Raw genomic sequence first — 144,179 nt, 5'->3', positions numbered from 1 at the left:
TTTCAGCCAAAAGATTCCACCCTTCCTCTTCGAAGATACACCTTTGAAGGACTCCGGTTGTGCTTTTCTTGTAAAGCTCTCCCTCATGGACCTTATAGGCTTTAGATCGCCGCACTATGCAGCGGGCCTCGTTTTGGTCCTCGGGAAGTTCCTGCCTGGTTAGGTAGGCTAGGAATGGTTCTGTCCACGGGGCAATGACTGCCATTATTACGTGGGCTAAAGATGTTACTTCGTTGGAAGAGTCACCAATTTTGTCAGAATGTTCGGTGTCGGGCAGTGCGGTTGGGTCCGGATTGTTATTTCCAGATTCCCCCTCCCATACTACGGATGGCTTGAACAGCCTCTCTAGGAAGATGTTGGGAGGGACGGCATCGCGCTTTGCGCCCATGCGCGCCAATACATCTGCTGCCTGGTTGTTATCCCGGGCTATATGGTGAAATTCGAGCCCTTCAAACTGAGCTGACATTTTTAGGACGGCGTTGCGATAAGCTGCCATTTTCGGATCCTTGGCATCGAAGTCTCCATTTTTTTGGGATACCGTGAGGTTCGAATCCCCGCGCACCTCTAGGTGTTGAATGCCCATGGAGACTGCCATCCGGAGGCCGTGTAGAAGGGCCTCGTATTCGGCTGCATTGTTGGAGTCCGTATACATTATCCGGAGTACATATTGAACCATATCTTCGGTTGGGGACGTCAAAATGACGCCCGCCCCTAGACCGGCCAACATTTTGGAGCCGTCAAAGTGCATTATCCAGTTGGAATATGCGTCGTACTCTTTACGGAGTTCGGCTTCAGTCCATTCGGCGATGAAGTCGGCCAAAACTTGCGACTTAATAGTTGTTCGCCTCATGGCAGTCCTTTATCATGTTCATAACTAGGAGGAATCTGGCCCAGTAATGGTGTACTGTTTCTGCAGGCTCTTGCCGGATTTGGGATAGATCGCTTAAGTTTGGGTGGGCGGGTGGAATTAAATCCGAAACCCCGTCCACTCTAAGACTCAGGGGCCAAGAAGTTTCCGAACTTGGAAGCTTGGGTTCTTGGATGTTGTCCAATGCGTCTAGCCCGCTGCCTGACTTTAGGTTCAGGGCTTGAGTCACGTCCTCCCCTCCGCGGGAATCCGGCATGGAGGGATCGGGAATCCAGACATAGCTAGTCCTTAAAATAGAGGAAGGGTCATCGTATTGTTCCTCAACCACGGCAACATGGTGGGTAACCTGGGGAGAGTTGATCTCTCTCAGATCGGGTTTAGGTCCAATCTGATCGTAGTCTGTGGCGACTCCTAGGACGGCGATGCGATCCAAGAGATCGTTCAAGGAAGAGAGCTCCATCGGATCTAACTGCTCGGCGAGTTCCGAGCTAATATGAAGATTGCTTTCGATGACCCGAGAAGTCATCGTCGGCGCGGTGGCCGGACAGGCGGTCATAAGGAAACCGCCTAGCCGGAGAGTTTGGCCAATAGCCAAAGCTCCTTTAGCAACAATGCCGTCTTTAAAGACGGGATGAGGAATCCTTCCTGATGGCGACGGCACAGAGGAACTCTCAATGAAAGCACCAATGTCGGTGTCAAAACCGGCGGATCTCGGGTAGGGGGTCCCGAACTGTGCGTCTAGGCGGATGGTAACAGGAGACAAGGGACACGATGTTTTTACCCAGGTTTGGGCCCTCTCGATGGAGGTAAAACCCTACTCCTGCTTGATTGATATTGATGATATGGGTAGTACATGAGTAGATCTACCACGAGATCAGAGAGGCTAAACCCTAGAAGCTAGCCTATGGTATGATTGTTGTTTTTCCTATGGACTAAAACCCTCCGGTTTATATAGGCACCGAAGAGGGTTAGGGTTACACAGAGTCGGTTACAATGGTAGGAGATCTACATATCCGTATCGCCAAGCTTGCCTTCCACGCCAAGGAAAGTCCCATCCGGACACGGGACGAAGTCTTCAATCTTGTATCTTCATAGTCCAGGAGTCCGGCCAACGGTGATAGTTCGGCTATCCGGACACCCCCTAATCCAGGACTCCCTCACCTGTCCTTCTTCAGCTCCTCCAGCTCCAGCTCTAGCTTCTCCACCTTGCCAGCCAACTCAACCTTGGCGGCCTCTGTAGCCTCAGCGCGGTCAACGGCCTCCTTCAGCTTGCCTGCGTGGTCCAGGGTCAGAGCGTCAAGTGCTTCTTTGTGCTCCTGCTTCAGATCCTGGCTCCGCTGCATGACAAGCCTTTCAACTTCTTCATCCTTGGCGTGAAGCTTGGCGGCAAGCATTGCTTCATGGGAGACCAAGTCCTCGTCTTGGGCATCCAGTAGGATGCGGTGCTGCGTCTGGTCAGACTCGTCCTTGGCGGCCTTTGCTTTCACCACCTCTTGTGCCTTGTCAAAGTCGGCCTGCTTCAGAAGGAGCTCCCGTTGGCACTCGTCCAGCTGGATCTGAGTGGCCTTTAGATCTTCTCGGGCCTTGGCAAACCAGACTTGCATTTGAGCAATGCGCTCTTTGAAGTCTGCCTCTGCCTTGTCCATAGCAGCCATCCTGGAATCCACCCTATTCTGGCGGGCGCGGTAGAGTGCCTGGAGCTTATGGAAGTTGGCGCTCATGGCCTGGAGGAGCTGATCTTCCTTGGTGCTACTGTTGGTGGTGCTCGGTTCATCGACGACCTGGGGCCCAGCAGTGGTGAGCACTAAGGGAGTCTAGGATTAGGGGGTCCTTGGACAGCCGGATTATATGCTTATGCCGGACTGTTGGACTATGAAGATACAAGACTGAAGACTTCATCCCGTGTCTGGGTGGGACTCTCCTTTGCGTGGAAGGCAAGATTGACAATTCGGATATGTAGATTTCCTTCTCTGTAACCGACTCTGTGTAACCCTAGCCCCCTCCGGTGTCTATATAAACCGGAGGGTTTAGTCCGTAGGACAACAACAATCATAATCATAGGCTAGCTTCTAGGGTTTAGCCTCTACGATCTCGTGGTAGATCAACTCTTGTAATACTCATATCATCAAGATCAATCCGGAAGGAAGCAGGGTATTACCTCCATAGAGAGGGCTTGAACCTGAGTAAACATCGTGTCCCCCGCCTCCTATTACCATTAGCCTTAGACGCACAGTTCGGGACCCCCTACCCGAGATCCGCTGTCGGTGGGAAACGACACCTATGGGATCACTGGAATCCCTTCTACGGTTGCAGGGCGCGGGGATCATGAGAAGAGGAGGACTAACAGGTGACACAAGGGGAATTTACCCAGGTTCGGGCCGCAAAGATGCGTAAAACCCTACGATCCTGCTTTGGTGGATCTATTAGTGTTCTTGAGTTCTTGAACTAGCTCTGGGTGCTGAGGGATTCCAAAAGCCAAATCCCTTCTCTGTGTGCCATGGGCCTGCTTTTATAGGCGAAAGGGGCTGCCACAGTGGCAAACAAGAGGTGGAAAGTGCTACAGCGTTGCGAGGTTATCGCTAGTATTACAGGACAAGACACATTTAATGCGAGGCTTAGGTGTGCCTTCGCTTTATCGGGGACGGGAGCGAGGCCCGTCCCGTCCGTCACTGCTCCTTCATTCTTCGACACTCGCCCTGGCCAGTGATGCATGTGGCGCCATGTAGGCAGGCAGGCAGCTGAGGTGGCGCGGTGGTGGAGCCTCCACGAAGGATTGCATGCTGCCACGTAGGTGCCTGCCCAGCTGGTTAGGTTGGCAGCTGCATGCGAACGGCGGTGAAGACTTGGTCGGCGCGGGCCTGGTGGTGGCCCTACCGGTGCGCTTTGGCGAGGGCCTTGTCAGGTGACCCGACAAGGGTCTTGCCGGGTAGCCCGGCAAGGGTCTTTCCATGGCGCCCTGGTTTCCCCGGCAAGGGACCTTGCCGGGGGTCTCGTGGGCTTCTTCACTGAGGATGGTTGCCTTCCTATCCTCCTTTGATCTTGTCTCTTCTTCGTCTTCACAAAGATCTGCATGCCACCATAGAGGTGCCTTCCGAACCTCATCCCAACGCGTTTGTCGAACGTTGGTGGGCTCAAGGGTGGCTCACTTTGGCTGGCGCAGGCGAGCTGCCTCGGCAAGGGTCTTGCCGGGGTTGCTGAGGCTGCTCCGGCAAGGGTCCTTGCTGGGGGAACCTGCTACGCCTATCTGATCTTTGTGGCCTTGGTCCTTGTTGTTGCCTTGTTTCCCTTGTGGCCTCGGCTTCTCTCCGGCTTCCCTTCCCGCCGTGTCTGTGCATGGCCGTGGCAGGAGGCTCTGACTGCCTGTGCACAAGTAAAGGGGTCAAAAGGAGAACCCCTACTTTTGTAAACCGACAGGAGCCCCCAGGCATGGGCCATACATAAGCGCAACACGTTGTTGGGTCAGGCCCGAAATGGTGCGCGGGCACTTGGGGCGGATTTTTACCGCGGCCACTGCCCCGTCCGCTGCGCTTCCCATGACCCGCGTTGAACGCTTGACATGGGGGTCGTGCGCGTGCATGACGTGGGCATGCTGGCGTCACCTCATGGTGGATAGTAAAGAGGCGGCTTGCGCCTCTCTTTGAGACCGCAGGGCCGCCTCCCATTTACTGCCCTCGCTTGGGAACCGTCGTTCCACGCGTCCCATTGCGCCCACCCCTTGCGCCACGTTCGCTGCATGCAGAGCGAATGACAGGCGCAGGGGTCATGGTTGGTCGCGTGCGTGCGGGTTGATTCCCACGCGCCTTCAATGGAGCGGGGAGGGCGGTCGATGGCCCCGCTCGCTATCACTTCAAGAGGCCGGATTGGCCGAGAGGGGGAGGCCGAGCCTCGCCCCCTCCCCTTTATAAGGAGGGGAGCGAGAGGGACGGTGCCTCTCAACCTTTCGCCATCTGCCTCTCCCCATCCCTGCTTCCTTTCTTCTTTTGCCATGGCGAGGAGGCACGACGACGCTTCATCGGTGGCGGCGAGGGTCTCGGCCCGACAGCGCATCACTCCTCCCCAAGAGCTCGTAGCGGCGGAGCCGGCCGCTAGAGGAAGGGGGAGGGGGCGAGGTCGAGGCCGCCGTGGTGCCCAAGGGAGAGGAGGATGGGGCGGCAGATCTGCCTCGCCCCCTCCAGCAGCCCTCCCTCTGATGGAGGGCCACACTGGGGACAACCCCTGCGAATTCTTCATCAGGTTGCGCCATCCGCCGCGCTGTCACCTTCGCCTTCCGACCCCGTTTGCGGGGGAGATGGAGTTGGATCCGCCGCATGCACTGCGGCTGCACATGAGGGGTTGTGGGAACAGTGGCACGTGGGTCGACGTCGAGTTCCCCGTCCCTCACGTCATGTACCTTCATCGAGGGTGGAAGACCTTCGCTTGCCTCCACAGCTTGACGGATGGGCTTGCTCTCCATTTCAAACTGACGGAGGATGGCCTCATCTCTGTCAAGATCTTCGGGCACTTCAGGACCCGCGTGAGGTGCTGTGTAGAGAGCTCCCCCGACGATGAAGACTCCTCCTCAAGCGAAAGTGGCGAGGAAGACAACGACAACAACGACGAGGGCAGCGGGCGGCAGGATGACGGGTCTGACTAGGTGTCGGGCGCCGCTCTGAGCGGCACCGGCGACCCCATCATCCGTGTCGCCGGCTCCTTGAACTTCTCGGGGTCGTCTCCCTGGGCGGCTGGCGTAGGGAGGCCGTGGAAGAGGAAGAGGACGAGCGGCAAGGCCGTCAAGTCGGAGTACGCGGGCACCGACGCCTTCGTCGCGTGTTGGCATCCTGCTGCCTCGTCTTCGAGCTCTGCCTCCGGCGCCGCCATCACCATCCAGCCCTTGGACGGCCACCGAGATGTTCTCTTGGTGTCTTCTACCACTCGTAGCTTGCCTAGGCGCCCCTTTTTCCCTTCTGCTTTCTTGTTCCATTTCCTGAGGAGAGGGACAAGAAAGGGATTACAGGCATCTTATATCTTTTTAGTCTTGTAAGCCTTCGGGCCTTTATTAGCTTTAGAACTTGTAGTCCCCTTGTTCATGTTTTTTATTTCGTATGAACGGTACCTGTACGGGATGTTTTTTAATAAAAAGGGATGTTTGCCGGGATTTTCATTCGCGGGAGGAACCCACGACATGGGGTGAACCCTTGTCATCTTTAAGACAAACGTTTTTTTCCCGCCCGGCAACAGGCCTTGCCGTCTCCCCACCTCGATCAACCTTTCTCACGTTCTTGGCGGAGGCAGGGAAGGTGGGCTTAGGCCCCTAGTTCCCCTTCTTTGTTGCCGCAGCTACGACCAGATCCGGACCCAAGAGATAATCCTTGGGTGCCGAAAAGAGGGAGCATGGTAGCTTAGAGATAGAACGGGCTTTCACATATCCTAGTCCATAATGAAATGCATGATAGAGGATAAAAGAATTATCTGGATCTGCTGCCCCCGGCAATTTTGGCTTGCCGCGGAAGGATCCTTGTTCTTGCAGCCTCCGGCAACTCTGGCTTGCCGGGGCCTGGGCACCAGTCCGTTCCTTTTCTTCCAAAACAACTCGGCAAGAATACTTACGTGCCCTGCAAACCAAAGAAAGATAGAAAGGAACAGAGAGACGCACACTCGACCTCTAAGCTAGGGGTTAGCCGCAGCTAAGCACTATCAACCCTAACCAAGGAAGAGACTCAACCTAGCATGCATGCTATAACTTAGGGCGCCAGTGCTTCGTATTTATGCTCAGGGTCTGTGCCTGTCTTTGTACCAAGGGTTACATGCCTTGCCTGCAAGGCTTGTACAAAAAGGTGGCTTGCAGGGAGGCCCGGCAGCTACGCCTTATGGGTAAAACTTGCGAAGATGCTCGATGTTCCAGGAGTTGCTCACTGGAATGACGTCTTTGGTCTCCAGCCGGACTGCGCCGGGCCTGGTGACTCATGTTACTCGATAAGGGCCTTCCCACTTCGGCGTCAACTTGTTGGAATTCTTGGCCGACTGAACACGCCGAAGAACAAGGTCGCCTTCCTCAAGGCTCCGGGCATGAACCTTGCGACTATGGTAGCGGTGCAAGGCTTGCTGGTAGCGTGCTGCTCTCACAGCCGCCCGGAGACGATCTTCCTCAAGGAGCGTCGCGTCATCTTGGCACAACTACTCTTTCTCAAGCTCATCATAAGCGAGCACTCGAGGTGACCCGTATATGAGTTCCGTGGGGAGAACTGCTTCTGCCCCGTAAACCAGGGCAAAGGGTGTCTGGCCGGTAGCTTGATTTGGCATCGTTCTGAGTGACCAAAGAACCGTCGGCAACTCATCAATCCAGCGCCTTCCACTCTTGTGCATCCTGTCAAAAGTCTTCGTCCTTAAGCCTCGTAGGACTTCGACATTTGCTCTCTCCGCTTGGCCGTTGCTCCATGGGTCTTCCACGGAAGCGAAACAGGCCCTGTTGCCGAGATCTTCAACATATTGCATGAAGGCATGGCTTGTGAACTGTGTGCCATTGTCGGTGATGATCCTGTTGGGCACCCTGAAATGGCACACTAGTCCCTTGAAGAACTTGATGGCTGACTGCGCTATCACCTTCCTCACTGCTTCCACCTCTGGCCACTTTGTGAACTTGTCGATTGCTATGTACAAGTACTTAAAGCCCCCGACAACACGGGGGAAAGAGCCCAGTATGTCGAGCCCCCAGACCGAGAAGGGCCAGGAGAGAGGGATAGTTTGAAGGGCTTGAGCCGGTTGATGGAGCTTCTTTGAATGGAACTGGCACGCTTCACACTTGGTTATCAGCGCCGTTGCATCCAAGAGGGCGGTGGGCCAGAAGAAACCTTGCCGGAAAGCCTTGCCGGCAAGGGCTCTCGACCCTATGTGGGAGCCACATATGCCTTCATGTATCTCTGCCAACAGCGTTAGTCCTTCTTCCCGGGAGATGCACATCAATTTCACCCCATTCGGTCTTCTTCTGTACAATACTTTATCAACGAATTGGTACAGAGCAGACCGGCGGGCTACTTTTTCTGCTTCTTCCTGCTCCTCAGGAAGCTCTCCTTTCTGAAGGAATTGGACGGTGTGCTGTGCCCATGCCGGAGCCTGTGGCTCGACGGCAAGGACCAAAGGCATCTCTTCTGCCACGGGAGCGGCCGCCTCCACGGCCATGACCTAAGGTCCCGCCGGAGTTGGTCGCCCCGTGGCAGGATCGACATCCATGGCAACATCTTCGTCGTCGGCTCCGGGGAGCTCGATGGGGAAGTACTTGCCGGGGCCTAGCTTCCTCCGCTTGCCCTGCCCGGTTGACGACTCAATGGATGGTTGGGTTAACTGAAGCACAAAAGTACCTGGTTCCACAGGTAGCTTGAGGGCAGCACGCTTCGACAGGTAGTCGGCGATGTCGTTCTCCGCCCGAGGGGCATGCTCCGCTTGTATACCGTCAAAGCACTCCTCCAGTTTCCTCACCTCGTCCACGTAAGCTTCCATCAACGGGCTTTGATAGTATTTGTTGACCTACCTGACAACGAGCTGTGAGTCGCCCGTGACGATGAGCTTCTTAACTCTGAGATCTTCCGCGATCCTGAGATCGGCAAGCAAGCCCTCGTATTCGGCGGTGTTGTTGGTTGACATCTCCCGAGGAAAGTGCATCTAGATGACGTAGTTGAGGTGCTCTCTGTTGGGTGCGACAAGCAGCACACCAGCACCGGCGCCTTGCAGCGAGAAGGCACCATCAAAGTACATGATCCAATTGTAGCTCGTTTCCTTGCCGGGGACAATGGTCTCCTGTACCTCTTCGTCAGGCGTCGAGGTCCATTCCGCAATGAACTCCGCCAAGACTCTGCTCTGAATCGTCGAGGTACTTTCAAACTTTAGACCGAAACTTGACAGCTCCAGGGCCCATTCCACGATCCCCCCGTTGCATCTGGGTTGTGCAGTATCCGTTGCAATGGGAGGCGGGTGACCATCATGATCTCGTGCGCTTGGAAATAGTGGCACAGCTTCCTCGAGGCCATGAGGAGGCCGAAGAGCAGCTTTTGCACACCTGAGTACCTCGACCTAGCCCCCTGCAAGAGGGAGCTGACGAAGTACACTGGGTGCTGCACCATTTTCTTTGTCTGCGCCTCTCCACCCGGTTGCGTGGGTCCTGTCATGCTGCCACCGGCCCCTGCCGGGGACTCGATCTTGCCGGGATCGAGCCCTGCCGGAGAGGGTTTCGGCCTGCCATCTGTCGGCTCTGTCGCTGTCGCTGCCTTTTCGTTGGCCTCCCTCTACGCCACTAGTGCGGCGCTAACCACCTGATTCATTGCCACTAGATAGAGAAGCAACGGTTATTGTGGTTTGGGCGCAACCAGCACTGCGGTAGAGGAGAGGTATCTCTTCAAATCCTGCAGTGCTGCCTCGGCTTCTGGGGTCCACTCCACTGGCCCTGCTTTCTTCAAGATCTTGAAAATAGGGAGGGCACACTCTGTGGATTTGGAGATGAACTGACTCATGGCAGCAACACAGCCAGTGAGCCGACGCACGTCCTTGATCCACTTGGGTGCCTCAATCTGCTCGATGGCCTTTATCTTATCGGGGTTTGCTTCAATCCCGCGCTGGGACACAAAGAACCCGAGAAGCTTGTCGGACGGGACGCCGAAGACACACTTCTCAGGGTTCAATTTGAGGTTGATCTTGCGCAGGTTCCCGAACGTTTCTTTCAGATCTTGTACAAGGGTTGCCTTGTCCTTGGTTTTGACCACTATGTCATCCATATAAGCTTCCATATTTCTATGTAGGTGGGGCTCAAAACCAATTTGTACCGCCCTTGCAAAGGTTGAGCCAGCACTCTTCAACCCGAAAGGCATTCGTAAAAAGCAATACGTACCACATGGGGTGATGAATGCTGTCTTTTCTTCGTCTTCCTTTGTCATGAAGATCTGGTGGTATCCCGAGTAGGCGTCAAGGAACGATAAGAGGTCACACCCAGCCGTGGAGTCAACAATCTGGTTAATGCGTGGTAACGGGAAAGGGTCCTTTGGACAGGCCTTATTGATGTCTGTGTAGTCAATACAGAGCCTCCATTTCCCGTTTGTGTTGCGCACCACTACCGGATTGGCCAACCACGTCGGATGGAGTACTCCCCTCACCAGGCCTGCCGCCTCTAGCTTTCTGATTTCCTCTATGATGAACACTTGCCTCTCCAGAGCTTGCTTCTTGACCTTCTGCTTGACGGTCCGTGCATGAGGACAGACAGCAAGGTGGTGCTCAATCACCTCCCTGGGAATGCCAGGGATGTCGGAGGCTTGCCATGCAAACACATCGACATTTGCCCGCAAGAAGGTGACGAGCTCGCTTTCCTATTTGCCATCGAGGGTGGAGCTTATGGTAAAAGCTCCTCCCGTGCCCTCCTCCTTGACGGGCACCTTCTTGGTCTCTGGCGGTGTAGCCATGGACTTCTTGCTCTCGCCAGCGGAGCTCTTTGGCATGTTCTCAACGGAAGCGCAACACCCAAAGAGGTGCGCTTGCCGGAGTGGGTGCGAAGGGTCTCGCCGGTCTTCTTCTGCTCCGTGGCTCCGTCGGCAGGAGCAGGTGCCTTAGCGGCAGCTGCTGCAACTGCTTCCCGGTAGAGTTGGTCGGCGCAGATCAGCGCATCTTTCTTGTCAGAGGGGGCGGTGATGATGTTCATCGGCCCGGGCATCTTCAGCATGTTGTAGGCGTAGTGGAAAGCCATCATGAACTTGGCTAGCGCCGGGCGGCCGTGGATCCCGTTGTAAGGCAAGGGGATCTAGGCCACATCGAAAACAATCCTCTCTGTCCTATGGTTCAGCTCGCCTCCGAATGTCACGGGCAGCATGATCTTTCCCTTTGCCTGACTCCTCCCCGGGTTGACCCCTTGGAACGTACCCGTCTGCTCGAGGTCTCCATCAGGAATCTGCAGCCTTCTGACCACAACGGGCGAGATCAAGTTCAGGTCAGCTCCGCCGTCAACCAACATCTTTGTCACCATGAGGTTGCGGATTGTTGGTGAAACCAACAACGACAAGCACCCGACCGCAGTGGTGCGGTCAGGGTGATCCTCAGTGTCAAAGATGATGGGCGTGCCGGACCATTTCAGAGGCTTCCATGCGTCAAACGATGGTTCCACCGATGTGACCTCGCATGCCCACTGCTTGAGTTGGCGGTGAGATGTATGCAGCGAGGCACCACCATCGACGCACATGGCCTCTGTGGCTTTCTGAAACTCGTGGTCGCCGGACTCGTCGTCCTCGTCATGATCGTCTTCTTGCTTCTTGTCGCGGCCCCGGGCGGGCCTCTCTTGCTGATTATCCTTGCCGCGACGGCCTCCTTGGCCGCCATGTTTCTTGCCGGATCCTTCGGCACCATCTGGGCCTTTCTCCTTGTCCCGCCGCTCATACTCAGCTTTCTGCTTCTCAGCGAGCTGCTCTACCTGCCGGCAGTTTTGGAGATCGTGGCCCTTGGTGCGGTGGATCTTGCAGTACTGCTTGTCAGAGCCTCCTGGCTTGTCGGCAGCCGCCAAAGCCCGGCAAGCATCACACCCGGCAACCTCCTTGCCGGGGTCGCTCGCCTTGGTCTTCTTGGTGGTACCGGTGTCGTTGGATCCCTCAACGGCAAGCACGGCCTTGCCCTTGCGCTTCCTATTACGACGTCGGCCCTTCTGTGCTGGGGTGGCGGTATCGCCAGTGGAGTCGGTTTCCGCACCGGCATCTTCGCCGGGGTACTTCCTTCCCTCCTCGGCATGAGCGCACCGATCGGCCAGAACATAGAGCTTGGCCACATCCTTAACCTTGTTCATCGCCAGCTCTTCACGCATCTTGAGATTGTGCATGTTTTGATGGAACACATTGATCACGGTGGCGGGATGAACATCGGGGATGTTGTACTGCACCCGGCTGAATCTTTGGATGTACTGGCGCAGGTTTTCTCCTTCCTTCTGGGGGATGATATGCAAATCACTCGCCTGGCCATGAGCTTGGTGACCTCCGGTAAAGGTGCCAACAAACTCATGGCACAGATCCGCCCAAGAAGAGATGGAATCCACTGGCAAGTGCATTAACCATGACCTAACATTAGGCTTGAGTGCCAACGGGAAGTAGTTGTCAAGCACCTTATCGTCGCGGCCCCAGCAGCTTGCATCGCGATGGTGTAGATGCTGAGGAACTCTGACGGGTGAGTCTTGCCGTTGTACTTCTCGCCAACATCGGGTTTGAACGTACGGTGGGAGGGCCACTGGAACTGCCGCAGCTCACGGGTGAAGGCCGGACAACCCACCTCATAAGGTAGGCCACCGTAGCCTCCCGGCGCTAGGTGGTCCATGGCGGGCCCTGCCCGCCTGTCCGACTGGTGGCGCGCGTCACGTCGGCGCTCGATCGTAGTTCGAGCGTCCTCATGAGCCTGCTCCCAAAGGACTTGGCTCTGATCGCGGTTGGTCCGTGGGTCGGACGATGAGATGGATATATCATCACGAGCGTCGCCATGACAGGCCGACACCCGGGGCGGTCGGGATGGAGGTGGGGAGTACACCGTGGCCGCGTCGCCTCCGGCGTGGCCTCCGCTTGCACGTGGCAGCCCGGCGGAGAGACGGCCGACGGGTTCCGTCGGCCGCAGCCCGTCATTGTTGGCGATGCCGATGAGGCTCCGGACGGTGGCCCTCCATTTTCCGAGCTTCTCCGCGGTGGGAGGAAAATCGAGGAGCAGCTGCGCACGCCAGGGCTTCCGCCGGCGTGGGTGGCGGCAAAAGCTGGGTGGACCGCGATGCGCCTTGACTCCTAACCACGTTAGAAGGAGCTGCGTCGCGCCTCCGCGGCCGTTTGCCACCTCCATCAGCACCTCGGCGTGCATGCTGGCAATCTCCTTCATGTTATGGACGCAAGGGACTCTTCCCAGGGCGGCGCGCAAGGTCACCGGCAGGGTGACGCTGCTTGTCGCGCACAACCTGAGAGGAGCGTGCCGTGAGCGCCGGTGTTGGCGTCTTGGAGACTGCCGTGCCGCCGCCTGGCAGGACGGCGGCACCCCTGGAGGGCCCCCCGCCGCCTGCGGGGGGCCCAACTCCGTCTCTGGAGCCTGCGACTGGTGGCTCATCGCCCGGCGTGCGAACGACGCCGCTCGCCAGGCCCGGACCATCAGGGCTATGTGGATATTCGCGGGCCGTGCCACGGGTCATCTCCACGACTGGCCCGCTGCCGGTCCGTGCTGGTACGAACCCGGTTCCGGACGAACCGATCACCATGGTCGCCTTCTTCTTAGGAGCCATGGTGATGAAGAACAACTAGGCCAACTGCTGTACCAGATTCTCACAATAGCGCCCCCTACCTGGCGCACCAAAGATGTCGGTGGGAAACGACACCTATGGGATCACTGGAATCCCTTCTACAATTGCAGGGCGCGGGGATCATGAGAAGAGCGGGACTAACAGGTGACACAAGGGGGATTTACCCAGGTTCGGGCCGCAAAGTTGCGTAAAACCCTACGATCCTGCTTTGGTGGATGTATTAGTGTTCTTGAGTTCTTGAACTAGCTCTGGGTGCTGAGGGGTTCCAACAGCCGAATCCCTTCTCTGTGTGCCATGGGCCTCCTTTTATAGGCGAAAGGGGCTGCCACAGTGGCACACAGGAGGTGGAAAGTGCTACAGCATTGCGAGGTTATCGCTAGTATTACATGACAAGACGCATTTAATGCGAGGCTTAGGTGTCCCTTCGCTTTATCGGGGACAGGAGCGAGGCCCGTCCCGTCCGTCGCCACTCCTTCATGCTTCGACACACACCTTGGCCAGCGATACATGTGGCGCCATGTAGGCAGGCAAGCAGCTGAGGTGGCGTGGTGGTGCAGCCTCCACGAAGGATTGCATGCTGCCATGCAGGTGCCTGCCCAGCTGGTTGGGTTGGCAGCTGCATGCGAACGGCGGTGAAAACTTGGTCGGCACGGGCCTGGTGGTGGACCTGCCGATGCGCTTGGCGAGGGCCTTGTCAGGTGGCCCAACAAGGGTCTTGCCGGGTAGCCCAGCAAGGGTCTTGCCATGGCGCACTGGTTTCCCCAGCAAGGGACCTTGCCGGGGTCTCGTGGGTTTCTTCGATGAGGATGGTTGCCTTCCTATCCTCATTTGATCTTGTCTCTTCTTCGTCTTCACAAAGATCTACATGCCACCACAGAGGTGCCTCCCAAACCTCGTCCCAGCGCGTTTGTCGAATGTTGGTGGGCTCAAGGGTGGCTCACTTTCGCTGGAGCGGGCGAGCTGCCCCAGCAACGGTCTTGCCGGGGTTGCTGAGACTGCCCCGGCAAGGGTCCTTGCCGGGGGAACCCGCTACACCTATCTGATCTTTGTGGCCTTGGTCCTTGTTGTTGCTTTGTTTCCCTTGTGGCCTCAGCTTCTCTCCGGCTTCCCCTTCCTGCCATGTCTATGCGTGGCCATGGCGGGAGGCCCTGACTGCCCGTGCACAAGTAAAGGGGTAAAAAGGAGAACCCCTACTTTTGTACACCGACATCCGCGGTTTGACACCGACATTGGTGCTTTCATTGAGAGTTCCACTGTGTCGTCACCATAAGGCTTGATGGCTCCTTCAATCATCCACAACAATGCGGTCTAGGGCAAGGTTTTCCTCCCCGGACAGATCTTCGTATTAGGTGGCTTCGCACTGCGATCCAATTTGCTTGGCCATCTGGAGCAGATCGATAGCTACGCCCCTGGCCGTCAGGTCAGGTTTGGAAGCCTGAATTACACTACCGACATCCGCGGAGACTTGATCTTCGACGGATTCGAGCCCATGACAGGCGCATCTTACAGTCGCGACGAGCATGACCTAGACCTGTCGTCGGACGATGTTCAAGAGATCGCACCTGCAGCTGCTCTGGCTTTAAATCTAGTGCAGATGGTGCCATCCGAGGAAAGGAGGATGAACCCCGCCACGGAAGCCACACACTCAACAGCGATGGAGCCGAACACAGATTCCACTTCCAATGAGGTCTGTGTCACTGGACCTTCAGACTCGTCTCCGGCCATAGGCTCCGAACCGCATGTATCCGTGCCCATCGGATCTAACTGGGCACTGCTCATGGAGTTTAGCTCCATGGATATCTTTCAACACTCACCCTTGGGCGATGTGCTAAATTCATTAAAATTTCTCTCCCTGTCAGGAGACTCTTGGCCGAACTATGTCCGGCTCGAGGGGGAAGCGGACGATGAAGGAATTCGTTACCCACCCACCACCCACTTAATAGCCACTGTCGATGACCTAACCGACATGCTTGATTTCAACTCCGAAGACATCGACGGTATAGACGACAATGCCGGAGAAGAACAGGAACCACCACCCACGGGGCGCTGGACAGCCACCTCGTCATACGACATATATATGGTGGACACACCCAAAGAAAAGAATGGCGAGTATCAAAAGGATGCAACGGAGGGTGACCCTCTTGAGAAGCAACCAAAGCGCCGACGTCAGCGACGCCGCTCTAAACCCCGCCATAGCAAAAACAGAGATAATGACGACCCTGAGGACCCAGCGATGGAGCAGGCCGAGCAAGGGGACGCCGAACACAGTCCGGGGCCGCTGCTCGATCACAGCGATTCCAAAGACAAAACTTATAAACCTGTCTTCGGAGAGGAGAACAGTCCGGATGACAATGCACACATCATCCCGGAAAAGCATTTGGAATAAGAGAACCTCCACAAAAGGCTTATTGCTACCGCGAGGAGCTTGAAGAAGTAGAAGCAACGGCTTAAAGCCGCGCAGGATACGCTCAACCACAGATGGAACAAAGTGCTCGGCACTAACGAAATATACGGCGGTGATCGCCACACAAAGAGCTACCCAAAACGCAAGCTGCTGCCCGAATTCGACGACGAGGCTATCGTGCCCATTCCGCCGAAGAACAACACGACCGATCTGCCGGACCGACCACCCGGTGGCTGAGACAGAGCGGCTAATGATGCCGCACACAAGTCAGCTCACGATCTACGCGAGCACCTGGACTAAAAAGCTGGTATGGCCAGGTCCACCTATGGATCTAGGAAGCATGCTCCTACGCAGGATCACGGCCACCAAACCGACTATACTAATTGACTACCAGCTCGGAATCAACACCGAACACTACAGCCGTCGGACGCACGCCACGACACATCCAAATACAGGGGTGCCACATAGCCCCTGTGCTTCATCGATGAGGTGCTGGATCGGGAATTTCTAGAGGGGTTTAAACCCGTAAACATCGAGGCATACGACGAAACGATAGACCCTGCAGTCTGGATTGAGGACTTTATTCTTCACATTCATATGGCTCGCGGAGATGATCTCCACGCCATCAAATACCTCCCCCTCAAGTTGAAAGGACCAGCTCGGCACTGGTTCAAAAGCCTCCCCGAAAATTCAATTGGAAGTTGGGAGGAACTCCAGGACACTTTCAGGGCTAATTTCAAGGGACCTATGTCCGACCTCCAGATGCAGATGATTTAAGCCACATAATCCAACAACCCGGAGAGTCAGCATGTAAGCTTTGGAACAGATTTCTCACCAAGAAGAACCAAATTGTCGACTGTCCGGATGCTGAAGCCCTAGCAGCTTTCAAACACAGTGTCCGGGACGAATGGCTTGCCAGACACCTCGGCTAGGAAAAGCCAAGGACAATGGCAGCCCTAACAACTCTTATGACCCGCTTTTGCACGGGCGAAGACAGTTGGTTGGCCCGCAGCGGCACCAACGTCCCAGGCACATTCGAAATCAGGGATGGCAATGGGAAGCCGCGACGTAGTAAAAACAAGTGTCGAAATAATGAAGACAGCCCAGACAACACAACGGTAAACGCCGGATTCAGGGGCTCCCGACCCGGTCAACCAAAAAAGCCATTTAATGGCAGCAGAGATGTACCGTCCAGCCTAAATAAAATTCTAGACAGATCCTGTCAGATTCATGGCACCCCTGAGAAACCTGCGAATCACACCAACAGAGAATGTTGGTTCTTCAAGTAGGCTGGCAAGCAAAACGTCGAACCCAAGGGGAGGGAGCCGCCAAGTGAAGATGAGTGTCGGTGTCAAAAACGCCGGATCTCGGGTAGGGGGTCCCGATCTGTGCGTCTAAGGCTAATGGTAACAGGAGGCAAGGTACACGATGTTTTACCCAGGTTCGGGCCCTCTCGATGGAGGTAAAACCCTACTTCCTCCTTGATTTATCTTGATGATATGATTATTACAAGAGTTGATCTACCACGAGATCGTAGAGGCTAAACCCTAAAAGCTAGCCTATGATGATTATGATTGTTCTTGTCCTACGGACTAAACCCTCCGGTTTATATAGACACCAGAGGAGGCTAGGGTTACACAAAGTTAGTTACAAAGAAGGAGATCTAATATCCGGATCGCCAAGCTTGTCTTCCATGCAAAGGAGGGTCCCATCCGGACACGGGACGAAGTCCTGAGTCTTGTATCTTCATGGTCCAATAGTCCGGCCAAAGTATATAGTCCGGCTGTCCGGATACCCCCTAATCCAAGACTCCCTCAGTATCCCCTGAACCAGGCTTCAATGATGATGAGTCCGGCGCGCAGATTGTCTTCAGCATTGCAAGGCGGGTTCCATCTCCGAATACTCCAATGTAGATTGAGGATCGTGTCCGGCTCTGTGAGATAATTTACATATTCCACCGCAGGGAGAACGATATTCCACAAATATAATCTACTGACAACTTTAGACAACGCGGTATCACACCATGGTCTAGTCATTATTCGAACCATTTTCACACAACCAACCACCGCACATATCGCGAGGCGGTTTCCTCGGCACGTCTTGTCGAAGCAGAGATCATGTCCCCTTATCACGGGATCCTCATCAATACGGGTATGGGTACCCCAACCGTGGCGCTTGGAAAATAAGAGATTTCCTCAGGCAAGCGGGGAGGCGCACCATTTTTTCCACCTCTATAAAGGGATAAGGATCTCCCATTTTTACCCACGCCTTCTTCATCCTTCGTTCATCCATTCTCGCACCCTAGAGCTCCAGCACCCTAGTTTTCGCCTTCTCTGCACAACCAAACATGTCCGGAGCGGGAGGCAAGTGGGTGGCTTCCTCCGTCAAGGGGATCACATTATGAAGCTCCAGGCGACCGGATACTTGGCCGCAGATATTGCGCACCGGCTTCCGGACGCAGGGCAGATCATTCCGACTCCGGGTCCCCACGAGAGGGTCATGTTCCTCTCCCACTTCGTCCGTGGATTGGGATTCCCCCTCCACCCATTCGTCTGCGAGCTTCAGTTCTACTATGGGCTGGATTTTCATGATCTGGGCCCAAACTTTATCCTCAACATCTCGGTGTTTTTCGTCGTGTGCGAGGCTTTTCTCCGCATCAGGCCTCACTTTGGCCTGTGGCTAAAGATCTTCAACATGAAGCCAAGATAGTGGTCGGCCAGCAGGCGGAGTGCGGAGGTGCCATGGTGGGCAAGATGCCCAACGTCACCTGGCTTTAAGGCTCCTTTGCAGAGACCGTGAAGGGGTGGCAATCGGGGTGGTTCTATATCACCGAGCCGCGTGACACCAACTAGGTGGCAGCCCACGAATTCCGATCCGGTGTCCTAGTGCGGCTCCCTTCCTGGAAGAGGAAGGGCCTAGCCCGGGGCTCGTCCGTGGAGCTGACCGGACTCCAAAACTGCATCACAAACATGATAACCAAGAGTATCAAGCTGGTCAATGTGGTCCAGGTCATGCTGTTTCGCCGGATTCTCCCGTGTCAGACACGGGCATTCAACCTGTGGGAGTTCGACGCGGCCCAACACCAAACACTGCAAGAGCTCTTTGATATGACACAAAAAGACGCCCGAAAGGTGTTGTTCAAGGCCAGCGAAGTTCCTCCCCCACCTCTGAGGACCGCGGACTCAGCGCCAGGCGCCAGGCCAATGCGGTAAGCATTCGGCATTTCAAGATGTGCCTTTCCCCAGTATATCTATGTGAGAAACTTAGGCCACTGTCCTGATTTTAACAGGAATATGTGGCGACGGCGGAGCGGGTCGACTGACCGGCTCCATTGCCTGAGGATCCAGCAGACGAACTCTTGACGGAGATGCTGGCTCCGGCACCCTATGAGGTGCCAGAGAAGAAGGCCAAGAAAAAGGCCACGGGGACCAGAAGAAGTTCCCGGCGCAACATGGTGGCCGACTCATCGTCCAAAGACACCAGGGCACACTCCTCCAACGACAATGAGGAGGAGGAGGAGGAAAACCCTCTCTCCAAAAACGAAGGGGGGAAGAAGAGGAAGGCCACCCTTTCTGGGGAGGCCGAAGGGTCCAAGAGGGGATGGACCCTCCCTCCGGACCACTCCACAACCGCCGCCTATAGCGAGGAGGAGTGGCTACCCAGGGGAAAGCCCTTGGTGAGATCATAAGTATCCGCACCCTGTAATACTTTCAGTGCGACTTAACTTCATTGTTTGTTATAACACCGAACACGCATATGCAGTCCGACCAGGTCCCATCCCGAGGTATCTTCTTCGGATGGGTCTCTAAGCGATTCAGCAATGAATTCGCTCCCGACGGTCACCTCCCCTTGGCCTGCGGATGACACGGAGGTGCGCTCCTAAAGGGTACCAGATCAGGGGAAGGCGACTCTGGGACGCCCCAAGGCGAAATGCCAGATGTTGGGCACATGGGGAGTAAGATCCCCATGGATTATGCTGACGAGAGCCGCAGCAAGTTGGGCTCACAATCGGACACTGCACCGAAACCTCCAAAGGTTCTGGATTCAGGTGTGCAGCCCCTCGCCAGGGAGGGCGAGCCGGCCACGCCGATGACCTCCATTGCACCAGAGGCGTCGGATAATTTTCTGGAAGTGCTTCACGGCGCTTCCGTGGGCGAAGAGCGCCGTACTCTTATGAGTGCGGTGATTCAGAAGGTTCGGTCCGCCAAAAGCGGATTGACCAAAGCCTGCACCAGCCTCATGACAGGCTTTGAGGTAAGCAAAAAGTGTGAGAAATTATCACCCAATAGACAGTAGCCCCTGATACTCTGTTTGGTGTTCGGAAAGAAAAGCCAAACGGAGGGTCAACTTTAAACCACAGGAATCTAACAGTATGTGTCTATGTTGTGAATAAACAGGCGGTACTACTTGCCGCTACTGCCCGTACAGCAGAGGTCGCCAGACTCGAACGGGACCTGAAGCAGGCCGAAGAGGAGCTCGACCTTACGAAGAGGCAGCTCGAAGAGAACAAGGGTGAGTGATACCCCGTTCACGTGTCATATAGAGGAGAAAAAATTATTGCGCTAACAAAAAGCGTCACGACTTTTTAATAGGGGCCACAACCGAAGTGGCGGCCCTGAAGAAAGCGCTATCCAAGGCCCAAGACAAGGCGGTCACGAAGCATATTGAGCGTGAAAAGCAAGATGCTAGGGTGGGCGAGGTACAACAAGAGCTCCAGGAGTTCGGCAAGAAGTTCGAGTCCTTGGAGCGTGAATTCAAGACGAAAGAGTCTGAGCTTGTGAAGGCCCTTCAGAGCGTGAAAGACGCCAGGGCCAAAGCCCAAAAGGCCCAACAGGGAATCCAGGCGGCCAAGAAGATAGCGGCGGGTAAGGCATTCATTATGCAAAGCAAGCATGTGGAGGAGACATTTCTTTTACTTACCCGAATTAGGAGCTCTCCAGGGGCATTCGCAGATCTGCCACGCAACATATCGGATGCCACGGAGTTCTACCATGCCGAAGAGGGGAGCTCGATGGAGAAGTTGTTCTGGTCCCAATATGCTGGAGCCGAACACCCAATGCCTCTGTGTGACCAACTGAAGCAGTTGGTTGAACTCCACAGGGCGGCCGAAGTGGCCATGATGGACTTCATTGTCCGGATGTGGCCTAGTGAGCCCCTGCCCGGCAGCTACTTCGGCCTTGTAAAGCGGATGGTAAATGCATGTCTGCGGCTCGAAGTTATCAAGAAATCCGTTTGTATTGAGGGTTCCCGCCGGGCTTTTTCCCGTGCGAAGATGAATTGGGCCAAGCTGGATGCAGAGAAGCTGGTGAAGGATGGACCGCCGGAGGGCAAGGCGCATCGCTACCCCGAGAAATATTAGGATGGAATTATGAAAGGCGCTCGCCTCGTGGCCGATGAATGTACCAAGGACGTAATCGTTGAGTGAATATACTCATGTCGTCTTTTGTATTACGAAAACTAGTTCGTTTGCACTATATGGCGCTTTTGTTGATTTAAAATATTACCTTCTGTGCGGCTGTTTATAAATTTCTGAAAGTAGGCCAGTCATCGGCTTCTGCCCCCACATAACTAGTACTGGGGTGTTCTTGGAAAACCCAAACACTCTTTATCCAAATTTTTGGTCCTTGAAGGAGGTGTTCGGCACAGCGAACAAGGCAATCGAACTATGCCGCTTTATAACTCTCGCTTAGCCATAGAAGTCTACAATTTTAAATTTCGGCAAAGGCCCTAGAATTCGAAAAACCGAATTGGGGCGCTAAACACGCCTAAATCGGACAAGGCCGATTACTCAGCAGAAGCAGAGAAAATCTTTAAGGATTCAAGACCTCTGGAACAGCGACTAGCTCTCGCCGCATCATGATAGTCAGTTTTCGACTTTTTCTACTGAGGTGCTCGTCCGGAAGAACCGGGACACAATCGCAGTAGTTCTCCCTGCGTTACCTTAGCCGATATAATGGAACGTAAGGTACCAAAACAAGGGAGCCGGGCAAACCCAACTATTGACCCAAGACATGATTCGGAGCTCATGCATATAATGCTATAAGTTCGGGGTGCCGCACTGTCAAAAGTGTTCGGACTTATGTCGCCGTATTATGGGGCACCATAAGAAGCCCCTGGCAAACTGAACGTACCAAAGTGTACAGATTCAATATTAAATAAACATTTATAGGAAAAATGTGAAGATAGGAATAATAAGCAGAAGCAAATATATTGTTTCCCATTGTGAAATAATACGTTCGAGCGTATGTGTACAATTAATGCGTTAAGCAGAAGCAAATAGGACTATTTGACATGTCCTATCCAAGGGCGGGCCGCATGCGGGTATGCAAACCAGGTATGATGATCATTAACAGATACCACCTGGGTATTCCCTTTGTGTGCAAAGCCTTTTGCCTCGTTGGTTTTCCCTCCTATGATAAGTCCGATGATCCGGAAAGAGGCTGCCTGAAATTAGGGTCCTGAAAGAGAAAGAAGGTTAGTAAAATATGTTGCGGCTGAACCGCACTGTTGACCGGATCACCATTGCGCCTCCGCCTATGCCCATGGTATTTTGAGTCCGTAATTGTGTACGCGCGACACAAATGCTGCCTGAATGGGGCAAGGGTGGAGGCCGAACTGCTAGTCACGCTTTTGGCGTGCCTGGCGATCCTGCTGCAGGGTACTCCGGACTCGCTTGTCGGTGTTCAGGGTTGTTGTCGTCGGATTGGTGGTTTGCGAGAGAAGGCTGCTTTGTACTTCTACCGCGAGGGCCGCCGTGTGCTCTTCTATACGGAGAGAGTGGTCTGTGTTTTCATTGACTGTGATAACCCCACAAGGTCCTGGCATCTTGAGCTTGAGGTATGCATAGTGTGGTACCGCATTGAATCGAGCAAATGCGGTTTGTCCGAGCAGTGCATGATAGCCACTATGGAAAGGGACGATATCAAAGATTAACTCCTCGCTTCGGAAGTTATCCGGGGATCCAAAGACCACTTCCAGTGTGATGGATCCCGTACAACAGGCCTCTACTCCTAGAATTGCACCTTTGAAGGTGGTTTTTGTGGGCTTGATCCTCGAAGGATCAATGCCCATTTTGCGCACTGTGTCCTGGTAAAGCAGGTTCAGGCTACTGCCACCGTCCATAAGGACTCGCGTAAGGTGGAATCCGTTGATGATTGGGTCGAGGACCAATGCGGCTGAACCACCGTGATGGACGCTGGTGGGGTGGTCCCTGTTGGAAATATGCCCTAGAGGCAATAATAAAAGTATTATTATTATATTTCCTTGTTCATGATAATTGTCTTTTATTCATGCTATAACTGTATTATCCGGAAATCGTAATACACGTGTGAATACATAGACCACAATATGTCCCTAGTGAGCCTCTAGTTGACTAGCTCGTTGTGATCAACAGATAGTCATGGTTTCCTGGCTATGGACATTGGATGTTGTTGATAACGGGATCAAATCATTAGGAGAATGATGTGATGGACAAGACCCAATCCTAAGACTAGCACAAAAGATCGTGTAGTTCATTTGCTAGAGCTTTGCCAATGTCAAGTATCTCTTCCTTTGGCCATGAGATCATGTAACTCCTGGATACCGTAGGAGTGCTTTGGGTGTATCAAACGTCACAACGTAACTGGGTGACTATAAAGGTGCACTACAGGTATCTCCGAAAGTATCTATTGTTTTATGCGGATCGAGACTGAGATTTGTCACTCCGTGTAAACGGAGAGGTATCTCTGGGCCCACTCGGTAGGACATCATCAAATGCGCAATGTGACCAAGGAGTTGATCACGGGATGATGTGTTACAGAACGAGTAAAGTGACTTGCCGGTAACGAGATTGAACAAGGTATTGGATACCGACGATCGAATCTCGGGCAAGTAAAATACCGCTAGACAAAGGGAATTGTATACGGGATCGATTGAGTCCTTGACATCGTGGTTCATCCGATGAGATCATCGTGGAACATGTGGGAGCCAACATGGGTATCCAGATCCCGCTGTTGGTTATTGACCGGAGAACGTCTCGGTCATGTCTGGATGTCTCCCGAACCCGTAGTGTCTACACACTTAAGGTTCGATGACGCTAGGGTTATAAAGGAAGCTTGTATGTGGTTACCGAATGTTGTTCGGAGTCCCGGATGAGATCCTGGATGTCACGAGGAGTTCCGGAATGGTCCGGAGGTAAAGATTTATATATAGGAAGTCCTGTTTCGGCCATCGGGACAAGTTTCGGGGTCATCGGTATTGTACCGGGACCACCAGAAGGGTCCCGGGGGCCCACCGGGTGGGGCCACCTGCCCCGGGGGGGCACATGGGCTGTGGGGGGTGCGCCTTGGCCTACATGGGCCAAGGGCACCAGCCCCAAGAGGCCCATGCGCCTAGGGAAACCCTAAAGGAAGAGTCCCAGCAGGGGAAGGCACCTCCTAGGTGCCTTGGGGGGGAGGACTCCTACCCTGGCCGCCGCCCCCTTGGAGATTGGATCTCCTAGGGGCTGGCGCACCCCCCCTTGGGATCCCTATATATAGTGGGGTAGGAGGGCCTCCCAAACACACCTTATGCCTTTGGTGCAGCCCCTCCCTCTCTCCCAAGTTCTTCTCCTCTCCCGTGGTGCTTGGCGAAGCCCTGCGGGATTGCCACGCTCCTCCACCACCACCACGCCGTTGTGCTGCTGTTGGATGGAGTCTTCGTCAACCTCTCCCTCTCTCCTTGCTGGATCAAGGCATGGGAGACGTCACCGGGCTGTACGTGTGTTGAACGCGGAGGTGCCGTCCGTTCGGCACTTGATCATCGGTGATTTGAATCACGACGAGTACGACTCCATCAACCCCGTTCACTTGAACGCTTCCGCTTAGCGATCTACAAGGGTATGTAGATGCACTCTCCTTTCTACTCGTTGCTGGTCTCTCCATAGATAGATCTTGGTGATACGTAGGAAAATTTTGAATTTCTGCTACGTTCCCCAACAGTGGCATCATGAGCTAGGTCTATTGCGTAGATTCTTTGCACGAGTAGAACACAAAGTAGTTGTGGGCGTTGATGTTGTTCAATATGCTTACCGTTACTAGTCCAATCTTGTTTCGACGGTATTGTGGGATGAAGCGGCCCAGACCGACCTTGCACGTACTCATACGGGAGACAGGTTCCACCGATTGACATGCACTTGGTGCATAAGGTGGCTAGCGGGTGCCAGTCTCTCCCACTTTAGTCGGAACGGATTCGATGAAAAGGGTCCTTATGAAGGGTAAATAGCAATTGGCATATCACGTTGTGGTCTTGCGTAGGTAAGAAACGTTCTTGCTAGAAACCCATAGCAGCCACGTAAAACATGCAACAACAATTAGAGGACGTCTAACTTGTTTTTGCAGGGTATGCTATGTGATGTGATATGTCCAAGAAGAATGTGATGAATGATATGTGATGTATGAGATCGATCATGTTCTTGTAATAGGATTCACGACTTGCATGTCGATGAGTATGACAACCGGCAGGAGCCATAGGAGTTGTCTTTATTTATTGTATGACCTGCGTGTCATTGAAGAACGCCATGTAAACTACTTTACTTTATTGCTAAACGCGTTAGTCATAGAAGTAGAAGTAGTCGTTGGCGTGACAACTTCATGAAGACATGATGATGGAGATCATGATGATGGAGATCATGGTGTCGTGCCGGTGATGATGATGATCATGGAGCCCCGAAGATGAAGATCAAAAGGAGCAAAATGATATTGGCCATATCATGTCACTATTTGATTGCATGTGATGTTTATCATGTTTATGCATCTTGTTTGCTTAGGATGACGGTAGTAAATAAGATGATCCCTTACAAAATTTCAAGAAGTGTTCTCCCCTAACTGTGCACCGTTGCTACAGTTCGTCGCTTCTAAGCACCACGTGATGATCGGGTGTGATGGATTCTTACGTTCACATACAACGGGTGTAAGACAGTTTTACACAGCGAAAACTCTTAGGGTTAACTTGACGAGCCTAGCATGTGGAGACATGGCCTCGGAACACGGAGACCGAAAGGTCGAGCATGAGTCGTATGGTAGATACGATCAACATGAAGATGTTCACCGATGATGACTAGTCCGTCTCACGTGATGATCGGACACGGCCTAGTTGACTCGGATCATGTGATCACTTAGATGACCAGAGGGATGTCTATCTAAGTGGGAGTTCATAAGATGAACTTAATTATCCTGAACATAGTCAAAAGACCTTTTGCAAATTATGTCGTAGCTCGCGCTTTAGTTCTACTGTTTTAGATATGTTCCTAGAGAAAATATAGTTGAAAGTTGATAGTAGCGATTATGCGAACAGTAGAAAGCTTATGTCCTTAATGCACTGCTCAGTGTGCTGAACCCCAAACATCGTTTGTGGATGTTTCGAACATCGAACATACACGTTTTGATAACTACGTGATAGTTCAGTTAAACGGTTTAGAATTGAGGCACCAAAGATGTTTTGGAAACATCGCGAAACATATGAGATGTTTTGAGGGCTGAAATTGGGATTTCAGGCTCGTGCCCATGTCAAGAGGTATAAGACCTCCGATGATTTTCTTAGCCTACAAACTAAGGGAGAAAAGCTCAATCGTTGAGCTTGTGCTCAGATTGTCTGAGTGCGATAATCACTTGAATCGAGTGGGAGTTGATCTTCCAAATGAGATAGTGATGTTTCTCCAAAGTCATTGCCACCAAGCTGCTAGAGCTTCGTGATGAACTATAACATATCAGGGATAGATATGATGATCCTTGAGGTATTCGCGATGTTTGACACCGCGAAAGTAGAAATCAAGAAGGAGCATCAATTGTTGATGGTTGGTGAAACCACTAGTTTCAAGAAGGGCAAGGGCAAGAAGGGATACTTCATGAAACGGCAAATCAGCTGCTGCACCAGTGAAGAAACCCGAGGTTGAACCCAAACCCGAGACTAAGTGCTTCTGTAATAAAGGGAACAACCACTGGAGCAGAATTACCCTAGATACTTGGTAGATAAGAAGGCTGGCAAGGTCGATAGAAGTATATTGGATATACATTATGTTAATGTGTACTTTACTAGTACTCCTAGTAGCACCAGGGTATTAGATACCGGTTCGGTTGCTAAGTGTTAGTAACTCGAAATAAAAGCTATGGAATAAAACGGAGACTGGCTAAAGGTGAGCTGACGATATGTGTTGGAAGTGTTTCCAAGTTTGATGTGATCTAACATCGCACGCTCCCTCTACCATCAAGATTAGTATTAAACCTGAATAAGTGCTCTTGCACCTAAAGGAATGGTTTATTGAATCTCGATCGTAGTGATACACATTTTCATGCCAAAAGATATAAGATAGTAATGATAGTACCACTTACTTGTGGCACTGCCATGTAAGTCATAATGGTATAAAACGCATGAAGAAGCTCCATGTTGATGGATCTTTGGACTCACTCGTTTTTGAAAAGTTTGAGACATGCGAACCATGTCTATTGGTGTATATGCATGAAGAAACTCCATGCAGATGGATCGTTTGGACTCACTTGATTTAGGATCACTTGAGATATGCAAATCATACCACATAGGCAAGATGACTGAAAAGCCTCGGTTTCAGTAAAATGGAACAAGATAGCAACTTGTTGGAAGCAACACATTTTGATGTGTGCAGTCCAATGAGTGCTGAGGCATGCAGTGAATATCGTTATGTTCTTACTTCACAGATGATTCGAGTAGATGTTGAGAATATTTACTTGATGAAACACAAGTCTGAATTATTGAATGGTTCAAATAATTTCAGAGTGAAGTAGAAGATCATTGTGACAAGAGGATAAAATGTCTATGATATGATCATAGAGATGAATATCTGAGTTACGAGTTTTGGCACACAATTAAGACATTGTGGAAATTGTTTCGCAATTAATACCGCCTGGAACACCATAGTGTGATGGTGTGTCCGAACATCATAGTTGCACCCTATTGGATATGGTGCGTACCATGATGTCTCTTATCGAATTACCACTATTGTCCATGGGTTAGGCATTAGAGACAACCACATTCACTTTAAATAGGGCACCACGTAATTCCGTTGAGATGACACCGTATGAATTATGGTTTAGAGAAATCTAAGTTGTCGTTTCTTAAAAGTTTGGGGCTGCGACGCTTATATGAAAAAGTTTCAGGTTGATAAGCTCGAACCCAAAGCGGATAAAATGCATCTTCATAGGAAACCCAAAACAGTTGGGTATACCTCCTAATTCAGATCCGAAAGCAATATGGATTGTTTCTAGAATCGGGTCCTTTCTCGAGGAAAAGTTTCTTTCGAAAGAATTGAGTGGGAGGATGGTGGAGACTTGATGAGGTTATTGAACCGTCTCTTCAACTAGTGTGTGACAGGGCACAGGGAGTTGTTCCTGTGGCACCTACAATTGAAGTGGAAGCTTATGATATTGATCATGAAACTTCGGATCAAGTCACTCCCAAACCTCGTAGGACGACAAGGACACGTACTACTTCAGAGTGGTAAGGTGATCCTGTCTAAAGGTCATGTTGCTAGACAACAATGAACCTACGAGCTATGGAGAAGCGATGGTGGGCCCAAATTCGGACAAATGGTTAGAAGCCATGAAATCCGAGATAGGATCCATGTATAAAACAAAGTATAGACTTTGGAAGAACTACTTGATGGTCATAAGGCTGTTGAGTACAGATGGATTTTAAAGGAAGACGGACGATGATGGTAAATATCACCATTAAGAAAGCTCGACTTGTCGTTAAGATGTTTTCCGACAAGTTCAAGGAGTTGACTACGATGGGAATTTCTCACTCGTAGTGATGCTAAGAGTCTGTTAGAATTATGTTAGCAATCACTGCATTATTTATGAAATCTTGCAGATAGGATGTCAAAACATTGTTTCCTCGACGATTTTGAGGAAAGGTTGTATGTGATACAACCGGAAGGTTTTGTCAATCCTGAAAGATGCTAATAAGTATGCAAAGCTCCAGCAATCCTTCTGAGGACTGGAGTAAGCATCTCGGAGTTGGAATGTGCGCTTTGAAGAGATGATCAAAGATTTTGGTGTATACAAAGTTTATGAGAAACTTGTATTTCCAAAGAAGTGAGTGGGAGCACTATAGAATTTCTGATGAGTATATGTTGTTGACATATTGATGATTAGAAATGATGTAGAATTTCTAGAAAGCATATAGGGTTATTTTGAAAGCATTTTTCAATAGAAAACCTGGATTAAGCTACTTGAGCATTAAGCATCAAGATCTATAAGGATAGATCAAAACACTTAATGGTACTTTCAAATGAGCACATACCTTGACATGATCTTGAAGGTGTTCAAGATGAACCAGTCAAAGAAGGAGTTCTTGCCTGAGTTGTAAGGTATGAAGTTAAGACTTAAAGCTCGACCACGGCAAAATAGAGAGAAAGGACGAAGGTCGTCCCCTATGCTTAAGACGTAGGCTCTTCAGTATGCTATGCTGTGTACCGCACCTGAAGTGTGCCTTGCCATGAGTCAGTCAAGGGGTACAAGAGTGATCCAAGAATGGATCACAGGACAGCGGTCAAAGTTATCCTTAGAAATTAGTGGACTAAGGAATTTTTCTCGATTATGGAGGTGGTAAAAGAGTTCGTCGTAAAGGGTTACGTCGATGCAAGCTTGACACCTATCCAGATAGCTCTGAGTAGAGATACCGGATACATATAATGGAGCAACAATTTAGAATAGCTCCAAGTAGAACAGTTATTTGGATTAGCTCCAAATAAAGCGTGGTAGCTGCATCTAGGAGATGACATAGAGATTTGTAAAACACACACGGATCTGAAAGGTTCAGACCTGTTGACTAAAACCTCTCTCACAAGCAACATGATCAAACATAAAACTCATTGAGTGTTAATCACATAGTGATGTGAACTAGACTACTGACTCTAGTAAACTCTTGGGTATTAGTCACATGGCGATGTGACCTGTGAGTGTTAATCACATGGCGATGTGAACTAGATTATTGACTCTAGTGCAAGTGGGAGACTGTTGGAAATATGCCCTAGAGGCAATAATAAAAGTATTATTATTATATTTCCTTGTTCATGATAATTGTCTTTTATTCATGCTATAACTGTATTATCCGGAAATCGTAATACACGTGTGAATACATAGACCACAATATGTCCCTAGTGAGCCTCTAGTTGACTAGCTCGTTGTGATCAACAGATAGTCATGGTTTCCTGGCTATGGACATTGGATGTCGTTGATAACAGGATCACATCATTAGGAGAATGATGTGATGGACAAGACCCAATCCTTAGACTAGCACAAAAGATCGTGTAGTTCATTTGCTAGAGCTTTGCCAATGTCAAGTATCTCTTCCTTTGACCATGAGATCGTGTAACTCCTGGATACCGTAGGAGTGCTTTGGGTGTATCAAACGTCACAACGTAACTGGGTGACTATAAAGGTGCACTACAGGTATCTCCGAAAGTATCTATTGTTTTATGCGGATCGAGACTGGGATTTGTCACTCCGTGTAAACGGAGAGGTATCTCTGGGCCCACTCGGTAGGACATCATCAAATGCGCAATGTGACCAAGGAGTTGATCACGGGATGATGTGTTATGGAACGAGTAAAGTGACTTGCCGGTAACGAGATTGAACAAGGTATTGGATACCGACGATCGAATCTCGGGCAAGTAAAATACCGCTAGACAAAGGGAATTGTATACGGGATCGATTGAGTCCTTGACATCGTGGTTCATCCGATGAGATCATCGTGGAACATGTGGGAGCCAACATGGGTATCCAGATCCCGCTGTTGGTTATTGACCGGAGAACGTCTCGGTCATGTCTGCATGTCTCCCGAACCCGTAGGGTCTACACACTTAAGGTTCGATGACGCCAGGGTTATAAAGGAAGCTTGTATGTGGTTACCGAATGTTGTTCGGAGTCCCGGATGAGATCCCGGACGTCACGAGGAGTTCCGGAATGGTCCGGAGGTAAAGATTTATATATAGGAAGTCCTGTTTCAGCCATCGGGACAAGTTTCGGGGTCATCAGTATTGTACCGGGACCACCGGAAGGGTCCCGGGGGCCCACCGGGTGGGGCCACCTGCCCCGGGGGGCCACATGGGCTGTGGGGGGTGCGCCTTGGCCTACATGGGCCAAGGGCACCAGCCCCAAGAGGCCCATGCGCCTGGGGAAACCCTAAAGGAAGAGTCCCAGCAGGGGAAGGCACCTCCTAGGTGCCTTGGGGGGGGAGGACTCCTACCCTGGCCGCCGCCCCCTTGGAGATTGGATCTCCTAGGGGCTGGCGCACCCCCCCCCCCTTGGTATCCCTATATATAGTGGGGTAGGAGGGCCTCCCAAACACACCTTATGCCTTTGGTGCAGCCCCTCCCTCTCTCCCAAGTTCTTCTCCTCTCCCGTGGTGCTTGGCGAAGCCCTGCGGGATTGCCACGCTCCTCCACCACCACCACGCCGTTGTGCTGCTGTTGGATGGAGTCTTCCTCAACCTCTCCCTCTCTCCTTGCTGGATCAAGGCATGGGAGACGTCACCGGGCTGTACGTGTGTTGAACGCGGAGGTGCCGTCCGTTCGGCACTTGATCATCGGTGATTTGAATCACGACGAGTACGACTCCATCAACCCCGTTCACTTGAACGCTTCCGCTTAGCGATCTACAAGGGTATGTAGATGCACTCTCCTTTCTACTCGTTGCTGGTCTCTCCATAGATAGATCTTGGTGATACGTAGGAAAATAATTTCTGCTACGTTCCCCAACAGTCCCTTCGATCAAAAGTGATCGGACAGGCTGACCATGGGTTGAACTTTGGGGCGACTGGCTCCATCGCATAGACGTCCCTTAGTGCTCGCTTTCGTTCCCGTTTGGGAATGTGGGTGGCATAGATCATGTTTACCGTTTTCACCAGAGGAGGAAATTTCTTCTGTCCCCCAGTGTTCGGACGCCGGGGCTCCTCGTCATCGTTGCTGTGCAGCCCCTCGTCCTTGTTTTCGACATTTATCTTGCCGGCCTGTTTGAACACCCAACAATCTCTCTTAGTGTGGCTGGCTGGCTTATCAGGGGTGCCATGAATTTGGCACGAGCGATCAAGTATGCGGTCCAGACTGGACGATCCCTGATTGTTTGTTTTGAATGGCTTTTTCCGCTGACCGGATTTTGAGCCACTGAATCCGGTGTTGACTGTCGTGTCTTCAGTGTTGTCTCCATTGTTCCGACGCTTATGTCTGTTGCGCCGTGGCTTGCCGTTATTGTCACGGACATCCGAAGTGTTGGAGTTTATTGGCGTGGTGCTACTGCGAGCCAACCAGCTGTCCTCGCCCGCGTAAAAGCGGGTCATGAGTATCGTGAGGGCCGCCATGGACTTCGGTTTTTCCTGGCCGTGGTGTCGGGCAAGCCACTCATCGCGGGTATTATGCTTAAAAGCCGCCAAGGGTTCGGCGTCCGGACAGTCGACAATTTGGTTCTTTTTATATAGGAACCGAGTCCAGAATTTCCTGGCTGATTCTTCGGGCTGTTGGGTAATGTGACTCAAGTTATCAGCATCCGGTGGTCGCACGTAAGTGTCCTGGAAGTTGTCGAGGAACGTGTCCTCCAGGTTTTCCCAACTGCCGATGGAATTTGCCGGCATGCTATTTAGCCAGTGTCGGGTCGGTCCTTTGAGTTTAAGGGGAAGATACTTATTGGCATGTAGATCGTCACCACGGGCCATGTGAATGTGGAGAAGAAAATCTTCGCTCCATACCGCGGGGTCTGTTGTGCCATCATATGATTTGATGTTTACGTGTTTAAACCCTTCTGGGAGTTCGTGATCCATTACTTTGTCAGTGAAGCAGAGGGGGTGTGCGGCGCCTCTATGCTGGGCTATGTTGCTATGCAGTTCGAATAAGTCTGGTTGGCTATGTTCGGCCCGGCCGGACTTGTTGATAGTGTATCCGGCATGACGATCATTGTCACGTGTTGGGGCACGCCCCGCCGATCTGTAGATCGATCTTGGCTGTCCTACCTTATTTTCCAGTATGTCTCGCAGGTCCTGCCTATTTCCCCGGGCCGTAGTGCAGGCTGGTATTCGGGCTGATACGCCATTTTATCCCGTTCACGAGGTGGCCGGTCAGCCTCGTCTTGTGTGGGCCTTAGGGCCTCCTCCTCAATTTGAGGTAGCAACTTGTGTTTTTTTTAACCTTTGGGGTGGCGCTCGAGTCCATATTCCTCGGCTGCCAGGACCTTGGTCCATCTGTCTGTGAGCAGATCTTGATCAGCTTGGAGCTGCTGCTGCTTCTTTTCCAGGCTTCTTGTAGTGGCCATAAGCCTGCGCTTAAAGCGCTCCTGCACTACGGGATCCTCAGGCACGCCGAATTCATCATCGCCGAGGCTCACCTCGTCTTCGGAGGGGGGCATGTAGTTATCCTCCTCCAAGTATCCATCCGTCGCATGTTCGTCTGGGCTAACCTGCCTGTCTTCCTGTTCGGCCTGCTCGAAGGCAGGCTGATCGGGATTGTATTCATCTTCGGCACCATCCGGATTGTTTTCGTCTCCTATGCCGGTATTGCTGTGGGGGGCTTGGAGCGACGCCGATGAAGCCCATGCTTTGATTTCTTCCTTGAGGGGTTTTCCTCCATTGCCTGATTGCCGTTGGTTTCTTTGGGAGAGTCCACCATATATATATCATACGAGGAGGTGGCCGTCCAGCGCCCCGTGGGCGGTGGTTCCTGTTCTTCTCTTGCATCGTCGTCCACACCGTCGATGCCTTTGGAGTCGAAGTCAAGCACGTCGGTCAAATCATGGACAGTGGCAATGAAGTGGGTGGTGGGTGGGTAACGAATTTCTTCGCTGCCTACTTCCCACTCGAGCCGGACATAATTCGGCCAAGAGTCTCCTGACAAAGAGAGAGACTTTAATGAATTCAGCATGTCGCCAAAGGGCGAGTGCTGGAAGATATCCGCAGAGGTAAACTCCATTACCGGAGCCCAACCGGATTCGGCGGGCCCGGGGGCGCGCGGTCTGGAACCTGCAACCGGACACAAGTCCGGGGGTGCGCTGACACAGACTTCCTTGGGGGTGGATTCTGTGTTCGGCTCTACCGCCGATGAGTGTGCGGCCTCCAGGGTGGGGTCCATCCACCCATCCTCGGACGACGAGATCTGCCCCGGATGTAGGTCTGGAGCTATTGCAGGTGCGATATCCCGAGTATTGTCTGACAGCAGGTCTAGGCCGTGCTCGTCGTGACTGTTCGGTGCTCCTGGCGTAGGCCCAAATCCATCGAAGATCAAGTCTCCGCGGATATCGTCCGTGGAGTTCAAGTTTCCGAACCTGACCTGATGGCCAGGGGCGTAGCTGTCGATCTGCTCCAGATGGCCAAGCGAATTGGCCCGCAGTGCGAAGCCGCCGAACACGAAGATCTGTCCGGGGAGAAAAGTCTCACCCTGGACCGCATTGTTGTTGATGATTGAAGGAGCCATCGAGCCTTGCAGCAACGACACAGAGGAACTCTCAATGAAAGCACCAGTGTCGGTGTCAAAACCGGCGGATCTCGGGTAGGGGGTCCCGATCTGTGCGTATAAGGCTAATGGTAACAGGAGCAGGGAACATGATGTTTTACCCAGGTTCGGGCCCTCTCGATGTAGGTAAAACCCTACTTCCTGCTTGATTGATCTTGATGATATGAGTATTACAAGAGTTGATCTACCACGAGATCGTAGAGTCTAAACCCTAGAAGCTAGCCTATGATGATTATGATTGTTCTTGTCCTACGGACTAAACCCTCTGGTTTATATAGACACCCGAGGAGGCTAGGGTTACACAGAGTCGGTTACAAAGAAGGAGATCTAATATCCGGATCGCCAAGCTTGTATTCCACGCAAAGGAGAGTCCCATCCCGACACGGGATGAAGTCTTGAGTCTTGTATCTTCATGGTCCAACAGTCCGGCCAAAGTATATAGTCCGGCTGTCCGGATACCCCCTAATCCAGGACTCCCTCAATGAGGACGAACCTCGCCAGCCGAACACTGGGAGACAGAATTTTTTTCCACCGGAGGTCAAAATAGTGAACATGATCTATGTCACCCACATACCAAAGAAGAAGCACAAATGTGCACTCCGAGACGTATACGCTGTAGAGCCTGTCGCCCCTGAATTCAACCAATGGTCGGGCTGCCCGATCACTTAGGATCGCAGGGATCATCCGACTAGTATCCTACATGGAGGTTCGGTTGCCTTGGTACTCGACCCAATAATTCATGGATAACATCTCACCCGAGTCCTCATGGACGGCGGCAGTAGTCTTATTCTGATATATCAGGACACTGTCCACAAGATGGGGATAGAACCGTAAAGAATTAGCCAAAGCAGTACTACCTTTAAAGGAGTAATACCAGGCGTAGAGGCCCGCTGTACGGGCTCTTTAACATTAGAGGTTGTAGTCGGTTCTCCCGACAACTTTCGAAGCGAAGAACTAATCTTCGACATCGCTCTGTTCCGAAGCGGCTGTCATGCACTACTTGGAAGAACGGCCTTCGCTCGTTTCAATGCAGTACCGCATAAGGCTTATCTCAAACTAAAGATGCCCCGTCCACGCGGCGTCATCACTATCAGCGGCAACATAGAGCGCTCTCTTCGTGCGGAAGACTATGTGGCAGCTCTAGTAGCCGAACCACCGAATGGCCTCTCCAACCCGAGTAACTGATCGGTCTTCAAGACCACGGACATGGCTAGACGTGTCCGGTGCCCCACTAGTTGTAGCAGTCCAGATAAACCTGAGCTTGATTAATGGCTATGCCCCCATACGAGATGCTGGGGGCTGCCCGCATATAAAGGGTCCATAGTTTGGCTTGATCCCATTTACACTCAAAAATTGAATTTTCATGGTTCATTAAGATTAACCAACTTTACGCATGGTCACACTAGAATCTTTCGCCTGGGTTTTTCTTCCTTTTTTTCTCTCTCAACAGGTGATCATCGTGCTACACCCTTCAAAGATACGGCACAACGGAGATAAAGGTGCAGACGTGCAGCAGGGCCCCGTCCAAAGGTTTCCTTTTAGATTAACACCCTGTGTAAACCTTTATTATTGTCTCTTGTTGGCTCACCCCCTCTTGGCACTTAAAATGACCAAGAGGAATACCGGTGTTACCGTCGAGCTTATGATTCACCATTCTAAAATAGACGTTACAGAAGCAGCAACCAGTGTGTTTTTGAGATCTATGCTCTCACCACGGGCGCTATTTCGTAGCGCCGGATTGATGCATGTACTTTGAAATTCTGGGTTCATCATCGAGGGTGTTACTCAGCCCAATATATGTTTTAAAGTCCGAATACCTTCGGGAGTGTTCGGCGTCGCGAGTTTGGCCTTATATGCATCAGCTCTGAATCAAGTCTTTGGTCAATAGTTGGGTTTGCGGCTCCCATGTTTTGCTGCCATATGTTCCGCTATATCGGCTAAGGTGGCATAGGGAGAACTACTGCGACTGTGCACTGGTTCATCTTGATGAGCACCTCAGTAGAGAAAGTCGAAAACTGACTGTCATGATAAAGTGAGAGACTGGTCAACGACTCGATGATTCATCGGAATCTTCGCGATTCCTCCGCATTAATGAAGGACCGGTTTCCCGGTCACGTATGTAAACACACCGTATTCGAATAAACATGGACATACCAGGGGCTATATAGTAGTCCCACTGTCAAACTCCTATGGCTAAGTGGAAGTGTTAAAGCTATATAGTACGATTGCCTCGTTCGGCGTGCTACCACCTCCTTAACGGACCAAGACGTTGGATCAAGTGTGATTACGCGCTTTGCCGAACACCCCCACATTATATGCGAGGGGGCTGAAGCCAACGACTGCAAACTTTCAGGTTATACACATATATACATAAGCGGCCGCACAGGAGGCACTACAATACTTTACGGGCAAAAGTATAAATATAGCCTTTATTACCAAAAGCATTGTTTTTACAATCAAGATACATGTCATTGGAACATGGTATTCTTTGAGCACTGAGCCTCTATTAAACGGGCACCTTCTAAGACTTCTTCAAAATAGTGCTCGGGCGAGTCCTGGCCCCTGGGCGGACCCCTAGTTGCGATATCGGTGGCCTCCATCTTCGCCCAATATGTCTTAACACGGGCAAGGGCCATCCAGCACCCTCTATGCACGCCGACCTCTTGACAACATCGATATGCGGCACAACACGAATAAATCTTTGCACCAAACCAAAATAACTATCCGGACTTGGTTCCTTTGGCCACAGGTGGTCTACGACGGCCTTCATGGAAAGCCCGGATAACCTCTGGGCATACTTCGGATCGCCGAACTTCATTCGCAATAAAAAGGGCTTCTCAGTCGCGATATCACCGGCTTGCCAAAGCTCCTCCCATGCCGCTCTGATTTCAGAGCGAGTTTCCTTTGCTGCTTGTAAGGCCTTCTTTAGGTTAGCCGTTTTCGTTCGGTTCTCCCTTTCGAGAAGCTCATATCGGCTGGCGGCATTTTGTAGCTCAAGAGCCATGTTGGCTGTTTTATCCTCACTTTGGTGATGAGCAGCCTGTTCGGCTTTTAATTCTTCGGTTGCCTTCATGGCGGCCACATCACTTCTCCTGGCTTGCTCCTTGGCCCGGGCAAGCTCTGCATGAAGGGTCTCAACGGCGGCAGCTCCATCTGCAATCAAAGCATATTATAAATCCTAGCATCATGCTCTTATTAATATTTGCTGACCACTGAAATATACATACCCTATGCCTCGTCAAGCCGCTTGTTCACAAGCGTGATGTCCGCATCGGCCACGTCAAGTTGCCGCCTCAGTTCGGCAAATTCAGCAGTCCGATCAGCCGTTGGATCTGCAACCACCTGTGTACAAAATCGGCGCTATCATTACCTGGGACTATGATCCTTTGCTTGCCTCGTCCGGATGGCAACCAGAGTCTCAGGGGCTACTATCTATACAAAGTACACCTTGTGTGTACGGTACAGTCAAATATATATATATATATATATATATATATATATATATATATATATATATCACTTTGCGTACCTCAAAGCCTCTTAGCAGGCTTGTAAAAGCCCCATTCAACTCGCTTTTTGCTGATGATATCTTCTCAACCACCGTACCCATTAAAGTACGATGTGCCTCTGAGATAGCCGCTTGCTGCAGAAGACCCGTCAATGTGTCCGGTTGTATATCGGACAGTTTGGGGCTTTTTCTTTTGGTCTCTCTAGGAGCCGAAAACCCCGGACTTCGGGCGGCCGAAGATTTACCTTCCGGCCATTGCGGATCGGGAGAGATCCTCCAGTACGACACCTCAGGATCGTCCGCCTCATGAGGTGGAGAAGTACAAGGAGGCGTTTCACTCTCCATCATCTCCAGAAGAAGATCCCTTGAGGACAAACATTGTGGAGGGAGGCTATGAGCCTAACTGCAAAACATATGTCTCGGTCATTATTCTCAAGAAAAGAACGGGGTATGCTTATTAAGTACCTTTGTTCACTTACGACTCGGTTAATGGATGGTCCCCCTGTGGGCATTGTGCAGCAATGTTGCCCTTCGGGGCAGGGCCCCCTGATGAAGGTTTCTTCCCTCGTTTGGAGACCTCTGCTTCCAAGTCTTTAGGAGCGGTCCTTTTCTTCCCGTGGGGAGAGGGGACGCTAGATTCTCCTCTCCGTTCATCCTCCGACACGGGGTATTAATTTCCCTGGTCGGGATGCGTGACGTACCTCCAGCATGAAGTCCGCCTTTGGCTTCTCCTTTCCTCTCCTTGTCCTCACCTGATGGCACTTGATAAGGTGCGTGAGCCAGCATCCTGGCTAGTACAGGATTCGGCGAATCTTCGGGAAGAGGGGCCGAACACCTTATCCTCTCTGCCTTTCTTATCCAGTTTTGGTCGAGGGTGGTTTTTTAGGGTAATGTTGTGACAAGTATAATGACAACATGTTCGGTCACAGAATTACTTACCTGGGTATCTGGACTGTTGCAGTCGAGGCCCGCATCCTCTGTGGTGACCGGACACTTTATTCGTGATCTGAAAAATAACTGATACATTCCTTCGGGCGCCCTGCCGAAGAAGTGCCGAATAGTACATGGCCCTTCCGGGTTGAATTCCCACATACGGGGAGATCGACATTGACACGGCAAGACCCGACGAACTAGCATTACTTGAATTACATTGACAAAACTAATATCCTTCTTGAGGAGATCCCGAATGCGACTTTGCAATATTGGCAGGTCATTAACCGATCCCTAATACAGCCCCTTGTTGACCCATGATTCAAGCTATGGCAGAGGGGCAGAGCGGAAGGCCGGGGCGGCCGCCCACTTCCTTCCTCAAGGCGCGGTGATGTAAAACCACTCTCGTTGCCATAGGTCAGAAACTTCCGGGAAAGAGCCCTTTGGCCATAAAGAATCGACACCTTTGCTTATTATAGCGCCTCCGCACTCCGCGTGTCGCCCGTCGATCATCTTCGGCTTCACATTGAAGGTCTTGAGACATAAGCCGAAGTGCGGGGTAAAGCGAAGGAAGGCCTCACACACAACGATGAACGTCGAGATGTGAAGGAAGGAATCTGGAGATATATCGTGAAAATCTAGCCCGTAATAGAACATGAGCCCTCTAACGAAGGGATGAAGACCAAAGCCTAGCCCTCGGAGGAAGTGGGAGATGAATACGACACTCTCATTGGGTTCGGGGGTAGGGATAACCTGCCCTTGAGCGGGAAGCCTGTGAAGGGAAGGGTAAGGGAAGGATCGGGCATGGAAAGAAAAGGACAGGTCTTGACCTCTTTATATAGAGGAAGAATATCAAGCGTCCTCCGTGCGGCTGTTTGGAACTTGCTTGAACCAAGGAGTCGTACTAATGGCGCGGTTGGGTTACCCACGCCCGTATTGATGAGAATCCTGTAATAAGAGGGACACGATCTCTGCTTTGACAAGACGTGCTAATAAAACCGCCTCGCAAAACATGTAGTGGCAGGTTGGGCAAACGGTTTGAATAATAACCGGGCGGCGTCGTGATGTCATGCTAGGTAAAAGTTATCAGCATATTAGACTCGTGGAATATTGTGCTCTCTACGGTGGTACGTGGAATTTGTTTTGCAGAGTCGGACACGATTAATATGTTCAAAATCTACCTCGGAGTATTTGGAGAAGGAACCCGCCTTGCAATGCCGAAGACAATGTGCGCACCGGACTCATCATCATTGAAGCGTGGTTAAGGGGCTACTAAGGGAGTCCTGGATTAGGGGGTCCTCGGACAGCCAGACTATATTCTTATGTCGGACTGTTGGACTATGAAGATACAAGATTGATAACTTTGTCCCGTGTCTGGGTGGGACTCTCCTTTGCGTGGAAGGCAAGCTTGGCAATTCGGGTATGTAGATTTCCTTCTCTATAACCGACTCGGTGTAACCCTAGCCCCCTCTGGTGTCTATATAAACCGGAGGGTTTAGTCCGTAGGACAACAACAATCAGAATCATAGGCTAGCTTCTAGGGTTTAGCCTCTACGATCTCGTGGTAGATCAACTCTTGTAATACTCATATCATCAAGATCAATCAAGAAGGAAGTAGGGTATTACCTCCATAGAGAGGGCCCGAACATGGGTAAACATCGTGTCCCCCGCCTCCTGTTACCATTAGCCTTAGACGCATAGTTGGGGACCCGCTACCCGATATCCGCCGGTTTTGACACTACCACACACCAACAGAGAATGCTGGGTCTTCAAGCAGGCCGACAAGCTAAACGCCGAACACAAGGGGAGGGAGCCGCCAAGTGAAGATGAGGACGAACCTCGCCAGCAGAACACTGGGGGACAGAAAAAATTTCCACTGGAGGTCAAAATAGTGAACATGATCTACGTCACCCACATAGCAAAGAGGAAGCGCAAACGCGCACTCCGAGACGTATACGCTGTAGAGCCCGTCGCCCCCAAATTCAACCCATGGTGGACATGCCCGATCACTTTTGATCGCAGGAATCATCCGACTAGTACCCGACATGGAGGTTCGGCTGCCTTGGTATGAGGGAGTCCTGGATTAATGGGTATCCGGACAGCCGGACTATGTACAACGTACGGACTATTGAAGTGTGAAGATACAAGACTCAAGACTTCGGCCCGTGTTCGGATGGGTCTCTCCTTTGCGTGGAAGACAAGCTTGGCGATCCGGATATTGTGTTTCCTTCTAATCGACTCCATGTAAACCCTAGCCCTCTCCGGTGTCTATATAAACCGGAGAGGTTGGTCCTTAGAAGGCCGATAACAATTACAATCATACCATCATAGGCTAGCTTCTAGGGTTTAGCCTCTACGATCTCGTGGTAGATCTACTCTTGTACTACCCATATCTTCAATATTAATCAAGCAGGAAGTAGGGTTTTACCTCCACCGAGAGGGCCCAAACCTGGGTAAACATCTGTGTCCCTTGCTTCCTGTTGCCATCAACCTTGACACACAGATCGGGACCCCCTACCCAAGATCCGCCGGTTTTGACACCGAGATTGGTGCTTTCATTGAGAGTTCCTCTGTGTCATCGCTGTGGGGCTTGATGGCGCCTTCGATCATCAACAACATGGTCTAGGGGGAGACTTTTCTCCCCGGACAGATCTTCTTGTTCAGCGGCTTCGCACTGCGGGCCAATTATCTTGGCCATCTGGAGCAGATCGACAGCTACGCCCCTGGCCACCAGGTCGGGTTCGGAAATTTGAACTACACGACGGATATTTGTGGAGACTTGATCTTCGACGGATTTGGGCCCGCGCCAGGAGCACCGAACAGTTACGACGGGCACGGCTTAGACCTGCCGCCGGATGATGCACGGGATATCACCCCTGCAGTAGCCCCGGACCTAAATCCGGAGCAGGTTGCGTTGCCTGAGGATGGAGGGGTGGATCCCCGCCTCACAGGCCACACACTCATCGGCGGTGGAGCCGAACACAGGCCTCACTTCTGAGGAAGCCTGTGACTCCGTACCCCTGGATTCATATTCGGTTGTAGGTTCTAGTCCGCGCGTTCCCGAGCTCGCCTTGCCCGGTTGGGCTCCGGTAATGAAGTTCACCGCTGCGGACATCTTTCAGCACTCGCCCTTTGGCGATATGCTGAACTCACTAAAGTCTCTCTCTTTGTCAGGAGGCTCTGGGCCGAATTATGTCCGGCTTGAGTGGGAAGCAGACAACGAAGGAATTCGTTGCCCACCCACCAGCCACTTCATTGCCACAGTCGATGATTTAACCGACGTGCTTGACTTCGACTCCGAAGACATCGACGGTATGGACGACGATGCAGGAGAATTACAGGAGCCACCGCTCACAGGGTGGTGGACGGCCAGCTCCTCATACGATATATATATGGTGGTGTCGGGTGGTGGGTGCGACATATGCCAACGGGTGGCTTATCATTGTGGGAGCCAATAAGACGTCGCCGGTGCCTGGAATTGGGATAAGGCGAAGACATGCACGCTGGCGAATCTTACCCAGGTTCGGGGCTCTCCGTGGAGATAACACCCCTAGTCCTGCTCTGCGGGGTCTCCGCATGATCACTAGATCAACAAGTAGCTACAAGAGGCTCCTTGAGCTGTTTTGCTGAGAGGAGGAAGACGAGACAAGGCTAGCTCTCTTCTCCTCTCAGGGTGGTGTCTAAATCTATCAAGGTCCAACCCTTTGCATGGGTGCCCCGGGGGGTTTATATAGGCCTACCCCCTGGGGGTACAATGGTAATCCGGCTGGGCCTGGGCCTGGGCCCAGCCGTCAGTGTCTACGCTGGCCGGCTTCTCTGCCGGCAGCTGGGGCCCACCGATTGGTGGGTCCCGCCGGCGGCCGGCTCCTTGGTAGACAGGTAGGACCCACCGCTTGGGGGTCTTGTCGGGGGCTGGTTACTATCGCCTCACCTTTGATGACGAGGGCTTGGTCGAGATAAGCGTGGCTACAGTGCTGCCGCCTTGCGGGCGCTCACTGTAGCCTTACCTCGTCTTGTCCCCTTAATGAGGCTCATTCTTCGAGGGAGGGATCAAGCCGGCTGGGGAGAGCCGGCTTCACCCCTGGCCGACTAGGGGGCGCGCGGCTGCCTTCGGATGTCCCTCTGGCCGAGGGGCCCGCCGCCTGCGGGCTGTACCGTTAGTTTATCATGGGTGATGTCATGGTCAGCATGGCAACAGTGCCACGCCAGACGGGGCATGGCCACCCCGTATGGCGTACTGTAACCATGCGAGCCCCGGGATTCGGTGGCGGCGTATCTCACTGTTGCCACGTCCTGTCTCGTCGTCATTACGCTGGAACAAACTCCGAGTGCTTGATCTGGGCCGTCTATTAGGGGCCGGCTTCCTGGAGTCGGCCGTGTGATGGCCGACTTTTTGGAGTCGGCCAAGCGGCGGCCGGTTTTCTTTGGGAGGGCTTCTCGGCCAGGCCGCCCCAGTAGCCGGCCAGAGGGGTAGCCGGCCGGAGGAAGGCGGCCCTGCATCTTGGAGGCTTGACGGTTCGATCAGCCTTATTATTTTTTCAAGAACCAAGGGGAGCCGGCTAGGCTACCCGTGGTCATTTACTCTGACAGTAGTCCCCGAAGCTGGTTGTGCTTCATGGCTGTGAAGGGAACCAGAAGCTCAAACAGCTTCCTATCCTGAAGAGTCGGCAGCTAGGAGCCGGCATCACTTTATGCTTGCCTTCTCGGTGAAGTCTCCTTCAAAATCCGAAGGCGGGAACGAGTTGGCGCGCGAGCCAAGATGCGGGCTGACCGCCCGCCGCCCATGCGCCACGTGTCGTCTTCTGACCAGAGGGGCCTGCCAGCCCACGCGCCTGACGGGACGCCGCTTTAGACCGGGGCCCACCACTACCACACCTCGGCCCAAGCGAGGATCCTGTGTGGCCCGATCTGGCCGCTCGCCTTCCAGCGACAGTTTCTGCACGCCGTTATGACGCGGTAATCGCGGGACGTGGGGGAGTGGGCGCAGTTAATCCCACGTCGCCCACGCGTCGCCTCCTCGGCTTCGCCGCGCGAGGCTATAAGTAGGGGGAGGGGGAGGGTGGCTGACGCACGTGCGCTCGCCCCAGTCCCATCTCTCTCTCCTTCTCCTTCTTCTTCGCCGCTGCAGCGGCAACGCTTCGCCGCGCCTCCGCCCAGCCATTTTCCTCAGCACGTCGCTACCTCGCCGCTGCCGACCCGGGCGTCCTCCACCGCCACGTGTCGCGAGGAGCCCTCCCGTCCTCATGGCTCCTACGCCGAGCAACTGGGACAGCTCCAACGTTCATGAAGACCACATCGATTTTCTTCACAAGATGCGGAGGTTGCCGGGCAAGGAGCTCGTTCAGGTCCGGCTTGCGCCAGAGGGGGAGTTTCGCCGGCGCCGGAGGAGGGCGAGCGGGTGATCTTCCGCTCGCACTGCCTGTGCAGCGTCGGCCTTCCCGCGAGCGGCTTCTTCCGCTCGTTCCTCGAGTTCTATCATCTACAGCCGCACCACCTCACTCCAAACACGGTGGTGCTGCTGTCGGCCTTCATCACTGTGCGAAGGCTTCCTCGGCGTTCTCCCCACCCTCGAGCTATGGGGGGAGTTCTTCCAGTCCAAGCTCGGCACCGTCACCGCGGGCGTGCCGGCTCCGTGTGGCGCCTTCATCACCGTGCGGCGGACGACGGCCGACAACCCGTTCCCGGCCATTGCGCTGATCCAGTCGGTGAAGCTTTGGCAGAAGTCTTATTTTTACGTGAAGAATGTCGCCCCGCAAGGCGACTATGTCAACCTGCCGGCTTACATAGCCGGCCCGCCGGCTGGAAGGCCGTCCTTGTGGTCCTATCGGGCCAGGTCGGTGATGCCGGCTGGGGGAGGCGCCGTTGCCCGGCTTCGGGTGCTGATCCAGTTGGAAGGCCTGACCGGGCCTGATCTAATCGCCGCCTTCGTGGAGCGCCGGCAGCTCCCTCTTCAAGGCCGCCTGAGGGAGTCCTGGACTAGGGGGTATCATCATCGGCCAGACTCCAAGACTATGAAGATACAAGATTGAAGACTTCGTCCCATGTCCAGATGGGACTTTCCTTGGCGTGGAAGGCAAGCTTGGCGATACGGATATGTAGATCTCCTACCATTGTAACCGACTCTGTGTAACCCTAGCCCTCTCCGGTGTCTATATAAACCGGATGGTTTTAGTCTGTAGGACATAACAACAATCATACCATAGGCTAGCTTCTAGGGTTTAGCCTCCTTGATCTCGTGGTAGATCTACTCTTGTAATACCCACATCATCAATATCAATCAAGCAGGACATAGGGTTTTACCTCCATCAAGAGGGCCTGAACCTGGGTAAAACATCGTGTACCTTGTCTCCTGTTACCATCCGCCTAGATGCACAGTTCGAGACCCCCTACCCAAGATCCGCCGGTTTTGACACTAACATTGGTGCTTTCATTAAGAGGTCCTCTGTACCGTCACCGATAGGCTCAATGGCTCCTTCGATCATCAACAACGACGCAGTCCAGGGTGAGACTTTTCTCCCCTGACAGATCTTCGTATTCGGCGGCTTTGCACTGCGGGCCAATTTGTTTGGCCATCTGGAGCAGATCAAAAGCTACGCCCCTGGCCGTTAGGTCAGATTTGGAAGTCTGAACTTCACGGCTGATATCCGCGAAGACTTGATCTTTAATGGATTCGAGCCACAACCGAGCGCGCTGCACTGTCACGATGGGCATGATTTAGCTCTGCTGCCGGACAGTGCCCTGGAGGCCGCACACGAGTCCGCTCCGACCCTCGATTCGGAGCCGGCTATGCAGATCGAGGACGGGTGGCTAGACATCGCCTCGGGGGCTGCAACCTCTACGGCGATAGAACCGAATACTGACCTTGTCCCTTGTAAAGCTCGTGACTCCGAGGTGCCGGACTCCTTGCCAAACTCCGAACCTCCCACGCCCCCTTCAATCAAATCCGATTGGGCCCCGATCATGGACTTCACCGCTGCGGACATCTTTCAACACTCACCTTTTGGCGACATCCTGAGTTCGCTAAAGTATCTCTCATTATCAGGAGAGCCTTGGCCGGACTATGGTCAGGACGGTCGGGATGCGGACGACAAAGAAATTCAAGGTCCACCCACCACCCACTTAGTAGCCACTGTCGATGATTTAACCGACATGCCAGACTTTGACTCCGAAGACATCGACGGTATGGACGACGATGCCTGGGACGACCAAAAACAAGCGCCTACTGGGCACTAGAAAGCCATCTCAACTCACGCTGTATACATGGTGGACACACCAAAAGGAAGCGATAACGAGGAACAACGGGACGCGGCGAAGGATAATTCCCCCGAAAAACAACAAAAACGGCGACGCAAGCGCCACCCGAAGTCCCGCCTCGATAACAATGGCACCCATACTGACCCAGCCGTAGAGCAGGGCGAACCAGTGGACGAGCAACCCATTCCCGGCGAAAACAATAGTCCAGACGATCTCACGCCAGACACATCACAGGAGCATAAGAACCTTCACAGAAGGCTCGTCGCCACTGCAAGGAGTTTGAAGAAGCAAAAGAGGAAGCTCAAAACGGCGGAAGACGTACTCAGAATGAGATGGAGCAAATACTCAAGACCGCAGATAAATATGGCGATAGTCACCAAGCAAAGAGCTACCCGAAGCGCAAGCTGTTGCCCGAATTTGACGACGAGGCCGTAGAGCCCCCACAGTCAAAAAAGAAAGAGGCCGCCCGGCCAGATAGACGACCAGATAATAGTCTAAAAGCGGCAAGCGGCGCCGCACATAATCCGGCACACGATCCAAATAAGGATCCTCGCATAAAGGATGGCCCGGTCAGGTCCATCTATGGACCAAAAAAGAAGGCTCCAGGAAGCAACACAACCCGCCGAGTGTCCTAAGACAACAGCACACCTAAATACAGGGGCACCGCACACCCACTATGTTTCACCGACGAGGTACTGGATCATGAATTTCCAGCGGGATTCCAGCCCGTAAACATAGAGGCATATGACGGAACAACAGACCCCGGAGTCTGGATTGAGGATTATATCCCACACATACATATGGCTAGAGGAGACGATCTCCACGCCATAAAATACCTACCCCTCAAGCTCAAAGGGCCAGCTCGGCATTGGCTCAAAAGCCTCCCAGAAAATACCATCGGAAGTTGGGAAGAGCTTGAGGATGCGTTTCAAGCAAATTTTCAGGGAACTTATGTCTGCCCTCCGGATGCAGACGATTTAAGTCACATAACTCAACAGCCCGGGGAGTCAGCACACAAATTTTGGAACAGGTTCCTCACCAAAAAGAACCAAATAGTCGACTGTCTGGACGCTGAAGCTTTAGCAGCATTTAAACATAACGTCCGAGACGAATGGCTCGCCAGACACCTCGTCCAAGAAAAACAAAGAACAATGGCCGCGCTAACAAGCCTCATGACCCGCTTTTGCGCAGGGGAAGATAGCTGGCTAGCAAGATGCAGCACCAGCGACCCAAGTACATCTGAGGTTAGGGATGGAAATGGGAAATCACGACGCAGAAAAGATCAGCGCCGGAATAAGGAAAACGACCCAAATAGCATGGCGGTCAACACCGGATTCAAAAGCTCTCGGCCGAATAACAAAACACTGCCCCTTAAGGACAACAGTGATGAACTATCCAACCTAAACAAAATCTTGGATAGGATATGTCAAATCCACAGTACCCCCGGGAAGCCTGCAAACCATACCCACAGTGATTGTTGGGTCTTCAAGCAGTCCGGCCGACTTAACGCCGAACACAAGGGGCTCGACACACCAAGCGAAGACGATGCCGAATCCCACAAGCAGCAGGCCGGAAAACAGAAGACTTTCCCACTAGAAGTCAAAACAGTGAACTCACTTCATGTGATAAATAGTGCGGCAACTACTAAAACACGCGCCGCACGATCCACCCAAGCGGAGCCCCGAAATTGGATGTCAAACCCAATTACTTTCGACCATCAGGATTACTCCAGAGGTATTCGCAATGCAGGAGGGACTGCTTTGATATTGGATCCCATAATAGACGGACTACAATTCAGACAAGTCCTAATGGATGGCGGAAGTGATATAAACCTGCTATACCAGGACACCATCCGCAGAATGGGGATAGACCCTACCAAAATTCACCATAGCAACACTTCCTTCAAAGGAGTGACGCCAGGCCCTTATGCCAAATGTACAGGCTCTGTACTACTAAAAGTTGTGTTCGGTCCACCCGACAACTTCCGTCGCAAAAAGCTAATCTTCCATATCGCCCCATTCAAAAGTGGCCATCAAGCACTACTGGGACGCGAAGCTTTCGCCCTCTTTAACACAATACTGCATTACGCGTCTCGTACACTCAAAATGCCCGGTCCGCATGGCATAATCTCATTAAAAGGAAACTCCGAGTGTTCCTCGACCACGGAAAACGTGAGACTGCCTTGACAGCCGCACATTAATCCAACCTTGCTGATCAAAGCCCCTAAAAACAGGTCATTTAGACCTCGGACAAGGTTAGGCAAGTCCGGCATAAATAAACAAGGGGCTTACCAGCCGCATACCTCTTTACAAGGGGCTGCACGTATAAACAATGAGATCCAATAAAGCTCAATTTTATTCATCTTCCAAATCATACTCTATTTTAAATACATCTTTTGCACGATATTTTTTCCAAATTAGGTCCTTCTCTTTTACAGATGAACCACATGCTACACCCATCCAGGATACAGCACAATGGAGACACAGGCGCAGACGTGCAACAGGGACCCCTTGCAAGGATTCTTTTCAGATTAAGACCCTGCGTAAACCTTTCTTACAATCTCTTTTTGATACTCATCCCCCGGTATCCTACCATAACCGAGGAGGAGGCTGGCGTTTTGGCATCGGCCGCGTCAGAAGTTCTCGCCTGTACCTGGACACTAGGGGCTTAGGGCATTGTTCTGCCCATTATCATAAAGTCCGAATACCTTAGGGAGTGTTCGGCGTCTCGAGTTAGGCCTTATATGCATCTGCTCTGAATCATGTCTTTGGTCAAATGTTGGGTTTCCCGGCTCCTTGTTTTGCTGCCTTACGTTCCGTTCCATCGGCTAACGCGGCACCAGGAGAACTACTGTGATTGTGCCCCGGTTCGGCTGGGCGAGCACTCAGTAGAGAAAGCCGAAAACTGACTGTCATGATATAGCGAGAGACTGGTCAACCACTCGATCGACTATTGGAATGTTTAGAATTCCTCCGCTTTGACGAAGGACAGCTTCCCGATCAGGCACACACGCACCCCGAGTTCGGAGAGCGCGGTGCCTCTAGGGGCTATATCGCAGCCCCACCATCGAGCTCCTATGGCTAAGTGAAAGTGATAAAGCATTATAGTCCGGTTTCCTTGTTTTCTATGCTATCACCTCCTTCAAAGGACCAAGACGTTGGATTAAGTGTGAAAACACGCTTTTTTTGCAAACACCCCCGCACTATGTGCGTGGGTGCTGAAGCCAAATACTACCATCTTTCGGGTTATAAATACATATACATTAATGGCCACACAGGAGATATTTCAATACTTGAACGCACAAGTATAAAAAGTCGTTACATTATAAATATGATCTCACAAATCATACATGTCATTTGAACATGACATTTTTCGAGCACTGCGACTCTATTAAACGAGTGCCCTGCAGGACTTCCTCAAAATAGTGCTCGGTGGGTAATCGGCTCTCGTCCGAACCCCAGGACGCAACATCGGTGGCATTCATCTCTGCCCAGTATGTCTTTACATGGGCAAGAGCCATCCGTGCAACCTCTATGCAGGCCGACTGCTTCATCGCCTTGATATGCGGCACCGCCCCAAGGAATTGTTGCAATAAACCAAAATAACTCGTCGGCTTGGGCCTTTCCGGCCACAGATGAGCCACCACATCCGTCATGGCTAGTCCGGACAATCTATTCAGCTCAGCCCACTCAGCCAACTAATCAGTCAACGGCAGTGGACGCTCCGGACTATGGAATTGAGACCAAAAAAGCTCTTCCATTTCATGATCCTTCTGACATCAGAAATGCACAACTGCGTCCGCCGCACTTACCGCCAAATCGAGATAAGGATCCTCCGCACTCCACAACTGGCCCAACCGAGCATACTTCGGATCCGTGAACTTCCTCCGCAACAGAAAGGGCTTTCCAGCTGCAATGTCTCCGGCCTGACGCAGTTCCTCCTTTATAGCCCGCATTGCAGAATGAGCATCCTTGGCTTCGGCGGTGGCCTTCTTCAGCCCTCCTGCTCCGCTTGGCACTCTCTTTCAATCACCTCATAGCGGTCGGTAGCATCTTTTAATTTCACGGCCATTACGGCCATTTCCTCCCTGCTTCGGAAGTGAGCAGCCTTTTTGGCTTTTAGCTCCTCCGCTGCCTTCAAGGCAGCCGCATCAATTCTTCTGGCTTGGTCCTTGGCTCGAGCAAGCTCTGCCCGAAGGTCTTCCACAGCAGCGGCACCATCTGCATCAAGCATACATGTTGTAAGGAGTGGGCGTCAGCTCCCTTACCAGGTGACCGCGGAAACACCACCTACCTTGCGACTCGTCAAGTCGTTTATTGACCAACGCGATGTCCGCATCCGCAACGTCGAGTTGTCGCTTCAGTTCGGCAACTCTATCAGTTCAGCTGGCCACCGAACGTTCCGCCACCTACATAGGAAAGGCGGCATTTCGTAACTGAGATTATGATCCTCGGCACGCTGTCGCTTTCGACAACATACCGAGTCTCAGGGGCTACTATCTATACAGGGCGCACTCTATGTGCAAAACTGTCAAAAGGTATGTCATTTCTTGCGTACCTCAAACCCCGTCAGTAAACTTCCGACGGCCTCATGCAACCCGCTCTCGGCGGATTAGATCCTTTCAATCACCGCACTCATTAATGCGCTGTGATCTTCTGAGAGAGACGCCCTCTCGAGCAAACCCTGCAGCTCCACCGGCCGTACTCCAGTGGGTGCCGAACTCCCAGGCCCCGCCGGACTCGGGGAGACCCTCCGTGACGACACCTCAGGGTCGTCCGCCCCGCCTGACGGGGCCGCAAATGGAGGCGTTTCGCTCTCCATCATCTCCGGACGAACGTCCCCCGAGAGTGAGCTCTGCTGAGAAGGGCCGAGATTCGAACTACAAGGTAAAAACTTCGGTTATCCTCAGAAATAAAATAGGGATGTCCCTTATTATAAAACTCCCCTTTTTCTACTTACAACTTGCTGGAGGGCTGATTCCTTTGGGGAGACTGTGCGGCCGGGACTCCTCCCGACACAGGACCTTCCGGTGCAGATTCCTTTCCCCGCTTCGAGGCTTTGGCCTACGGGTTTTTGGAAGCGGTCCTCTTCTCCCCCTGGAGGGAGGGATTCTTGATTCCCCCCTTACTGAGAGCCTCCTTAGTAGAGGTGGTAGTTTCCCTGTTCCCCCCTTCGCCCTCCTCCGAAGGCGCTACCTCCAACATTTTGATTAACACGGGATCCGGCGTGGTCTCAGGGAGGGGGCCCGGACACCGTATCAGTTTTGCTTGCGCTATCCACTCCTGTTCAAGGGATAGCCGGTCAAAAGGCAAACCCATGATAAATAAATGGATGATATGTCCGGTTACGGGGCTACTTACTTGAGTATCCGGGCGATTGCAGCTTAGGCCAGCGTCCTCGGTCAAGTCCGGACACACTTCTTGTGATCTGAAGAACAGTTTGTACATCTCCATGGGTTTTGTACCCATAAAGTGTTGGAGAGCTCGTGGTCCCTCCGGATTGAATTCCCATAGGCGGAGGGGGCGACGTTTGCAGGGCAGAACACGCCGAATTAGCATAACCTGCGTCACTACGACCAGATTGATCTCCCTCTCTTGGAGGTCTCAAATCCGGCCCTGCAATATGGGTACGTCCTTGGACGGCCCCCAGTCGAACCCTTTGTTGACCCACGATGTCAGCCGTGGTGGAGGGCCCGGGCGAAAAGCGGGCGGCGGCCTCTGCCTGCTGCCCCTGGGAGCGGTGATATAGAACCACTCCTGTTGCCACAAACCGAGCTCCTCCTGAAAACAGCCCTCGGGCCATGGAGCATCGGCCCGCTTGCTTATAACCGCCCCTCCGCACTCTGCCTGACGCCCCTCAATCATCTTCGGCTCCATATTGAAGGTTTTGAGCCACAAACCAAAGTGAGGGGTAGTGCGGAGGAAGGCTTCGCAGACAACAATAAATGATGAGGTATGGAGGATAGACTCCGGAGCCAGGTCGTGGAATTCCAGCCCATAGTAAAACAGGAGCCCCCTCACGAAGGGATCCATCGGGAAGCCTAAACCCCAACGGAGGTGAGGCACAAACACGACACTCTCGCCAGGCTCGGGGGTAGGAATGACTTGCCCTTGGGCAAGCAACCTATGCGAAATCTCGTAGGTTAAGTACCTGGCATCTCTCAGCTTCAACACGTCCTCTTCCGTGACAGAGGAGGGCATCCACCGGCCCTGTAGGTCGGAGCCGGACATTGTCGAAGGTCCGAAGTGCATGAATCTGGAGCCCTGGGTGTTGGAACTCGGGGCGAGGGGCGGATTCGATTGAGGATTGAAGAAAAGGAACGGGCCTTGGTCTCATTATAAAGGGGGGGAATACCAAGAGCCGTCCCCGTGACCGTTTGGAACTTGCCTTCGATGGAGGGGGCGTGGCAACGGGCGCGGTTGGGTTACCCACTTCCTTATTAATGAGAATCCCGGAATAAGGGGAACACGATCTCTGCTTCGACAAGACGTGCCAAGGAAACCGCTTCGCTAAACGCACTGAGGTGGTATAATAAAAACGATTCAAGTAAAGGCTTGGTTGTGGTGTGACGTCACGCCACGAAATACGTCAGCAGATTGAACTTGTGTTAATATTATTCTCTCTACGGTGGAATGTGGAATTTATTTTGCAGAGCCGGACACTATCCTGGTGTTCACAATCTTCTATAAATTATTCGGAGGAGGAACCCTCCTTGCAATGCCGAAGACAATATGCGCGCCGGACTCGTCGTCATTGAAGCCTGGTTCAGGGGCTACTGGGGAGTCCTGGAGTAGGGGGTGTCCGGATAGCCGAACTATCATCATCGGCCGGACTCCAAGACTATGAATATACAAGATTGAAGACTTCGTCCCGTGTCCGGATGGGACTTTCCTTGGCGTGGAAGGCAAGCTTGGTGATACGGATATGTAGATCTCCTATCATCGTAACTGACTCTGTGTAACCCTAGCCCTCTCCGGTGTCTATATAAACCGGATGGTTTTAGTCCGTAGGACATAACAACAATCATACCATAGGCTAGCTTCTAGGGCTTAGCCTCCTTGATCTCGTGGTAGATCTACTCTTGTAATACCCACATCATCAATATCAATCAGGTAGGACGTAGGGTTTTACCTCCATCAAGAGGGCCCGAACCTGGGTAAAACATCATGTCCCTTGTCTCCTGTTACCATCCGCCTATACGCACAGCTCGGGACCCCCTACCCGAGATCCGCTGGTTTTGACACCGACACCGCCCTCATCTGATAAGCCAGATGAGCGGCCGCTTCGACCCATGCCGACTCAGCACCAGGGAGATGCCTCACGACGAGGTATCTTACATGGTGAACTACATCGCCAACTGCAAGATCACTGAAGACTGGCAGTATGGCAAGGCGCCGTATTCTCGCGCCGCTCCACCACCCATGGTAATCTCTTCTCTCCCCCTCTTTTTCTTCTTTTGTTGCCGAGTCTTCCTTTCTGACCGACTTACGACCAGTCGGCTCTCTTTTTCTTTTGATCAGAAGCCCCTCCTTCACCAGCCAACCGGGACCGCTAGGGCGGAACGCGAGTTCGCCCCTGATCGCGCGGCGGACGACTTTGACGACCCCAACTTGGGGGCGGCCGCCTTGGAAGATGATGCCGTGGGGGGAGGAGGCGAGCCAGGCGGCTCTGGGCTCTCCGCTACCTTCAAGGACTGGCCGGACAATGACGAGGCCGAGCCGTTTCCACTCCGACAGCCAGCGTCCGATCATCAAGGCGCAGGCTCATCCACCGGGCCGGCTGCCCGAGGCGGCATACAGAAATGCCGGGCGGCGCCGTCTCTCTTTGGTAGTCGACCGAAGAAGCCCAAGGGTACCGCAGCGGCGACCAACCGAGACGAGGCGGCCGCAAAGGTGGCCCGGTTCCGCAAGGTGGTGAAGCAGCCGCCTGCGGTTTCAGCATAAGTTTTAACTCTTGTATACCTTTCCTTTTTCTTTTCTTCAGCCGGCACCCTCTGAGCCTTTCTTAATTTACTGATCAGAGCCCCGCTCACTCTTGAGCGGACCTCGGCCGCCTCCATAGTCGGAGGGGCGGGGGGATCCCTAAGCTCCCGCCGTGTGGACCCCCGTGCCGAGCTCCTAGCAGTGATGGAGCGGAACGTGCGGGAGGCGCGAGAGGAGCGGGAGGCGGAGGAGCAGAGGGAGGCAGCTGCCAGGGCGGCCCAGGGGACAACGGCGGAGTCGGCAGAGATGCAGGCCGACGCGGCAGCCAAGGCCCAAGTGGAGGCCGTGGCTGAGGAGAGGGCGGCGGAGGCCCTGCGTAATCAGCCTCCGCAACTCATCATCCCCCTCCGTGCCGTGGCCCCCGAAATCTCGATGCCCCCGCCAGAGGAAGCCGGCCGTGACCAGCCGCTAATGGAGAGGGAGGGGGCGAAGCGGTCGCCCCGGAGGGCGAAGTGGTGCCGCTGCCGCTGGCCGGGCCGCCTCACTAAAGCAGTGCACCCAAGAGTTCCTTGCAACGTGGTCGGCCATTCCGGTAAGTTTTCTTGATTTCTTCTTTGGGGTCGCTTCAGCGCACCCACTGGGTCTAGTCCTCGAGTTCCGAGCCGGCTGCTGAGCAGGCGGCTTGGAACTTCTCAAGAGACTTTGGTTTTGACGGCCTGTTCTTGTTTGCACCCTCGTTTTATTCGCAGGACTACCACAACCTCCATGCTGCTACCTTCAACTCCCAGGCCCGGTAGATGGGTCAGAAGGCCCCCAATCTGACAGAGAGCCAGAGTAACTATTTTTATCTTTCTATCTCATGTGGGGGCGCATCAGCGCACCCACTGGGTGTAGTCCCCGAGATGCAGGCCGACTGCCGAGCAGTCGGGCCGGATCTTTCTTGACGAATTCTTCCTCATCATCTTCTTCTAATGTCTGCAGGGGCTAATGCCGACTTGAAGGAGCAGCTTGGAATAGCCCAGACCGCCCTTCGTGCCAAGGAGACGGAGTGCGGCGCCTTGGCCCAGGAGCGGGATTGCCTGGCCAAGAGGCTGGCCGACCAGAAGGAGAACCACGAGGCGTCCTTGAAGGCGGCGCAGGACAGCGAGGCCGCCCTCAAAGCTGAGTACGAGACGTAGGCAACAAGCTGGGCCGAGGCGAGGCAAGTGCTAAGCGAGGGTTACGGCCGGGTTGAGGATCTGATCGACGGTAGGCCGCCTTCCTCTTCATCCCTTTGCTCATCCCCGTCCTCTGATCGGTCTTCTGACTTGCTTTATTTCTTTCTTCTTTGTGCAGAGTACTTTCCCGGCTACTCTGTTGCCGCCAACCAGGCCGTCGAGGCTCACTGCAAGGCCCGATGCCAGACTGGGGCCAAGATTCCACCGGGTGCCAACCGGACGCTTGAAGAACAGCTTCTGGCGATTCAAGCCTAGCTTCAGCCGGTCTACCGCATGCTCCGCCGCATTCAGCATGCCGGAGCACAAGTGCTGACCGCCCTCTGGCCCGGCGAGGTGATTCCCCGCACCCCCAATCGTACGGCCGACTGGCTGGAGGTGGCAGTCGGCCGCTTCGAGACCTGGAAGGCTTCTGCAACTCGGTGCGGGGCTCGGCAGGCGCTGGAGTTCGTCCGGGCCTGGTATCCTGGGCTGAACTTGGACCAGCTACGCACTTGGCGGCAGGCTATTATCCAGCGTGCCTCGGCGATCGCCGACTTCACCGACACCAGCGCCTTTTCTCCTGAGGTGAACGAAGACGGCGTCGCTCAGCCGGAGGAGTGGTTCGGGCTGAACCTGGCGGAGGGAGAGGACTTGGTGGAGGAGATCGACTCCAGCTATGAGGGCAGAGAGGAGGAGGATGGTGAAGATGCCATGCCGGACGGCGGAGCGACCGACCCGCCTCAGCTTGATCGTGCCTCCAGCAACGAGGCATGTATGGGAACGCCGCCTGCCGCAGGTGGCGACCAAGCGGAGACTCGCCAGCCGGCCACTCCCCCGGCACTTCCGTTTCCACCATCCTTCCCGACACACAGGTTGCTCCCCTGGCCTGACTTGCCGCTTTTATCTTCCTGCTAGTTACTTTGAACAACTTTTTATTAAGTTTGCGCAGTTCCACCCACTGGGGGTGTATTCAAACTATGTTGAATGCCGGCCTTTCGAAGGCCTTTGTGTAAATATAATTATGCATATCTTGGCTTTCATTCCTAGTTGCTCTTTATCTTTGGTTGCTTTCCTTTGCCGCCCTCCCCTGGCCGCCGCCTTCCCGGTCGGACAGCTGCTCCGCAGTCTGTGGCCGGGTAAAGGACTTGGCCGTCTGGGAGGGCAAGTACTTGAGCTTTTATATTGTGGCAAGGCAAGAATGGAAGCCGGCAGTCCGGCTGTTCTGACAGCCGGTTGGCGGGGGGAAAGCCGGCTTGAGTTATGTAAGTTCGTCGGTCCTTAGCCATTTTTTCGTGTGGGCGTCCTTTCCTGCCTTTAAATCTTCTTAGTCGGACAGCCGATTCTTCGGGCTACAACTTTCAACAAGAGAGGGCTTTGGATGCCGGCCGGCACACTACTTGTCTGACTGCAGGTAGAACTTAAATATAACCCAAGGCGGCAAGTCCCCGGGCCGACTGATCGGGCCCGGTGCCGGACGAAAAAATGGGTGTGATAACATGAACATGGGCATGATACTCCTGATTCATAGATAAAATAGGGTAGTCCCCGAGTATTCCTTGGGGAGCCCGTTGTCTCATACTTAGTACAAAAGGTAGCGTGGTACATACTGAATTTTAACTGTAAAATCTTCGGAGGAGATTGGCGTTCCATGGTCGTTCGGACTCCTTGCCGGAATCATTCCTTTTACGTGCCTTCGGCTTCTGTGCGTCGATCAAGTAGTAGGAGTCGTTGCCTAAGGCTGGGCTGATGACGAATGGGCCTTCCCAAGGGGCCGAGAGCTTGTGCTGGCCGGCTGTTCGCTGGATCAGCCGGAGCACAAGGTCGCCCTCTTGAAAGGATCTCGGCTTGACTTTCCGGCTGTGGTAAGGGCGTAGACCTTGCTGGTAGATGGCGGACCGGCTAAGGGCTAACAGCCGGCTTTCTTCCAGCAGGTCGACGTCGTCTTCTCGTGCCTCCTTCGCCTCCGCTTTCGTGTACATGGTGATGCGAGGTGAGTCGAACTCAATGTCAGTCGGGATGACAACCTCGGCACCATATACAAGGAAGAAAGGAGTAAAGCCGGTTGACTTGTTTGGGGTAGTGCGCAAGCTCCAGAGGACGGCCGGCAGCTCGTCGAGCCAATAGCCGGCCGAACGCTCCAGCGGCACGACCAGTCGAGGCTTGATGCCGGAGAGGATGAGGCCGTTTGCTCGCTCGACTTGGCCGTTAGACTGCGGGTGGGCGACGGATGCTAAGTCTAGTCGGATGCCGTGAGTTGCGCAGAAACGGGCCAATGCTCCCTTGGTGAAGTTCGTGTCATTGTTGGTGATGATGCTATGCGGTACGCCATACCGGGTTGTGATATCTGCGATGAATGTTACGGCAGTCGGCCCATTCAGCTTCTTGATCGGCTTTGCTTCAATCCACTTGGTAAATTTGTCCATGGCGACAAGCAGATGTGTCATGCCACCGCGTGCCGTTTTGAATGGGCCTACCATATCCAACCCCCAAACAGCAAAGGGCCAAGTGAGGGGAATGGTATTGAGTGCAGAAGCCGGCAGGTGTTGCTTGGAGCTGAAGACTTGGCACCCTTTGCAATGTTTGACTATTTCCTTGGCGTCGTCCAAAGCAGTCGGCCAAAAGAAACCATGGCAGAAATCTTTGGCGATGAGTGATCTTGAGGCTGCGTGGTGGCCGCATTCGCCTTGGTGTATATCTTCGAGGATTGCTATGCCCTTCTCTGGTTCGACGCAGCGCTGGAAAACCCCAGTTACACTGCGCCTAATAAGCTCTCTATTCATTATTGTGTAAGCTCCGGCTCGGTGTTGGACTTGTCTTGCCGAGATCTCGCCAGTCGGCAGCTCCCTATTGATCAGGAATTTGAGGATGGGCTGGGCCCATGATGGAGCTGTGACTTCTTCTACTGTCAAGGTGGCTACCACAACCAGGGCGGGTGGGCTGGGTAGTGAAGAGTTGGAGTCGGCCACCATCTGTGATGTTGATGCAGTCCCTGAGCCGACTGTAGTAGTCACCGAGCCGTGTTCTGAAGTCCCTGGGCCGGGTATGACTACAGCAGTCCCCGAGCCGCATGTCGAAGTCCCCGAGCTGCCTGCTTGGTTCCCCAAGCCGGCTCCGACAGCGTTGGGTTCAGGCGGCACGAAGATGGAATCGGACTCCGGAGCCGGCTTGACAGACGGCTTAAGGAGGCGTTGGAGGGAGACGCCGGTTGGTATAGCTTGCCGGGTGGAGCCTATTCGTGCCAGGGCATCTGCCTGCTCGTTGTCGGCTCGTGGCACATGGAGGAACTCGCACCCTTCAAAGTATCCGCTGAGTTGCTGAACGAGGAAGCGGTAGCTCGCCATGTTTGCGTCCTTGGCGTCCCAGTTGCCGGATGATTGTTGGACTACCAAGTCCGAGTCGCCATAACACAGGATCCGACGGATGCCGAGTTCTTTGGCTAGCCGGAGTCCGTGTATGAGCGCCTCGTACTCGGCCACATTGTTGGAGGCGGAAAAATGAATTTGCAATGTGTATCTGAGCTTGTCGCCCTTGGGAGAGGTGAGGATGATGCCGGCTCCCAAGCCGGTGTGCATCTTGGATCCATCGAAGTGCATTCGCTAATGGGTGGAGTCGGGCGCAGGCGGCAGGTACTGGGTCTCGGCCCAATCAACGAGAAAGTCAGCCAATGCTTGGGACTTGATGGCGGTGCGGGGCTGGTAGAAGATCGCATATGGGGACAACGCGATGGCCCATTTGGCCACCCGGTCGGATGCATCTCGGCTGCCTATGATCTCGGCCAGCGGGGCAGTGCATACAACCGTGACGAGGTGCTCTTGGAAGTAGGGCTTGAGCTTCTTGGCTGCGAAGTACACGCCATAGCACATCTTCTGATAGTGCGGATAGCTCTGCTTTGATGTGGATAGTACTTCACTCAGGTAATAGACCGGCCTCTGGACTAGCAGAACTCAGCCCTCTTCTGGACGTTCAATCACGATGACAGTGTTGACCACTCTGCTGGTGGCGGCAATGTATAGGAGCATGGGCTCTTTCTCGGTTGGTGCCGTCAGGACGGGCGGTGTGGACACCGTCTTTTTAACTCGTGGAAGGCTTGATCTGCTTGGTCGTTCCACTCGAAGTGAGTGGACTTCTTCATGAGTTGGTAGAGAGGGAGGGCCTTCTCCCCGAGCCGGCTGATGAAGCGGTTGAGGGAGGCCAAGCATCCGGTAAACTTCTGGACATATCTCAGATTGGCAGGAATCTCCATTCTCTCTATAGCCTTGATCTTCACCGGGTTGCATTCGATGCCGCGTTCGGAGACCAGGAAACCTAGGAGCTGGCCGGCTGGCACTCCGAACACACATTTTTCCGGATTGATCTTGATCTGAAACCGGAGCAAGTTCTCGAACGTCCCTTTAAGGTCTTCCAGCAGGGTGCCTCGCCTCTCCGTCTTCACCACAATATCATCTACATAGACGTGGGCATTTCTGTCGAGTTGCTTGAGGAGGCATTTCTGCATGCAACTCTGAAAAGTGGCACCGGCGTTTCTCAAGCCGAATGTCATAGTCAGGTAGCAGAAGGCTCCGAATGGTGTGATGAAGGCGGTCTTCAGGCGGTCAGCTGGGTTCAATTTTATCTGGTGGTAGCCTGAGTAAGCGTCCAAAAAACTCAACAGCTCGCATCCCGCTGTGGAGTCTATTACTTGATCAAACCTTGGTAGGGCAAAAGGATCCTTGGGGCAGGCTTTGTTGAGGCTGGTGTAGTCAATACACATGCGCCATTGTTTGTTCTTCTTCAGTACTACGACCGGGTTGGCAAGCCATTCGGGGAAGAAAACCTCCATGATGAAGCCGGCGGCCAGAAGCCGGGCTATTTCTTCTCCGACTACTCTTCTCTTTTCCTCCGACAGGCGGCACAAAGGCTGTTTGACCGGCTTGGCGTCCTTCCGGACGTGTAGCTTGTGCTCGGCGAAATCCGTCGGGACACCCGGCATGTCTTTGGGAGACCATGCAAAGATGTCCCGATTCTCACGGAGGAAATCGACGAGCTCGCTTTCCTATTTGCTGTCGAGGCCTGTGCCTATGACAGCGTACCTCTCCAGGTGCTCCGGGTCCAGAGGTATCTTCTTGGTTTCTTTGGCCGGCTGGAAAGAGCACTGAGCCTCACATTCCTTTGAATTGGGGGACAGGGCCGGCTGCTTGCTGGCCAGGGCCACGACTCGGTCCAGCATCTTCTTTTCTTCAGCAATCACAAGGGACTCGGCCAGCCGGCTGCTGGCAGCCGCACACTCGGCGGATTTCCTGTAGTCTCCGGATATGGTGATGACGCCCTTGGAACTCGACATCTTCATCTTGAGGTAAGCATAGTGGGGTACAGCCATGAACTTGGCCAAGGCGGGTCGGCCAAGCAGCACGTGGTAAGGGCTCTCCAGATCGACTACCTCAAACCATACTGCTTCTCGGCGGAAATGATATTTGTCTCCGAAGAGGACGTCTATCTTGATCTTGCCGATTGGAGCACAGGACAGGCCGGGTACAATGCCATGAAACACAGTCCGACTTGGCATGAGCTGCTTTGTCTTGACGTTCAGCTTCTCCATGGTATCACGGTACAGTATGTTGATGCTGCTTCCGCCATCTGTCAGCACGCGGGAGAACCGGGCAGCCCGCCGATCTGTTGTGAGGGTGGCATCCAAAACCAATGCATAAGAGCCGGGCGATGGCATCACCTCTGGGTGATCGGCCCGGCTCCAACTGATAGGTTTCTCCGACCAGTGCATGAACTCGGGGTTATTGGATGCGACTGCATTGACTTCTTGGTATTGCCGGCGTCGACTCCGCCGATCTTCTGGTTGGCTCGTAAATACGACGTAGGCGGCATGCTTGTCAGGGAACTCATCGTGGACGGCTCCGACCACTGGCCGAGCGGCCGGTTATTGAGGAGCCCGCGACGGCTGACCAACAGACGGAGGCGGCACCAGTCCCTCGCCTTTGGAGATTCGTGTGAGCCAATGGCACTTTCAAGTGGTGTGGTTGGAGGCCTTCGTGCCGCTGTGAAACTTGCAGGGGGCATCGAGTGCTTGTTCATAGGAGAAAGCCGGCTGCCAAGCCGGCCTGCCGCCCTTCTGCTTCTTGGGTGCGGGCCGCCCCTCAGGTTGTTCGTCTTCGACCGTGGCTACTTGCCGACTGGCGGAAGCCGGCATCGGAGCCTTGCGCTTGTTGTCGTTCTGGTGTGGGCGCCAAGTGGATTCTCCAGCTGGCGTCTTGGGAGCCGGCAACAACACCTTCCCAAAAGCGTCGACTCGAAGCTCGGTCTTCATGGAGGAGTCGGCCGTGGCGTATTTGTCCGCAATGATCAGCAGCTCGTCGAGGGTAGTCGGCTCGTCACAGAGGAGTCGGTGCTTGAGGAGAGTGCCCTCGCGGCACCCGGCGGTGAAGTACTCTATGACCTGAACCTCGTGCACCCCTTCGCAGGAGTTGCGGAGCTCGGCCCAACGCGTAAGGTAGTCGCGTGTCGACTCGTTGGGTCCTTTTACGCACAAGGAGAGCTGTTGGGGCTTGGGGGCCCGTTTGTAGGTGCTGGTGAAGTTGCGGATGAAGGCTTCCGTGAAGGCGAGCCAGTTGTTGACGCTGTAGGGCTTGAGGCTATTGAGCCAGGTGCACGCCGTGCCCTGGAGCATCAGGGGGCGTATTTTACGGCAACACGCCAGTTGCCGTTGGCTATGCGAACCGCGGTGGAGTAGTCGATCAACCAGTCCTCTGGCTTCACGGAGCCGTTGTACTTGGGCGTGTCTCTTGGGAGCGAGAACCCTTTGGGAAAGGGCTCGTCGTGGATGCGGGGGCCGAAACAAGGCGGGCCGACATCGTCTTCTTCTTCCAGGGCCAGGGATCGCGCAAGGCGGTTGATCCGATGGCGGGAATCATTCTCGTCGACTCCTTCGCGGCGACCAAGTCGGCCGCTGAGAGTCGGATGCGTGATAGGCTGCGGGGTGGGATATCTCTCCCCACGAGGCGGAGGAAGAGGCGGATCGCCTCGTCGCTCCACGGCTCGAGGGCGGCCTTCTGCTTCGCGCTCGATAGTGACTCGAGTCCGGCTGCGACTGGCAGCCGGCTCCTTTTCCTGCCTTGTGCGGGCTCCGCCCGTAGTTGGCGTACGCGATGTCGCGCCGTGCTCTCGGCGCGGGGGAGGGCTTTTGGCGTGGACGCCGGCTGCATGCCGCTTTGCGGCCGCGTTGATCAGCTACTGGATTCGCCTGGTCATGTAGGGGAGCTCGTCGGCCCCTACTCCATTCAGCTCGTCTACGATCGACTGGGCGGCGTGTAGGATCTCGAGAGGCGTGGCGTAGACTGGGCGTTCTGCCCCCAGCATATCAGCGATGGCCGCGCCGCGTTTCTGGACAATGCCGGCCCGGCTCGGTCCGTCGGGAGGCGGTGTTCCAAAGGCGGCGCGGTCTACCTCACGCTGGTGGGCCTCAGTGAGGCGTCTCATGGTGGCTAGCTTCCGGCCCTCCGCGACGAGGGCAATGCGGTGAGCCTCCAGCGCCTCGGCGTCAACGTCGGCCGAGATGGGGACGGACAAGTCCTGCAACGCCGCTTGCAGGGCGTCGTGGGTGTTCTTGCCGGAGGCGACTCTGTGGCTGATGATCAGCACCTCGGTAACGGTGCTGCGGCCACTGTCGGCTCGCGGGAGAGGATCATCGAAGACCACCACATTGGTGGGGAAAGCGTCGAGTGATGCGGTGTCGGAGTCGACAAGAATCGGGTCGGTGGAACCGACCGACTCCAAATCCACAACAGACTCGCTGGAGACGTGGAGTTGGTCGAGGAGGCTGACGAGGCGGCCCTCGAGGCAGCCGGTGCCCGCATCAGATGCGGCTCATCGGAGATGCGATCCTCGCCAAGGAGATCGGCGAGGCAGCTCGCCACGCAGGCGCTATCGACACCTCGCAGCGCGTCGAGGCAAGCGCCATCGGGTGTGTCGGGCTGGCTACGCTCGCTGGGGAGGAAAAGGGTTCCGTCTAGAGCAGGTCTCCGTACGACGATGCACCTGGCCCCATGGTGGGTGCCAAATGTCGGGTGGTTGGTGCGACATATGCCAATGAGTGGCTTATCATTGTGGGAGCCAATAAGACGTCGCCGGTGCCTGGACACGGGATAAGGCAAAGACATGCACGCCAGCGAATCTTACCCAGGTTCGGGGCTCTCCGTGGAGATAACACCCCTAGTCCTGCTCTACGGGGTCTCCGCATGATCACTAGATCAACAAGTAGCTACAAGAGGCTCCTTGAGCTGTTTTGGTGAGAGGAGGAAGAAGAGACAAGGCTAGCTCTCTTCTCCTCTCAGGGTGGTGTCTAAATCTATCAAGGTCCAACCCTTTGCATGGGTGCCCCGGAAGGTTTATATAGGCCTACCCCCCGGGGGTACAATGGTAATCCGGCTGGGCCTGGGCCCAGCCGTCAGTGTCTATGCTGGCCGGCTTCTCTGCCGGCAGCTGGGGCCCACCGACTGGTGGGTCCCGCCGGCGGCCGGCTTCTTGGTAGACAGGTACGCCCCACCGCTTGGGGGTCTTGTCGGGGGCTGGTTACTGTCGCCTCACCTTTGATGACAAGGGCTTGGTCGAGGTAAGCGTGGCTACAGTGCCGCCGCCTTGCGGGCGCTCATTGTAGCCTTCCCTCGTCTTTTCCCCTTAATGAGGCTCATTCTTCGAGGGAGGGATCAAGCCAGCTGGGGAGAGCCGGCTTCACCCCTGGCCGACTAGGGGGCGCGCGGCAGCCTTCGGATGTCCCTCTGGCAGAAGGAGCCCGCCGCCTGCAGGCCATACCGTTAGTTTATCATGGTGATGTCATAGTCAGCATGGCAACAGTGCCACGCCTGACGGGTCGTGGCCACCCCGTACGGCGTACTGTAGCCATGCGAGCCCCGGGATTCGGGGGCGGCATATCTCATTGTTGCCACGTCCTGTCTCGTCGTCATTACGCTGGAACAAACTCCGAGTGCTTGATCTGGGCCGTCTATTAGGGGTCGGCTTCCTGGAGTCGGCCATGTGATGGCCGGCTTTATGGAGTCAGCCAAGCGGCGGCCGGTTTTCTTTGGGAGGGCTTCTCGACCAGGACGCCCCGGTAGCCGGCCAGAGGGGTAGCCGGCTGGTGGAAGGCGGCCCTGCGTCTTGGAGGCTTGACGGTTCGATCACCCTAATTATTTTTTCAAGAACCAGGGGGAGCCAGCTAGGCTACCCATGGTCATTTACTCCGACAGGTGGACACTCCGAAGGAAACAAATGGCGACGAGGCAACGGAGGCTAACCCATCAGCAAGGAAAGCAAAGCATGGGCGTCATCGGCGCCGCTCCAAGCCCAGCCACAGAAATACCAGCCCCGGAGATGAAAGCAACCCGGATGGCGCCGAAGAGGAATATAACCCTGACCAGCCCGCCTTCGAGCAGGCCGAACAGGAAGATGAGCAGGTCAGCCCAGAAGAACAGGCGACGAACGGATACCCGGATGGGGACAACTATATGCCCTCCTTCGAAGACGAGATTAGCCTCGACGACGATGAGTTCGGCGTGCCTGAGGATCCCGTGGAGCAGGAGCGCTTCAAGCATCGGCTTATAGCCACTGCGAGGAGCCTGAAGAAGAAGCAGCAGCAACTCCAAGCTGATCAAGACCTGCTCACAGACAGATGGAATGAAGTCCTGGTTGCCGAGGAACACGGACTCGAGCGCCAAACGGCTGACCGACCACCCCGTGGCTGGGATAAAACGGGATATCAGCCCGAATACCAGCCCGCACCCCCACGCCGATACACTATGGCTCGGGGCAACAGGCAAGACCTGCAAGATATTTTGTAAAACAAAGCAAGAGAGCCAAGATCGATCTACGGATCATGGGGGCGTGCCCCAGCGCGCGACGATGACCGTCACGCCGGATACATCATCAACAAGCCCGGCCGGGCCGAACACAGCAACCCAGAGCAATTCGAACTGTGTAGCCACAGAGCCGGGCACAGAGACGCCGCACACCCCCTCTGCTTCACTGACGAAGTGATGGATCATGAATTCCCATAAGGGTTCAAACCCGTAAACATCGAATCATACGATGGCACAACAGACCCCGCAGTATGGATCGAAGATTTCCCTCTCCACATTCACATGGCCCGCGAAGATGATCTACACGCCATCAAATACCTTCCCCTTAAGCTCAAAGGACCAGCCCGGCACTAGCTAAACAGCCTGCCAGCAAATTCCATTGGCAGTTGGGAAAACCTGGAAGACGCATTCCTCGACAACTTCCAGGGCACATATGTGCGACCACCGGACGCTGATGACCTGAGCCACATTACTCAACAGCCCGGAGAGTCAGCCAGGAAATTCTGGACTCGGTTCCTAACTAAAAAGAACCAAATAGTCGACTGTCCGGACGCCGAAGCCCTGGCGGCTTTTAAGCATAATATCCGTGACGAGTGGCTCGCTCGACACCTCGGCCAGGAAAAACCCAAGTCCATGGCAGCTCTCACAACACTAATGACCCACTTTTGCGCGGGTGAGGACAGCTGGTTGGCTCGCAGCGGCACCACGCCACATTCCGGCACCTCGGACGGCCACGATACTAACGGCAAGCCACGGCGTAACAGACATAAGCGACGGAACAACGGCGACAGCACAGAAGACACGGCAGTCAATGCCAGATTCAACGGATCCAAGTCCGGTCAGCGGAAGAAGCCGTTCAAAATAAATAATCAGGGACCGTCCAATCTGGACCGCATACTGGAGCGCTCATGCCAAATTCATGGCACCCCGGAAAAGCCAGCCAACTACACCAATAGAGACTGCTGGGTGTTCAAACAGGCCGGCAAAATAAATGCCGAAAACAAGGACAAGGGGCTGCACAGTGACAATGACGAAGAGCCCCGGCGTCCGAACACGGGGGGACAAAAGAAATCCCCCCCTAGGTGAAAACGGTCAACATGATCTACGCCACTCACATCCCCAAGCGGGAACGGAAGCGGGCACTATGGGACGTCTACGCGATGGAGCCAGTCGCCCCCAAGTTCAACCCCTGGTCAGCTTGTCCGATCACCTTTGATCGTAGGGATCATCCTACTAGCATCCGTCACGGCGGCTCAACCGCATTGGTCTTAGACCCAGTTATAGACGGATTTCACCTCACGCGAGTCCTCATGGACGATGGCAGCAGCCTGAACCTGGTTTATCAGGACACAGTGCACAAAATGGGCATTGACCCTTCAAGGATCAAGCCCACCAAAACCACCTTTAAAGGCGTGATTCCTGGAGTAGAGGCCCGTTGTACGGGCTCTATAACATTGGAAGTGGTCTTCGGATCACCGAATAACTTCAGAAGCGAAGAGTTAATCTTTGGTATCGTCCCTTTCCGCAGTGGTTACCACACACTGCTCGGATGAACCGTATTTGCTAGATTCAATGCGATACCACACTACGCATACCTCAAGCTCAAGATGCCAAGACCACGCCGGGTCATAACAGTCAACGGAAACATGGACCACTCTCTCCGTACAGAAGAGCATACTGCAGCCCTCGCGGCAGAAGTATAATGCGGCCTCCTCCGACAAACCACCAATCCGGTGACGACAACCTCAAGCACCGTCAAGCGAGTCCAAAGCACCCGACAACAGGATCATCAGGCACGCCAAGTGCGTGATTAGCAGTCCGGCCTCCGCTCAAGCCCCATTAAAGCAGCATTCGTGCCACGCGTACACAATTACGCACTCAAGATACCATGGGCGTATGCGGAGGCGTAACAACGACTCAGTCAATAGTGCGGGTAACCGCTACATACCTTCATAATCTTTCCTTTTTATCTTTCAGGACATTGCTTTAGTGCAGCCTCTTCGGAAGAGCCGGATTGACGGACTCACATAGGAGAGGAAACCAAGGAGGCAACAGGCGTTGCACACAGAAGGAAATGCCCAGGTGGAATCTATTAACGATCGTTATACCTGTGGTATCTATCTGTCCGCGGCCGCCCCTAGATAGGACATGTCAAATAGTCATATTTATCTCCGCTTAACGCACCCATTGTAAACATACGCTTAAACGTATTATTCATCAATGGGAGATTACATATAGCGTCATCTCATTATTCTTCTTTGAGCATTTTTTTCATATAAATGTTTATTAGATATTGCACCCGTACACCTTGGTACGGTCAGTTTGCCAGGGGCTTCTCATGGTGCGCCCCGTAATATGGCAAGTAAAGTCCGAACACTTTCAACAGTGCGGCACCCCGAACTTATAGCACTATATCACTACTAAGGAAAAGCCTATACACAGAATCTTACCAGCAGCGCGCTCCAAAATAACTCGCTGCTCCTAACTAGCAGTAGCGCGGACAGACGAAACCCGCTGCTGAGACAAATATAGCAGTAGCGCGTCACCCCAAAGACGCGCTGCTGCTATAATTCCTACGAGGCCGCCGCGAGGGTAGTTATGGCAACAACGCGTTAAGGTGATGCGCGCTACTGCTACGTGGCATTGTAGCAGCGCATTTCTCTGATAAGCGCTACTGCTAAGTTTCCTACAAAAATTTAGTCCCACCTCGCTCCGTGAAGAGAGTTTCTACCACCTTAAATATGTTACTTCTCACACTTTGACAAGCACTTGATCTTCATTGAACTCTATGTGTAGAATTTGTGGCTGCAATATGAGTCTTCACCTGTTCCTAAACCGGTGAGGACTCATATTGTCAAATCAGATTGTACACAAAAAGATCGTTGATGATCAATGTGTTTTTGATATATTGAACAAAGTCTATTTTTACATGCTGACACATAGCAGTAGCGCTTTACTGTGAAAGGCGTTGTTGCTAGGTAGCTTAGCAGTAGCGTCTTTTCCTGATGAGCGCTACTGCTAAGCCATTCATCTCCCTCATCTCCTCCATTCGGATCCACTCACACACACAGCCACTCAATCCTCTCCGATCCGTCTGCGTCACGCGCCCCCGTCGCCCCTCCTCCGTCTGCGCCACGCGCCGTCACCTCCTCCTCCTTGCTGGACTCGGTACTGGCCTCCTCCTCCGTCCTCCCTCTCCACTCGCCGCTGGCCGGCCCCTCCTCGCTCCGCCTTCCTCTTCCGTCCTCCCTCAACTGGCCGCACCGGCCGGCCCCTCCTCGCTCCGCCTTCCTCCTCCGTCCTCCCTCAACTGGCCGTGCCGGCCGGACCCTCCTCGCTCCGCCTTCCTCCTCCATCCTAGTAGGCTAGTTGATTTAGTTGACTTAGAACATTTTGATTTAGTTGATTTAGTAGGCTAGTTGATTTAGTTGACTTAGAACATTTTGATTTAGTTGATTTAGTAGGCTAGTTGATTTAGTTGACTTAGAACATTTTGATTTGGTTGATTTAGTAGGCTAGTTGATTTAGTTGACTTGGAACATTTTGATTTAGTTGATTTAGTAGGCTAGTTGATTTAGTTCACTTAGAACATTTTGATTTAGTTGATCGTTAATCCTTTGCTCATATTGCTTTAGGAAGAATGGCACCACCACCACCACCACTATGTCAACTGTGCAAGTCAAGATGCGCCAGCAGCCTTGCAACTGGCAAGCTGTTCGGCATCTACTTCCAGCCGAGTTTTCGTCATGCGGCGGTAAGAAATTAGATGAAATGTAATAAATATTTTATTTTTAGTGTTGGCATTACTGCATTGTGTCATTTTTCTTATTTTACACAGATCGTCCCATGCAATGTGAGGTTGAAATTCAACAAGCTGACAGGAGACACTGTGACATTTGAGGCTCCTGGGGGGCCGTACACTATGGAGGTCGAGAAAGGACGCAATATGTTGCAGATTGGAGGAGATGGATGGGCCCGTTTCGTCGCTCGCATGCATCTTACTGGTGGTGAGTTGATCAGCGTCAACTTCCGAGCAGAAAGACCCAAGCTAGCTGTCATTTATCTCAACCTGGTGGAAGATGATGAAGATGACGAAGATGACGAAGATGATGAATATAATGAGGACCCACTCGATGAAGATGATGAGGACCCACTTCATGAAGCCATCGTAGCTCAAAGAACAAGGCTGAGTGAGGAGGACGTGTGCAACCTGTGGGACATTATTCCGCCACGTGCTGACTTTGTCGGGGTGCCATTCATGACCCGCTTGCCAAATACCATGGTTGATCGACATGATATGGTATGTTATACTTACAAATGCAAATTAATAGTGTGAATTACTTAGTGTACAGTCCAATGATATGGTATGTTGTGTGGAATCTAGTCGATGATATATATGTTTTAGTGTAGAGTTCGATCACATGCTTATTAATTGATATGTTTTTCTTATTCAGAAATTGGCAAAGAGCATATCTGTGAGTTATGGTATCGAGCCTGATGAAGAAGGCTCAGCTAGACTACGCCTTACTGCAAGGGGCTCCATCACAACCTGTACTTACCGTGTGGACACGGACGGTCGCACACACTTAAACTCGGTTGGGTGGAAGAAATTCCTCGATGGCAAGAATCTTCCTGTTGGACAGGCCATCCTAATTACTATCAGGAACACCAACCGCCCAGGCTTGAGGATGATGATTGTCTTCGATATCATCTAGAACTACATATGTGTGTGTGGCTATATCATCTAGAACTACATATGTGTGTGTGGCTATATCAGCTAGAACTACATATGTGTGTGTGGCTATATCATCTAGAACTACATATGATGATCATCGTCGATATCATCTAGAACTACATATGATGATGGCCGTTGATATGACCTTCTACTGCTTGAGGATGCATGTTGGCTATGCATGAAATTGTTATCTACTACTCCCTTCGTTCCAAATTACTCGTCGTGGTTTGAAAACCACGACGAGTAATTTGGAACGAAGGGAGTACTACCGTACCTAGTAATGGTTTATGAATTTGATATCTACTAGTAGTACCTAGTATCTAGTATCTGAAAGGAGAACTGAAATGGGAAAATGATGAAAGATATAGCAGTAGCGAGGGATGGCGAAATTGCTACAGCTAGTTAATAGTAGCGCGTTCCCAAAAAGCTCTGCTGATATCGTCAACAGTAGTAGCGCGGGTTAGGACCGCACTACTACTATGAGTTAGCTGTAGCGCCTTATTAGTAGCGCGGCCACCCGCGCTGCTGCTAGCCTAAAAACCCGTGCTGCTGCTAGCCTTTTCCCTAGTAGTGTATGCATCAGCTCCGAATCCTGTCTTGGGTCTACAGTTGGGTTAGCCCGGCTCCCTTGTTTTGGTACCTTATGTTCCGTTATATCGGCTAAGGTAGCGCAGGGAGAACTACTGCGATTATGTCATGGTTCTTCCGGACGAGCACCTCAATAGAGAAAGCCGAAAACTAGCTGACATGATGTGGCGAGAACTGGTCGTTGTTCCAGAGGTCTTAAAATCCGTAAAGATTTTACGCTTTAGGCGATAAATCGGCTTCGTCCGATCTAGGCGTGTATAGCGCCCCAATTCGGCCTTCCGGATTCTAGGGGCTTCACCGAAATTTAAAATTGTAGACTTCTATGGCTAAGTGAAAGTTATAAAGCCGCATAGTCCGATTGCCTTCACCGAAATTTAAAATTGTAGACTTCTATGACACCTCCTTAAGGGACCAAACAGTTGGATAAAGAGTGTCCGGGTTTTCCACGAACACCCCAGTACTAGGTACGTGGGGGCGAAAGCCGACGACTGGCCTACTTTAAGAATTTTATAAACAGCCGAACAGAAGGTAATATTTTAGATCAAATAGTGCTACATAGCACAAGTAATTTTGTCTTTAAATTACAACAGCGGCAGAGGTACATTTAATCAAAGATCTTGTCCTTGGTACACTCATCAGCCACGAGACGGGCACCCTTCATAACACCATCATAGTACTTCTCGGGATGGTGATGCTCCTTGCCCTCTGGCGGACCGTCCTTCACCAGCTTCTCAGCATCCAGCTTGCCCCAATGCACCTTTGCGTGGGCAAAGGCCTGGCGGGCACCCTCAATACAAATAGATCGCTTGATGACTTCAAGCCGCGGACAGGCATTCACCATCCGCTTGATAAAGCCGAAGTAGCTAGTGGGCAAAGGCTCATCAGGCCACAGCCGGACTATGAAATCCTTCATAGCCACTTCGGCCGCCCTGTGGAGTTCGACCAATTGCTTCAGTTGGTCACACAGAGGCACTGGATGTTCGGCCCCAGCATACTAGGACCAGAACAACTTCTCCGTTGATCTCCCCTCCTGGGCATGGTAGAACTCCGCAGCGTCGGATATGCTGCGTGGCAGACCTGCGAATGCCCCTGGAGAGCTCCTAATTCGAGTAAGTAAAAGAAACGCCTCCTCCACATGTTTGCTTTGCATAAAGAATTTCTTACCCACTGCTATCTTTTTGGCATCCTGGATTTCCTGTTGTGCCTTCTCGGCTTCGGCCTTGGCATCTTTCATACTCACCAAGGCCTTCGCAAGCTCGGCCACTTTCGTCTTCAGATCATGCTCCACGGACTCGTACTTCTTGCCAAGGTCCTAGGGCTCTTGCTGTACCTCGCCCACTCTAGCACTTTGCTTTTCGCACTCCTTGCACTCCACGGCCGTCTTGTCTTCGGCCTAGGACAGCGCTTTCTTCAGGGACGCCACTTCGGCGATGGCCCCTGTTACGCAGTCACGACACTTAGGCGTTAGACTAAGCAATTTTGTCTATCCTTAAATACATAAGAGAGGGGAATCAATTACCCTTGTTCTCTTCGAGCTGCCTCTTCATGAGGTCGAGCTCTCCCTGCACCTGCTCCAGGTCCCGCTTTAGTTCGGCAACCTCGGCCGTGCGAGCAGCAGCGGCAAGCAGCACAGCCTGCCCACGCACACGAATATTTATTTTTAGACTCCTGCGGATTATTATTGACCCCCCGTTTGGTTTTTATTTCCGAACACAAAACAGAGTATCAGGGGCTACTACCTATCGGGTGGTAATTTTACACACATTTATTGCTTACCTCAAAACCTGTTAGGAGGCTGGTGCAGGCTTCGGTTAGTCCGCTCTTGGTGGACAAAACCTTCTGAATCACCGCACTCATAAGAGTGTGGTGCTCTTCATCCATGGAAGCGCCGCGAAGCGCTTCCGGCAGACAATCCGGCGCCTCGGGCGCAACGGAAGTCCTCGATGCAGACGGCTCGCCCTCCCTAACGAGGAGCTGTCCACCTGAGTTCGGAACCATTGAAGGTTCCGGGACAGTGTTCGGCTGAGAGCCCGTCCTATTGTAGCTCTCATCGACAAGATCCGCGGGGATCTTGAACCCCGCGTGTACGAAATCTGGAATCCCGCCTTGGGGCATCTCCAGAGTCACCCCCTGCTCTGGGAGCCTTCGGGACAACACCTGCGTGTCATCCGCGGGCTGAGGAGTAGTGGCTGTCGGAAGTGAATTCATCTCCGAATCTCTCAGGGACCCGGAAGAAGATATCTCGGGGTGAGCCCTGGCTGGACTGCATATATGTTTGGCGTTATAAAAAGCTATGGAGTAAAGTCATGATAAGGTGCGGACACTTACGATCGCTCTGGGGGCTTCCCCCTGGGAAGCCACCCCTCCTCGCTGTGAGCGGCCGTGGCGGAGTAGTCCGGAAGGGACACCTTTCCCTTCTTGGACGCCCCAGCCTCCCCCTCCGGGGCGGCTTTTCTCTTTTTCTCCTCCCCAGTGCGGGGAGGTAGAGTTTCTTCTTGCTTCCACCCTCCTCCGCGGCAGGAATCTGTCTCGTCGTCATCAGACGACGTGGGTATGATGGCCTTACGCCGAGGGCCTTTTCCAGCCCCCTGGTCCGCCTCCCCAGGCCCCTCATCCTTTCCAGATGGGGCGTCTTCTTCTTCTTCTTCCTCCCCTTCGTGGGAGGAGTGTGCCTCGTCGTCTTTGGACGAGGCTTCTGGCACAACCTTACGCCGGAGACCTTTTTGGATCCCCAGGGCCTTCTTTTCGGCCTTCTTCTCCGGCACCTTGTACGGTGCCAGGACCAGCATCTCCGTCAGGAGAGCATCAGCTAGGCCTTCTGACAGCGGAGCTGGACAGTAAACCTGCTCCGCTGTCTCCACATAATCCTGAACAAATACACATGACTACTTAAGCCTTCCCCATGAATATATTGGGAAGAACTGAATCCGGTGGTAGTTTGAGAACTCACTTGACTAGGAGGCCACGCGGCGTGAAGCCCGCGGTCCTCGGATGTGGGAGGGGGTACTTCGGAGGCCTTGAACAACACCTTCCATGTGCCTTTGTGCGTCATGTCATAGAGCTTCCTAAGCGTCTGGTGTTCGGCCGGGACGAACTCCCATAGATTGAATGCCCGCCTTTGGCATGGCAAAATCCGGCGAACAAGCATGACCTCGATCACGTTTAGAAGCTTGATGTTTTTGTCCTTCATCCTTTTGATGCAGGTCTGGAGTCCGATCAGCTACGTAGATTCGCCCCAGGATAGTCCCTTCTTTTCCCAGGAGGTGACCCGCATGGGGCTCCGAATCAGAACTCGGGGGCCGCCGCCCAGTTGGCGCTGCGTGGCTCGGTGATGTAGAACCACCCCGATTGCCACCCTTTTACGGTCTCCCCAAAGGAACCGTCCAGCCAGGTGACGTTAGGCATCCTGCCCACCATGGCCCCTCCGCACTCCTCTTGCTGGCCACTTACAATCTTCGGCTTCACGCAGAAGGTTTGCAACCACAGGCCAAAGTGAGGCCAGATGCAGAGGAAGGCCTCGCATACAACGATGAACACCGAGATGTTGAGGACAAAATTTGGGGCTAGATCATGGAAATCTAGCCCGTAGTAGAACATGAGCCCGTGGACGAAGGGATGAAGTGGAAATCCCAGTCCACGGACGAAGTGGGCAACAAACACGACCCTTTCGTGGGGTCTTGGGATCGGAATGACCCGCCCGGCGTCCGGTAGCCGGTGCGCTATGTCTGCGGCCAAGTATCCGGCCGCCCGAAGGTTTGTGATGTGCTTCTCCTTGACGGTGGAAGCCACCCACTTGCCTCCTGCTCCGGACATGTTTAGCTATGCGGAGAGGGCTTGGTCTTGGGTGCTGGAGCTCGAGGGGGCAAGAGTGGGCAAGGGAGAAAGAAGGCATGGGTAAAAATGTGGAAATCTTATCCCTTTATAGAGGCGACGAAAGCGGTGCGCCTCCCCACTTGCCCGTTGGGAATCGCTTGCTTCCCAAGCGCCACGGTTGATGGCGTGGTGGGATTACCCGTACCCGTATTGATGAGAATCCCGTGATAAGGGGACACGATCTCTGCTTTGACAAGACGTGTCGAAGGAACCGCCTCGCAATATGCGTTGTGGCTGGTTGTGGGAAAACGGTTCGAATAATGATCCGACCATAATGACATGCCACGTCGTCTGAAAAAGTTGTCAGCAGATTGCATTTGTGAAATATCATTCTCTCGACAGCGGTATGTAAAGATCATTTTGTGGATCCGGACACGATTCATGTGTTCGATAACTACTTTGGAGTACTCGGAGAAGGAACCCGCCTTGCAATGACAATACTGCACGCCGGACTCATCATCATTGAATCCTGGTTCAGGGGCTACTGAGGGAGTCCTGGATTAAGGGGTATCCGGACAACCGGACTGTGTACAACGTCCGGACTATTGAAGCGTGAATATACAAGACTCAAGATGGGAGTCTCCTTTGCGTGGAAGACAAGCTTGGCAATCCGGATATTGTGTTTTCTTCCTTGTAACCGACTCCATGTAAACCCTAGCCCTCTCCGGTGTCTATATAAACCGGAGAGGTTGGTCACAATTACAATCATACTATCATAGGCTAGCTTCTAGGGTTTAGCCTCTATGATCTCGTGGTAGATCTACTCTTGTACTACCCGTATCTTCAATATTAATCAAGCAGGAAGTAGGGTTTTACCTCCACCGAGAGGGCCCGAACCTGGGTAAACATATGTGTCCCTTGCTTCCTGTTACCACCAGCCTTGACGCACAGATCGGGACCCCCTACCCGAGATCCGCCGGTTTTGACACCGACATGGTACTCGACCCAATAATTGACGGATACCATCTCACCCGAGTCCTCATGGACGACGACAGTAGTCTTAATCTGATATATCAGGACATTGTCCGCGAGATGGGGATAGACCCGTGATGCTCCTCCAACGTATCTATAATTTTTGATTGTTCCATGCTATTATATTAGCCGTTTTGGATGTCTATGGGCTTTACTTTACACATTTATATCATTTTTGGGACTAACCTACTGACCGGAGGCCCTACCCGTATTGTTGTTTTTTTGCCTATTTCAGTGTTTCGAAGAAAAGGAATATCAAACGGAGTCCAACCGGAGTGAAACCTTCGGGAGCGTGATTTTTGGAACAAACGTGATCTAGAGGACTTGGAGTGCAAGTCAAGAAGCAGCCGAGGAGCCACGAGGGTGGAGGGCACGCCCCCTATCTCGTGGGCCCCTCGGGCGGCCACTGACCTACTTCCCTCCTCCTTTATATACCCACGTACCCCAAAAACATCAGGGGAGCCCACGAAAAACTATTTCCACCGACGTAACCTTCTGTATCCACGAGATCCCATCTTGGAGCCTTCGTCGGTGCTCCGTCGGAGGGGGAATCGACCATGGAGGGCTTCTACATCAACACCATAGCCCCTCCGATGAGTTCTAAGTAGTTTACCACAGACCTTCGGGTCCATAGTTATTAGCTATATGGCTTCTTCTCTCTTTTTGGATCTTAATACCATGTTCTCCTCGATCTTCCTGGAGACCTATTCGATGTAACTCTTTTTGCGGTGTGTTTGTCGAGATCCGATGAATTGTGGGTTTATGATCAAGTTTATCTATGAGAAATATTTGAATCTCCTCTGAATTCTTTTATGTATGATTGAGTTATATTTGCAAGTCTCTTCGAACTATCAGTTTGGTTTGGCCTACTAGATTGATCTTTCTTGCAATGGGAGAAGTGCTTAGCTTTGGGTTCAATCTTGCGGTGTCCTTTCCCAGTGACAGCAGGGGCAGCAAGGCACGTATTGTATTGTTGCCATCGAGGATAAAAAGATGGGGTTTATATCATATTGCATGAGTTTATCCCTCTACATCATGTCATCTTTCTTAATGCGTTACTCTGTTCTTTATGAACTTAATACGCGAGATGCATGCTGGATAGAGGTTGATGTGTGGAGTAATAGTAGTAGATGCAGGTAGGAGTCGGTCTACTTGTCGCGGACGTGATGCCTATATACATGATCATGCCTAGATAATGTCATAATTATTCGCTTTTCTATCAATTGCTCGACAGTAATTTGTTCACCCACCATAATACTTATGCTATCTTGAGAAAGCCACTAGTGAAACCTATGGCCTTGGGGTCTATCTTTTATCATATAAGCTTTCAATCTACTTTTATTTGCATCTTTACTTTTTCCAATCTATATCATAAAATACCAAAAATATATTTATCTTATCATACTATCTCTATCAGATCTCACTTTCGCAAGTGGCTGTGAATGGATTGACAACCTCTTTATTGTGTTGGTTGCGAGTTCTTTGTTTGTTTGTGTAGGTGCGTGGGACTTTTGAGGAGCCTCCTACTGGATTGATACCTTGGTTCTCAAAAACTGAGGGAAATACTTACGCTACTATTGCTGCATCACCCTTTCCTCTTCAAGGAAAACCAACGCAAGCTCAAGACGTAGCAAGAAGGATTTCTGGCGCCGTTGCCGGGGAGGTCTTTGCTAAAGTCAAGACATACCAAGTACCCATCACAAACTCATCTCCCTCACATTTACATTATTTTCCATTTGCCTCTCATTTTCCTCTCCCCCACTTCACCCTTGCCATTTTATTCGCCCTGTCTTTCCCAATCTCCTCTCTCTTTCGTTTGCCTTTTTCTGTTTGCTTGTGTGTTAGATTACTTGTCGCGATGGCGCAAGATAATACCAAATTGTGTGATTTCTCCAATACCAATAATAATGATTTCCTTAGTACTCTGATTGCTCCTCTTAATTATGTTGAATCTTGTGAAATATCAATACTGCTTTGCTGAATCTTGTTATGAAAGATCAATTCGCTGGCCTTCCCAGTGAAGATGCTTCTACCCATCTAAACAACTTTGTTGATTTGTGTGATATGCAAAAGAAGAAAGATACGGATAATGATATTGTTAAATTGAAGTTATTTCCGTTTTCACTTAGAGATCGTGCTAAAGTTTGGTTTTCGTCTTTGCCTAAAAATAGTATTGATTGTTGGAACAAGTGCAAAGATGATTTTATCTCTAAGTATTTTCCTCCCGCTAAGATCATCACTCTTAGGAACGATATTATGAATTTTAAACAACTTGATCATGAGCATGTTGCCCAATCTTGGGAAAGAATGAAATTGATGATTCGCAATTGCCCTACTCATGGTTTGAATTTATGGATGATCATACAAAAAATTTATGCCGGATTGAATTTTGCTTCTAGAAATCTTTTAGATTCGGCCGCAGGAGGCATGTTTATGAAAATCACTTTGGGAGATTCTACAAAACTCCTTGATAATATTATGGCTAATTATTCTCAATGGCACATCGAAAGACCTAGTAGTAAAAAAGTGCATGCTATAGAAGAAATTAATGTTTTGAGTGGAAAGATGGATGAACTTATGAGATTTTTTGCTACTAAGAGTGCTCCTATTGATCCCAATGATATGCCTTTATCTGCTTTGATTGAGAATAATAATGAATCTATGGATGTGAATTTTGTTGGTAGGAATAGTTTCGGAAACAATGCTTCTAGAGGAAACTTTAATCCTAGACCGTTCCCTAGTAATTCCTCCAATAATTATGAAAATTCCTACAATAATTCTTATGGTAATTTTAATAAGATGCACTCTGATTTTGATAATAGTGTGAAAGAATTTATGATCTCTCAAAAGAATTTTAATGCCTTGCTTGAAGAAAAATTGCTCAAAGTTGATGATTTGGCTAGGAACGTTGATAGACTCTCACTTGATGTTGATTCTTTGAAACTTAGATATACTTCTCCTAAGCATGATATCAATGAGTCTCTCAAATCAATGAGAGTGTCCATTGATGAGTGCAAAGAAAGAACTGCTAGATTGCGTGCTAAGAAAGATTGCTTTGTAAAGGCGTGTTCTTCTAGTTTCCATGAAAATAATGATGAAGATCTTAAAGTTATTGATGTGTCCCCTATTAGATCTTTGTTTTCCAAAATGAATCTTCATAATAATGGGACTGGAGATGAGTCAACTTTAGTTAAAAGGCATCGCAATGATTCGGAGTTTTTAGATCTTGATGCTAAATTTGGTAAAATGGGATTGGAGAGGTCAAGACTTTAAATAGCATTGAACCCACTATCTTGGATTTCAAGGAATTTGATTATGATAATTGTTCTTTATAAGGTTGTATTTCCTTGTTGCAATCTGTTGTGAATTCTCCTCATGCTTATAGTCAAAATAAAGCTTTTACCAAACATATTGTTGATACCTTGATGCAATCTTTTGATGAAAAACTTAATTTGGAAGTTTATATACCTAGAAAACTTAATGATGAGTGGGAACCTACTATAAAGATTAAAATTAAATATCATGAGTGTTATGCTTTATATGATTTGGGTGCTAGTGTTTCCACGATTCCGAGAACTTTATGTGATATTCTAGGTTTCCATGATCTTGATGATTGCTCTTTAAATTTGCACCTTGCGGATTCCACCATTAAAAAGCCAATGGGAAGGATCAATGATGTTCTCATTGTTGCAAATATAAATTTGGTGCCCGTAGATTTTATCGTTCTTGATATAGATTGCAATCTTTCTTGCCCTATTATTCTTGGTAGACCTTTCCTTAGAACGATTGGCGCGATTATTGATATGAAGGAAGGGAATATTAGATTCCAATTTCCATTAAGGAAAGGCATGGAGCACTTTCCAAGAAATAAAATTAAATTACCTTATGAATCTATCATGTGAGCTACTTATGAATTGAGTGCCAAAGATGGCACTACTTAGATCTATCCTCGCTTTTATGCCTAGCTAGGGCGTTAAATGATAGCGCTAGTTGGGAGGCAACCTAATTTTATTTGTGTTTTTTGTTTTTGTTTTTGTTTAGTAATAAATTTTGCATCTACCTTATGTTTAGATGTGTTTTTATGTTTTAATTAGTGTTTGTGCCAAATAGAACCTATAGGATAACCTATGGTGATAGTTAATTTGATTCTGCTGAAAAATAGAAACTTTGCACGCATGAAATTAGTTTTGTTAAATCACAGAAACGTGATTTTGCGTTGATTCTTTTTGCTGTAGATCAATAGAAAAATTTTCCAGGACTTCCTATTTTGGTAGGATTTTTAGTGTTCCATAATTATTCGTGGGTTACATATTGCTACAGACTATTCTGTTTTTGACAGATTCTGTTTTTCGTGTGTTGTTTGCTTATTTTGATGCATCTATGGCTAGTATTATGTGGTATGAACCATAGAGAAATTGGAATGCAGTAGGTTTAACACCAATATAAATAAAGAATGAGTTCATTACAGTACCTTATGTGGTGGTTTTGCTTTCTTTCACTAACGGAGCTTATGAGATTTCCTGTTGAGTTTTGTGTTGTGAAGTTTTCAAGTTTTGGGTAAAGATTTGATGGACTATGGAATAAGGATTGGCAAAATCCTAAGCTTGGGGATGCCCATGGAACCCCAAGATATTCAAGAATATCCAAAAGCCTATTCTTGGGGATGCCCCTGGAAGGCATCCCCTCTTTCGTCTTTGTTCATTGGTAACTTTACTTGGAGCTATATTTTTATTCGCCACATGATATGTGTTTTGCTTGGAGCGTCTTGTATGATATTAGTCTTTCCTTTTTAGTTTAACACAATAATACTTTCTGTACACACCTTTTGGGATAAGCCCACTTGATTAGAATTTATTAGAATACTCTATGTGCTTCAGTTATATCTTTTGAGCTAGATAGTATTTGCTCTAGTGCTTCGCTCATATCTTTTAGAGCACGAAGGTGGCTTAATTTTGTAGAAATTGTTAGTCTCTCATGATTCACTTATATTATTTTGAGAGTCTCTTAGAACAGCATGTTATTTGCTATGGTTATGAATTTGGTCCTAGAATGATGAGCATCCAAGTTGGGTATAATAAAAACTATCATAGAAAGTGCATTAAACACTATATTCAATTTGATGCTTGATAATTGTTTTGAGATATAAAGGTAGTAATATTAGAGTCATGCTAGTGGATAATTATGAAATTGAGAAATACTTGTGTTGAAGTTGGCAAGTCCCGTAGCATGCACGTATGGTAAAAGTTGTGTGACAAATTTGTTGCATGAGGTGCTCTTTTGATTGCCTTCCTTATGAGTGGAGGTCGGAACCGCGCGATGGTTAACTCCTAACAACCCTTCCCCTAGGAGCATGCGTAGTAGTACTTTGCTTCGAGGGCAAGTAAACTTTTGCAATAAGTATATGAGTTCTTTATGACTAATGTGAGTCCATGGATATACGCACACTCACCCTTCCATTTTGCTAGCCTCTATTATACCGCGCAACTTTCGCCGGTATCATGCACCCATTATTTACCTTCCTCAAAACAGCCACCATACCTACCTATTATGGCATTTCCATAGCCATTCCAAGATATATTGCCATGCAACTTTCCACCGTTCCGTTTATATGACACGCATCATCATTGTCATATTGCTCTTTGCATGATCATGTAGTTGACATCGTATTTGTGGCAAAGCCACCTTCATAATTTTCATACATGTCGCTCTTGATTCATTGCATATCCCGGTACACCGTCGGAGGCATTGATATAGAGTCATATATTGTTCTAATTTTGAGTTTTAATTCTTGAGTTGTAAATCAATAAAAGTGTTACGATCTTCATTATTAGAGCATTGTCCCAGTGAGGAAAGGATGATGAAGACTATGATTCCCCCACAAGTCGGGATGAGACTTCGGACATCAAAAAAAACAGAGAAAGACGAAAAAAAGAGAAAGTCCAAAGAAAAAAAGAAAAGAAAAAAAGGAAGAAAGAAAAAAAAGAAAAAAGAAAATAATAATAATGAGAGAAAAAGAGAGTAGGGACAATGCTACTATTCTTTTTACCACACTTGTGCTTCCAAGTAGCACCATGATCTTCATGATAGAGAGTCTCCTATGTTGTCACTTTCATATACTAAGTGGTAATTTTTCATTATTGAACTTGGCTTGTATATTCCAATGATGGGCTTCCTCAAAACGCCCTAGGTCTTCGTGAGCAAGCAAGTTGGATGCACACCCACTTAATTTCTTTTGTTGAGCTTTCATATATTTATAGCTCTAGCGCATCCGTTGCGTGGCAATCCCTACTCACTCACATAGATATCTATAGATGGGCATCTCCATAGCCCGTTGATACGCCTAGTTGATGTGAGACTATCTTCTCCCTTTTTGTCCTCACAACCACCACCATATACCACCATAGTGCTATGTCCATGGCTTGCGCTCATGTATTGCGTAAGAGTTGAAAAAGCTGAAGCGCGTTAAAAAGTATGAACCAATTGCTTGGCTGAAACCGGGGTTGTGCATGATGGGAGTATTTTGTGTAATAAAAATGAAGCATGGCCTAACTATATGATTTTGTAGGGATAAGCTTTCTTTGGCTATGCTATTTTGATAGGATATGATTATTAGTTAGTATGTTTGAAGTATTATTATTTTTATGTTTTATAAGCTTTTATCTTGAATCATTTGGATCTGAACAATCATGCCACAATAAAGAAAATTACATTGAGAATTATGCTAGGTAACATTCCACATCAAAAATTCTATTTTTTATCATTTACCTACTCGAGGACGAGCATGAATTAAGCTTGGGGATGCTTGATACGTCTCCAATGTATCTATAATTTTTTATTGTTCCATGCTATTATATTACCCATTTTGGATGTTTATGGGCTTTACTTTACACATATATATCAGTTTTGGGACTAACCTACTAACCAGAGGCCCAACCCGTATTGTTGCTTTTTTGCCTATTTCGGTGTTTCGAAGAAAAGGAATATCAAACGGAGTCCAAACGGAATGAAACCTTTGGGAGCGTGATTTTTGGAACAAACGTGATCCAGAGGACTTGGAGTGCAAGTCAAGAAGCAGCCGAGGCGGCCACGAGGGTGGAGGGCGCCCCCACCCCTACAGGACGCACCCCCTATCTCGTGGGCCCCTTGGGCGGCGACCGACCTACTTCTTCCTCCTATATATACCCATGTATCCCGAAAACATCAGGGGAGCCGACGAAAAACTATTTCCACTGTCGTAACCTTCTATATCCGCGAGATCCCATCTTGGAGCCTTCGCTGGCGCTCCGTCGGAGGGGGAATCGACCATGGAGGGCTTCTACATCAACACCATAGCCCCTCCGATGAGTTGTGAGTAGTTTACCACAGACCTTCGGTTCCATAGTTATTAGCTAGATGGCTTCTTCTCTCTTTTTGGATCTCAATACCATGTTCTCCTCGATCTTCTTGGATATCTATTCGATGTAACTCTTTTTGTGGTGTGTTTGTCGAGATCCGATGAATTGTGGGTTTATGATCAAGTTTATCTATGAGAAATATTTGAATCTCCTCTGGAATTCTTTTATGTATGATTGAGTTATCTTTGCAAGTCTCTTCGAATTATCAGTTTGGTTTGGCCTACTAGATTGATCTTTCTTGCAATGGGAGAAGTGCTTAGCTTTGGTTTCAATCTTGCGGTGTCATTTCCCAGTGACAGCAGGGGCAGCAAGGCACGCATTGTATTGTTGCCATCGAGGATAAAAAGATGGGGTTTATATCATATTGCATGAGTTTATCCCTCTACATCATGTCATCTTTCTTAATGTGTTACTCTGTTCTTTATGAACTTAATACTCGAGATGCATGCTGGATAGAGGTCGATGTGTGCAGTAATAGTAGTAGATGCAGGTAGGAGTCGGTCTACTTGTCGCGGACGTGATGCCTATATACATGATCATGCCTAGATAATCTCATAATTATTCGCTTTTCTATCAATTGCTCGACAGTAATTTGTTCACCCACCATAATACTTATGCTATCTTGAGAGAAGCCACTAGTGAAACCTATGGCCCCGGGGTCTATCTTTTATCATATAAGCTTTCAATCTACTTTTATTTGCATCTTTACTTTTTCCAATCTATATCATAAAATACCAAAAATATATTTGTCTTATCATACTATCTCTATCAGATCTCACTTTCGCAAGTGGCCGTGAAGGGATTGACAACCCCTTTATTGCGTTGGTTGTGAGTTCTTTGTTTGTTTGTGTAGGTGCGTGGGACTTTGAGGAGCCTCCTACTGGATTGATACCTTGGTTCTCAAAAACTAAGGGAAATACTTATGTTACTATTACTGCATCACCCTTTCCTCTTCATGGAAGACCAACGCAAGCTCGAGACGTAGCAACCCGTCAAGAATCAGCCAAAGCAGTACTACCTTTAAAGTAGTAATACCAGGCATAGAGGCCCGTTGTGCGGGCTCTTTAACGTTAGAGGTTGTATTTGGTCTCCCAACAACTTTCGAAGCGCAGAACTAATCTTCGATATCGCTCCGTTCCGAAGCGGCTATCATGCACTACTCGGAAGAATGGCCTTCGCTCGTTTCAATGCAGTACCGCATTACGCTCATCTCAAACTAAAGATGCTCGGTCCACGCTGTGTCATCACTATCAGTGGCAACATATAGCACTCTCTTCACGCGGAAGACTACCTGGCGGCTCTAGCAGCCGAACCACTGAATGGCCTCTCCAACCCGAGTAACTGATCGGTCGTCAAGACCACGGACACGGCTAGACGTGTTTGGCGCACCACTAGTTGTAGTAACCTAGATAAACCTGAGCTTGATTAATGGCTATACCCCCATACGAGATGCTGGGGGGTGCCCGCATGTAAAGGGTCCATATATCGGCTTGATCCCATTTACACTCAAAAAATTGAATCTTCATGGTTCATTAAGATTAACCAACTTTATGCACGGTCACACTAGAATCTTTCGCCTGGGCTTTTCTTCCTTTTTTCTCTCAACAGGTGATCATCATGCTACACCCTTCAAAGATACGGCACAACGGAGACAAAGGCGCAGACGTGCAACAGGGCCCCGTCCAAAGGTTTCTTTTTAGATTAAGACCATGTGTAAACCTTTTTTATTGTCTCCTGTTGTCTCACCCCCTCTTGGCACTTAAAATTACCAAGAGGAATACCGACGTTACAGGCAAGCTTATGATTCGCCGTTCTAAAATAGACGTTATAGAAGCAGCAACTAGTGTGTTTTTGAGATCTATGCTCTCACCATGGGCTCTTTTTCGTCGCGCCGGATTGATGCACGTACTTTGAAATTCTAGGTTCATCATCGAGGGCGTTACTCAGCCCAGTATATGTTTTAAAGTCCGAATACCTTCGGGAGTGTTCGGCGTCGCGAGTTTGTCCTTACATGCATCATCTCTGAATCATGTCTTTGGTCAATAGTTCGGTTTGCCGGGCTCCCATGTTTTCCTGCCTTACGTTCCGCTATATCAGCTAAGGTGGCACAGGGAGAACTACTGCAATTGTGCCCTGGTTCATCTGGATGAGCACCTCAGGAGAGAAAGCCGAAAACCGATTGTCATGATAAAGAGAGAGACTGGTCAACCACTCGATGGCTCAGCGGAATCTTCGCGATTCCTCCGCATTAACGAAGGACCGGTTTCCCAGTCACGTATGTAAACGCACCGTATTCGGATAAACACGGACATATCAGGGGCTATATAGTAGTCCCACCGTCAAACTCCTATGGCTAAGTGCAAGTGTTAAAGCTATATAGTCTGATTGCCTCGTTCGGCGCGCTACCACCTCCTTAACGGACAAAGACATTGGATCAAGTGTGATTACGCGCTTTGTCAAACACCCCCGCATTATATGCGAGGGGGGCTGAAGCCGACGACTGCAAACTTTCAGGTTATATACATATATACATAAGCGGCCGCACAGGAGGCACCACAATACTTTACGGGCAAAAGTATAAATATAGCCTTTATTACCAAAAGCATTATTTTTGCAATCAAGATACATGTCACTGGAACATGGTATTATTTGAGCACTGGGCCTCTATTAAACGGGCACCTTCTAAAGCTTCTTCAAAATAGTGCTCGGGCGAGTCCTGGCCCTCGAGCGGACCCCTGGTTGCGATATCGGTGGCCTCCATCTTCCCCCAATATGTCTTAACATGGGCAAGGGCCATCCGTGCACCCTCTATGCACGCCGACCTCTTGACAACGTCGATATCGGCACAACACAAATAGATCATTGCACCAAACCAAATAACTATCCGGACTTGGTTCCTTTGGCCACAGGTAGTCTACGACGGCCTTCATGGCAAGTCCGGATAACCTATGGAGCTCGGCCCATTCGGCCATTTTCTCATTCAATAGCAGCGGACGCCTTGGACTACTGAACTGCGACCAGGACAATCTTTCCACCTCATGATCTTCTCGATCTTTGAAACACTGCGTCCCATCAGCAGCACTCTTTGCTAAATCCATGTATGCGTCTGAAGAACTCCACAATTGATCAAGAGGGGCATACTTCGGATCGTCGAACTTCGTTCGCAATAAAAAAGGCTTCCTAGCCGTGATATCACCGACTTGCCAAAGCTCCTCCCATGCCGCTCTGATTTCAGAGCAAGTTCCCTTTTCTGCTTGTAAGGTCTTCTTTAGGTCATCCGTTTTCGTTCGGTTCTCCCTTTTGAGAAGCTCATATCGGCTAGCGGCATTTTGTAGCTCAAGAGCCATGTTGGCTATTTTATCCTCACTTTGGCGATGAGCAGCCTGTTCGGCTTTTAATTCTTCGGTTGCCTTCATGGCAGCTGCATCACTTCTCCTGGCTTGCTCCTTGGCCCAGGCAAGCTCTGCCCGAAGGGTGTCCACGGCGGCAGCTCCATCTGCAGTCAAAGCATATTATAAATCCTACCATCATACTCTTATTAATATTTGCTGACCACTCAAATATACATACCCCGTGCCTCGTCAAGCCGCTTGTTCACAAGCTGATGTCCGCATCCTCCACGTCAAGTTGCCGCCTCAGTTCGGCAAATTCAGCAGTTCTGTCGGCCGGTGGATCTGCAGCCACCTGCGTACAAAATCAGCGCTATCATTACCTGAGACTATGATCCTCTGCTCGCCTCGTCCAGATGGCAACCAGAGTCTCAGAGGCTACTATCTATACAAAGTACACCTTGCGTGTACGATATAGTCAAATATATATATATATATATATATATATATATATATCACTTTGCGTACCTCAAAGCCTCTTAGCAGGCTTGTAAAAGCCTCATTCAACCCGCTTTTTGTAGATGATATCTTCTCAACCACCGTACCCATTAAAGTATGATGTGCCTCTAAGATAGCCGCTTGCTGCAGAAGACCCGTCAATGTGTCCGGTTGTATATCAGACAGTTCGGGGCTTTTTCCTACGGTCTCTCTAGAAGCCGAAAACCCCGGACTTCGGGCGGCCAAAGAGTTACCTTCCAGCCTTTGCGGATGAGGAGAGATCCTCCAGGACGACACCTCAGGATCGTCCACCTCATGAGGTGGAGAATTACGAGGAGGCGTTTCGCTCTCCATCATCTCCAGAAGAAGATCCCCCAAGGACGAACATTGTGGAGGGAGGCTATGTGCCGAACTGCAAAACATATATGTCTTGGTCGTTATTCTCAAGAAAAGAACGGGGTATGCTTATTAAGTACCCTTGTTCACTTACGGCTCGGTTAACGGCTGGCCCCCTGTGTGTATTGTGCAGCAATGTTGCCCTCCGGGGCAGGCCCCCCTGATGAAGGTTTCTTCCCTCATTTGGAGACCTCTGCTTCCAAGTCTTCAGGAGCGGTCCTTTTCCTCCCGTGTGGAGAGGGGACGCTAGATTCTCCTCTCCATTCATCCTCCGACATGGGGGTATTAATTGCCCCGGTTGGGATGCGTGACGTACCTCCAGCATGAAGTCCGCCTTTGGCTTCTCCTTTCCTAGCCTTGTCCTCCCCTGATGGCACTTGATAAGGTGCGTGAGCCAGCATCCTGACTATTCCAGGATCTGGCGAATCTTCGGGAAGAGGGGGAGAACACCTGATCCTCTCTACCTTTCTTATCCAGTCCTGGTCGAGGGTGGTTTTTCATGGTAATGTTGTGACAAGTATAATGACAACATGTTCGGTCACGGAATTACTTACCTAGGTATCTGGACGGTTGTAGTCGAGGCCCACATCCTCTATGGTGATCGGACACTTTATTCCTGATTCGAAGAATAACTGATACATTCCTTCGGGCATCCTGCCAAAGAAGTCCTGAATAGCACGCGACCCTTCCAGGTTGAACTCCCACATACGGAGAGATCGACGTTGACATAGAAAGACCCAGCGAACTAGCATTACTTGAATTACTTTGACAAGAATAAGATCCTTCTTGAGTAGATCCCGAATGCGGTTTCGCAATATCGGCATGTCATTAACCGATCCCCAGTCCAGTCCCTTGTTGACGGCGGAGGAGCAGAGCGGAAGGGCGGGGCAGCCACCCACTTCCTCTCTCGAGGTGCGGTGATGTAAAACCACTCCCGTTGCCATAGGTCAGAAACTTCCGGGAAAGAGCCCGTTGGCCATAAAGAATCGACACCTTTGCTTATTATAGCGCCCCGCACTCTACTTGTCGCCAGTCAATCATCTTCGGCTTCACATTGAAGGTCTTGATCCATAAGCCGAAGTACGGGGTAATGCGTAGGAAGGCCTCACAAACAACGATGAACATTGAGATGTGAAGGAAGGAATCTGGAGCTAGATCGTGAAAATCAAGCCCGTAATAGAACATGAGCCCTCTAACGAAGGGATGAAGACCAAAGCCTAGCCCTCGGAGGAAGTGGGAGATGAATACGACACTCTCGTTGTGTTCGGGGGTAGGTATAACCTGCCCTTGAGCGGGAAGCATGTGAAGGATTTCGGCGGTCAGATACCTAGCCTCCATAAGCTTCTTGATATCCTCCTATGTGATGGAAGAGGCCATCCACCGGCCTTGAAGGTTGGATCCGGACATGGTTGAAGGTCTGGAGCGCTTGGACTGGACCTTGGGTGTTGGAACTAGAGGTAGGGGAAGGGAAGGATCGGGCGTGGAAAGAAAAGGACAGGTCTTGACCTCTTTATATAGAGGAAGAATAGCAAGCGTCCTCCGTGCAGCCGTTTGGAACTTGCCTGAACCAAGGAGTCGTACTAATGGTGCGGTTGGGTTACCCACGCCCATATTGATGAGAATCCCGTGATAAGGGGGACACAATCTCTGCTTAGACAAGACATGGCAACAAAACCGCCTCACAAGACGTGTATTGCCAGGTTGGGAAAAACTGTTTGAATAATAACCGGGCCGCAGTGTGATGTCAGGCTATGGAAAAGTTGTTAGCAGTTTAGATTCGTGGAATATTGTGCTCTCTACGGTGGTATGTGGAAATTGTTTTGCAGAGCCGGACACGATTCTTGTGTTCAAGATCTTCTTTGGGGTATTCGGAGAAGGAACCCGCATTGCAATGCCGAAGACAATCTGCACGCCGTGCTCATTGTCATTGAAGCCTGGTTCAGGGGATATTGAGGGAGTCCAGGATTAGGGGGTCCTCGAACAGCCAGACTACATGCTTATGCCGGATTGTTGGCTATGAAGATACAATATTGAAGACTTTGTCCCATGTTCGGGTGGGACTCTCCATTGCGTGGAAGGCAAGATTGGCAATTCGGATATGTAGATTTCCTTCTCTGTAGCAGACTCTGTGTAACCCTAGCCCCCTCCCGTGTCTACATAAACCGGAGGGTTTAGTCCGTAGGACAACAAACAATCATAATCATAGGCTAGCTTCTAGGGTTTAGCCTCTACGATCTCGTGGTAGATTAACTCTTGTAATACTCGTATCATCAAGATCTATCAAGCAGGAAGTAGGGTATTACCTCCATAGAGAGGGCCCGAACCTGGATAAACATCGTGTCCCCCGCCTCCTGTTACCATTAGCCTTAGACGCACAGTTTGGGACCCCCTACCCGGGATCCGCCAGTTTTGACACCGACAAGCATCTCGTCGTCAAACACCTCCCCTTCGGCTGGCGCTCCGGTGCTCGCCGTCCCTGGGAGGCTGACGAACAGGTCATCGCCCACCTTCAAGTTCCTGCTCGGGGCAGGGGCTGAGGAGCAAGAAGGCTGGTCATCGACCACCTCCTCCCCGACAGGCTCCTTGGCGGCCTCCCTAGTGGCGGCCTTGCCAGTCTCCCTGGCAGACCCCGTGGAGGCCTCCCTAGTCGCGGCCTTGCCGGTCTCCCAGGCAGACCCCGTGGCGGCCTCCCTAGTCGCGGCCTTGCCGGTCTCCCAGGCAGACCCCGTGGCGGCCTCCTCAGCAGCGGCCTTGCCGGTCTCCCTGGAAGACCCCATGGCGGCCTCCTCGGCAGCACCCTTGCTGGCCTCCCCGGCAGGCCCCTTGGCGGCCTCGTCAGTGGCGGCCTTGCCAGCCTCTGAGGGAGTCCTAGATTAGGGGGTCCTCGGACAGCCGGACTATATGCTTATGCCGGTCTATTGGACTATGAAGATACAAGATTGAAGACTTCGTCCCGTGTCCGGGTGGGACTCTCCTTTGCGTGGAAGGCAAGCTTGGCAATTCGGATGTGTAGATTTCCTTCTCTATAACCGACTCTGTGTAACCCTAGCCCCCTCTAGTGTCTATATAAACCGGAGTGTTTAGTCTGTAGGACAACAACAATCATAATCATAGGCTAGCTTCTAGGGTTAGCCTCTACGATGTCGTGGTAGATCAACTCTTGTAATACTCATATCATCAAGATCAATCAAGCATGAAGTAGGGTATTATCTCCATAGAGAGGGCCCGAACCTCGGTAAACATTGTGTCCCCCGCCTCGTGTTACCATTAGCCTTAGACGCACAGTTCGGGACCCCCTACCTGAGATCCGCCGGTTTTGACACCGACATTGGTGCTTTCATTGAGACTTCCACTATGACGTCGAAAAAAGGTTTGATGGCTCGCCTTGTTATCAAGGAAAACATCACCTCTGGGGAGCCCTGGCTTTAGGCCAAACCCTCTGACTGGGCGGCTTCGTCATGACCGCCTGTTCGGCCACCGTGCCGATGATGACTTCTCGGGTTATCAAAAACAGCCTCTACGTCCGCTTAGAATACGCCGAGCAAATGGATCTAATGGAACTTTCATCCTTGAACGAGCTCTTGGATCGCATCGCGGCCCTGGGAGTCGCTTCGAACTATGATCAAATTGGGCTTAAACCCGATCAAAGAGAGATTAATTCTCCGCCGGTCACCCATCAAATAGCGGCGGTGGAGGAAAAATGATGCGATTCTTCCTCTATTTTGAGGACGAACTATGTCCGGATTCTCGAGCTCTCCGAGCCAGATACCCGTTCGCGGGAGGACATGACCCAAACTCTGAACTTAGAATCAGACAGCGGTCCAGAAAAATTGGGCAACATCTCGGAACCCGAACTGTCAAGTTCGGAAGTTCCTCGACCCCTGGGTCTCAGATTGGCTCAGGGTTCGGACTTAAATCCACCCACCCACCTAGATACAAGCGATCTTTCCCACATTAGACAACAATCCCAAGAGACAGTACATCACTTTTGGGCCAGATTCCTCCTTGTAATGAGCAAGGTCAAGGATTGTCGTGAGGAAGATGCAATCTCATTCTTTTGCAAAAATTGCACAGACAAGGGAATCCTCAATGCCATAAGTCGCCGTGACATATTGAAAGGATCGATATAGTTGACTAGAGTGGGGGTGAATAGGCAACTAACATTTTTTAGCTTTTCTTTACCAAATTAAACTTTGCATCAAAGTAGGTTGTCTAGATATGCAACTAGGTGAACAACCTATATGATGCAAGAACAACAAGCACACAAGAAAGCAAGGGATGTAACACAAGTAAGCTTGCAAAAGTAAAGGCACGAGATAACCAAGAGTGGACCCGGTGAAGACGAGGATGTGTTACCGAAGTTCCTTCCTTTTGAGGGGAAGTACGTCTCTGTTAGAGTGGTGTGGAGGCACAATGCTCCCCAAGAAGCCACTAGGGCCACCGTATTCTCCTCACGCCCTCACACAATGCGAGATGCCATGATTCCACTGTTGGCGCCCTTGAAGGCGGCGACCGAACCTTTACGAACAAGGTTGGGGAAATCTCCACAACTTAATTGGAGGCTCCCAACGACACCATGAAGCTTCACCACAATGGACTATGGCTCCGAGGTGACCTCAACTGTCTAGGGTGCTCAAACACCGAAGAGTAACAAGATCTGCCAGGGATTAGTGGGGCGAATCAAATTTCTCTTCGTGGAAGTGTAGATCGGGGCCTTCTTAACCAATCCCGAGCAAATCAACAAGTTTGATTGGCTAGGGAGAGATATCGGGTGAAAATGGAGCTTGGAGCAACAATGGGGCTTAGGGATGGAAGAGGTGGTCAACTAGAGGAAGAAGACACCCCTTATATAGTGGAGAGACAAATCCAACCGTTATCCACTTACTCAGCCCGCGATCTGCGGTACTACCGCTCCAGACAAGCGGTACTACCACAGGGACTCATGGTAAAACCGCGGTGGACCGCGGTACTACCGCTGTAACGATAGGAGCTAGTCCGGGACAGAGCCGCCAAGGCTGAGAGCGGTACTGCCGCTGACGCGGTACTACCGCTCCCCCTTGCGGTACTACCGCAAGGCCAGAATGGACTAGACCGGGAAGGGCATGGATGAATAAAAATGCATCCGTGCCTACTTCCGCTGAAAATCGAACAGTGCAAAAATCCGACGCGGTACTACTGCGCTTGGCATGCGGTACAACCGCGCAGGGAGCGGATGTAAAAAAATTCATCTGCCCCTACTTTCGCTCGTGCTACTGAGCCATACCAGGACTCACTGTACTACCGCGCGCATGGGGCGGTACTACCGCGTAGGGCGCGGACGTAAAAAATTACATCCGCCCCTACAGCCGCATGAGAGGCTGAGTCTGCTCTGAGGCCACGGTACTACAGCTCCATAGGAGCGGTACTACCATGTGCGCCTACGGTACTATCGCAAGGGCTTGCGGTACTACCGTAGGGGCCTGCGGTACTACCGCTCCTAGGAGCAGTACTACTGCATGCCTCAGAATAGCAACACTAGGAATCCTTCTTTTTGCATAACAATGAAGATAACGGAGGATGCTCCAAAGCGCAAAGGGAAAGGCGGTGCAAAGGGAGAAAACGTGTACGTGATGATTCCACCCGAACCTTTCCACTGTGGACCCCCTCTTAATAGTACGGCTATCCTACGACTCAGATCCACCAAAAGAGACGTAGAACACCGCCGTCTTCAATAGTCTTCAAGGGGTACCAAACCGTCATGTGCCTAGCGATGAAGCGACTGAAATACTCAAGGCACACGATTAGTCCGCAAAAGCATTGTCATCAATCACCAAAACACCTTAGAGATAAAAATGCCCTTACAATCTCCCCCTTTTTGGTGGATTTATGACAATACGGGATTTGCACAAAGGGAAAGAATATAGCACATAAGCAAACCCCACATCTCTAAAATATAGACGAGCTCCCACTAGATGCGTGCTAGAGAGTAAAGTGCTTTGGACTGCACGGCACGTATACTAGGATCAACACTCCCCCTATATTTTATAGACAAAGCATATCTTGCACCAAGAAGGCTAACACTAAACAAGATAGTAAATATGAGCATAACATAAATAGTACAATATAATATAAGCTCAATAAGGTAATAAGGTACGATAGAGTGCATATGACTTACACCATATGATAGACCAAGTCTCACGAGCAAACTAAACCAAAACAAGCAAGGTTCAACGGAACAAACACGAGCAAAGCAAACACGCAAATCCCTACACTCTCTCCCCTTTGGCATCGAGACGCAAAAAAGGCAGAGAGGACACCTACAACACAAGCCAGAAGTGGTGTTAGCCCACTGAGTCTTGACACGGAGCCGGATGGAATCATGTCAAATCCAATCAGGGGCCTCAAAGTCATCCTAAGGGTAGAGCTTCTCCCAAGTTGCTGAGATCAACTGAAACAGATACGGTCCATAGATGGGGACCTTGCGGTTGAAGATGGCAAACCGAAGCACACACCACATGATATGTGAGACATCAAGAGGTAGCGTCTGAGAGTTGCGCGCTACTTCACACAGGAGCAGCATGTCCACAAGATAAGCATGCACCTTGTCCTTGTCCCCAATGCGTGGGAAGAGAGAGTTGCGGAAGATCTGGTACATGATGTCAAGGAAGGAGTTGAGAACCCAAGAAGACTTGCCACTGGAGAGCTTCTTCTCAACAAGGAAGGGTTGAAGCTTGTTCTTGTTGGCTGACTCAGGATTGGCATGAGGACGAACACCTTGGGGGTGTGGCGAGCCCCTCATCCGAAACACCAAGCAAAGTAATGAACTCCTTCCATGTAGCCGTCAGCTGCCGACCATTGGTCATCCAAGTCATCGTCCGGTCCTCATTAGGATGAAAGTACACCGAGGCGAAGAACTGAGCCACAATCTCCGGATCATAGTCTTTGTGAAAAGAAATGATATGCTCAATGCCAAACTGCTCCACTAGATCCAGAGCCTCACCAAATTATGCCTGGTGCTTCTCTTCCCTCATATGATGCATGTCGATCCAGTGCACATCCACATAGATATTCCGCTTGGCCTTGATCACATCCAGATAAATGAGATTCTGCTGCTTGGTCCAAAACAACTCATTCTCTCGAAGGTTGGCACGAGGATTCACATAGGGATTGATCTTCCTTCGAGAGATGAAATCAGCAAGCGGTATCTCATCCATACCCATGACAGGTTCCTTGTCCTTTGTGGCGGTGGTCTTCGTCCTATGTGGGGGGCACTGGAGCCCTCAGGAGCTTCATCTTGATTGCACAGACGCTTGGAGCCCGTGTCACGGCTTGGATTGGAACGGCAAGCAGGAGCACCTGAGCCACACACCACAAAACAAACACGCAAGAAACGCGAGAAGGATCAGTGCAAAGAACACAGCAAAACAGTGAAACAAGTAGAACTCAGACTTGATAATTGCCACATGATAGATTTGACAATAACGGTAGCACTGCTTGGTCGCACAGTACTAAAAAATTAGTTCCGCTCCAAGTCATGGTAGTACCGTGCGCGCGGTAGTACCGCGCCGGAGGTGCAGTAGTATCGCGCAGTTTCAGATCCGAAACAGCAAGTGGATCTGGGAACAACCGTGACGACAAAGAGGTACTACGGTCGATCAAATTGACCACGGGGCAACATATCATGTACTATCACTACGCATTACTACTCTCCTCCATCCAACTCTTGCAAAGATTTAGCCTAAAATCTCAAGAACAACTAGCATCTCCCCAAAAAACCTAGAAGCAAAGGAACAAACCAAAAAGAGAGGGATTTGGACCTTGTTGCATGGCAAGAGGAGGTGGTGGGGAACGATCCCACCGGTCGGAATCCGAGGAGAGCAGCCGGGGAGGGAGATCCGACGAGGGTCTCTGGCGCCGTTCGTGGGCAGGAGAGAGAGAGAGAGGCGGCGTCAGAAGAAGGAGTGAATGGGTATAGGGGAGTTAAAACTCCCCCTGCCCGCTCTTAACCCCCACACGCTCGCTACTCCACGGTAGTACCGCGCATCATTGCGGTAGTACCGCCCGGGCGGAAGTACCGCGCCGTGGGCGGTAGTAAAAAATTACTGTTGTGCTGGTTGCGGTAGTACCTTGTCCTTGCGGTAGTACCATGGCAGACCATGGTAGTACCGTGAACCCAAGAAAATGCAGTTTCAAGCACAGGAGAAAACGACTTTGCACAGAACCTTCAAGAGAACACACACCAGCGAGCTAACAAGCGAGACACCGCAACCAAACAAGAGGCAACAAGTACCAAAAAAGAGACACAACCTCTCCAAGGAGGGGCGGTGGCCAGAGCCACCTATGTTTGAGTTGATTGGTATGGCACCGCGAAGAATTATCCTTGGGCCCATGACCAAGACTCGTCTTTGAAGCACATGTACCATCAAAAATGGCTAATGTGAAAGATTTGATCAATTTATGCATAATCGAGGGAGGGAGAGTTCATTGAGAGAACAACACTCCCCCTATGTCCATGCCTACACCTAAACTAGACAACAAGTTGAGTGTGGTGGTGTGTGCAAGGGTTCAAGTCACATTGCTCGAATCAATGATATTTAGCTCGTGCCTTAACCCGCGAAATCTTGCTTCATCCAAGGGATTCGTGAAAATATCTGCAAGGTTATCATGAGTGTTGACATACTTGAGCTCGATGTCCCCTCGCCTAATATGATCCCGGATGAAGTGATACCGAATCTGAATATGCTTCGTCTTGAAGGGTTGCACCGGGTTGAGAGAAATCTTGATGGCACTTTCATTGTCACACCAAAGAGGCACTTTGTCACAAATGACACCATAATCCTTTAAAGTTTGCCTCATCCATAAGAGTTGTGCACAACAACTACCGTCCGCCACATACTCCGCTTCGGTGGACAAGAGAGACACACAACTTTGCTTCTTGGAAGACCAACTCACCAAAGAGCAATCAAGAAATTGGCACCCTCCGGAAGTCGACTTCCTATCCACTTTGTCTCCCTCCCAGTCGGAATCCGTATATCCTTCAAGCTTGAAGTTTGCTCCTCTTGGGTACCATAAGCCAAAGTTTGGGGTATGAGCCAAATATCAGAAGATTCGCTTGACCTCCACAAAGTGGCTTTCCTTCGGTGCGGCTTGAAACCATGAACACATTCCCACACCCAACATGATATCATGTCTAGATGCACAAAGGTAAAGCAAGGAGCCAATCATGGAGTGATATACCTTTTGATCCACTGCTTTAACATTGGGATCAATGTCAAGTTGGCACTTGGTGGGCATTGGAGTAGTAGCCGGCTTGACATCACTTAGCTTGAATTTTTTTAGCATGTCTTGAGTGTATTTGTCTTGGTTGATGAAGGTACCTTCTCTTCTTTGCTTGATATCGAAACCAAGGAAGAACTTCAACTCTCCATTGAATGCATCTTGAACTTAGAGGTCATGAGAGCGGAAATTCCTCATTGAAAGTTTTGTTAGGGGAACCAAATATAATATCATCAACATATAGTTGGCACACAAACAACTCCCCTTTGACCTTCTTAGTAAAAAGAGTGGGATCGATTTTCCCAACTTCAAATCCACAATCTGGCAACAACTCGGTAAGGTGGTCATACCACGCACGTGGGGCTTGCTTAAGGCCATAGAGTGCCTTATCGAGTTGATACACATGATCGAGGAAGTAGGGATCCTCGAACCCGGGGGGTTGCTTGACATAGACCAATTCATTAATAGGACCATTAAGAAAAGCACTCTTCACATCCATTTGTTGTAACTTAAAGTTGTGATGGGAAGCATAAGTAATCAACAAACGAATGGATTCAAGGCGTGCAACGGGAGCAAAGGTTTCACCATAGTCGATACCCTCTACTTGGGAGTAGCCTTGTGCTACCAATCTTGCCTTGTTGCAAACTATGGTCCCATGAGCATCTTGCTTGTTCTTGAATATCCACTTGGTTCCAATGACATTGTGGTTCCCCGATGGCCTTGGCACCAATCTCCACACCTTGTTGTATTCGAAGTTGTTGAGTTCTTCATGCATGGCATTGAGCCAATTCGGGTCTTCTAGCGCCTCATAGACCTTTTGGGGTTCAACACAAGAGAAAAACGCGTGATGTTCACAATAGTTTGCTAATTGTCTACGAGTGCTTACCCCCTTTCTTAGGCTTCCAACCACATTTTCCATGAGATGACCTTTGGTGGTGAGCTTGGAAGCAATCTTCATGGCACGATGCTCTAACTCCTCCTCGGATGTGGAAGGAGGGGTAACTTGATCTTCTTTAGCGCCGTCTTGAGCTTGTTCTTGGTCTTGAGCTTGCTCTTGATCTTGAACTTTCTCGAGGGGGAGAACTTGAACTTGAGCATCATTTGGTGGTTCACCACCCTCTTGAGGTTGATCTTGCCCTTGGTCTTGTTCAAGAGATTGAGGGCCTTCACTTTGTTCTTCGAAAGTGTGTGGGTCTTGGGGTGGTGATGGCTCCACTTGAGTGGAGAATTGTCCTTCTCCTTGGGCCACAAGGGGTTCCTCAATGGGTAGGATATGACCAACACCCATTCTTCTTATGGCTTGGGGAGTAATTTCATCACCTACATCACAAGTACCACTTTGCTCCACTTGGGAGCCGTTATTCTCGTCAAACTCTACGTTACACGTCTCCTCAATGAGTCTGGTGGACTTGTTGAGGACACAGTAAGCATGAGAGTTTGTATCATAACCAACAAATATGCCCTCATAAGCTCTAGCCTCAAATTTAGACAAACGAACAACTTTCTTGAGAATGAAACACTTACACCTGAACACCTAGAAGTACTTGAGGTTGGGCTTGTTACCGGTAAGTATTTCGTGAGGAGTCTTGTTAAAGCCTTTGCGGAGATAGAGCCGATTGGATGCATGACATGGTGTTGATGGCTTCAGCCCAAAAGTCGTATGGAGACTTGAACTCTGCCATCATGGTCCTTGCCGCATCCATCAACATCTGGTTCTTCATCTCCGCAACACCATTTTGTTGAGGGGTATATGGTGCAGCATATTGATGCTTGATCCCCTCATCACTAAGAAACTCATCCAAGGTGTAGTTCTTGAACTCGGTGCCGTTGTCACTTCTTATTGTCAAGATCTTTGCATCATGTTGACGTTGAGCTTTATTTGCAAAGTTGATGACGGTTTGTTGAGTCTCACTCTTCCTCTTGAAGAAGTATACCCAAGTGTATCTTGAATAATCATCCAATCACCAAGCAATACTTTCTACCTCCAAGACTATCAAAGGATGGAGGCCCAAAGAGATCCTTGTGAAGGAGCTCCAAGGGTCTCTTCGAGTAGATGATAGTCGTGGGAGGGTGAGCCTTCTCATGAAGCTTTCCTTCAATAGAAGCACTGCAAGCACGATCTTTGGCAAAACTAACATTTGCTAGTCCACGTACATGGTCCACCTTGAGAAGACTTTGCAAAGATCTCATATTGACGTGGGCTAAACGGCGATGCCAAAGCCATCCCACATCAACTTTAGCCATTAGGCATGTCACGGTCTTAGTGGGTCGCTCCGGAAAGTTAATCACCTAAAGACCGTTCTCGACATGCCCAACAAAGGCTACTTTAAGAGTCTTTCTCAACAAGAGGGCCACAGTATCAATATCAAAGAAAGTGGCAAAACCCATGAGTGCAAGTTGACGAACCGAAAGTAGATTGAAAGCAAGGGACTCAACAAGCATGACTTTCTCGATCGTTAGGTCATGAGAAATGACAACCTTGCCAAGACCCAATACCTTAGAAGACGAGGCATCACCCCACTTGATGTTGGTGGGCATAGAAGGAATCTTGTGCACGTCCACCACCAAGTCCTTGCTTCCGGTCATATGATTCGTTGCTCCACTATCGAGCAACCATGATCCCCCACCGGAAGCAAACACCTACAAGAGATCAATGCTTGGTTTTAGGTACCCATTTTGTAATGGGTCCTTTGATGTTAGTAACAAGGGTCTTAGGAACCCAAATAGACCATTCAATGTACTCATAAGGAGAACCAACAAATTTAGCATAAACATGCCCATCACTAGCACGGCACAACACATAAGAAGGGTTAAAGTCGCCGGCTTTGTTGGAAGGGGTGGCATTGCCCTTTTTGACATCACCACCCTTCAAATTGTTCTTCTTCTCCTTAGGAGCACCCTCTCCCTCCTTCACAAAAGTTTGCTTGAGAGGAGGAGGTCGTTTGGCCTTGTCGTTCTTCTTCTTGTTCTTGGACTTGGGTGTGAACCCAACTCCCTCCTTGGCCACAACTTCCTTTTGATTGCTCAAAAGGTCATTGAGGTTCTTCTCACCTTGTATGCACGTAACAAGGCCTTTCTCAACTTGCTCCTTCAACTTGGCATTCTCCTCCACAAGATGCACATGCTCACAACATGGGTTAGTGGCATTTGCATTATCAATTAATACCATATGAGGAAAGGTGGCTTTTTCTTTAGTTAGCTTCACTTGGAGTTGATCATGAGACTCCTTGAGGCTAGCATGAGCACTCTTCAAGACCTTGTGGGCCTTGTCGAGTATATCAAACTCCTTGTCGGTGTCAAAACCGGTGGATCTCGGGTAGGGGGTCCCGAACTGTGCGTCTAGGCGGATGGTAACAGGAGACAAGGGACACGATGTTTTTACCCAGGTTCGGGCCCTCTCGATGGAGGTAAAACCCTACTCCTGCTTGATTAATATTGATGATATGGGTAGTACAAGAGTAGATCTACCACGAGATCAAGGAGGCTAAACCCTAGAAGCTATCCTATGGTATGATTGTTGTTCGTCCTACGGACTAAAACCCCCCGGTTTATATAGACACCGGAGAGGGCTAGGGTTACACAGAGTCGGTTACAATGGTAGGAGATCTACATATATGTATTGCCAAGCTTGCCTTCCACGCCAAGGAAAGTCCCATCCGGACACGGGATGAAGTCTTCAATCTTGTATCTTCATAGTCTTGGAGTCCGGCCAATGATGATAGTTCGGCTATCCGGACACCCCCTAGTCCAGGACTCCCTCAGTAGCCCCTGAACCAGGCTTCAATGACGACGAGTCCAGCGCGCATATTGTCTTCGGCATTGCAAGGCGGGTTCCTCCTCCGAATAATCCATAGAAGATTTTGAACACTGGGATAGTGTCCAGCTCTGCAAAATAAATTCCACATTCCATCATAGAGAGAATAGTATTCACACAAGTACAATCTGCTGACGTATTTCGTGGCATGACGTCACACCACGGGCAAGCCTTTAATCGAATCGTTTTTATTGTTCCACCTTAGCACGTTTAGCGAAGCAGTTTCCTTGGCACGTCTTGTCAAAGCAGAGATCGTGTCCCCTTATTCTGGGATTCTCATCAATACGGACGTGGGTAACCCAACCGCGCCATTGATTGCGGCGCTTGGGAGATAAGCGAGTTTTACCGGGCTGGTGGGGATGCATAGTTTCATCCACCCATATATAAGGGGATAAGGATCAACCTTTTTACCTATGCCTTCTTCCTCCTTTGCTTATCCATCTCCGCGCACTCGAGCTCCAGCGCCCAAGCCCGCGCATCTCGCCTCGACCTTCTCCAACCATGTCCAGAGCAGGAGGCAAGTGGATGGCCTCCTCCATCACGGAGGGGCACATCAAAAGGTTGCGGAAAGCCGGATACCTGCACAACGATAGTGCGCACCGGCTTCCAGACGAGGGGCAACTCGTCCCCACTCCCAGGCCCCATGAGAGGGTGGTATTCCTTCCCCATTTCCTCCGCAGACTGGGCTTCCCACTCCACCCATTTGCCCGGGGGCTCATGTTCTACTACGGCCTGGATTTCCATGATCTGGCCCCGAATTTTATCCTCAACATCTCGGCATTCATCATCGTGTGTGAGGCCTTCCTCTGCATCCAACCCCACTTCGGCTTATGGCTGAAGACTTTTAATGTCAAGCCGAAGGTAGTGGGCGGCCGCCAAGCGGAGTGCGGAGGTGCCATGGTGGGCAAGATGCCCAACGTCACATGGCTCGAAGGCGCCTTCATTGGAACCATCAAAGGGTGGCAATCGGGGTGGTTCTACATCACCGAGCCGCATGACCCTGAATGGGCAGCGGCCCCCGAATTCAGATCTGGCATCCCCACACGGCTCACCTCCTGGAAAGAGAAGGGCCTAACATGGGGCGATTTGGAGGAGCTGACCAGACTCCAAGCCTGCGTCCAAAAGCTAGTGAACAAGAAGCTCAAGCTTGTCAACATAATCCAAGTCATGCTCATCTGTCGGATTCTCCCCTGCCAACAGCGGGACTTCAACTTGTGGGAGTTTGATCCGGCATAGCACCATACTTTGAGCGGACTCTTTGACACTACGTACGAAGAGGCCTGGAGGGTGTTGTTCAAGGGCGCCGAAGCTCCCGCATCCGCTACCGAAGATCGCGGATTCAGCTCGCAGCGTTAGGGTGGCGAGGTAAGCTATACTATCCTTTATGGGACACTTTCTTTCCTTAGTTTGACTCTATGTGGGATCTAAACTCCCTCTCCTTTGACAGGACTGGCTGAAGAAGGCCGAGCAGACTAACTGTCCGGCTCCTTTGCCAGAAGACCCAACGTACGCCCGCTTAACGGGGCTGCTGGTTCCGGCACCTCACGTGGTGCCGGAGAAGAAGGCCAAGAAGAAGGCCACGGGAACTCAAAAGAGTTCCCATCATCTGGTGTTATCAGACTCATCATCTGATGACTCCGAGGTGGACTCCTCCCGCGAAGACGAGGAGGAGAAGAAAGAAGCTTCTTCCCCAACGGGGGAAGAGAAGAAAAGGAAGGCCTCCCAAACTGGGGAGGCCGGAGGGTCCAAGAAGGGAAGGACCCTTCCTCCAGACTACTCCACCAACACCGACGACGGCGAAGAGGAGTGGCCCTCGAGGGCCAAGCCCCTGGCGAGATCGTAAGTGTCCGAACTCCATAATAACTCATGATTTCTCTTTTGTCGCATAGTGTCTTCTAACGCCGAATACAACCCTGTAGCCCGCCCAAGGACGATCTCCCCGCTTCATCGAGCGGGTCCCTGGGTTCGTCGGATGTGAATAGTACTTCACTTCCGACCGCCTCCTCCCCTCGTGACGCAGATGACGCCGAGGCGGGGACCCAGAAGGGGCCCAGCCAGGAGGAGGTGGTCCTGGAGGCGCCGCAAGGCGACCTTCCAGACTTTGGGCGAAAAGAGGGCGGAACCTCTAAGGGTTCCATGTCCGGCCCTGTGCCGGACTCCGTACCGGAACCTGCAGTGGTTCCGAAGTCCGGCGGGCGGCCCCTTCGTAAGAAGGGCGAGACTGCGACGCCGGTGGCCTCCGTCCAATCGGAGGCGCCGGATAATTTGCTGGAGGCGCTCAACGGCGCTTCCATCGACGAGGAGCACCGTACTGTTATGAGTGCGGTGATCTAGAAAGTTCGGTCCGCCAAGAGCGGGCTGACTGAAGCCTGTACCAGCCTTCTAACAGGCTTTGAGGTAAGTGATTTAAGATATGTAGAAATAGTACCGCATAGAAAGTAGCCCCTGATGCTCAGTTCGGTGTTCGGAAAGAAAAGCCAAACTGAGGATCTAAAAAGATATACGCAGGAGTCTAACAAAAATATGTCAATATGGGAATGCAGGCTGCGCTGCTGACCTCGAGCGGTCCGAGATCGAGCTCGGCCGTGCCAAGAAGTAGCTCGAGGACAAGAAAGGTAAGTAACACCTTATTAAAGTTGTACCTTATAGAAAAGGATTTGGTTGCAAAAAAAGAAAAATGACAGGAATAACGTGGGTACTCCAGGGGCTGCGAACGAGGTGGCGACCCTAAAGGAGGCGGTGTCCACGGCCGAACGCAATGCGGCCGCGGAACGCGACGAGCGAGAGAAGCAGGAGGCGCGGGTGGCGGAGGTGCGGCAAGAGCTCCAGGCTCTCGTAGAAAAACACGAGAGTTTGGAGCGTGACTCGAAGACTCGAGAGTCCGAGCTCGCGTCGGCTCTTGAGAGTGCCAAAGCCGCTAAGGCCGAAGCCCAGAAGGCCCTCCAGGAAATTGAGGTAGTAAAGAAGATAGCGGCGGGTAAGGCATTCTTCATGCAAAGCAAGCATGTAAAAGTGAATTAGTTGTTACTTACCCGAATTAGGAGCTCTCCAGGAGCGTTCGCAGATCTGCCCCGTAGCATGTCCAATGCTGCCACGTTCTACAGATCCAAGGAGGGGAGCTCGACGGAAAAGGTGTTCTGGTCTCAGTATACTGAGGCCGGACATCCGGTGCCCCTGAGCGACCAGCTAAAGCAGGTGGTCGAGCTCCACAAGGTGGGCGAACATGCCATGAAGGGCCTCATAGTTCGGCTGTGGCCCAATGAAGCCATGCCTGGGAGCTACTTCGGTCTGGTGCGGAGGCTGGTGGACGCCTGTCCGTGGGTTGACGTCGTCAAGCACTCCGTCTGCATTGAAGGTGCCCGTCGGGCCCTTGCTCGTGCTAAGGTGCACTGGGGCAAGATGGACACCGAGAAGCTTGTGACGGACGCGCCACCGCCGGGCAAGGAGTATCGCACGCCCGAGATGTATTATAAGGGTGTCCTGAAGGGTGCCCGCATTATTGCGGGTGAATGCTCCAAAGATGTAATTTTTTAGTAGACTCGCATTCTATCCTGTGTGCTGAAAACTTTGTTCATATGCACTAAGCAACGCTTGTTAATTTAAAATATTACCTTTTGTGCGGCCGTTTATCAAATATGAGAGATGGCAAGTCGTTGGCTTCGGCCCCCATGCCACGAGTGCTGGGGTGTTCGGGATAAACTTGAGCGCTCTTGTTCCCATTTTTGGGTCCATCTAGGGAGGCACTCAACACAATGAACGAGGCAACCGGACTTATAATGCTTGAACACTCTCACTTAGCCATAGAATTCTATAATTTTAAATTTCGGCGAAGCCCCTAGTGTTCGGAAGGCCGAAATCGGGGTGCTATCCACGCCTGGGCCGGACAAAGCCGGTTCCTCGCTCTAAGCAGCATAAGTCTTTAGGGACTCGAAAAAACCTCTCGAACAGCGACCGGCTCTCGCCCCATCATGACGGTCAGTTTTAGCTTTCTCCACTGAGGTGCTTGGCCGAGCTCAACTGGGGCACAATCGTAGTGGTTCTCCTAGCGCTACCTTAGCCGATATAACGGAACGTAAGGTACCAAAACATGGGAGCTGGCAAACCCAACTATTGACCCAAGACATAATTCGGAGCCGATGCATATAATGTTATAAGTTTGGGGTGCCGCACTTGTGAAAGTCTTCGGACTTATCACACCATGATTTGGGGAACTTAAGCCCCTGGTGTATTTGGCCGTACCAAAGCGTACGGATGCAACATGTCATAATTGAACATATATATAAAAAGGAATGCAATGATAGGCAAAAAGCGATGCATTGTTTATTCAAAAAATACTGCAATGAATGCAGAATGATACAAATAGTGCAATAAGCAAGGGGTGGGACTATTTAACATGTCCCCCTCCAGGGGTAGGCTGCGGAATGGTGTATAAAACAGGTATAATGCTTGTGATGGAGACCACCTGGATACTCGTCGTATCTTTTCTGCTTCCCTGGCTGTTGCATCGTGAGTTCGGCGGGTCTACTGCCGGGCAGGGCTTCTGGGAAACAGAGTCCTGAGGATAAGAAGAAAAAAAAGAAAAAAAGGGTGACACATTTGGGAGCCCCTGGTGTGGTTGAGCTGCACTCTGGGCATGTCGTGGTCGTGCCCCTCCCCCTATGCCCATGGTATCTCCAGAGCATAGTGATGTACGCGTGGCACTGGTCTCGCAATTTTGCGAGGGCTGGGGTTGGGGCTGCATTGCTACGCGTGCTTGGAACGTGCCAGGTGGTCTTGTTGTAGGTTACTCCGGGTGCGCTTGACGGTGTCTGGTCGCTTAACGGCCGGACTCGAGAATTGCCTTAAGAGGCTGCTCTGCACTTCCACCGCGAGAGCCGCTGTATGCTCCTCCGTTCGGAGAGAGCGTTCCGTGTTTCCGTTGACCGTGATGACTCCTCGAGGGCCTGGCATCTTGAGCTTGAGATATGCATAGTGCGACACTGCATTGAACTTTGCAAATGCGGTTCGTCCGAGCAGTGCATGATAGCCGCTGCGGAACGGGACTATGTCGAAGATTAACTCCTCGCTTTTGAAGTTATCCGGGGATCCGAAGACCACTTCAAGTGTGACTGAGCTAGTACAATTGGCCTCTACACCTGGTATGACGCCTTTGAAGGTCGTCTTTGTGGGTTTAATCCTTGAGGGGTCTATGCCCATCTTGTGCACTGTATCCTGATAAAGCAGGTTCAGGCTGCTGCCGCCGTCCATCAGGACTCTAGTGAGGTGAAATCCGTCGACGATTGAGTCCAGAACCAATGCGGAGAATCCGCCGTGGCGGATGCTGGTGGGGTGGTCTCTTCGATCAAAAGTGATTGGGCAGGAGTGTAAGTGCATCTAGTGCCAACCCTAGTTGGTTTTGGAGTATTGACGACAAAGTTGGTTGAGGGACTAATGCGTTTGTGAGAATTGCAGGATAACGCAGGTAGTGTCCCTCATTGATTCGGTTTACCTACCGGAGATGACCCCTAAAAATGTATGAAGACATTGAAGACAATGGTGGTATGAGAAGATATTCATATTGAAGACTATGACATGAGAAGACATTACTTGAAGACTATGGAGCGCGAAGACTGTGTGGTTTCATTGTTTCCTTTTCTTCTTTGTTGAGTCATAGGAACCACCGTACTGTTAAGTGGGGTCCAAGTGAACTAAGTCAGAGTGACTGAAGTGATGCTCAACCCAAATCCTATGTCTTCAAGCGAAGACAATGAGAGCAAATCTTATCCAGAGCTGGATGAGTCAGCTTTGCTTGTAGCCCAAGTAAAGTTGCCGCGTGTGTTTGAAATCTGACCGTTGCAACACGTGTCAGTTCCTTAGTGACCCAGGGTCATTTCAGACAAATCAGGTCGGGTTGCCTTGTGGCTATAAATATCCCACCCCCTACACCATAAATTGGTGGCTGCTCAGAGTTAGTTTACGGCTTTTGTCGTTTGAGAGCAACCCACCTCGAAGCATTTGAGAGAGAGAAATCCTTGCGAGGACAAAGCCCAAACACCCAGAGCCAAAGAGTGTTAGGCATCACTGAAGTCTTTCTGTCTGTGTGACCTGAAGACTTATTACACTTGAGGACTGTGTATCCTCCAGCCGGTTAGGCGCCGCGTTCTGAGCATCCAAGAGTCATTGTGGATTGCCGGTGAACGAAGTATGTGAAGGTTTGGAAGTCTACCTTGAAGACTTACCAGAGTGATTGGGCGAGGACTGGGTGTCCTTAGCTCAAGGGGAATAAGGTGAAGACACGGCTTCTGAGTTAAATCTCAGCCTCCCTAACCAGACGTACAGTTGTCACAGCAACTGGAACTGGTCCATCAAATCATGTGTCTTCAACAAGAGACTGGTTCTATCCCTTTCCATCCTTTACTTAAGTTTGTCTTCGTGAAGTCACTGCCTATCTGTGTATCTATTTGACTTCATTGCTTGACTACTACTATTGATTGGCTTCATACTATCTTCCATCCTGATCCTTACTACTTAGCTGCTATTTGTCCTGTACTTTCACATCATTTCATACTTGACTATGGCTTGCTTATGGTAGTTTATCTTCCGCTGCATATCAACTAGGTCATTTCTGTTGTCTGTCTTCGAAACTTCCAAATTTTGAAGACTTTCATAAAAATCGCCTATTCACCCCCCCCCCCTCTAGTTGATACTAGCACTTTCAATTGGTATCAGAGCAAGGTACTCCCTTGTTCTGTGTGATTCGGTTTAACCACCTGGAGTTTCAGCTATGTCGACTGCAAGGATAATAAAAGTCTCCGTTGCTTGTCCGGTGTTCAATGGAACTGAATATCCCTACTGGAAGAATAAGATGCGCATGCATCTTGAAGCCATTGATGTCGACCTCTGGTATGTCGTCAAGAACGGCATTCCCAAAACTGGTGAAGGTGTCACCCCCACTGATGTCAAGAAGTTCATTCAACTGGACTCTACTGCAAAGAACATCATTTGTGGTCATCTGACCAAAGGATAGTATGGCCGTGTGAGTGCTCTGGAAACGTCGAAGCTAGTCTGGGACTGGCTATCCAAGGTTAATGAAGGCGTCTCAACCCAGAGAGATCAAAGGATCAGTGTTCTTCGCAACCTTTTCAACCGCTTCAAGAGACGACAATGAAAATGTCCAGCTCACGTTTGATCGTCTGACTGACATTACAAATGAGCTTCAAGCTCTTGGTGCCACTAAGATCACCAAGCATGAAATCATCAAGACACTGCTGAGATCACTTGACAGTTCCTTTGACACCCTTGCCCTCATGATACAAGAACGTCCTGACTTCAAGACACTCGATCCGTCTGATATACTTGAGAGGCTCAACACACATGAGTTCCAGCTTTCTGAGAAAAGAGATATCTATGGTCCCAATTATGGCCGAACAAGTGCCTTGAAGGCAAAAGTGATTTTCTCATCTGAAGAAGAATCTGACTGCGGTTCTGATGATCCTGAAGACATTGGAAAGGAACTTGCCATGCTTGTGAAGAAGTTTCAGAGGTTCACCAAGAAGAAGGGCTTCAGAAAGTCTTCACGATCCAGCTCCAAGAATGATGAAGCTTCCACCCATGACCACAAGAAGAGAACCTGCCACAAGTGCAAGAAACCTGGTCACTACATATCTGAGTGTCCACAGTGGGACAATGAGAAGAAGAAGAAGAAGAAGAGCAAGGAATATGATTCTGATGACAAGAAGAAGAAGAAATCCTCAAAGTCTTCTTCCAAGTCTTCATCACACAAGAAGAGCTCATCAGGCAAGGCTCGTGCCTTTGTTGGCAAGGAAATGGATTCAGAGGAGGAGTCTGCTTCTGAGGAGGTGGAGGTGGAATCTGGAGAGGAGTCCGACCCTGGCGTTGCGAGTCTGGCTCTAGCCACAGCCTATGTTGCCAAGTCCATCTTCAACACTGAAGGCAATGACTTCCACACCAACGCTGAAGCTGATGACATGGACAATCCTGCTCCCACCTACTGCTTCATGGCACGCGGTGCCAAGGTAAAATCATGCGATGCTTACTTTCAAACATCAAGTGAAGATGACTCTGATTGTGAATCTAAACCCAGCTACAAAACACTTGCTAAAATTGCTACTGAACAACAAAGGGCTATGGAACATACTCAAAAACTGTTAGACAAAAGTGATGACCTATTGGACGCGGAAATGACACATTCACAGTCCTTAGTAGAAGACATAAAAATCTTCATGCTAAGTACCAAGAACTTGAAAGTCTTCATGAGACGCTCTCAACCACATATGAAAAGCTCTCCTATGATTATCTTCAAAGGAATCAAGAGCTTGAGAAATTGAAAGCGACTCATGAAGACCTTCAAATAGAGAATGAGTCACTTCGCGCTCAGCAGATCAGTCCCGCTCAGGATGGATTTGAACCACCATGTTTAGAATGCATTGAGCGTGATAACGCTACATCTGTTGTTGAATGTTCCACTGCTGCTGCTGTTTCATTGTCTTCAACTACTGGTGTGGTTACTAACCCCTCTGCGGAGGATACCATTAGTATTGCTGATGAAAATGTTAGGTTGAAGACATTGCTTGAAACAGGGATGTACAAAAGTTTGAAGGGACATCAGACACTCTGCGATGTCCTCAAAAAGCAGATTCTGAACCAAAACCCTAGGAAAGAGGGTGTTGGGTTCGAGAGGAAAATGAATGTTGACGGTTCCTACTGGAAGCCTGAGCAGTATCCCAAAACCACATGGGTTGCTGCAAAGGAACCTTCAGTGGATCCATCCACTTTATCTGGATTTACCTATGCTAATCCTATTATCATTGATGAATCCTTTGATGCAAACTATAAACTGTTCAAAAATCAGAATGGTGAAGTGTTTGCCAGGTATATTGGTACTAACTACAGGAATGGACCTCCTATGAAGAAGATTTGGGTTCCCAAAAGCTGCCTTGAGAATCTTCCAGTGAATGTCATCATGACACCACCAGGGAAGAAGACAAACCCCAGACCAAAGGCATCATATGGTCCAACGGCTTCATACGAACACATGACTCACTTGAGTCACCCTAACGCCAATGTTTTGCAGGGAAATCATACTCAGACTCATGAATATGAGCATGTGTCTTCAAACCGCTATGTTCATAGAACTAAGAACTTCTCTGCTTATTCACATGAGTATCATTCATCTCCTGCAAGGCTATTTGCTAGGGCTTCAAAGCCGAAATTCTCAGATGTTGCACTTAGACTCATTGCTTCTAAGCCACCCATGAAAATGTGGGTGGTGAAGAAGAATTAACTCTCTTTTGCAGAATGTGGTCTCCAGCCAGCAATCAATGGCGTCCGATGTTATTGCTGGGGACCTAAAACATAAAGGGATGCATGATAAAATGACTTACTATGTATTCCATATATGAATCTCTCATCTGTCATACTGTGTGTTCTAATCTTGATCTAAGCTATGATAATCCTAGTATGCATAAAATGCTTATGCTTCACAACATACCTTGTGAAGCCTATCCTCCTAACTGCACTGTAGGGCATGTCACCAAAAGCTTCAGAATGGATTATTGACAGCGGATGAACTAATCATATGACTAGTGATCGAAGTCTTCTCATGGACTCAACCCTACGTCCATCCAACAAGAGTCAAATCACATTTGCTGACACTGGTAAAAGCAAAGTATTGGGTCTAGGTAGAGTTGCAATCTCTAGGGATCAACACATGGATAAAGTGATGCTTGTTGAATCCCTTGGGTTCAACTTAATGTCTGTCTCAATGCTTTGTGACTTAAACATGATTGTGCTATTTGGAAAATATCGTTGTCTTGTACTAATGGAATCTGACAAGTCTCTAGTCTTTGAAGGGTATCGAAAAGATGATCTATACGTGGTAGATTTCTCAACAGGTCCACAGCTTGCCGTATGTCTTCTCACAAAAGCTTCAGAATGCTGGCTCTGGCATCGAAGGCTAGGACATGCTGGAATGAGGAACTTACACTCACTTGTCAAGAAGAAGCATGTCGTTGGCATCGAAGATGTCAAGTTCAAGAAGGATCATCTGTGTGGTGCCTGTGAAGCTGGAAAGATGACAAGGGCAAAGCACCCCTCGAAGAAAATCATGACAACATCTCAACCCTTCGAGCTGTTACACATGGACTTATTTGGACCTACTCACTACTCTACCCTCACAACAACTGCCTGTCTCTATGGCTTCGTCATTGTTGATGACTACTCAAGATACACATGGGTTCATATAATTCTTTACAAGACTGAAGTGCAAGATGTCTTCAGGCGCTTCGTAAACCGAGCAATGAACAATTATGGCGTGAAGATCAAGCATATCAGAAGTGACAATGGCACTGAATTCAAGAACATAGGACTTGATCTGTATCTGGATACAATGGGAATCACTCATGAGTTCTCTGCTCCGTACACACCTCAGCAAAATGGCATCGTTGAGCGCAAAAATAGAACCCTCATTGAGATGGATCGAACAATGCTAGATGAATACAAGACACCAAGAAAGTTCTGGCCTGAAGCTATTGATACAGCCTGTCACATCATCAACCTTCTACATCCATAAGCTTCTGAACAAAACATCCTATGAGCTCCTTACTGGGAAGAAGCCAAATGTCAGTTACTTCAGAGTATTTGGAGCTAGATGCTGGATCAAGGATCCCCATCACAAGTCAAAATTTGCACCTAAGGCTCACGAAGGCTTCATGCTTGGCTATGGAAAGGACTCACACTCCTACAGAGTCTTCAACCTCTTTCTCTATAAGATCGTTGAAATTGTGGATGTGAAATTTGATGAAACCAATGGTTCACAAAGAGAAATTCTGCCAAGTACACTAGATGAAGCTCCTCCAAGCGAATCTATCAAGCTGATGGGAACTGGTGAAATCATGCCTTCTGAAGCACAGCCTGAAGAGGAACTTATCATCTCTGCACCAAATCAACCTGAAGACACTGCTCAGACCGAAGACAATCCTCCCAATGATCAGCAAGAGCAAAGTATTCGTCCTGTTCATCCTCGTGTTGCAAATGAAGTACAAATCGAGAAGATAATTGAAAGCATCAACGCGCCTGGTCCGCTTATTTGCTCAAGAGCAACACAGTTAGCAAACTTCTGTGGGCACTTTTCATTTGTGTCAATATCAGAACCCAAGAAAGTTGCTGAAGCCTTTATGGAACCTGAATGGATTCAAGCCATGCAAGAAGAACTTCAACAGTTCAAGCTGAATAATGTTTGGGAACTTGTCAAGCGACCTGACCCTCGTATGCATAACATTATTGGAACAAAATGGATATATTGAAACAAGCAAGATGAGCATGGTCAAGTCGTCAAAAACAAAGCACGTCTTGTGGCTCAAGGATATACTCAAGTTGAAGGAATTGACTTCGATGAAACATTTGCTCCTGTTGCTCGGCTTGAAGCTATTCGCATACTACTAGCCTATGCTAATCATCACAACATCTTGCTATATCAAATGGATGTGAAGAGTGCATTTCTCAATGGCAAGATTGAAGAAGAAGTATATGTCGCTCAACCACCTGGCTTTGAAGATCCAAAACATCCTGATATGGTGTACAAGCTAAACAAAGCACTGTATGGCCTCAAACAAGCTCCTCGCGCATGGTATGATACGATCAAAGACTTCCTGAAGAGCAAAGGCTTCAAACCAGGATCCCTTGATCCCACACTCTTCACAAAGACATATGATGGCGAACTGTTTGTGTGCCAAATATATGTGGATGACATTATCTTCGGCTGCACCAACCAGAAGTATAGTGATGAGTTTGGATACATGATGCAAGAGCAATATCAAATGTCCATGATGGGTGAGCTGAAGTTCTTCCTTGGTCTTCAAATTCATCAGCAAAGCAATGGCATCTTCATATCTCAAGAAAAATACCTCAAAGATTGTCTGAAGAAGTTTGGAATGGAAGACTGCAAAGGCTACACGACGCCAATGCCAGCCAAACACCACCTTGGTCCCGACAACAATGGTAAAGAGTTCGATCAAAAGGTATACCGCTCCATGATTGGTTCTTTACTTTATCTATGTGCATCTAGGCCAGATATTATGCTTGGTGTTTGCATGTGTGCTCGATTCCAAGTGGAACCAAAGGAATCGCATCACTTAGCTATGAAGCGAATTCTTCGATATTTGGCTTACACCCCAACACTCGGATTATGGTATCCCAAGGGCTCAAAATTTGATTTGGTTGGATTCTCGGATGCTGATTATGCTGGTGAAAAGGTGGATCGCAAGTCTACATCAGGCACATGTCATTTTCTTGGTCGATCACTTGTCTGTTGGTCTTCAAAGAAGCAGAATTGTGTATCACTCTCAACTGTTGAATCTGAATACATTGCTGCTGGATCCTGTTGTGCTCAGCTTCTATGGATGAAGCAAACTCTCAAGGACTATGGCATCAACCTGAAACAAGTACCTCTCTTCTGCGACAACGAAAGTGCCATCAAGATAGCCAACAATCCAGTCCAACACTCGAAGACAAAGCACATTGAAATTTGTCATCACTTTCTCAGAGATCATGTCATGAAGAAAGATATCGATATCATTCACATCAACACTGAAGAGCAACTGGCAGATATCTTCACAAAGCCCTTGGATGAGAAAAGGTTTTGCAAGTTACGGTGTGAGCTAAATATCTTGGAATCCTCTAATGTCCTGTGATCAGGCACACATCCTAACACTTATGCATGTTGATGACTTAGATGTGCAACACACAAAGAAATGTATATCTTCAATCAATGAAGATTTACACTCTCAGTGTGAATACATTAACATGGAATTTGATTTCGGAGCGCCACGATAATTGTGCGCCGTGTCTGGGTCTAATACTTCCTATACGGTGGGTAACGCCACCACCAAATTTCTCTGCTTGAAGTGTTTCTCTCATGGCGTTACTTTTTGCAAAGACTTCGCATTTGGTTTGTCTTCAGTTTCAATTTATCTTCATGATTTTCTGCACTATGATGATTTGATTGCATATATATATATATACTAGTGTTCTGTCCTCTACAGCATTCACTTATAGCTATGTCTTCAAGTTGAATCTTTTGAACTAAGTGAATGTGATCGGACCCTAACATCTCTATGCTTTCTATCTCAAACACTATCTGTCCAAATCATATGCATTCTATTGAAACTGTCGAATGTCTTCTCTGCGTCCTAGTCAGCAGAAGGCAAAGAGACACACATTAAATCTGTTTTAAATGACTTATCTTTAGTATTGAAATTCGGAGAAGCCGGAACAACTCTCCGACATGCCTGGCGGGCGTGGGAACGTGGGACAACTCTGAGTATGTTGCATGCTTGCCACGTGCCCCTCAGATGTGAACTGCCAGGGGCACCAGCGTAATTGCGCTGTGCTGCTCACCTACTTATAAATACTTGTCCCCTGCGGTAAAGAAATCCTTCTTCCACCTCTCCACCTCGTCAAAACCCTATCGCCACCGCTAGCTCTCGAAGACGCCGGCAACGAAGCGCTTAGCTGCCGCGACTTCTCCGACACCGTCCCCACGCCGACCGCGTACATCGTCCTTTCCGCCGTCGTCATAGGTGTCCTTCGTCGCCAAGTTAGGGCATGGTGGGCTGAACTGCTCGGTCTCCTATTCATCCCATCTAGCAGTTCTTCGTGCGGTAATTATAACTCTATTTTTACCACCTTTTTGATCTTCAAGATTCATCCTATTTACCAAAAGTGGTTTCAGCTTATTCAATGTTAGATGTATTCTGTCCGCATCTCATACTGCCTAGTCAATTCACTTAGATTTCCTGTCTAGTTTGATTCCTCACTTGTACTTATTCACGGATTGGTACAAATCTGGAACCAACTCGCCTATATAAGTGAATGTCTTCGCATCATCAGGTCAATGTCTTCAAACTGATTTATCTTCAAAATCTTCTGAGAATGCATATGACCTCTTCCCCTTCCCTCGCATCTCTAATGCTGTCACAGGTACATGTCCGTGGGAGAATCCCTTGGTTCTCATAGTCTGCATTCGTTTGCAGAATACTTACAGCATCATATCAATTCTCCTGAAGCCAGTTCCTGCTTGACCAGCAAACGAAAGTCTCTGAAGCCTTTGAACGTGTTGAAGCCATTCAGTTTGAAGTTCATGGCTGCAGAAAAATCAGCAAGGAAGGGTGGCAGACAGGGCAGAGAAGGAACATCCAAAGATTTGCCTGATGACCTAGCAGAACTCTACAAGACAGATCCTGAAGAGTCTTATTGTCACATCCCTAGCTTCAGGCATTGCTCTAGGCTAGCTTCATGTTTGCATCATGTTTAAATTTTGCCTAAGATTGAAATGGGGATGTTCAAACCCTAGCATTAAATCAACTCAACTAGGGTGAATTAAAATCTTTTCAATAAACCCAAAAGGTTCCTAAGAAAAGTTCATGATTTCTGGTTAAGGTGGAAACCTCTGCCAAAAATGATGATTATATTCTTAGGTCATTTTTGGATTTTTGAATTAAATCTTATAGTATTTGCATTTGGGCAATTAAATGCTATATAATATTTTAAATGTCCAAATAATTATGAACTTAAGTGGGGGCTGTTGGAAATATTACAAACAGATCCCACAATTATTTTCAGGGTTTTTGAAAATGCCTTAGCATTTTAATTAAGTTAAAACAAATGTCATAAATAGAAAACAGTAACTAAAATAGAAAACAGAGAGGGAAGAGAAACCTTACCTGGCGCCACCACCGGCCCAGCTCCCCCCCAGCCGGCCCAGCCCACCTCCTCCTCCTTTGTCCTCTTCCTCCTCTGCCAGGAGGACGAACAGAGGCGAGGCGTGGCGCTCGCCGACGCTGCCTCGGCCACCTCCTGCTTCCCCCCCTAGCCACCTCCTGCTTCCTCTCGTTGCCCTGGACCCCGTCCGCGACGCCACGCACCCCCCCAGGCCTCTCACTCTCTCCCCGAGCTCCTCTCCTCCTCTGGCTCTCTCGCGCGCAGCCACCGAACACACCCGCCGCCGCCGACGAGCTCTCTCGTGGCCACCGGCCACCCCTAGCCTCTCCGACACACCCACGAGCTCCGCCTCGACCCCCTCCTTCCTCCCCACCGACCCACGGCCCTCCGGAAGCCCTGCAACGCCGCCACCATCGCCGTTCCGTCGCCGGCCACCGAAGCTCCCCTCCGTCGATTCGCCGGACCCCGTGCCTCCCCTGCCTCGCCAGCAGCACCAGAAGAACCGCGGTGAGCCCTCGACCCGATTCCCCCTCTCCCCGTGCACCACCTCCCTCTCTAGCTAGCCCCACCACTTTGCCCGAGAATCTCTCGCCGCCGGCCATGGCGTGGCCGTGGCCACAGCCACCCCAGCTCGTATCCGAGCCCACTGACGTGCTCACCATGATCTCAGGAGTCTGTAGCACGCCCCAGCTCCTCCTGCCGTGCTCCCTAACCCCGACCCCGAGATTGCCCGAACTCCGGCAGCCGCAAAAGAGGTCGCCGCCGGCAGCTCCGGCCACCCCAGCCTCCGCCACCGCCACCGTTGGATGCGCCACTCCACCCTCTCCCCGTAGCTGCTTCCTGCGTGCCAAAAGAGCCCCTGTAGTTGGTTTCCGACGCGCACCACCGCGTCTGGCCTCGCCGGCGTCAAGCCGCCGGTGGGTCTGACCACGTTGACCACGGCGGGACCCCCCCCCTCTCTGGGTCGATGACAGGTGGGGCCAGCCCCCCCCCCTGTTAATTAGTTTAACTATTTTATCTTAACTACCCCCTCTGCTGACACTGACAGGTGGGCCCCCGCCATCAGGTGGTTAGCTTAAGCTAATCACCACCTAATCTAACCCCAGAGCCACTGACATGTGGGCCCTAGTGCCCTAATCTTTAGTTAAATTAAACTAACCCCCCTGTCTAACCTGTGTCACTGACGTGTGGCCCCCACACGTCAGGTTTGACCCGGACCAGCCCGTTGACCTGCTGACGTCACTATGACGTCAGGCTGGCGCATTAATTCAATTACTGGATTTATTAATAATCAGGAAATTCCAGAAAATTGTATAAACTTCAATAATTCATAGAAAATTAACCGTAACTCCAAATTAAATAATTTATATATGAAAAATTATCAGAAAAATTCAAGGAATCCATCTGTACCATTTTCATGCATGTTAGAACAACTTATAGGTGCTGTTTAGCACAAAACAAATAAAGGACATTTAAATAACCACATATGGAGTTTGAATTTGAATCTTGGATTCAAACCAACTTCATTTAACCTGGTTTTAGATGCATTAGCCCAAAACACATTCACTTTGCCATGTCATGATCATGCTTCATATTGTGCATTGCATTGATTGTGTTCCTTTCTGTGTTGCCGGTATTTGTCCCCTCTCGATAGACGTGTACCGATGATGTGATCGTTGACACTGATGAAGACTCAATGTTATCTTCAGAAGTGCCAGGCAAGCAAAACCCCCTTGTTCATTCCGATAAAATCCCACTCTCTCGCTCCTGCTCTCTTTTACTGCATTAGGACAACATCGATTCATCTGTTACTTGCTGCGGTAGCTGAACCCCTTTATCCTTTGCATGACCTGTCATTCCACAGTAAATAGATGAAACCCACTAGCATGAGTAGGAGTTGTTTGAGCCCTGTTGTGCCTACTCATTCATGTTTGTTTGTCATGCCTGCTACTGCTTAGAGTTGAGTCAGGTCTGATTCATCGGGGATGAATCAGAGGTGTGTGAACATGTCCTACTGTGTGTGAGCTAAGTGTGTGAACACGATTTGGTAAAGGTAGCAGTGAGAGGCCATGTAGGAGTACATGGTGGGTTGTCTCATTGCAGCCATCCTCAGGAACTGAGTTCTGTGTTTGTGATCCATGATTCAGCTACTACCACGCATTGGGCCCGAAACCAATGGACCCTCTCGGCTTCTTAATCACCCTTGTCCTCTGTCCAGGAGTTGCAAGTAGTTTCTGGTGTTTGTAGTATGCTGGAGGCCGTGGACAGCGCTGACCGTAGGGGTGGGCTGTGATGCGGTAGGCACGTGGCCGGGTAAACCGGGCGCCCGTTTGGTGTCACGGAACCCTGTTCACATCGTTTGGGGCTGTGAGCGAAACTCCGGCCGGATCTCCTCATGGATGGAACCCGAATAGGCGATAAACCTGGACTAGAGACTTAGGTGATTAGGTAGGTCGTGGCCGACACCCACGTTGGGCTTCCGCTTGAAGGTTGCCGAGTACATGTCGTGTAAACGGCGGTAAGTGGTGAGAGCGTGTGTGAAGAAGTACACCCCTGCAGGGTTAACCTAATCTATTCGAATAGCCGTGTCCGCGGAAAAGGACTTCTGGGTTGCTTATATCAGTTCATAGACAAGTGAAAGTGGATACTTTAAAATGCGCAAGATAAGCGTGAGTGCTATGGATGGCGTTCTCGTAGGGAGACGGGAGCGGATCCATAGTGGTGTATTGATATGGTGAATATGTGGACTCGTGTGTGCCACCTCAAAAAAGTTACTCGCAGTCGTAGTTCAGGATAGCCACCGAGTCAAAGCTGGCTTGCTGCAGTTAAACCCCACCATCCCTTTGTCGAAAATGATGCATATGTAGTTAGTTCTGATGTAAGTCTTGCTGGGTACATTTGTACTCACGTTTGCCTATTTTATGTTTTTGCAGAGAGACTTCAGTCTCACTAGTAGTTCCACATGGACTTCGACGTTTAGCTTGTTACCTCAGCTACGATCTTGTGCCCTCGGCAGGATCTGATAGATAGTCAGGCTTCTCGGCCTTTTTCATTTATAGATGTCTGTACCCAGACATGATAGCTTCCGCTTGTGCTTTGACTTGTATGCTCTGATTGTTGGGTCGTGAGACCCATGTTTGTAATATCTCGCTCCTCGGAGCCTATTGATTAAATTACTTGAGTCGTAGAGTCATGTTGTGATGCCATGTTGTATTTGCACATATCGAGCATATTGTGTGTATGTTATTGAAATGCTTGGTATGTGTGGGATCTGACCATCTAGTTGTTTATCTTTAGTAGCCTCTCTTATGGGGAAATGTCTCCTAGTGTTTCCATCGAGCCATGGTAGCTTGCTACTGCTCCGGAACACTTAGGCTGGCCGGCATGTGTCCTTCGTCGTTCCTGTGTCTGTCCCTTCGGGGAAATGTCACGCGATGAATACCGGAGTCCTGTTAGCCCGCTACAGCCCGGTTCACCGGAGTCCTGCTAGCCCAGTGCTACAGCCTGGATTCACTCGCTGATGACCGACACGTTCGATGCTGGGTCATGCATGCCTGTCCCTGTAAGTCTGTGCCACTTTGGGTTTACGACTAGTCATGTCAGCCCGGGCTCCTTATCATATGGATGCTAGCGACACTATCATATACGTGAGCCAAAAGGCGCAAACGGTCCCGGGCAAAGGTAAGGCGACACCCGTGGGGATACCGTGCGTGAGGCCGCAAAGTGATATGAGGTGCTACAGGCTAGATCGATGTGACATCGAGTCGGGGTCCTGACAGCGTTGGTATCAGAGCTTGACTGCCTGTAGGATTACCAAGCCAAACTGGTCGAAGTTGAGTCTAGAAATTCTTTAGTTATATAAGGGAATTGATTGTGGGATGGAACGTAAGGCTCTTTTTACTCCTTATACCTCATGCCCTTCTGATCTGAGTCATCATCTTCTCTTCTACGGGGATTAAGAACTAGGCTATGTCTTCTTTCTATTAGGATCACGTGTTACTAATCAGTAGACTTATAAGATTGTTGGATTTAAGTCTCAGTTCAGTTCCTACTACTTCCGTATGTTAATTATTGATCTCGGAACCTTGATATTGTGCTTCTGAGTGGTTATGCCACCATTTTTGTGATTGTCTCAAATCTTTTTGAGCAATTATAGCTGTTATGCTGTCCGAGTCATCCCAGATTTCTAAATAGTCCGATGCATTTGCAAATCCCTTCCTTCTGTTTCCGATGTTCCCATGGGCCAGATTAACCACACTAATCGGTGTGTTGAGGTAATTATTGCCTCGACATATATGTTGGAATTATTATTATGACCCTAAGTGCTTAGGGGATCATCTAGGGGTCTAGCCATGATTTGTGTCCTACTGTGAAGATTCTGGCCATCATTCTCAGAAGCATCCCGTGATGCTACTTAGTAGTAGGTATTCTACTCCTGGGTTCTGAACCCGAGATTCACTCTACCTACTTCATGTTGATAGTAATTGCTAGTGCCTTTAGGATATTAGTAACCTTTGCGATAGTCCTTGAAGTCCGTGGTATCTTCTTCTTCCAACTACCATGAACTACTTATGGCAGATGTTTATTGGATCAAAAAAAATCACAATTAGAGTACTCTTGAGGAGTTCTCCATGCATAAATCGTGACTCTGCCAGTTCTACCTTTCTGCATGGGTTATCCGGAAGAAATATGTTGAACTTGGTTCGACATACTAATCTATGCATCCACAACTCAGAAAGTTATATGTTCCTTTGAGTTGTTCTCTTTAGTTGCATTCTGACCCTCGTCTATCAATTGATAGTCAAGAGTATGCGTGCGTTCGTTCATCGATGCCTATGACTCTTGTGGTCTGTCAAGCCATTCTATTCCGGAATGACTAGGAGAAACAAACTCCAGTACCTCTTCCATATCTAGGATTGGGTCAAAGTAGTTGTATTCCGCAGATCAAATGCCAATCCAGCTTTTGGTTCTGCTCTACCTTGGAGTATTACATATTTTATATCGAGATTGTTATAGGAATTGCACACCATCCCATGAACTCTTGGTTCAGTGATACTTCTTGCCATCACTGTTCATTCCTCAGCCCTCGTGTTGATGCAACCGGAATACCGACAAATGAATTGTGATGTGTGAAATCAATACTGCTAGCAACTCTGTTGCTTGGTAGTTAAAGGATAATAATTTTATTCTTAGTATGTTGGTTTTCGAATCATCCTTCTAAGACTGATCGTGCTACCTAGTCCTTATTTCGGTGCACCCTTCGATTGATGAGTTAGGATCTTGTCAAGTCCTCACTCATTTGATCATATCGTCTTGCCCTCAAAAGCAAGATTGTTCTCGAGCTTAGTAACATACCGGTGGTTCGTGACTTTCCAAATATCTTCTTGGAGGTGTTACCGGGTTGTCACCTGACCGCTATGTTGAGTTCGTGATCAAGTTGGTTTCTTGTGAACCACCTTCTCTCCAAGAATCGGTGTTAGATATCCCTGAGCTAGTTGGTTAAGCTAGACAACAACTTGGAGAGTTGGAAGATAAAAGCTTGTCTGACTTAGTTCGTTCCAAAGGGATATTCTTGTGTAGTGTGTGTTGAAGAAAGATGATATCTTCATCGATTGGTCCTTGTGATCAGTTGCTGGACCTATTGTCTTATCAATCCTTTGATTTGAGTGTGGGCTATCATCAAATCAAATCAGTACCAACGATGCTCGTAATGTTGTCTTATTCGTGGTTGATCCCTCGAGCATACACCATTATATCTTTTGGGTCTGACCAATGCTATCACTTGTTCACTTAACTATGGAATTCCTTTTAAAAGGAAACCCAGATGAATTGTTGTTGTGCCCATTGACAACATCCTTGTCTTCTCCATAATTTTACTGAACATTAAGCTAGTGTTGGAAACTTTTGAAAGCATTTGTTCATGCTAGCTCATGAAGCATATGTTTAGATGAAGGTAGTGACTTCCTTTAATTCATGTGCATCTGATGCTAGTTGCCGCCGTGGATTCGAGAAAGTCAATGTTGTTTCTTTGGAATCATCCCAAGTCAGTCATGCACACGTGCGAAGTATTCTGTGGTCTGGAGACTTGCAACCTTCATTCCATATGTGTATCCTAGCACACCAAGCCACTGACTGATTTGTTCAAGGAGAAGGAGTATCTTCATAAGAGCTAATCCGGACTTATGAAAGAACTTCGATACCCTCGTTGATGGTTCCCCCTCCTGAACTCCGTAGTGTTTTATTATAAGACTACCATGTCGTCATGCTTGTCTGGGACAACGTGTTCACATGTTTGTAGCAGAACCAGCTCATGTTTTGGAGCTTACTATCGTAGTTCATTTCCCGAGAATCTCGCAACGTCATCTCGTCGATTTGTGTTGCAAACTTTCATTTTTCTTCCTAGACTCGATGAGCCTGGAATATTCTGACACCAACCAGATCTGAGTCTCAGGCAGATATGATGGTTGGAACATTTCCCAAGAATTATAATATTGGTCGCGCAATAACCGGTAAAGTGGATGTCGTGCCCAACACACCCAGCCGGAAGACCTGTTATTATAATATCTTGATTGATGAAGTTGGCCACCCCCCCCCATAGGGATTTCGTAGGATTTACTCCCTAGTTGCCCCTATGGATTTTTGTGTTCCCGAAGTCCGACCTTTTACTTGATGTTTTAGATATCAAACCATATCTATGAATGGGTTATACTAGCACATCAAGGAGAACATTAGAAGCGGAGTGCTAAATGTCTCTCGGTCGATCATCCAGATTTTATTTGCTTGGCCTCGCTAAGGTGAAATATGAGAAAGTGTTATCCTCCTTCGCATCTGCATCGTCCATCGCTATTCATCATGGTAGTATGTTGTGTTGTCAGCACCCTTGACGCGGTTGTTGATAAAACCTTGATGATTGTGGAAATGCTCAAGTTCTTGAGAGCACGCACAAGCGCTACGTCTTATCATCGGCACTAGCTGGGATTGCCCCAGATTTCCTCGGTTATGCTATAACCACTCCAACAGTGAATTCACTCTCTATTGTTGGGTTCTTCCCCAGTTACCAGAATCATTCCTAGCATTTGCATTTTGTTCCTAGCTTGCACCGCTAATGTGCCATTCTACCATGGGTCTCTTCCATTTCCGGTGATAAGCAAATTCATCCATTACGTTGTCTTCAACAAGGTAATCCACATCATCCAAGTCCGAGTATGCCATTCTACCGACCCCCTCCAAACGATCGCTCGAGAATTGCCTTAGGCTGGTTTAAAGAGTTTCAATGATCTCTGAATCAAAAGTAATTCTTTTTGCCACTTAAGGGGATATATCCACAAGTCACCTTCCCTAAGGTGTATCGTTATGGTATCATGGCAACTCAACTCCTCGCTACGTTGACAATCGTTTACCACCTTCTTAGGTATGAAATTGTTGTCTACCTAGTGAACCTTCGTCATCCGTTTCTTCCACCCCTCTTGATGTGTATCTCGTGTCTCAACCCGAGAGATGGTCCTATGTCTCATTCCGTGAGTTGTTCGACCTTCGAGAAGAACCATTCTTTTAGGATCTTTCCTTTCCTCTCGTTGTCATGATAGTTGGAGTTCTCAGAGCAAGACATCAAGACAATGATGGTGAATGAATCAACGTTCAACTGAAGTGCACCCTGGATCGTGAAGATTGTACTAGTTGCGTTTCCCCTTCACCTTACCCTACCCTTGAATCTCGGGTCGAGATTCTTGTTTAGTGGGGGTGAGTTGTCACATCCCTAGCTTCAGGCATTGCTCTAGGCTAGCTTCATGTTTGCATCATGTTTAAATTTTGCCTAAGATTGAAATGGGGATGTTCAAACCCTAGCATTAAATCAACTCAACTAGGGTGAATTAAAATCTTTTCAATAAACCCAAAAGGTTCCTAAGAAAAGTTCATGATTTCTGGTTAAGGTGGAAACCTCTGCCAAAAATGATGATTATATTCTTAGGTCATTTTTGGATTTTTGAATTAAATCTTATAGTATTTGCATTTGGGCAATTAAATGCTATATAATATTTTAAATGTCCAAATAATTATGAACTTAAGTGGGGGCTGTTGGAAATATTACAAACAGATCCCACAATTATTTTCAGGGTTTTTGAAAATGCCTTAGCATTTTAATTAAGTTAAAACAAATGTCATAAATAGAAAACAGTAACTAAAATAGAAAACAGAGAGGGAAGAGAAACCTTACCTGGCGCCACCACCGGCCCAGCTCCCCCCCAGCCGGCCCAGCCCACCTCCTCCTCCTTTGTCCTCTTCCTCCTCTGCCAGGAGGACGAACAGAGGCGAGGCGTGGCGCTCGCCGACGCTGCCTCGGCCACCTCCTGCTTCCCCCCCTAGCCACCTCCTGCTTCCTCTCGTTGCCCTGGACCCCGTCCGCGACGCCACGCACCCCCCCAGGCCTCTCACTCTCTCCCCGAGCTCCTCTCCTCCTCTGGCTCTCTCGCGCGCAGCCACCGAACACACCCGCCGCCGCCGACGAGCTCTCTCGTGGCCACCGGCCACCCCTAGCCTCTCCGACACACCCACGAGCTCCGCCTCGACCCCCTCCTTCCTCCCCACCGACCCACGGCCCTCCGGAAGCCCTGCAACGCCGCCACCATCGCCGTTCCGTCGCCGGCCACCGAAGCTCCCCTCCGTCGATTCGCCGGACCCCGTGCCTCCCCTGCCTCGCCAGCAGCACCAGAAGAACCGCGGTGAGCCCTCGACCCGATTCCCCCTCTCCCCGTGCCCCACCTCCCTCTCTAGCTAGCCCCACCACTTTGCCCGAGAATCTCTCGCCGCCGGCCATGGCGTGGCCGTGGCCACAGCCACCCCAGCTCGTATCCGAGCCCACTGACGTGCTCACCATGATCTCAGGAGTCCGTAGCACGCCCCAGCTCCTCCTGCCGTGCTCCCTAACCCCGACCCCGAGATTGCCCGAACTCCGGCAGCCGCAAAAGAGGTCGCCGCCGGCAGCTCCGGCCACCCCAGCCTCCGCCACCGCCACCGTTGGATGCGCCACTCCACCCTCTCCCCGTAGCTGCTTCCTGCGCGCCAAAAGAGCCCCTGTAGTTGGTTTCCGACGCGCACCACCGCGTCTGGCCTCGCCGGCGTCAAGCCACCGGTGGGTCTGACCACGTTGACCACGGCGGGACCCCCCCCCTCTGGGTCGATGACAGGTGGGGCCAGCCCCCCTGTTAATTAGTTTAACTATTTTATCTTAACTACCCCATCTGCTGACACTGACAGGTGGGCCCCCGCCATCAGGTGATTAGCTTAAGCTAATCACCACCTAATCTAACCCCAGAGCCACTGACATGTGGGCCCTAGTGCCCTAATCTTTAATTAAATTAAACTAACCCCCCTGTCTAACCTGTGTCACTGACGTGTGGCCCCCACACGTCAGGTTTGACCCGGGGCAGCCCTGTTGACTTGCTGATGCAAGCATGACGCAGTGCTGATGTCATAACTCATTTTCTGGATTTAAAAATAATCAGGAAATTCCAGAAAATGCCTAAAACTTCAATAAATCATAGAAATTCAACCGTAACTCCAAATTAAATAAATTATATATGAAAAATTATCAGAAAAATTCAAGGAATCCATCTGTACCATTTTCATGCATGTTAGAACAACTTATAGCTGCTGTTTAGCACAAATCAATTACATGGCATTTGAATAATCACATATGGAGTTTGAATTTGAATCTTGGATTCAAACCAACTTCATTTAATCTGGTTTTAGTTGCATTAGCCCAAAACACATTCATTTTGCCATGTCATGATCATGCATCATATTGTGCATTGCACTGATCGTGTTTTTCTGTATTTGCCGGTAATTGTCCCCTCTCGATAGACGTGTACCGATGATGTGATCGTTGACACTGATGAAGACTCAATGTTATCTTCAGAAGTGCCAGGCAAGCAAAACCCCCTTGTTCATTCTGATAAAATCCCACTCTCTCGCTCCTGCTCTCTTTTACTGCATTAGGACAACATCGATTCATCTGTTACTTGCTGCGGTAGCTGAACCCCTTTATCCTTTGCATGACCTGTCATTCCACAGTAAATAGATGAAACCCACTAGCATGAGTAGGAGTTGTTTGAGCCCTGTTGTGCCTACTCATTCATGTTTGTTTGTCATGCCTGCTACTGCTTAGAGTTGAGTCAGGTCTGATTCATCGGGGATGAATCAGAGGTGTGTGAACATGTCCTACTGTGTGTGAGCTAAGTGTGTGAACACGATTTGGTAAAGGTAGCGGTGAGAGGCCATGTAGGAGTACATGGTGGGTTGTCTCATTGCAGCCGTCCTCAGGAACTGAGTTCTGTGTTTGTGATCCATGATTCAGCTAGTACCACGCATTGGGCCCGAAACCAATGGACCCTCTCGGCTTCTTGATCACCCTTGTCCTCTGTCCAGGAGTTGCAAGTAGTTTCTGGTGTTTGTAGTATGCTGGAGGCCGTGCGCAGCGCTGACCATAGGGGTGGGCTGTGATGCGGTAGGCACGTGGCACGGTGTACCGGGCGCCCGTTTGGTGTCTCGGGAACCCTGTTCACATCGTTTGGGGCTGTGAGCGAAACTCCGGCCGGATCTCCTCATGGATGGAACCCGAATAGGCGATAAACCTGGACTAGAGACTTAGGTGATTAGGTAGGTCGTGGCCGACACCCACGTTGGGCTTCCGCTTGAAGGTTGCCGAGTACATGTCGTGTAAACGGCGGTAAGTGGTGAGAGCGTGTGTGAAGAAGTACACCCCTGCAGGGTTAACATCATCTATTCGAATAGCCGTGTCCGTGGAAAAGGACTTCTGGGTTGCTTATATCAGTTCATAGACAAGTGAAAGTGGATACTTTAAAATGCGCAAGATAAGCGTGAGTGCTATGGATGGCGTTCTCGTAGGGAGACGGGAGCGGATCCATAGTGGTGTATTGATATGGTGAATATGTGGACTCGTGTGCGCCACCTCAAAAGAGTCGCTTGCAGTCGTAGTTTAGGATAGCCACCGAGTCAAAGCTGGCTTGCTGCAGTTAAACCCCACCATCCCTTTGTTGAAAATGATGCATATGTAGTTAGATCTGATGTAAGTCTTGCTGGGTACATTTGTACTCACGTTTGCCTATTTTATGTTTTTGCAGAGAGACTTCAGTCTCACTAGTAGTTCCACGTGGACTTCGACGTTTAGCTTGTTACCTCAGCTACGATCTTGTGCCCTCGGCAGGATCTGATAGATAGTCAGGCTTCTCGGCCTTTTTCATTTATAGATGTCTGTACCCAGACATGATAGCTTCCGCTTGTGCTTTGACTTGTATGCTCTGATTGTTGGGTCGTGAGACCCATGTTTGTAATATCTCGCTCCTCGGAGCCTATTGATTAAATTACTTGAGTCGTAGAGTCATGTTGTGATGCCATGTTGTATTTGCACATATCGAGCATATTGTGTGTATGTTATTGAAATGCTTGGTATGTGTGGGATCTGACCATCTAGTTGTTTATCTTTAGTAGCCTCTCTTACGGGGAAATGTCTCCTAGTGTTTCCACCGAGCCATGGTAGCTTGCTACTGCTCCGGAACACTTAGGCTGGCCGGCATGTGTCCTTCGTCGTTCCTGTGTCTGTCCCTTCGGGGAAATGTCACGCGATGAATACCGGAGTCCTGTTAGCCCGCTACAGCCCGGTTCACCGGAGTCCTGCTAGCCCAGTGCTACAGCCTGGATTCACTCGCTGATGACCGACACGTTCGATGCTGGGTCATGGATGCCTGTCCCTGTAAGTCTGTGCCACTTTGGGTTTACGACTAGTCATGTCAGCCCGGGCTCCTTATCATATGGATGCTAGCGACACTATCATATACGTGAGCCAAAAGGCGCAAACGGTCCCGGGCAAAGGTAAGGCGACACCCGTGGGGATACCGTGCGTGAGGCCGCAAAGTGATATGAGGTGCTACAGGCTAGATCGATGTGACATCGAGTCGGGGTCCTGACACTTATCATCAACGCAAGACAGGAATCCAATGGATTCAACGCTATTGGGCTGAAGAATGGTTCAAGTACAAATTCGTGACCAAGGAATATGCAGAGAAGAATGCTATCAAGAGTCCTTGGGGCGATATTCTCTATCGAGGCCTTCAACCCAAGAACAGAGCTGAAGCTATTGATCAAAACTTCTATCCTTGCATGGTCCGTGGACCTCAGCCTGAGAATGCCGATCCCACATCATTACTCTGGTGTCGTGATGATGATCTCTTCAAGCGCAACTTCCAGCACGCAAAGGCTTCGGCCAAGGAAAACAAGAAGTCATTGGGACTAGACTTCAACCCTGGTCCCTCTGCTCCTCGTGCTGACGGCTCACGTGATGCGGAACCAAATGTTATTGGCCCCTTCTCCAACCTTGATGGCCTCATCACTTACATCTTGGTCCAAGGTGCCAAGGTAGATCATTCTGATAATGATGCTGACACTGATGAAGCCCCAGCTCCTCCTTCGAAGCCATAGAAGCAAAAGAAGCTAAAGGCTTCTAAATCAGCACCTCCAAAAGCTTTACGCGTGAAGCCTCTGGCCACTGCACCTCCTGAAGCCAGTGTGCAGTCTGAAGATCAATCCCGTATATCCAAGAAGACAGAGAAGAAAAAGCAACTTGTCAGGCATACTGATCAAGCCTTGACTCCTGCCGCCATTCTGCATGCAGATCCCATTGATCTGTCTAGTGATGAAGATCTTGCTAATGATGCCCTTGAGCAACTGATAAAGAGCAAGGAAGAAGCAGAAATCTTCAACAACTTGCCTCTCTTTGATGTGGCAATCATTCATAACTTCATTGATGAGTGGTTCGACACCCCCAACCTCAGCTTTGACGATCTGCAGCTTCCCATTGGCCTCAGCGTCGCCTTTAATGGCGCCATTGCTCCTGAGCTAGCTCTTGCTCAGCGCATTGTTGAGCTGAAGAAAAAGATTGACTATGAAAAGGCTCAGTTCAAGAAGCATGTGGCCAAGCTAAGTGTTCAAGACGTCAGAAACTTCAAGGTCATGCTGCATGAGCTTAAAGAAGCCTTTCTCAAGAAGCGCCAAGAAGCTCAAGGCTCTCGCGAGCGTATGAAGAGTTTGGCTGATAAGTGTGTGCTTGCCTACAATGAGGCTGAGAAGCGAAAGTCACTTGGTCGTCCTGGCATTAACCCCAGGATGGCTGCAAAGAAAAAGAAGAAGCTCCCTGCTGACCAGCCTGCACTTTCAAGCCAAGAAGCCCCTCGCATTATCTTCCCAAGCAGCATGACTGGCTCGAAGCCAAAGGTCACCACAACCGCTTCAGAACAGAAGAAGACGAGGGATGCCGAGGCTGAAGCCAGAAAAAGGAAGAATACTGAAGCCTCTGATGCTGCTCCCTCCAAGAAGAAGCGCAAGACCAAGAAAAATCGGGCTGCTCCCACAGAGCCTCTGGTTGTTGAACCCATCTCAGTGGTTTGCCCTGCGTCTGAACATCAAGAAAGATAGATGATAGTTCATGAGCCTGCTCCCTCAGAGGCTCATGAAGCTGAAGATATTCCAGCAGCTGAACCCACCGCTGCTGAAGACATTGGTCATCATGACAATGTTGAAGATGACGAAGTTCTTCCTCAGATCGAACACAACGTGGTATCATCGCCTGTTCTTATGAACAACGAACTCATCAGCATTGGTCGTCCTCTGACGCCAATTGCTCAGGATGCATCGTGGGCTGATCACCCACAGCAACAAGACTCCCCAAGTACTCCCCAACAACAAAAACAAGCTACACCACCCGTGCAAGAAGAAGATGAAGACTTTGAGGCCCAGCCAACTCCATCTCCAAAAGCGTTGCCAGCACTTCGCAGGCTTCGCAAAGGACAAAGGCCTCAAGTCCCTCTGTCGAGCGTTCCAGAAGGAGAAGTGCAACGCCAACCTGTTACACGTCAAGTATTTTCTGAACCCACTCCAACTGTGAATGTCTCCATGTTTGAAGCCCAAGCTGCTGAAGACATTCCGGCTGCATCAGCCGAAGAGAATTTAGAAGATGTGCATGTCCCTACTCCCCCTGTTATAGAAGAAGTTGTTCCTGATGTGAACGTGCCGGTGCCCGACCCTCCTGTTCATCAAGAGGAGGCTGAAAATATTGAAGCTGCCACCACCAATGCCAATGAAGCCAATGACGTTGTCATGGCTGACGCTAATGTGGAGCTTGAACCAACCAGTGTGCCTGAAGCCAATGAGGCCACTGCACCAGAAGCTAATGAGGCAACTGCTCTCGAAGCACCTGTTGTGCAGCCTGAAGCCTCAGCTGTTGCCACTGCTCCTGTTCCGCCACCAAGGCCTCATACAATTGAGCAAGCATACAGTCTTGGTCAGCTAACCACTGTTCGATGGCCCATTCTGGTACCTCCACCTACTGCCTCTGGACCTCAATTTGATTATCATGTTGAGCATAGGCCTCAGGTCCAGAAGCCCAAGCCAAGACTGCCAAGGTTTCCAGGTATTGCAAACTCACCAGGGTTCTTCAATGCTAATGGCTTCAAAAGCCACAATACCTTCTTTGACAGCACCAAGAACCCCTACTCCAAACCAAGAATATCATCAGATCGGTTCTGGAGCTATCAACAGTGAAGCTATTACTCCTGCGTTCTATATGATCAAGGCCGCATTTTCCCTCATATGCGCCTCGACACTAAAGCCATTGCTGGACTGCCGTGCTTAGAAGAAGCACTTGATTGCTTTCATGATGCTGGTCTGCTCAACTTTGTGACAGACAAAGAACACTGGAATGAAGAGCTATTGCTTCAATTCTATGCTACTCTACACATTCGCGGCTACAACAGAGATATCAAGACATGGGTCCTCGAGTGGATGACCGGAAACGTTCATCATGAAGCAAAAGCTCTTGACATCATTGAGCTTATAGGGCTAGCCACTCCTGGAGAGCTATATGAACCTGATTGTCAGCTACACCGCAATGCATTGGAGAGCATCTTCCATAAGCCAGAACCCAACATGAGCCAGATGTTGAGCATGATGAAGCCCTTGCCATCTGACGCTGAATATCGAACAGAGTTCTTTGTTGAAGACCTTGAGTATCTGCCACGCACAATATATCATATTATCAGGCGAACTCTATGGCCTATCAAAGGACATTCATCAGCGGCCAAACTTGAAGGAGCTATGAAGACTTTGGTCTTCTACATTCTCAATGGCATCAGCTTCAATACCCAAGAATTCTTCATCAGGCAACTTGCTGCTTCTGGATCTGATCTGTTTGGTCTGAAGTTTTATGCTCCATGGGTCATGCGCCTCATCAAGCGACACTCATCTGTCAACTATCAACCATCTGCTCGAAATCATCTGATCTTTTTACCAGAGGTTGATATGTCAGTTGAAGCCATCTACTCTGACCCTGCCAAGAAGCCTCTTTGTCTTCAGAATGCCGAGCACCAAAGCTTCACTCAACCCATTGAAGGTGTTCAAGCAGCAACATGAATCTATCCATTGGCTGGAAATACTCGACTGCCTCATCGAGCACCTACTGAAGCCACTGAAAGCACCATTGCCCAAAGGCCTCGGAAGCGTTCTCGCATTCTCAATGGCCGAGAACTTCTTGTGGCCCTTCATCAGAAACAGGATAAACATCACTTTTGGCTCAAGAGACAGATGCAAAGCCTCTTGGTGGATGTTAATCGCATTCGAAACCTTGCCACCATCAATGCATTTGTTGCTCATGAAACTTGTCAGCGATCATGGAAGAGCTTGACCCTTCTTAGTGCTGAAGCAGATCTTCAAGACGATGGCTTCAATGAAAGATTCTAGTTTGACACCACTCCTCCACGGACTGCTGTCCTATGTCGCACTCCATCTCTTGAAGACTCTGAATATTCTTCCTCCGCTGCAACTGTCAATGCCAGGGTGATCGATGATGAAGATGATGCTACTTCACCACCTCCTACTACTGCACGCATCGACACTGCACCAAGTTCGTCTGCACTACCAGCCAACGACGATAACCCTGCTACTTCACCTGCTCATGAGAACAAGTAGATGCTCTATGTCTTCAAACCTTTTTGGTCCTTACTGACAAAAGGGGGAGAAGCATATGAGTTGATAGTCTTCAAGCGGGTTCATATGGGCGGTTGCACTATATTTTGCCTCATGCTTACAACTCTTGCCTTTTAAAACATTCGGTTCTTTGAGTTGTAACACCTAAACTTGATGGTCGTCTGCTACTTATCTGCTTTACTATGATGCGATGATAAATTCCGCATGTGCTATGATAACTTCCGCACTTAGATCATTCTACAGACGTCCATTTTTCATTATGCATGTCATTCTACTTGCTATATCATTTCATGCATGATGAATTATCTTCATAAGTTGAAGTGGATCTCCACAAGTAAAACCTGCCATGTGCATTTGCATTCCAAAAGAAAATTACTTATATGCACATCTTCAGGGGGAGCCCTTGCTACTTATGAAGACAATTTCCTATCCCTTACAATTTCACATACTTTATCCCCGTTGAAAACTTCAACCAGTTTGTCATCAATCACCAAAAAGGGGGAGATTGTAAGTGCATCTAGTGCCACCCCTAGTTGGTTTTGGAGTATTGACGACAAAGTTGGTTGAGGGACTAATGCGTTTGTGAGAATTGCAGGATAACGCAGGTAGTGTCCCTCATTGATTCGGTTTACCTACCGGAGATGACCCCTAAAAATGTATGAAGACATTGAAGACAATGGTGGTATGAGAAGATATTCATATTGAAGACTATTACATGAGAAGACATTACTTGAAGACTATGGAGCGCGAAGACTGTGTGGTTTCATTGTTTCCTTTTCTTCTTTGTTGAGTCATAGGAACCACCGTACTGTTAAGTGGGGTCCAAGTGAACTAAGTCAGAGTGACTAAAGTGATTCTCAACCCAAATCCTATGTCTTCGAGCGAAGACAATGAGAGCAAATCTTATCCAGAGCTGGATGAGTCAGCTTTGCTTGTCGCCCAAGTAAAGTTGTCGCGTGTGTTTGAAATCTGACCGTTGCAACACGTTTCAGTTCCTTAGTGGCCCAGGGTCATTTTGGACAAATCAGGTTGGGTTGCCTTGTGGCTATAAATAGCCCACCCCTTACACCATAAATTGGTGGCTGCTCAGAGTTAGTTTACGGCTTTTGTCGTTTGAGAGCAAGCCACCTCGAAGCATTTGAGAGACAGAAATCCTTGCGAGGAAAAAGCCCAAACACCCAGAGCCAAAGAGTGTTAGGCATCACTGAAGTCTTTCTGTCTGTGTGACCTGAAGACTTATTACACTTGAGGACTCTGTATCCTCCAGCCGGTTAGGCGTCACGTTCTGAGCATCCAAGAGTCATTGTGGATTGCCGGTGAACGAAGTCTGTGAAGGTTTGGTCTACCTTGAAGACTTACCAGAGTGATTGGGCGAGGACTAGGTGTCCTTAGCTCAAGGGGAATAAGGTGAAGACACGGTCTTCTGAGTTAAATCTCAGCCTCCCTAACCAGACGTACAGTTGTCACAGCAACTGGAACTGGTCCATCAAATCCTGTGTCTTCAACAAGCGACTGGTTCTATCCCTTTCCATCCTTTACTTAAGTTTGTCTTCGTGAAGTCACTGCCTATCTGTGTATCTGTTTGACTTCATTGCTTGACTACTACTGTTGATTGGCTTCATACTATCTTCCATCTGATCCTTACTACTTAGTTGCTATTTGTCCTGTACTTTCACATCATTGCATACTTGACTATGGCTTGCTTGTGGAAGTTTATCTTCCTCTGCATATCAACTAGGTCATTTCTGTTGTCTGTCTTTGAAACTTCCAAGTTTTGAAGAATTTCATAAAAATCGCCTATTCACCCCCCCTCTAGTCGATACTAGCACTTTCAAGGAGGACCATGGATTGAACTTTGGGGCGACTGGCTCCATCGCGTATACGTCCCTGAGTGCACGCTTCCGCTCCCTTTTCGGTATGTGGGTTGCGTATATCATGTTCACCGTCTGCACTTGTGGGAGGAAACCCTTCTGTCCTCTATTGTTCGGCGGCCGGGTCTCTTCCTCGTCATCGCTATGCAGCCCCTTGTCATTGTTTTCGGCAATTAACTTGCCTGCCTGCTTGAACACCCAACAATCCCTGTTGGTGTGATTAGCTGGCTTTTCGGGGGTGCCGTGTATCTGGCATGAGCGATCGAGTATCTGGTCCAAATTGGACGGGCCAGGAGTAGTTCTTTTGAATGGATTTTTTCCGCTGACCGGGTTTAGAGCCTCTGAATCCGGCGTTGACTGTCGTATCTTCGGTATTATCGCCGTTAAGGCGGCGTTTGTGCTTATTGCGACGCGACCTGCCATTGCTGTCCTTGGTATCCGGACTACCGGAATGTTTGGTGAGGTTGTTACTGCGGGCTAGCCAGCTGTCCTCTCCCGCACAGAAGCAGGTCATGAGTGATGTGAGGGCTGCCATATATTTCGGCTTTTCCTGTCCTAGGTGCCGGGAAAACCACTCGTCGCAGATGTTATGTTTGAAGGCTGCAAGGGCCTCTGCATCCGGACAGTCGACGATTTGATTTTTCTTGGTTAAGAACCATGTCCAGAATTGTCTGGCCGATTCGTCTGGCTGCTGAATTATGTGGCTTAGGTCATCGGCGTCTGGTGGTCGCACATACGTGTCGTGGAAGTTATCAAGGAATGCGGCTTCCATGTCCTCCCAACACCCAATTGATTCTGCTGGCAAGCTGTTGAGCAAATGCAGAGCTGGTCCTTTAAGCTTGAGTGGGAGGTATTTGATGGCGTGAAGATCATCACCGCGGGCCATGTGGATATGAAGGATATAGTCTTCGATCCAAACCGCGGGATCTGTTGTGCCATCGTAGGATTCAATGTTCACGGGTTTGAACCCTTCGGGAATTTGATGATCCATTACTTCATCTGTGAAGCATAGTGGGTGTGCGGCGCCTCTGTATTGGGCTATATCACGACGCAGCTCAAGCGAGCTTTGTCTATTGTGTTCGGCCCGGCCGGAATTGCTGTATCCGGCATGATGGTTGTCGTCGCGCATCGTGGGGCACCCACGCGATCCGTAGATCGATCTTCATTGTCTTGCCTTATCCTCCAATATGTCCCGCAAGTCCGGCGCGTTCCCCCGTGACTTTGTACTTTTCGAGCGACGCCGGGGTATGGCTTTAGTGGAGGGCCTAGATGCCTCTCTGTCGCGGCCACGAGGTGGCCGATCGGCCGTATTGTGCGCTGGTGATGTAGGTTTATGAGCTTCCTCCTCTAATCAGGGGAGCAGCTTGCGTTTGGGGTAGCTTTTGGAGGGGTGTTCGAGTTCATACTCTTCGGCCGCAAGGACTTCAGTCCATCTGTCGGCTAGCAAATCTTGGTCAGCTCTAAGCTATTGCTGCTTTTTCTTTAGGCTGCTTGTCGTGGCCATAAGCATGCGTTTAAAACGCTCTTGTTCGACAGGATCCTCAGGCACGACAAATTCGTCGTCGTCGAGGCTTGCCTCGTCTCCGGAGGGAGGCATGTAATTATCGTCCTCTACCTCTTTGTCTGTTGCTCTCTCATGAGGGCTGGCTTCTCCATCCTCCTGTGCTAAATCTTGCTGGAGGGGGTTGTCTTCGGCACTGTCCGGGGTGTTATTATCTCCGGTGCCAGAATCTCCATTCTTGCTGTGCCGGGATTTTGAGCGGCGCCGCTGACGCCGGCGTTTAGGCTGTTTTTTGGAGGGGTCATCCTCCGTTGTTCCATCGCCATTCCCATCCTTTGGGATGTCCACCATGTATATGTCGTATGACGAGGTGGCTTTCCAGTGCCCTATGGGTGCTGGTTCTTGGTCGTCTACGGCATCATCGTACATACCGTTGATGTCTTCGGAGTCGAAATCTAGCATGTCGGTTAAGTCATCGACAGTGGCTACGAAGTGGGTGGTGGGTGGGTTTTGAATTTCTTCGTCGTCCGCATCCCAACCATCCTGGCCATAATCCGGCCAAGGCTCTCCTGATAAAGAGAGGCACTTTAGCAAATTCAGGATGTCGCCGAAAGGCGAGTGCTGAAAGATGTCCGCAGCGGTGAACACCATGATCGGCGCCCAATCGGGTTTGATTGGCAGGAGCGCGGAAGGTTCGGGGTCCGGAGAAGAGTCCGGCACCTTGGAGTCACGAGCTTCACAAGGGACAGGGTCGATATTTGGCTCCATCGTCGTAGAGGTAGCATCCCCCGAGGCGGTGTCTAGCCACCCATCCCTCGATCAGCGCAGTCGGTTCCGAGTTAAGGGTCGGAGCGGACTCTTGTGCGGCCTCCAGGGCACTGTCCGGCGGTAGAGCTAAATCATGCCCATCGTGAAAGTGCGGCCCGCTCGGCTGTGGCTCGAATCCGTCGAAGATCAAGTCTCCGCGGATGTCGGCCGTATAGTTTAAACTTCCAAATTTGACATGATGGCCAGGGGCGTAGCTTTCGATCTGCTCCAGATGGCCAAGTGAATTCGCCCGCAGTGCGAAGCCGCCGAATACGAAGATCTGTCCGAGGACAAAAGTTTCGCCCCGGACCGCGTCGTTGTTGATGATCAAAGGAGCCATCGGGCCTATGGGCGACGACACAGAGGAACTCTCAATGAAAGCACCAATGTCGGTGTCGAAACCGGTGGATCTCGGGAAGGGGGTCCCGAACTGTGCATCTAGGCGGATGGTAACAGGAGACAAGGGACACGATGTATTTACCCAGGTTTGGGCCCTCTCGATGGAGGTAAAACCCTACTCCTGCTTGATTAATATTGAAGATATGGGTAGTACAAGAGTAGATCTACCATGAAATCAAGGAGGCTAAACCCTAGAAGCTAGCCTATGGTATGATTGTTGTTCGTCCTATGGACTAAAACCCCCCGGTTTATATAGACATCAAAGAGGGCTAGGGTTACACAGAGTCAGTTACAATGGTAGGAGATCTACATATCCATATTGCCAAGCTTGCCTTCCACGCCAAGGAAAATCCCATCCGGACACAGGACGAAGTCTTCAATCTTGTATCTTCATAGTCTTGGAGTCCGGCCAATGATGATAGTTCGGCTATCCGGACACCCCCTAGTCCAGGACTCCCTCACTCCTCTTTGAGTCTAGCATGGTCAACACCATGTTTAGCATTCTCGGAAGTTAGCACATGAGATACAACAAGAGCATGATCAAGATCTTTCATTAACTTAGCATAGTTATCGTTGTGTGACTCCTCAAGAGCCAAACGATGCCCACGCTCTTCCTCAAGAGCATTAGAGAGATCCGGTATCTCATCGGCATAGTCACAACTATGACCTTCCATCTTAGAGATGGTTTCTTCATGAGCCTCAATCATGTCATTAGCTTCACCAAGTTGTTCCAAGAGAGCAACGAAGTGCTTCTTGGATTTGCCCTTGAGCTTACTCATAAAAGACTCAAATTCATTTACTTCCTCATTAGACCGCTCACTTTCATCAATGCCATCCGTCAAGGAAGGATTAGTAATGATAGTGGTTTTGATGTTGGGGGTTACCTTGTTGGTGGCTTTAGCCATGAGACACTTAGCGGTGATGTACTCATTAGGTGAGTCGAAGAGGGACACCCGTGAAGTTGTGGCAATGGCAACGGAGGCCATGGCCATGGCTTCACTATCTTCATCATCATCGTCATACTCATGGTATTCTTCTTGAACCACCAACCCTCGAGTAGGAGTATTTTTGGTGAAGTTGTTCTTGTTGGGGAAGGACTTGGCTTTGTCATTTTGAATGAGCTTGCCACCATTGTCTTCCCGCTTCTCATAAGGGCAATCCACAACAAACTGGCTCACATTGCCACAATTGTAACATGTTCTCACACGTTGCTTGCCCTTGAACCCACTGGAGTTGTTCTTGTTGAAGTTGGGCCTTGTGTTCTTCTTGCTCCAAAATTGCCTTGAAGCAAGAGCCATGTGCTCATGATACTCATATTTTGTATCTTCGGGGTTGCTCTCCTCATAATCCTCTTCTTACTCTTCTTCCACAATAACCTTGGCCTTCAAGGCAAGGTTGGGCTTCTTTACCCTTTGAGAGCGCAACACCGCATTGTCGACGGTCTTGTCCAAGATCCTCATTGCCACAAACTCATCCAACTCTTCATTTGAGGTCAAGGAGTGGAAATCCGGTCTTTGACGGATGACAGAGGACAAGGCCTTGTGGAAAGTCATCATTGCTTGGAGGAACTTGCGCTTGATCTAATTGTCATCCGTGTCCTTGCTCCCATGGTCTCAGAGTGAGACCGCAAGTTTGGTTACCCTCCGAAAGAGCTCACGAGGTTCTTCATATTCTTTCATTGCAAACTCATCGGCTTCATCTTGCACCACTTCATAGTTGGAGCGTTGAATGCTTGCGCTTCCCTTATAGAGGGAAACAACACAATGCCATGCGTCTTTGGCCATGGCGAAGGGTCGAAGATGAGGGAGATCTTCGGGTAGAACTGCATCTTGAATGATGAAGAGAGCATTCTCATTGAATTTATGGTCCACGGCTTCTCTTGGGGTGAAGTTGCTTCGGTCATGTGGATGGAAACCTTCTTCAATGATTCTCCAAAGGTTAGTATTCACATGATTTAAATGATGCTTGAAGCGATATACCCAAGAATCAAAGTCCTCATTTTTCACAATATTAGGAGGAGGGCCGGCATGATTTAAATGAGTAGAAGGGATCGGTCCTCCATAAACTGGAGGAATCACATGGGCAAAGATGTTGGTGCCATTTCTACCACTAGTAGAGGATCCTTTTCACTAGTAGCTTCCCCCTTGTCGGAGTTAGCATCCGTCACCTTGTTAGTGGGATCACCCAATTTCAACGGTGAGGTAGATAGTTTAAGTCCTTCTAAGAATTTATTAAACATGCTTTCAACCTCGGTAGTCATGGAGGTTTTTCAATGTGTCCAAAGCCACATTGAATTCCTCATGAGACACCGCGGTTCCCCCTTCACCCGTAGACGAGATCGGATTCACACTGGAGTGCTCCTCCCTACCATCTACGGTGTCAACCATACTCTTCGGACGACAAAGTCTTTAATAAAGAGATGAGGCTCTGATACCAATTGAAAGGATCGATATAGTTGACTAGAGGGGGGGTGAATAGGCAACTAACAATTTTAGCTTTTCTTTACCAAATTAAACTTTGTATCAAAGTAGGTTGTCTAGATATGCAACTAGGTGAACAAACCTATATGATGCAACAACAACAAGCACACAAGCAAGCAAGGGATATAACACAAGTAAGCTTGCAAAAGTAAAGGCACGAGATAACCAAGAGTGGAGTCGGTGAAGACGAGGATGTGTTACTGAAGTTCCTTCCTTTTGAGGGGAAGTACGTCTCCGTTAGAGCGGTGTGGAGGCACAATGCTCCCCAAGAAGCCACTAGGGCCACCGTATTCTCCTCACGCCCTCACACAATGCAAGATGCCGTGATTCCACTATTGGTTCCCTTGAAGGCGGAGACCGAACCTTTACAAACAAGGTTAGGGCAATCTCCACAACTTAATTGGAGGCTCCCAACGACACCACGAAGCTTCACCACAATGGACTATGGCTTCGAGGTGACCTCAACCGTCTAGGGTGCTCAAACACCCAAGAGTAACAAGATCCGCTAGGGATTAGTGGGGGGGATCAATTTTCTCTTGGTGGAAGTGTAGATCGCGGCCTTCTTAACCAATCCCGAGCAAATCAACAAGTTTGATTGGCTAGGGAGAGAGATCGAGCGAAAATGGAGCTTGGAGCAACAATGGAGCTTAGGGATGGAAGAGGTGGTCAACTAGAGGAAGAAGACACCCCTTATATAGTGGAGAGACAAATCCAACCGTTATCCACTTACTCAGCCCACGACCAGCGGTACTACCGCTCCAGACAAGCGGTACTACCGTAGGGGCTCACGGTACTACCGCGGTGGACCGCGGTACTACTGCTGCAACGGCAGGAGCTAGTCCAGGCCAGAGCCGCCAAGGCTGAGAGCGGTACTACCGCAAGGCCAGAATGGACTAGACTGGGAAGGGAACAGATGAATTAAAATACATCAGTGCCTACTTCCGCTTAAAATTGAAGAGTGCAAAAATCCGACACGATACTACCGCTCCTAGCGTGCGGTACTACCGCGCAGGGAGCGGATGTAAAAAATTACATCCACCCCTACTTTCGCTTGTGCTACTGAGCCAGACCAGGACTCACGGTACTACCGCGCGCATGGGGCGGTACTACCGCATAGGGCGCGGATGTAAAAAATTACATCCGCCCCTACAGCCGCACGAGAGGCTGAGTCTGGTCTGAGGCCACGGTACTACAGCTCTATAGGAGCGGTACTACCGTGTGCGTCTACGGTACTACCGCAGGGGCCTGCGGTACTACCGCTCCTAGGAGCAGTACTACCGCATGCCTCAGAATAGCAACACTAGGAATCCTTCTTTTTGTATAACAATGAAGATAACGGAGGATGCTCCAAAGCGCAAAGGGAAAGGCGGTGCAAAGGGAGAAAACGTGTACGTGATGATTCCACCAGAACCTTTCCACCGCGGACCCCCTCTTAATAGTACGTCTATCCTACGACTCAAATCCACCAAAAGAGACGTAGAACACCGCCGTCTTCAATAGTCTTTGAGGGGTACCAAACCGTCTTGTGCCTAGCAACGAAGTGACTGAAATACTCTAGGCACACGATTAGTCCGCAAAAGCATTGTCATCAATCGCCAAAACACCTTAGAGATAAAAATGCCCTTACAGATATCACACTTTGCTGACTTGGCGGCCATAGTACAAAAGTACCATGCGATGGAAAGCGCCTGGAAAACCCAGGTAAAATTCTGGGATCCTCCGGCTCTCACTAAACCCCTCGTCCGAACTAGAAGGGTGCAATCTCGCAAGTCACTCGATCTAATTACAAAGAAACCAAAGCCCACTATAGGGTGTGGAACCGTATTGGAGGGATGGCTCAATGGGGCATGCAAAATTCACATCACACCGGATACACTACCAACACACAGCCTTAGAGCATGTTGGATACTTTGGCAAGTGGCCAAGAGCGGCAAGGATCTCCTCATTAACAATACCGCAGAGCATCATCCCGTAGAAAACAACAATACAGTGTTGACAGTCTTCGAGACTTTCGCCTCAAATAAATGGGGCAAGAGATCACTCCACGGCCTCGTCGAAGTCTGACACGTTGCAGCAAAAAATCCATGGAATGACATGGCCATAACCTTCAATGCCAGTGACGAACCTCAATTCCGAAGAGCCCGAGCACCAGCCGCTTTGGTCCTTAGTCCAATTGTGGACGGCTTCCGGCTTACTAAAGTGCTCATGGACGGTGGGAGCGGATTAAACCTCATCTACGAGGAAACTCTCAACAAAATGGAAGTAGACAAGAGCCGCATTGAGCAAAGCAGCACGACCTTCCAAGGGATCATCCCTACTCGGGAGGCACGATGTGCGAGAAAAATCACACTTGATGTGGTATTCGGCACGCCGGAAAATTATAGGTCCGAAGAGATAACATTCCAAGTGGCCCCATTCAACAGTGGATACCACGCCCTTTTAGGGCGGGACGCATTCATGAGCTTCCAAGCTATACCCCATTATGGGTACATGAAGCTCAAGATGCTCGGGCCCAACGGAATCATCACTCTAGCCAGTGATCCACACATAGCACTTCGCGCCGAAAATAAAACCGCCGCCCTGGCCCTTGAGGCATTATCTGAAGCCCTTGCGGCAGAAGAACTAACTGCATTACGCTCCACAGTGGATAGGGATGACGTGATACTCGATAAGCGATCCAAGTCCACCTCTTTCAAACCTGCGGACGAAATCGTCAAATTCCAAGTCCACCCAACGCACTCTACAAAAACAGCAGCCATCGGGGCACTGCTGAACCCCACAATCGATGCCGCACTGCGGGCGTTCTTACGCGAGAATTGGGACATCTTCGCCTGGCACCCTTCAGATATGCCAGGGATCCCACGCAGGCTGGCCGAGCATAGCCTCAACATATTGAAGGGATACAAGCCAGTCAGGCAGACACTACGACGCTTTTCAGAACCTAAACGGCAGACTATGGGAGAGGAGCTAGCCAAATTACTCGAAGCCGGATTCATCAAAGAAATAAAACACCCGGATTGGCTAGCAAACCAGGTGATGGTGCCAAAGAAGGATAAATCCTGGCGCTTATGTGTCGATTTCAAGGACCTCAATAAGGCTTGCCCAAAGGATCCCTTCCCTCTCCCCCGCATCGATCAAATTATCGACGCCACCGCAGGACATGATTCATTGTGCTTCCTCGATGCATACTCCGTATACCATCAAATCAAGATGGCGGAGTCCGATCAAGCTGCAACGTCATTCATCACTCCATACGGCCCTTTCTATTTCAACACCATGCCTTTCAGGCTCAAAAACGCCGGCGCAACCTACCAACGCATGATTCAGACATGCCTGGAAAAACAAATCGGCAAAACAGTTGAGGCATATGTGGACGATGTGGTCATTAAGACTAGACACGTCGAATCTTTAATAGATGACCTGAGGCTCATGTTCGACAACCTTCGAACATATGACATCAAGCTCAATTCGGAAAAATGCGTTTTCGGCGTTCCTGCTGGAAAGCTCCTTGGCTTCATCATCTCCAATAGAGGAATTGAAGCAAACTCGGCTAAAATCCGAGCTTTGTCACAGTTGGCTACCCCAACAGACCTCAAGCAAATCCTGAAATTAACTGGACGTGTGGCTGCCTTAAGCCGCTTTATATCCCGATTGGGAGAAAAGGCACTACCTCTTTACCGCCTTCTTTGGCCCACCGAACACTTTGAGTGGACGGATGCGGCTACAGCCAGACTGGAAGAAATAAAGGCCCTCTTGGTGAGCAACCCAATCCTGGCCGCACCAAACATTGGCGAACCCATGCTATTATATATAGCTGCAACACACCAGGTTGTAAGTGTAGTACTCGTCGTCAAACAAGAGGAGGACAGACATAAGTACCCGCTTCAAAAGCCGGTATACTACGTATCCACTGTGCTCACACCATGCAAGTCACGGTACCCACATTACCAAAAGATAGCATACATGGTCTTCATGGCATCCCGGAAACTACGACACTACCTTCAAGAGTGTTCAATCACGGTGGCCTCTGAAGTACCACTCAATGATATAATAAACAACCGTGATGCCACGGGCCGGATTGCTAAGTGGGCCATCGAGGTCCTCCCGTTCGACATTATATATAAACAACGACGAGCCATTAAATCGCAAGTACTGGCCGACTTCGTCGCCGAACGGACAAAAGCCGAACTCCCTAAAGAGTACGCGCATACTCCAATTGGTCATGCACTTTGACGGCTCTAAAATGCTGGCTGGTCTAGGAGCGGGCGTTATCTTGACATCCCCCACCGGAGATACAGTCCAATATGTACTCCAAATTCTATACACAGACTCCAACAATGCAGCCGAATACGAGGCTCTGTTGCACGGTCTTCGGATGACGGTCTCCATGGGCATTCAACGCCTAGAAGTGCGTAGGGATTCGAACCTCGCAATATCTCAAATAAACGGGGACTTTGATGCGAAGGACCTTAAAATGGCGGCTTACCATAATGCCGTCCTCAAAATGTCAGCTCGATTCGAGGGGCTTGAATTTCACCATGTGGTTCGGGAAAACAATCAAGCGGCAGATATCCTTGCCCGCATCGGCGCTAAGCGCGACCCCGTCCCACCTAACATCTTCTTGGAAAGGCTGCTCAAGCCATCTTTGGTGTGGCAAGGGGAGACCGGCAATACTAGTCCGGATCCGACCACAACCCCAGAGCCCCCGAACACACTGACATAATCGGAGGCTCCACCATCGAAATAACACCTTCGGCCCACATAATTATGGCTGTCATCGCCCGCTGGACCGAACCATTCTTAGCCTACCTAAATAGGCAAGAACTCCCCGAGGACCAAAATGAGGCACGTTGCATTATGCGGCGTTCTAAAGCCTACAAGGTCCATGAGGGAGAGCTTTACAAGAAAAGCGCTACCAGAGTACTCCAGAGATGTATCTCCGAAGAGGAAGGGCGGCAGCTCTTGGCCGAAATTCATGCTGGACTCAACGGCCACCATGCCGCAGCTCGGACCCTTGTAAGCAAAGCCTTCCGTACAGGTTTCTACTGGCCGACAACCCGAGCAGACGCACAGGACCTCGTCCAACATTGTGTCGGTTGCCAGCTCTTCGCTAACCAAAGCCATATGCCACCACCGCCCTCCAAACAATCCCCATAACATGGCCCTTTGCGGTCTGGGGGCTCGATATGGTCGGGCCCCTGAAAGGATGAAGCCATAAGAAGAAATACTTGTTGGTCATGGTGGATAAATTCACCAAATGGATAGAGGCCAAACTAGTTAAAACGGCCGAATCCAGACCAGTGATAGACTTCATATCAGGGGTCGTGCACCTGTTATGGTGTCCCCCACAGCATCATCACCGATAATGGCTCCAACTTCACAGCCGACGAGGTGAAAACTTGGTGCGGCAACATGGGCATTAAGCTCGATTACGCCTCCGTCTATCACCCCCAAACAAATGATCAAGTCGAACAAGCGAATGGTCTTATTATGAGAGGCATCAAACCCTGACTAGTGTGATCCCTGAAGGAATTAGACACGCACTGGGTCGAGGAGCTCTACTCCGTACTATGGGGGCTGCGGACCACGCCAAATCGCACCAACGGATACACACCATTCTTCATGGTGTATGGCGCAGAGGCGGTATTGCCCTGCGATATCATTCATGACTCACCTCGAGTGCGCATGCACGAAGAGAGAGAAGCCGAGCTTGATCGGCAGGACAATTTAGATGCCCTAGAGGAGGAGCGCGATGTCGCAAAAGCCCGTTCCGCATTCTATCAGGAACAGGCTCGCTGGTATCAAAGCAGAGAAGTACGGGCCAAAACTTATAACGTTGGCGAACTCATTCTACGCCTACCGGAGAAGAAAAAGGACAAGCTCAAGCCCAAGTTGGAGGGTCCCTTCATCATTGATAAAGTTCTCACAGGAGGAGCGTACCGCCTGCGTGATGCATCAGATAATCGACTCGAGCCGAACCCATGGAACGCGACCAGACTCCAAAGATTCTACGCCTAGCGCCGAACTCTATGTTCATCCACTTCCCTCCACCTTTTTTTATTTTATACATATATATCCTCTCTCTTTCTTTTTTTGGCCCCGAGGCTTTAACTGTGACTCGACTACACACTCTTAATGCGCTAAATCCTTAAGTATGTGCGCTCATTATACCTGGGGGCTTCTTATACAGAAGCTTAGTATAATTATCTTCCGGGCTTCACGCCCACTGCATATGTGTCGCTTCTCCATATGTACCTTTTCTTCACCATTATATGCATCGATATGACTTAAGTTTTGGCCAAGCTGGGTTGACTGGCTCCTGTATTTATGCCCTACGTTCCCGTTAGTTCGGCTAGGGCATAAGGGGAGCACCTCTGTGATTTTTACTGCCGGGTACTCCGGACGTGTACCTCAGACTGGGTGAAGCCGAAAGCTAGCATTCTTAAGGGAATATTCGGTCGGTGAACTAAAGATGTTTCTTACCTATTACAATACAAACCCCCAGATGTTTCATATATTGTGTCCCTGATCGCAGTTCGGACATGCACATTAATGCATGCGTACCCAAGGAAAGGAACCCTTAACGGAACTATTCTCCCTGGAAGATGTTTCTTACTATCCATGTAATATAACATAGCTAGTTAGGTACTTGTCTGTTCAAGCAATCATGACCCCTACGCCTGGTTCCCACGCGTACCCCGGTTTACATAACTAAGCGGGTATTCGGAAACACTCCGGACTGTCGGGTCCGGAGGCTGAAGCGAAAAGGTCCGCCATGACAAATGATTTACAATCCGGCTGGGGACAAAATATGTCAATTGAAGTACACAGT

The sequence above is a fragment of the Triticum dicoccoides genome, chromosome 7B (genome assembly GCF_002162155.2).
Source record: "Triticum dicoccoides isolate Atlit2015 ecotype Zavitan chromosome 7B, WEW_v2.0, whole genome shotgun sequence".
NCBI classification, from domain to species: Eukaryota; Viridiplantae; Streptophyta; class Magnoliopsida; order Poales; family Poaceae; genus Triticum; species Triticum dicoccoides.
This window is presented reverse-complemented; position numbering follows the sequence as displayed.